The following is a 142,857-nucleotide window of genomic DNA, read 5'->3' on the forward strand; positions in this document are numbered from 1 at the left end:
TTTGGGGGGACAAAGATAACACTGAGGAAGTACAAGGACAGCAATTTTGCTTAATGAAAAACAGGTTTCAACCAGGCTTGGTTGAAAACACTGGAAAGAACTTTGCGTGAGATTACGCTTCCTGGAAGAGGTGGTTAACCTGTTAGTCGAGTTCAGCCTGTACAAAGCATGTTAGGACTTTATTTGTAACCATCTGTTTGCAATATTCTTAATATCAATTGAATCTCTGGTTTTTTATACTAAACATAGCCTTGTTTTCACTATAAATATATCTAAGCAAAGTGGTGATCCTGAGTTGAATCTTGAATGCTACTGTTTCTTTAGGAACAGCAGGCCTGGTCATTTCTGTGAGCATTCAGTGGATAAGGGGCTGGACATTGCAGGGAACGCTCTGAGGACTCAGGGGTTGATGCATGCCTATTGCTAACCTGTACAGAGAGAGTGGGGCATGTGAAAGCCTGGAAGGGTAGTTCTTGTGCTGCCAGAGGCTGGTGGTTTTAGGGAGCCAATCTACAGTAGGCATAGTCAGGACTGCTTCACACTCAGAGCAGGTAGTGGTGAGGTGCCTCACAACCATGGGGAGCATAACAGCCTGCATCTTTAAATGCAGGGGAGCCTCCATGCATGTCTCTGCCTCTGTTGTGAGGCAGCTGCCATTTTGTTTCAATTCAGAAGGCTATTGTGTGTTCTCTGTGCGTATTATTATGTTTACTCTTTCTTAGGGACAGATTCTGCCAAGTTTTCATGCAAATGCACTTTGGGGGGAGGTGCTTCCCTACATCCTTCAGGTGGCCTATATAAGGGCCAGACAGAATTATAGCCCTGCACTCCAAGACAGCCCAGTGGGAGCAGGGAAGAGACAGAGCCCTGGTTTAAACTTCCCCGCCCTCCACTTACAAACTGGCTGGCTGTTTGGTAAGAGAAAGCTATGCCTTGCAAAGGGTGTCTTTGTAGGCATGCAGCCACTGCATATCAAGTAGCTTCGGACCCCCATCTGCCTCTATGCCCTTCCTAGAATGATGTAGCTGTGCACTGTTCCATACTATGGGCTATGCCTAAATGATACTAGCAAGTCCTTTGTTTTTCCTCAGACTGAAATAAAAGCCTTCAAGGCCTATGTTTCACAAACTGCAATCTATGAACCACAGCACTTGTTGGTCACATGGTCACCTGCTTCATCACATTAACAAGACAGCTAAAAATATATGAATATCTTCCAGATATTTTTTTCATCTAAACAATGACAACAGCTGTCGCTGAGTTGTTATCTGATCATGAATGAGCAAAGCAGCAGTCCAGGAGACTGTAAATGGATAGGAGGGGGACAAACCTTTATGTTAAGTAGAAAATGTTTGAAAGCCTCTCATATAGACTGAGAAATTCAAATTTTGTTCTCTGCATTTGGCAAGAGAGTACAGAAGATGGAGTGAATCTCCCTCTATAGTTGAATTTACCCTGTACATTATCCCTTCCAATGATGACGGCTGTCCCTGATTATCACAGAAATATTTCTGATCATTTTTCCCTTTCTTCTGGAATGCGCCAAGCAGCAGGTGTTCCAACAAATGTATCCAGGGAGCCCCACTCCCCATGCCTGATTTCTATTATGTATTCTAAAAACTCTGCCTCAGCAATTAACACCTGTTTACACTGTTCTGTTTTAACAATGTAGAGTCAGTACAGAGTTCAGGAATAGAGTATACACATTTCCTGGAGCTCATTTCCTAGAATTTTGTTTCCCAAGGATCAGTGCCTTCCTCCTTACCCATCTTTTACAAAAGTGTTTGAGTGTAGATGGGGAAAATAAACCAAATCATTCACCCATCCCTCCATTTCTTGTTTCTGTAAACTGCCTTCTCTGCCTTCCATTCAAAAGCAGTGACGCTATTTCACTGTAAGTGGAAAGAGAATCAGGCCTATGGTGTTTATAGCTTGTGGGGAGCGAGGTAAGGAGGGGAAAAAGGTAAACAGAGCTAGCTCAGTGCATCTCCACCTCAGTTTCCTCCATGAGAGAGCTTGTTTGGGCCTGTGACAGTTGGTCTCCTCTCATGACACTAGCTAGGTGTTTATAATCTCCCCCCTTCTAGGGTAGTAGTAAAGAGTCCTAAAGGACAAAAGCTCCCTGTACCTTTATCAGGCCCAGCTTGAGGTCTACAGTTTGTCCTCCTTTCTCAGGGAGGCTTTCCTATCCCCCTTTCCTGGGGATGCTAGGGAACCCAAGTCTTTCCTCTCTGAGTTCCAGCCCAGTCACCCTGTGATTAAGTAGTTAAGACCCAAATCTTACAGGCCCTTTCTGCATCCTACCCAACCTATCCACAGGCACTTTTCCCAGGACTATGCCCACCAGTTCACACCCTCAGGAAGCCTGACTCAGCAGCTTCCCCCCACTAATCTGTTGCTGAGGAGCCATTTCTTGACAGTTCCCAACCTCTGGCAGCCACCTGGAGCCCCTTCATGCCTGCTACCTTAAGGGACAGTCCCAAGTATGTACTCCCTACTGAAACTCTCCTCTCTCTCTCAGTCCTTACGTAATTGCCCTCCAGTCCTTCTTTATAGGAATCACCCAGTCTGGTTCTCCCCAGCTGGGTCTAATCTTTAATTACATGTCTCCAATGTGGGTCTTATATCCTTGCTATTTAATCCAGCTTTCAAATCTCTTGGGCGGATGATTTACAATTACCTTAAACTCATCACAGAGGGGGAAATGAGGAAAGAAGGTGGATACAGGCAATGAATGTTTGTAAAAGCCCTGTGTTACAAAATTATTAGCAATATGACTGCAAATTCTTCTCTCAAACTGATTACTGAATATTCTCAGTTTACACTTAAGTAAATCAATGCCTTCAGTGTAAGTATTCCAGATTTACCCTGTTGAAACTGAGAACAGAATTCAGCCCATTGTGTTTATTTGACCCATTATTCTTGAATGCAGCTGTAAAATGTGTGCAATGTTGCAAGTTTCTGTATCCCCAAAACAGTAATGATGGGCCAGATTCTCAGTTGGTATAATGGGCATAGTTCCATTCACTTCATTGGACAAAGTGTGGTGGAAAAATGAATAACATTCCAAGGTTTTAGAGATATATAAACAAGTTAAAATAATCAATGAGATAAGGAGCAAAAACAAATTAATAGTGGGTCTTTTCGTAAATGATCAAGTTGAAAGTTCTAACTTAGGAAAAGCAGATAGTTTAGAAAAAGAGTTCCAAAATGTTAGTAGTCATACAAATCAAAGAGTTTTGTGAACAAAAAAGAATGTTTGCTGAAGAAAACTGTGAGCTCTTATATTAGTGGGTAGAATATAAAGATGATATATTGAATGAAATTTTCAGCATACAGGAACTCAAAAATGCTATAGACAAAAAAATAAAGCCCCATTTAAAGATAGCTTAGGTAAAGCAATACTTAAGCACCTATGATTTAGATTTATGAGTTTATATATCGCAAATAAGGTCAGCACTGCCAAATCTATACTGACAGCGCTAGCAACACAGGTGGAGTAGGAACAGCTTTTTGTATCCCTGAATTTTGAATTAAGAGATCTATGAGACTATCCAATTTTGTGGCAATATTAACAACTGAATTGATGAGCATACTGTTGGCACTGACCTGGATAAGGGATGTACACCCAACTTTGGCTGCTATCCTATCCGGCTTTTTATCATGTATAATAGTGAGTAGAAAGAGTCTTGGAAAGCTGGAATAACTTAATCAATGAAATATTGTTCTTAACTATGGAGATAGTACAATTAGTAGACTGAATGGATGTAGTATTTGTGTGGATTCCAGTGCATGTCAGGATACAGAATAATGAAATGGAACATAAATCAGAAAAAAAAAATCCCTTAAAAATGAGGAGGTCGACGTAAAGATCACTCTGAGTAAACAGGACTTCAAAAGTTTGGTTAAGAGAGAACTTTAAAAGGAATCGCAAGAACTATAAGAAGAAAAAAAGAAAAAAGGTTCTTTGAAATATGTCCTAAACTTGAGGATAACGGTATACTTAATAGCTTTGATAGAAATGAAGTAACTGTATTTAGAATGCTACGGGTCACTGTGACCTGAATGGTTATTTATATTTACTAAACAAGCACAAAGATGGGTGATGCGACACATGCAAAGTCCAAGGATCAGTTGAGCGTCTGCTGTGGCAATGCAGGGAGAATGACAAAGAGAGAAAGATTCTTTATGATGAACTGAGCTATCTCAAGGGTAAAACATATAATCTGAACGGATTGGTGAGAGTACCAGGAAAATGGGGTACCATTTAAAAAAGCATTACTTTGCTTTTTTAAGGATACAGGACTGGGTGAGAGGATATAGGTATTTGCTTATGCAAAAACTGTGGTAAGTGGCAGTCCTAGCCTTACATGCTGAGGCTGCTGTGCCATAAAAAAGAAAAGAAAAGAAAAGGGCTGCAGGGAGAGAATCAGCAGTCATTCTCTGGGGGGATAAAAGAGGTAAGAAGTGGTGCAGCAATGTAAGAAGGATTTTGAGGGCATAGACCAGGGGTCGACAACCTTTCAGAAGCCGAGTCTTCATTTATTCACTCTGATTTAAGGTTTCACGTGCCAGTAATACATGTTAACATTTTTAGAAAGTCTCTTTCTGTAAGTCTATAATATAGAACTAAACTATTGTTGTATGTAAAGTAAATAAGGTTTTAAAAATGTTTAAGAAGCTTCATTTAAAATTAAATTAAAATGCAGAGCCCTCCGGATGGGTGGCCAGGACCCGGGCAGTGTGAGTGCCACTGAAAATCAGCTCATGTGCCGCCTTCGGCATGCGTGCCATAGGTTGCCTACCCCTGGCATAGACCTTATCTGTCAGTTCCAGGATCCTTGGGTTGTAACCCCGAGCAGAGGGTGGGCCTGGGTTTCCCTACCAGCCACTGAGGAAGGTGGGGTGAAACCCCCTGGGGAGTGTAAGGACCATGGAGACCAGAGACAGACAGAAGACTTGCTGTAAGGTCAGCAGACTATAGCTTGGACGGACTCTATTACCCCAGAAGGGTGGACTAAAGCATGATCTGGCCAAAAGGCCAAGTTGTGGGAAGCGAGACCACTGCAGCAGCAGAGCTACTCTCGGCAGGGGCACCATACAGGGAGACAGCTGTTACACCAGGCCTATCCACAAGGAGGAGATCCTGCAGTCAGTGAACACCTTTATAGGTACCCACAGCTAAGAGAGGTGTCAGATATGAGGTGTGCACCTGGAGTGTGTGCCTAGAGGCCAAAGCCCAGGATGGTGCATAAACCCTGTCCAGCCCACAGCAAGTTAAATGCACATGGGATTCAGTGTTTGGCTCCCTCATTCAAATCTCAGTATCCAAAAGGGGACGCTTGGTCAGATCTATGATACAGTGTCATGGCCCGTCTTCTGGGCCATACTTCCATTTAAGAATACACACCATTAATTTACTTGAAATTTGGTTAGGAATCATCTTCCATGAATCTGAGTATTTAAAGCTTCATCTCATCCATATTCTGCCATAGCATTTGTCATGACTGCAGAAACTTGTAAGCAGAACTCCCCTAAGCAGGTAATGAATACCAGTGATATATTCCTCACTGTCAGTTATTACTTATAGAGACAGAAGCATCAGAGTGCTAGGCACCCCCTCCCCTTTTATCATTCTTGCTATTTAATCCAGCTTTCAAATCTCTTGTGCAGATGATTTACAATAACCTTAAATTCATATAAGGGAAATGATATCATCGCATAGCAATTTATGTGGGTGGGATATTGTTGGTTTTAGTCTGTCTGGGGAATCAGTAGCAGAGTTCCTATGGTATTGGAACACTAAGGTAAAATCTCTAGTTTTAACATGAGCACTGCCAAATCCTTTGTCCTGCTATTCAGACCAATATGTAACTCAATTTTCAAATTACTCATAAATGGTTAAATGCCTTGAGAGGCTGCTGATCATCTCAGAAGGAATATTATATAGCTAACGTTTGCCTCTTATAGATTTATGGAACCATGAAAGAATGAATTACAAAATTAATGACAAAATTTTAGGTAGGTTGTATAAATGCCAGCCATCCCAAGATTATTAGATTTAAAATTTCTATTATACTCATTTAATTTACAAAGTGTCAAACTAAAACTAAAACTAGTTTCTCATCACCTAAAGCCGCAAATGGTAAACAAAGGTCAGATCAGCTGAAAGAGGGGTATTTTTCATTCTCTTAAGCAAGAACATATGGGACGGCATGTTAAAAGCTACTGACTGCTAGTTGGCATGGAAACCATGGTTTTCAAGACCTATCTAAGCTGTATGTAAACTGAGAGTTTGTTGCTCTTACACCGTCACAAAAAGAATCAATCTAAACCTGGGATGAGAAACTGAAGAGAGCTAGGGGTTGTTTAAGAACAAAGCTTGTGTCAGTGCTCAGTTTTTCTGCATGCATATGCCAGGTGGCAAGCAGAAGATGTGTGCATATGATTCTCAAAGGGATCCATCTGTTGGGTGTACATTGTGTGCATGTTGAAGTATGGGGGCATGCACATGGGTAGGGTAGTGCCTGGCCATGAAGATAGGCATACCCTGACTATTTTCAGAATTGAATGGAGGCATCTAGGGTAATTTAGTCTCACACATGCTAATGGTGGCTCTGGCAGGTACATGCCAGGAGAAACAGAAGGCTGATGAGTCAGTCACTGCTATTGAAAAGTATCAGAGGGGTAGCCGTGTTAGTCTGGTTCTGTAGAAGCAGCAAAGAATCCTGTGGCACCTTATAGACTAACAGACAAAAGAATTGATGGATTTCCACTCCATACGGCTAAATGCAGTGCCTTGCATGGTGTCAAGTATCAGAGGGGTAGCCGTGTTAGTCTGGTTCTGTAGAAGCAGCAAAGAATCCTGTGGCACCTTATAGACCAGCATGGAATATCCTTCCACACAGACTTTTTGTCTCCTGGGTCTCAGCTGGAAATGTTTTTCAAGAGGGGGACTGAAACACTGCACTTACAGTCTGTTAGTCTATAAGGTGCCACAGGATTCTTTGCTGCTGCTATTGAAAAGAGGCAACAGCTGAGGATGAGTGTGAGGATAAGGCTATAGTAAAATGAGGCAGATATAATTTTGGAGGGAAAAGGCAATAGGCAGGCTGGAGGAGGTTGGGGAAGCAGAAAAGGAGGGAGGGAGGTGTGACATATGAGGGCACAATCCAAACTAACGAGTAGTTGTGTCACACCTGCCCTGTAGCCTGGTGAGCCATTTACAATGCCTTGCTCCTGTAGCCTCCAGCCTGGACTGTTCACAAACAGCCGCTAGCATGTAAGTCATGCCTAGCTATATCTGCGTGCATGCTGCAGCCAGCCAGCCACACCTTGGCTCTTACGAGCCTTGATTATATGCAGGGTGATCCCAACACACTCAGGCAAACATATGTCCTTTACTGCCCAGCCCTCTCCTGGACAGTACAAAGAGACTGAGTCTGTTATTTCTTTAAGAGAATAATATGCACACAATGTGTTACCCCAAATGGAATGACTCAGACCCTTCAACTTGAACACACTGGATTAGATAAAACAAGTGTAGTAACTATAAATATAGTTTCTAAGCGAATACAAGTAATGGGGTATAAAGTCAGAAATGGTTACAAGAAAAATAAAAATAAAATGCCTACTGGTGCCTAACTGAACAAAACTATATTAGATTCAAAGCGGAGTTTTCTTGCCACACATTTTCTGCAGTCTTACAGACCAAATTCTTTAGGTGAGTACCCCTACCCAGAGTCCAGTGGCTGCCTCCTTTGTCTTTTGGGGTGCAGTGTATGCAATGGGCAGGGAGAGAAAGTGGGTGCCTTGAGGTGTTCCTGCCTCCTTTTTATAGTTTCAGTCCCCCTCTTGAAAAACATTTCCAGCTGAGACCCAGGAGACAAAAAGTCTGTGTGGAAGGATATTCCATGCTGGTTTTTTTTACCTGTTTGAATTTCCTTTGTCTTTCCTTCCTGCCTGATGTCTCTGTTTACTGCTTAATTGAAAATTAAGGCAAGCACATGTTCCTTTGCTTAGGACAGATTTGTTTGCCAGTGCTGTGGCATTTGAAACATGTGCTAATAACAGCATACAGGGGAATCTTATAATTTCACATACAATTTTGCCACACATATTTTATCAGGACCCTACTGACTAGCAAATTGTGAGTTTTTAAATGGTACCGCACAAGGCATACTTTGTGCAAACATTATTACAGTGGTGTAGGCTGTGAACACAGGGGTATATTCTGTCACAGGAGGACTAATTGGACGCTACAGGAGTCAGGCGTGCAGCTGTATGCCTGATGCCTGGTATACTTTTGCATGGGGAACTTTTGCTTGAAGTGTGCTGTAACAAATTAATATAAATTAGTAGTATGTTAGCATATGATCCACTGGGCAATTAGCATAATGATCTGTTACTATATGCTAATGGGGAAGGTGGGAAGTATGGCCCAACACTCTACATGTTGGGTCTACACTATTAATGCAAGTGTAACACAATGCCCTTTGGTGGGTCATCACCTGCAGGGACTGAACCTGGGATCTCTGGATCTAAAAGCATGACTTTCTGTTGCCTAAAGCTCAGATTCCTTAGCTGATTTTTAAATCTCTATATATAGACTAAGCACTAGAGAGGGAGACAGTACCAAGCACCATTAAAATAGATCATAAACTTCCCATGGCTAGAGAAGCTTGTCCCTAGCTTGAAGTACACTGCATTTCCAATATCCACATGGGTCATTACATGTACCGTGACATTCCTGGATACATCATCATCTGCGGGGAGTGAACCTGTGACTGGGATCTAAAAACATGAACCTTTGCAGCTGAGCTAAAAATCAAAAGTGCTTCCGCTAACCCTTTTGAGCATGTGGGAATGAACTTCATGTCAGAGAACCAGAAGGAATGAAGTCTTCATCTGTATGTTGAAACCCCATGTTGCTCAGAATTTGAAAATGCATCACCAAAAGCCATTTAATTTTTTTTTGCCAGCATCTAGATTAGTGCAAAATCATTTTGCACTAACTATGACAAAATGTTCACTAATATGGACAACCACAAAAATAGGCAAATTTTAATTGAGCTGAATATTTAGCACATCTTTGCTTGCAACCCAAATACTTCATTATTTTAGCAATGTGCAAGACTAAAAACAAGATAAATATTAAAATCATTAGTTTATTTTCATTTTTGTCCTAGAATTGCTTCAACAAACTTGATAGATACTGATCCAATTAGAGATTGTGTGACATGAATAAATATTAACAGTGTATCTATTTGTCCTCATTCCAAAGGAACTCAGAAAAAGTCTCAATTGAGTTCATTCCTGGCATAGCTCCTATTGATTCTAGTGGAGTTAGACCAGGGTTAAATTATGCCCTTATGACCTGATTCAACAAAGAACTTAAGCACATCCTTAATGTTAAGCATGTAGTTAAATATATTGCTGAATTGAAACCTCAAAGTACATCAGACCAATCATTGGCTGTCATGAACTTTTGGAAGATATCTATCCAGAGATAATAATTAGTGATTTGTGGATATTTGCCTTGAATCCATCATTTGGTAAACTATTTATACCAAAAATACTTAAAGGTTGGCAAGCTAGGAGGTCGGAAAACATTATCACATGTCACACAGTCTGTAATTATTCTGTGTTATCATTTCAGTGGAAAATGTTCAACCAGCCCTAACTATTATGTTTTTGTAAAGGGCCTAGCACAAGAGGGCCCCCCCATCTTGGATGGGTCCTTTGTGCATTACCATAATAACAAACTGGTGGTACGTATCATCTTTTTTTTCCTTTCATCTTCTATTTTCTTGAGAAAATCAGAGATAAGTGAAGAAAGAAAAGTCTCCTTCTTTAAAACACGATTCCAGAGTAGTGGTCACTCCAAGTTGGGGATCAGTCCCAGTAACTGGTGTATGTAATAGTTCATGTACATATCCTTCACTGAACTCATATACTTAATTTTTTGTGAACAAACGGCAATATTCTTTATCTGTACCTACGTCTCATCCAGAATGAGAAAAATCAGAGAAGGGGTGATATTCCTTAGAAACAAACTAACTATAGTTTATAAACACATAAGTCATTACATGCTGTTCTTTGCGTTTCCCAAAGAATCACTATCCAAAGGTTCCAATCATATACTGAATGTGAATTAGAAGACTGAGAGGAGCCATAAGATAAGAATGTATAATAAGAACAGGCTGCTCTTAATACCCTTTCCAATTTAATTACAATCATCGTCATGAAAAAGGATTATACAGTGATATTTTCTCTTCCCATTACCATCTTTGTCATAAGAATGAGAAATCTAAAGTTTAATGCTTGTCAGTTTTAGTGGAATCCTATGTAGATCTTTAACCTTTCTACATCTCTGTCATTTTACTGGCTGACTATTTCACTTCTTTCGTGTTTAAATCTTAGCAGCTTGCAGTAATGAAGTGGAATAGACAACCAATCCTAAAACAACATATTGAAAAGGCCAAAGTAGTTCAACATTGCATAATCCACATCATAAATTAGACATCACAAATCAGATTCTCATGAAAAAAGGCTGACAACAAAACATGCTAACATGAATTTATTTCAATAACCATTATGATTTATATGGAGAAAACTGATCTAGTCTTCTTACAATCTTAATATTTCGCGGACCTTCTAAGACACTGGACTGATTATAAAATTCTTAATTTAGAAATGAGTGTTGAAGGGATTTAAAGAGTTAATGTTACTATTGCACTTTGCAGTGCACTTTACATCTATTCTTGGTTCTTTTAGGTGCTAAGTTTTATGATTACAAGATTATTCTTTTCTATTAGAATGGACAGAAGTGTATTCATGAAGAATAAGCATTAGAAAATAAAGCCAACACTTGCAGATTTGAATGTCTAAGATTAAGTCGATAGATAGGCCCTGATTCAGCAAAGCACTTAAGCACATTCTTACATCCATCTCAATTCAGGTAAACGCTAACTTTAAACATGGTCCTGACTCCCACTGGTGTCAATGGCATTCATGAACATGTTTAATCATCTTTTGTGAATAAGGTTGCTCTCCTTATGGGACTGTATGCCCCTGCGCAACATTGGACAGATATTGAGATTCTGTCACCTCTAGGAACTCAGCACTTGTGAACATCTGACAACTGCTATTTAAATGTCTAAACATGTATGCAAATGCCTAACTTAGACCTGCAGTTTAGAAAAGTTTAGGTTAAAATTTTCAGTTTCCCCTTTAACATACTTTAGTCACTAATTCTGCAAGCTATTTAAGCATGTACATTACTCTGAGCACATGAGTAATAAATGGGACTACTCACATGCTTAATATTATGCATGTGTTTAAATACCTTGCTGAATTAGGGCTTCAGAAAAGTGTTACACCCTGAACATATACATGTAGTGCATAGCTGGGCAAATAATGCAATCAAAAGAAGTCCATAAATATTTGTTCAGTGTTTAAAATTAATTTATGTTGGCCATATTCATACTCCTTGCTGTAAAATTAGGAGAGGCAGTGTGAACTTGTACAAGCCACCTCCACATTCCTCAGTTTCCTCCTCTGTAAAATGGAGATAATGATAGTGATTTCTTTTGTTAAGCACTGAGATCTGTGGATGAAAGCATAGGTAAGAGCTCATTGTTTTTTAAGAGATTAGTTTTGCTGGAAACTGTGTGCCTAAAGAGAATTGCAATTTCTCTCTGTAAAGCACTCGTGTAAACTGAAATTTAAATTTATATATGCAAGTAAAACTCTGGAAGTGCAATCAAGGATCAGAAACCCAATCATGTAATTTATATATCTATTCACAGCTAAGAAACAGTTCAAATTTTGAATATCTGAATCACAAATCACATCAAGTTAAAAAATAATTGCAAGAAATGAACTAAAAATATTCAAAGCAGCTAAAAAGTCACAGTTTGTTTGCAAAAAAGCATAAAAATATGCTAAATTCTTTACTCACTGTGAATTATTCACTCATTTCTAACATACAGATTTTTTAAAATCTTTAATCATATAAGTCAATCTCTTCAGACAGTTAATCATTTCTGTTGTTCTCTGAATTCGCTCCAGTTTACTGACACCTTTCTGACACTCAGAACTGCATGTAATTACCCACTGTTTATGGGCCTTCAGCAAGTTTTCATCTCATGTTAACTGCTCATATTCAAGCAAATTTCAATTAAGTTTTCAAGTAAGAGTTTTATCGTGAAGTACTCTGGCTTAAGTTTTACTCTAGGTATCTATCAGATGTGGCATCCCCCACCACACCTCCTAGCTTTTAATTTAATCAACAACAAAAAGGAGTGATGAGATTTCTCTGGTACTTTATAGGTTCTATCCTGTTCAGCATTCTGTCCTCAGACTAGCAAAGCACATAAGCACATGCTTAACTTTAAACACAGAAGTAGACTTACTGGCTTCATTGGGACTACACACATGCTTAAAGTCTGTCTTTCTTTCATCTTTTCAGAATCTTGTCTAATCCTAGCATTTAAAAAAAAAAGTACTTATGAGTCATTTCCAAATGACTAAAGCTACAAAAACAAAGAGCCCCAAAACATAGTAGTTAAATTATCAGTAAAATATACATATACTTTTGAAGTTAAATGTTAAGGCTGCGAAGTCAAGCTCTCAAGTGTTAGAAAAGGCAACAAATAAAAGCTTCTTTGGGCTGCCTTGTATTATTATATGGTCTTTAATCACAAGATTGTATGTTATTTTTTCCACAGTACCCCTGTCTCATTCAGTGAAAGAAAAGCGATCCAATATTTCTTGTCACTATCCTCATTAAATGTATAGCCTCAGGTCTTATTTAATGTACACCATCCAAACTCTGCACTGAATACAAAGTTATTCATTCATTCCTAGGCATTTCTGTGGTAATCTCACCATAATATCTGGGATCTTGACAAACTTTAATGAACTTATCTCTGCAATGCTGTGACACTATGCTGGTTGTAGCAGTTCAACCGAGATCAGTGAGAGGTTGTGTCACTGCCTGCCCTGCAACCCTAGGTGCCTTAAATGCTCTGCTGCTGAGGCTCACATCACAGACACCAACAGCCAGCAAACAAACTTGCAGTTCTCTGAGTGTTGGTGTGCTGTACAGACCTGTTTCAGTGCTCTGACTGTAGCAGTCTGCCTGCAAAACAATAGCCCCACCCTTGTCTCCACTAGGCTTCATTACCACTTGCAGTGTGACCCAACACACATCTCATTCCAAATTGCCCAGCCCTCCCCTGAAATACTCAGCAGAATTAATAAGGTCAGTTGATCCTTTAAACAGACAAAAGCACAACTTATTACTTTATAACAATCATGTCAATTCAAACACAGCATACCTTAGTTTTAGATTAAAAGTAAAACAGGCTTATTAACAAAAAGAGACAGATTTTGAGTGAATTCAAGCACAAGGGATAAAGACAAAATGGTTACAAGCAAATAAAAGTAAAATATATTTTCTAGTGGCTAAGACTTAACAAGCTACAGCCTTGGTTCAAGGTAGATTTCTTACCAATCTTTTTCTTTCCAGCCATGGCTGACTTTCTCTCAGTTAGGACCTTACACAGAAGTACAAAGTGCTGGTTTCCCCTGTCTTCCTAGGGGAAAGATCTTTGCCTAAGCAGGTTTCTCAGGTATATTCAGTGCTCACCTATGTATGGTCCCCTTAGTTGAAGGCCCCATTTTTCCCAGCTTGCAAGAGCTCTGACCCCTGGTGTCTGTCCAGTGATGGATATAATTTAGATAATTTTTTCTTCAAGGTTCCCAAGACACAGACCAGGTTTTCATCTCGAGGCCAAAAGACCAATAACATCAAGACGCTTGATCACGGCCTTGGATAGGCCAAGAGACTACTCACCCCATCTGAGCTCAGAGAGCCGAGATGGCTTCTTTTCTCTCTTTATATCTCTCCAAACTCATTGTTTTGTCCCCAGACTCAGGGTGACCTCATGCTGCTCTCCTGTGGACTTCCCATCCTCATGCTGATTCATATGTAAATGGGGCTTTCATTGTTCTTGATCACACCTTGCTTAATTTCATTGAATGCAGGTAGATAGCTGCCTTCCCTCTTGTCTGGGAGGAAATCTGTTTCTCCCTGTGTTTAAAGAATATGTGATTATTTAAAATTCCTCATGTAGTGTTAATACATACATTGACAATTATATTAATCATAGAATCAGAAGAGATCTCAGGAGGTCATCTAATCCAACCCCTTGGTCAAAGCAGGACCAATCCCAAGATTTTTACCCAGGTTCCCCAAATGGTTCCCTCAAGGATTGAACTCACAACCCTGGGTTTAGCAGGCCAATACTCAAACCACTGAGCTATCCCTCCCCCCCAGGTGTTATTAATTTTCATAAAAGACCTTACTTAATAATACACTTTTATAATACAGTAACATTGCATATGAACAGTTGATTCAATTACTTATCAAGTTCAGACTCTCATCTTTCTAGTCCAGTAAACCCATTGAAATATATTCTCAGATAAATATCCTTTTCTCCTGGGAAAAGCCCTCATGCTGGTGTTGAGTCATTAACTCCTCACTTTGTTCACTTGATGGCTTTGTTTACCTTTTATTTAAATGCCCCCTTCATTGTCTGTGCCTGATGACCAGGCTGGTCAGACAAACAAATACATATTTTCTTTGTCTAGGGCAGACTGGGCTTATATATGGCTTGTCAAACACATTTTAAGAGCATAATTCTAGCACATATCCTTAACTCTTTGTACACAACTCATAAGTACATTATGCAGTAATATTAGTGATCAATTAAGTATTAGTTTTCCAAGTGTGTTAAGTATAGTGAGTCTGTCAGGCCTGACAAGAGTAGATGAGACAGTACTGAACCACCAATGAATCTCGGTGACACAGACACTCCTGTAAGATGAGAGGTACGGTATTATCCACATTTTACATCTATGCAAGGGAGACTCAAACAGTTAAGGCTAACATTATTTGCTAATTTAAAAAATAAATAAAACTGTGAGGGGTTAGAGCATGCTCACTATAGAGAGATTCTTCAGAAAATTTAACTGCCAGTTACTAGGTTATAATTCCATGTGTAAAGAAGGTCTCCATTTTTGTCCTACTTTTTAATGCACATTACTACTGTGGCTGTAGCCTTTGCATTCATATTCATATTTTGTGTCCCATTTTGACATATTCCAGTGTTTTTCATTGCAGTGTAAAATTACCAAGATGGAAAACATCTATTTTTATGGGAATAGTTGACATTAAACTAGAATAACTTACCCATTTCCTTAGTATACATCCCAAATTGGATGAAGACTATGCCCTCAGGATGGGAGAGAAAATGTCAAAAAGCTTTCTAGCTGCTATTTATTTTGGTTGAGAAATTAGCATACTTTCAGATTCCAAATGTAGCAATTAATGTAATGAATATGCAAAATTGCACAGCTACAGTTATAATGCACTCCACAGTAAAATAACCAGGAAAGTGACGGTCCCCTATACTGTTAGTGACAGCTTTACTGAAAGCAGCCCAGGTAACAAAAGGTTTCAACTTAGCAATCAGGGATAATATATATTTTCCTTTAACAAGGATTCCTTGAGTCTATTTTCATATAAATGTCACTTTAGTCAAATAGATTTCTAAACTGGAAGGTTTTTTCTTTTTGTTTTCTAGGCTATTAGGTGAAGAATAGAGAAAAATAGATTCCTTGAACGTTTTACTATTATTATTTATTTTAATCGTGTTAAACTGTTGTTGCCAAGAGCTGGGGATGAAAATTGAAAAATAAGTACCTTACATTTCTCTGGGTCATGTTCCACTATTGACATTTGCATTATGAAATATATAAAGCCAATGGAAGAAGCATTTGTCACCAGGCATAAAGGTCTCATCTGACATCTATTAGAGTGAGTGGAAAGGCTCCCATTGACTTTAGTGGCAGTTGGGGCAGGCCCTAAGAGCTCATGTCTCAAGTCCGTATATTTTATAATAAGTATGTTGACACTGGAACAGAACATCTGACAACCAACCCACCAAACAATATCACTAACACTGATGCAGGGAGGGATAGCTCAGTGGTTTGAGCATTGGCCTGCTAAACCCAGGGTTATGAGTTCAACCCTTGAGGGGGCCATTTGGGGAACTGGGGCAAAAAAAAATCTGTCTGGGCATTGGTCCTACTTTGAGCACTGGGTTTGGACTAGATGACCTTCTGAGGTCCTTTCCAATTCTATGACATTTACTGCTTGCCTTAGGGATGTTCTGGAGGGGGTGAAGGGGATATCTAGGGGAGGGTTTGAGTGAGAAAGGAGGCAGAGGGAAACAACTGCTGGAGAACAGCTTGTGGAAGAGGTAGGTTTGGAGGCCTCAGCTGGAGAGGGGAAAGGGTTTGGGGGAAAGCAAGACAATAGCTGCTGGTGAGTGAGATTCTGGAGAAGGAAATCTGGGTGAGGCAAGAGGGGAGTTACTGGGAAACAGCCTCTGAGATGCTGGGGGCAGAAAGGGGTGAGCTGCTACAAAAGGGTGATGTGGAGAACTAGAGATGGGATTTTGAGTCTGGGACCTGTTGAGAGGGGGAGCCTTCGAGGAGGCAGGAGTGAGTCAGAGGAGACTGGAGTCAGAAGCAAGGGAAGTGGTTAGTGGGGAGAGGCTGCTGCACACAAGCCTGACTTTAAGTATGGTTGTAGTCCCTTTGACTTTAGTAGGACTACTTAGGTGCTTAAAATTAAGCATGTCCACAAGTTTGCAGGATTGAGGTCTAAATTACTATTACATAACAACTGAAATATTCTGAAAACTTTTATTGCAAAAGTAGTCCACTAAAAATCAAAAGATACTACAGTGCCATTTGATGATCTCCTTCATTTCTTTTATTCTCTCAAAATTTGCAGAAGATAAATGATTTTCTTTTCTCTTCCTATATTAAACTAAAATGGCTAAAACCTGAAATCACTGTAAGAAGATATTAGAATATAAAGAGACAGCCTCAGGCTTTTATGGTTTGTATTTCATATCATTTTTCCTGAATCTTTGAATAAATATTTCTTGGTACAATAATTTTATATTAGATTACATCCCAAAGGTTGACAGAATTACAGAACCACTCATTTGTGTTACTTCTAAGACAACAAAAATCAGGGTTGAATGGATTCTAATAAATTTTAGCTGTTCAATTTTAACTGCATTGTAAATCTTTTGTAACACTGAAAGTCTGACAGTGAGTTCCAGCATTCAGATGTCTGACTGTATTTAGACAAAAACATTCTACTAAATTTTCTGTGATATAATGCTAATTAGGGTCAAACTATTACTTAATGGGAGCATTACAATAGCACTCAAAGGCTCCAAATAGGACAAGACTCCATTGTGATAGGCACTGCACATACACATAAAATGAAATAGTCTGTACCCCAAAGAGATAAATAAACAAGACTGGCAATGTGTAGGTGGAAAAAAGATGTATTATTATTATGCTCACTTTTCAGGTGGGGAACCAAGGCACTGAAGTTCTTGGGCATCTAAAGAGACGGTTAGGCTCCAAAATCCAATATTTAGGCACCAATTACATTCTTGAAACCACTGTGCAGCTACCCCTAATCCTGTAGGTATATAAGTCCTTATGGCTACCAGGGGGATGTGCAAAGCCAGGCCATCTTGATTATCACTACAAAACTTTTTTTTCTCCTGCTGATAATAACTCATCTTAATTAATTAGCGTCTGAGAGTTGGTATGGCAACTTCCACCTTTTTGTGTTCTCTGTATGTATAAATATCTTCTTACTATATGTTCTATTCTATGCATCTGATGAAGTGGGCTGTAGCCCACAAAAGCTTATGCTCAAATACATTTGTTAGTCTCTAAGGTGCCACAAACACTCTTGTTCTTTTTAAGTCCTGACACTGTCCCACAGTTAACACACTGCTCAGAGCCCTAGCACAAGCCAAAGCCCCTGCACCCTTGAAGCAGGATTTTCAAATGAGGCATTCTCCACAAGAACCTGACCCCATAGGTATTCTCAGATCACAGCTTCAGGCTCTACAAAAAATACATGTGTGTGCTTATGAGCCCTCACAGCATACCCAGTAGCTCAGTGGTCAGAGCATTCATCTGGGACGTGGGATACCAGGTTCAAATCTCCATTCTGATTGATTTAGACCAGAGGCTTGAACCCAGGTGTACTACTTCACACATGAGTGTGCTGGGTTATGGGGTGTAATAGTCTTTTTATCTGTTTCTTCATAAGAAGAGGCTTACATGGCTTAGGCACCAAACTCCAGGAGAAGGTGACAGCTGAGAATCCCAATCACTGGGAGGTGCCTCCCTCTGACTGACACCCAGATCAATGAGAGGCAGACCCCTAAATTTCTTTGGGTATCTGGGTCTAAGACCTGCCCCTTTCCTCCACAATTCACTCCTGGCTCCCTACTCAGATGCCTGGCTTCTGAGGATCCCTTTCTTAGGCGCCTAACAGGACAGTCTAACTCAGGGCTCAGATTCCCACTGGGCGCAAGTCTCCTAGAAGCTAGGCACTGTGATGCCTAAGTACATAGTGAACCTAGCTCAGAGAGGTGTAAGTTATTTGCCCAAGCTAATGCAAGAAGTCTGTGGCAGATGTAGGGATTGACCCCAGGTCTCCTAAGTCCACAGCCAATGCTTTAACCATAAGGCCTCCCTTTCCCTTTTAAATTACTCCTTGAAGGTAATAGTATTATTCATGTGAATAAGATCAGCAACATGTAGTCTGCGAGTCTTACCTTTGATATCTGAACCCTTAGGTTAAATCATTTCTTACTCAAAAATATGCCAAATTAGTATTCTGTATGACACAAGCCACTCGTTTTTTTATTTAAAAATAAATAAATAAATAAATGAAGTTGAACACAGGTGAGTGCTTTAAAGTTATATAGAAAGGAATGAGACAATATTTTTGGATTATGCTGATGGACTGGTGTAGTTATAGAAAAGAATCCATCGCTACTGAGACTTGACAGGGGACCTTTAGAACTGAAAACAACAGCACTACCACTTCAGTTAGAAAGGAGAATGCAGCAGTCAGCAATAGCGCACCATATCTTATTTTCAGGCAGCTATTGGGAAATCTGTATTTCAGATTTTGTTTTTTTCCAAACAGAATTGCTCAGCTCTCTGGTGCTCAGCACCTCTTAATATCAGGCGTGAATACTGCTCATTTAGGATGGACACGCTATTGGCAGAAGATCTAGGCCGAAAAATAGAAGCCCTAAAAACTAAACATTCTGTCCCTATATTTGATCTCTGTGTTTAAAAAAGCCATGCTGCAGCATGCATCAAAAAATTGTAAATACGTCATTGAATGCTTGGGTTTTCCCCTCCTCAAAGCAGGCACTATGACTGACTTCTAAACATCATAGGTAATAAGACTTCATGTAACAAAGACATGGTGGATTTATCTGGTATGTACCTTACTGGAGTTGTTTTAATTGCCAGAACTCTCTAAAGCCTTCTGCTGCATTGCAGATGAACGTGACATCTGAGGCATTTGTATAATTGTTAAGGAGTTAATTCCCTCTATTAGATTACTGGAATAGTTCTGTGGTCCATTGGGAACATCTGAGCGAGCCTGGAATGATAAGACATATGTGGAGCAATACTTGCAGAATGAAATTAAAGACTAAAGGAGGGAAGAAGGTGTCAAGACTAACAAGTGAGGATACAGCCTAGGTAGTAAATGAAGACTGAGGTCATGTCTACCACAGCCTATGTTAGGTAGACTTACAACCACCACAGTAATTACTGCAGTGGCTGATGTCCACATTACCCTCCTTCTGTTGTTGGCGTGTGTCCTCACCAGGAGCGCTTCCACCAACTGAAGAGGGGCAGGGTGGAGGGCTGAGAGCCAGGGGATCTCTCAGCTCTGCAGAGCTCCCTGCCAGAAGCCCAGCTGTCCCGCCACTTGGGGGCTCTCAGCTTCCTGCTCCCAGCTGAAAGCAAGGGCCAGCCACCCGAGCCTCTCATCACGGGGAGCAGGGAGCCTCTGGGTAGCAGCCCAGCTGGGAGTGGGGAGCCAGAGCAGCCAGGCTGTAGCTGCTGGAGCCATGAATCTGACAAGACAGCCAACAGCCGATGTAAATAATACAGTGTCTACTGATATGCTTTATCACCCTAACTACACTGACATAAGCGCCTCTCATGGAGGTGGAGTTATGATGTCGGTGTTGTAGGGCACTTACATCAGCAGAACAAGGCTGTAATGTGTACTGGTTATGTTCATTCTAGTTGTATGCAGGTACCATTTGTGTGTTCAAAGTTATGAACATGAGCTGTATACTTGCTTGATTTCTACGTGGTCACTTCTTGGGAAAGGAATGTGCAAGCTAAGTGCTCAATCAGGAAGCATTAACAGACAAAAGAGCTTGGAAGACTCCAATCCACATAAGTCTACCTGAGGACATTCAAAGTAGCATGTGGGTAATGGCTGCTATCTGCAAGTCCTGAGTCATGCATGGGCATGTGACTTGGCCATGTGATTCCGAATCTCCATCTTGTGACTGGATTCTACGTAGGGGGAGGGAGGGGTGTCTACCCAAGAGAGAAAGTCTATATAAACCCTTGGGAGACCCCTCCATTTTGTCTTCAGCTGGCTAAAGAGAGAGCATATCCTCCCCCCAGGATACTTGGAAGAAACTGGAACAAAGGGTAGTGACTGCAAGGGGTGTGAATGATTGCTGGACCCAGACTAAGGAGATTAGTCTGTAAAAGGGAGCATTCTGGAACTGGTGAGGATCTTATCTGTATGCAGTTTGATTAGACACAGATTTGCACATTTTATTTTATTTTGCTTGGTGACTTACTTTGTTCTGTCTCTTACTACTTGGAACCACTTAGATCTTACTTTCTGTATTTAATAAAATCACTTTTTACTTATTAATTAACTCAGAGTATGTATTAATCCTGGGAGAGCAAACAACTGTGCATATCTCTCTATCAGTGTTATAGAGGGTGAACAATTTATGACTTTACCCTGTATAAGCATTATACAGAGTAAAATGAATTTATTTGGGTTTAGACCCTATTGGGAGTTGGGCATCTGAGTGTTAAAGACAGGAACACTTTTGTGAGCTGCTTTCAGGTAAACCTGCAGCTTTGGGGCAAGTAATTTAGACCCTGGGTCTTTGTTGGAGCAGACAGGAGTGTCTGGCTCAGCAAGACAGGGTGCTGGAGTCCTGAGCTGGCAGGGAAACCAGGGGTAAAAGTAGCCTTGGCACATCAGGTGGCAGTTCCCAAGAGGATTTCTGTGATCCAACCCATCACAATGGGGATTCCACAACCTCCCTAGGAAGCCTATTTCAGAGTTTATTTATCCTTATAGTTAAAAAGCTTTTTTCTAATACCTAACCTTAATCTCCATTGCTGCAGATTAACTCCATTGTGTCTTGCCTTATTTCTTGTCAGTGGGCAGGATTGAACTTGGGACCTCTGGAGCTAATACATGACCCTCTACTGCATGAGCTAAAAGTGACATATCTGTTAGCTAAGGCTGTAGCAGACTCATTAATCTCTCAGTGGTCTCAGTGCCACGACATAGAATAGAGCACCACACCCAATAGGTGGGTGGGTGACATAATTTCCCTAGCAGAGGAAGCAGATCCTGAGCTTCTGAGACTTCCCAGTTGATATCCCAGACAACCCCCACTTATAATACTGACATACCCTAGTCATCAGCAGGCAGGATCAAACTTGGGATCTCTGGAGCTAAATACATGAGCCGCTACTGCATGAGCCGAAAGCCAAATGTCTCTTAGCTAAGGCTGTAGCAGACTCATTAATCTCTAACTGGTCTTGGTACCACTAGCACCAGAACACCACACCCAGGAGGTGTGTGGGTTACACTACCATGAGTGGATATGGAGAACAATTGATCACCGTCCTTAACATATTTGAAGACTGTTATCAGGTCCCCACTCAGGCTTCTTTTCTCAAGACTAAACATGCCCAGATTTTTAAACCTTTCCTCATAGGTCAGGTTTTCTAAATCTGTTACCCTTTTTGTTGCTCTCTTCTGGACTGTCTCCAATTTATCCACATTCTTCTTAAAGTGTGGCACCCAGAATGGGACGCAGTACTCCAGGTGAGGCCTCACAAGCACCAAGTAGAGCGGGACAGTTACCACCCAGGTCTTACATACAACACTCCTGTTAATACACTCCTGTTAATGATAGCCTTTTTCACAACTGCATCTTGTTGTTGACTCATGTTTAATTTGTGATCCCACTATAACCCACAGATCCTTTTAAGCAGTAATACTGCTTAAACCAGTTTGTATTTGTGTATATGTTATTTTCCTTCCAAAGTACTTCACACTTGACTTTACTGAACTTCAGCTTGTTGAATTTAGACCAATTCTCCAATTTGTCAAGGTCACTTTGAATTCTAATCCTGTCTCCAAAGTGCTTGCAACCATCACTGGTTGATATCATCTGCAAATTTTATAAGCATACTCTCCATTCCATTATCCAGGTCGTTATTGAAAATGTTGACAACTACAGACCCCTGAAGTACCCCATTAGGAACATCTTCTCAGTTTGATAGTGTCCAATTGATAACTACTCTTTGACAACTTTTCAACTAGTTATGCACCTGTGTTATAGTAATTTTATCTAGACCAAATCTTCCTACTTTGCTTATGAGAATGTCATGTGGGACTGTTAAAGAAACAAGCTGGGTGAGGTAATATCTTTTGTCAGATCAACTTCTGTTGGTGAGTGACAGAGACAAGCTTTCAAGCTTACACAGAGCTCTTCTTCAGGTCACAGGTGGGACTGTGTCAAATGCCATGCTAAGATCAAGTTATGCTTCCTCCCCATCTATTAGGCCATTAACCCTTTCAAAGAAGGAAATTAGGTTAGCATGGCATGGGCTGTTCCTGACAAATCCATCCTTGCTATTACTTATTGCTTATTATCCTCTACAAAAATAGTAATTTTGTATTCAGTGCACGGTTTGAATGGTGTATAGTAAATAAGACCTGGGAACACATACCAAATGAGGAGGATAAAAATAAATAACGTATCACTACCCACTCACTGAATGAGGCAGCATCGTGTGGAAAAACCAGCATGTTATCATGTAATTAAAGATTGCATCATAATGCACAAGAATGAAGGTTACATAGTCAATCTTATTCTGGTATTTCCTAGATTTTTAGTATTTGATTTTGAAACCTTAGCATTAGTTTTAAATAGTGTTTTTAATATAATATGAGATACATAAAACCACAGTCTGCACCCTGCAGAGCTGAGAGTGAAGTAAGATATCTAACAAACAAGTGTCCAGTCTAACTACACTAACAGCCAAAGCTTGTTGCCAACAGTCCAAGTGCAATAAAACTCTATGTATAACTCAAATTATAACTTTCACACTGGCCCAGCAGTAAACAAAAGTCCTATCCTGAGCACTCAGATTTTATTGAAGTATGGCTGGACATATTTTTCATAAGCAATAATTCAACAAATTTGTTCCTATTTCTATTCACCAAATAGTTGGCTACAGCATATCGTTTTCTTAAGTGGTTTATAACCTAGGATTAATTGCTAACTTGTTCATGGATTTAGTTTATACTTTCTATGGTTTGAAAATTACAGGTCAGTTGTGACAATTCACGTTATTGTTTCTATTAGGTCTTGGCTCCCTACACAACATTAATAACATGGGGAACCCAACACTGGCATGGTTGGATTCCAAATACTGGGTTCATTAAAATATGTACAAATATACGCCTAACTACACTTCTGCACTGGAAGCGTTCTGATGGCTTCTGCAATAGAAGACGGGGAGGTCCACTAGAGGGCTCCCAAACTATTTAAAGGGATATTAGCCAATTCCCATACACTAAAGCAGGGGTCGGCAACCTTTCAGAAGGGGTGTGCCAAGTCTTCATTTATTCACTCTAATTTAAGGTTTCACATGCCAGTAAAGCATTTTAATGTTTTAGAAGGTTTCTTTCCATAAGCCTATAATATATAACTAAACTATTGTTGTATGTAAAGTAAATAAGGTTTTTAACATGTTTAAGAAGCTTCATTTAAAATCAAATTAAAATGCAGAGCCCCACGGACCAGTGGCCAGGGCCTGGGCAGCGTGAGTGCCACTGAAAATCAGCTCGCATGCCGGTTTTGGCACACGTGCCATAGGTTGCCTACTCCTGCACTAAAGTTTCTCTTCCCTGGTCGAATATAACTTATCTGTGATTTATTATTTGTTGCTGGTAGCCACCCTATGTGCTAAATGCTGTATAAACACAGGAGGTATGATATTTGCCCCATATAGTTTACATTAATTGAGCTTTTGCTATGAATGTTTGTGGAATGAAAACTTAAAATTCATATTCCACAGCTATTCAAGGTGAATGTTAATTTTCTGGGAGTATTTTCTGGTCTAGTAAAAATTGGTCAGATCAAGGTTTGTGGAAAGCGAACACAGGTGAAGTTTAAATACTCTAATGAATGAGAACATTTAATGACGCATTCACCCAACTTTAGTTAAAGCTTTTGTACACTGGCACTTCTGGAGTTGATGGTAACAGAGGAACCAGTTGTAGTTCAGCTAAGGAAAAAGGTAATCAGAAAAAAAATTACCATTTTATTATCTCAAAATACTGTCTCAAAGTTGCTGCACTAGGAGGAGAACCACCTCATTTTGCTGCATGCTCAATACACACACACTGTTGCATTAAGTATCAAGAGGCTTTCAGAAAACTGAATTCCTCATACACCGAGGAGACTAAAACTACTTCAAGTAGGAAGGAAGCAGTGTTGGTGATCTCACTGTAGTATTTCTAGGAAAGATGACTCATGCAGCCTGCCCAAATATAGAACTGCTGCAAGAAAACTAGCCTTTAATTAATGCAGTTTTTTCTTCTCTTAGGAAAAAGAGTCTCAAGTTTCTCTTAAAAAGAAAAATTGAGACGCCAGCTTTCCTTTTTAAACAGATCAAGTACACTTCATCAAAATATTCTAGTAGTGGAGACAGTGTACAGAATATAGTACAGAAATTCCTGGACCCAAACCTGCAAAGCACTTAACTTTAGGCAAATGACTTGCCCCATTGAGGTCAGCATACTAATGTACTGGGAACTCATTTTTTTAAAATCAATTGAACTATTCCTGTGCTTAAAATTAAGCATATGCTTAAGTGCCTGTCTGTTCCAAGGTCTTTGTTGTTGTACTAAATTAATCATTGGTGTAATTCAATTGACTTCTATTGCATTGTTGCATGACCTCACCATCTCCTTCTTGGTGGATGACCACAAGGCTGCAAGGTCCCTGGAATGATGACCCAGGCATGAGCTTAGTAAAAAGAGAACACATGTTTAATCCAGAAAGAGAGGACAGAGGCAGCTTCCCTCCTGTTGCTGACTCCAAAAATACTTTCACTGTCCCAGGCAGGAAACATGCCCCTTTTGCTGACTTTCCTCTTAAGGTCACTACTTTAATCAGGGGTCCTCCCTCTTCGGTTCTCTGGGAGGAGCCACACCCTTTGGGGGTTGTCTGTAGATGTGCCACACACAGAGACCCAGCCTACACAGTAACTCTGTTACACTGCTACACCAGAGATAAATTTAGCCAATAGGATTGAGGTGGGGTAAATAAAGGGTAGACCTCCGCAAAGCCTTACAAATATTTTCTTATTCGTCAATATTTATATTCACCAACTTCAACTACTTTGATGTATATGCAGGCCAGGAAGGATTAACCATTAAAATGCTGCTATGGGGAAAATAACATTTCTGTATGTACTGGGCATAAATTCTTTCCCAGAACAGAGTGGCTTTGATTATCATGTAAGCAGCCTTTACATCTGTGTAACTGCATTGACTTCAATGGCATTACTCTTGATTTATACTAGTGTAAATGGGAGGAGAATCAGGACTGGACATTTTAAAAGCCTGGGAGTGCAGCCAAGGCATCCATCTACACTCACTTGTCATCTATGCTTAAAAAGTGTCTTTTAACAGGGTATAAACTCAGCTGAAGTTGAATCAGTTTACATGTCGGTTATACTTAGTTTTAACACTCTTTGGCACCAGGCCACAAAGACTAACCACATTGTGTTACAAACTGATTAGGTTGCACTGTGTTTATACATGTTCGTAAACATGATGGGTAACCCAACATAGATGGGTCTAAAAGGAAGGTTTTGAACCTATCACTTACTGTATCTTAGATTTTTTTTACAAAACAAGGTCCTTTGATTACATCTTTAGGATTTCTTTTAAAAATATTTTCCAAAAATTAAACCTTGCTATATATTAGTTAAAAACAAGGGCTAGATCCTCATCCGGTGAACATCAACATAGCTCCACTGATTTCTGTGGTACTACGATGATTTGAACCAGCTGAGGATCTGTCCCCAATTATCCACAGATTCCCCCTCCCTCTCTTTATATAAGCTCAGATGTGTGCAGAAGTCGAAAGCTCTGAAGATGTAAAGCACTATTTAAGCGCTAAGTATTTTATTTTATTACTGTTATTAACCCTGCAGGAGCTCTCTCCCATTAAAATCAGTTGCTATAGGAATATTGACAACAGTAACTTGTCTGGCCAATATGTTCTCTTATTCCTCTTAGAACTAAAACATGCCCTTAAGCCAAAGTTACTATCAGCTGTAAAAATAATATGTACTTTGCAGAAAGGAAGCAATTAAATATATGCATTCTGGAAACACCTGAGCAGCCCAAATGGCATTGCATTCATACTTAAGACGCACTGAAAGGAAGCAGAATTTTTTTAAAATGTGTTTTGTTAGAGTGGCACAGCACTGCAGGAGTTTCTGCCAAGCCTTTAGGATAACTGTGTTATTGGTTTGGCTTGCCAGAACTCAAATAGGGCATATGTAAATGTAAAACAAAATGCCAGATGTTTCTAAAGGCTTGATTTTTTCCAGAAGTTGAGGCCTGAGTTCTTTCTGCCTGGATCTCTTCCCCCTGTCTTTAAAGGCTGACCAGCTGTCCCCTACCAATCTTTAGTCTTTGGGGGGCCTGCCAAAGTAGACATGGCCCCCCAATCCAACAGAAGGCTCTTCAGGGAAGAGACAAAGCCCTCCCCTTAGCAGAGTTCTTTATGGTGTACAACTGAAGAAATCAGGTGTGACTAAGCAAAATGTTTAGCAATTGCTTTTTCCGCTAGTTCTTGTTGTATTCACAATTTTCCTTTCCTCAAAATGGCTATCATTTCCCATCATTTAGAAAGGAGCCTAAAGCTACCCAATGGGATTTAATCTACTTGTGCCCTTTCTAAGATGGCCACCGCTGCACTAGTGGGAGGGTATGACATTCCGGGGTGCAATCCAGACTGGTGAGGGACTGGTTCACCACCTGCACTGCAACCTGGGGGGCTTCAGAATGCTTTGTTGCTGTGGCTCCCAACCTGGGCTCCTCACAAACAGCCAAACAGTATGCAGGACACACCCAGAGTCTCTGTGTATGGATACGGTTCTGGTTCAGCAACTCTGATCCCAACAGCCTGTCAAACACCAGTCACACTCTGGCTCCCACCAGCCTTGGTTATTACTTGCAGGGCAACTCCAATGCACTCCCAGTCCTGAATTGTGCCTCCCCAGCCCCCCCCCCCCAAGTGTGTTCTTCACTGTCCAGTGCTCTCCTGGAGAGTTCAGATGTTTTAGGTCTGTTGTACCTGTAAGAGAACAATATACAACTTGCTACCTTAAATGGAGTTACACACACCGTTCTCAACACTGGATTGATTTTGATTAAAGAACAAAAAAAGTTTATTTAACAAATGAAGGTAGGACTTTAAGGCATTACAGTCAGAAATGGTGACAAGAAATATAAAGATAAAACACTTCCTAATACTGAGACTTTAGAAACTCAGCTTGGTTCAAGGTAAAATTTTCACCACATGCTTCCAACAGCATTACTGACCAATCAGGAGGTCATGATCCCTCCCAAAGTCAAAGAGATGTATTCTTTTGTCTTCTTAGGTTCAAGAGAGAACTATGAAAGTGTGGAGCAGACACACACCAAGTTCAACCACGTATAAAATGTATTTTCCTTGAGGGTGACCCCTAGATAAAGTTCTTTTCAACTGAGATCAAGGAGACATGGAGTCTGCCGGGGAAGAGGTGTTATGTTGTTTCTTCTCACCTATGTATGCTGAAATGCATATTTTCTTTGTCTTCTGTCTTTGCTCTCTGGCTGACTGAGGACTCTGTTTACAGTTTATAGGCAAATTGAGGTAAACACACATCCTTTTGTTTAAGCCAGGTTTGCTTGACCAGTTCTATATAACCAGACTATGTGAGTTTGAACATGTGCCTTTAACATCATATGAGGGGATTTCAGAACTTCACACATAATGTTGCTACACATGTTTCACCATTTTATTGACCAGTGAATTATTAGTTTTCAAAGATACCTAACAAGGCATATTTTGTACATAGATTATTATAATAGTGTTCAGGGTGTCAATATAAAGGTGCATTTGGTCCCAGAGTGTGCTCACAGTAAACCTGAAAAATTATTAATTATGACTTCATGCTTCCCACACAACTCCATTGTCACTTGTGCACCTATCTACACTGAATATTTGCTATTATTGCTGTGGTTTTATGTTATACTCTGAGTCAGATTAATTTGTGTGTAGTAGTAGTAATAATAATGATGACACCTAGCTCTTATATGGGGCTTTTCATCAGTAGATCTCAAAACACTTTAAAAAGGAGGTCTGCATGTTTCTTTATCAGCTGGAGGCAGAATGAAGTTCCAAATTCAGTAGAAATGTGCTGTGTGGGCATTAAGAGGTGTCCCATAAATTGGTATTTCTATGATTTTCAGAGTTTGCATTGAGGAAACTGTCATACTTAGCCAAGCTTAATCCCTTTTTAGATGATTTTTGTTTAAGTAGTTATATTAATGTTTCCTCTTTTCACCACCATGTTCTTTCAGAAGAGAGAGAGCAAACTATGTGGAGAAGAGTGAAAATGTAAATAAGTTTTGTGAACAAAGCCTACTTCAGAACAATTTACCAAAAGTTGTATTGACCAATTCATTCTCATTATAAAAAATTTGCAGAATATTCCAGCCATCTGCCTTATAGCTAAACATAAAGTAATTCTCTTCTGACACCTTTCAGACATAGATATCATGGGTCAGACTCTTTCAGGAAGATGTAGGTTTTTGCTTTGTACATTCCCGTAAACAGAGTTATATCCATCTCACACTGAATTGTGGCTGTTTACTTCTCTTTCTTCGACATATGGAAAAATAAATAACTAGAGAGCTTTCTATCAATTTCAAGAGGAGATCAGCACAATTATCTGCAGGGAGAATTCAGCTCCTTGTTTTTGAAAAAGTGAAGCTGTGGAAAGTACTCAGAAATAATTCCTAGTTCTCCAGTTCTACCGGACAGCTTTCTGCTACTAGAAAAAGAACCTTTGCTCTAACATGAAAATGTCTCGTATAGATTTCTGAATAGAGGCTGTATCAGAGCATGGAACACCGAAGTTACACCCTATTGAGGTATTCTTTCTAGAGCATCAATGAAACAGACAGCCCCTGAGGATTTTAGAAATATACCACTATAGAAGATTGATCAAAATGATTCTGAAATCAAGAGAATACTGCTAATTGGATTCTTATGGTGCTTACAGTGAGAAATCTTTCAGAAACCTGCTCTTGAAAGCTACATGTGGGAAATTTCAAATGCTATATAAACCTCTTTCACTAGAGCACTAGCAATTAAAATCAGACCACCATTAGTTGTATACTTTGGAAGTGGCTGATTCCCTAGATGCTCAAAGGTCCTTTCTATCCCTACAAAAATCATACCAGGGTTTGGAACATCCTGCCTTCTCTATTTCCAAGCTACAGATTGTAGACATCAGACATGACAGCATCACTAGACTTCTCTGTGCTGGCAGAGTCTGCTCCTTTGTTGAGGAATACTGTGAAGTGTTCAGTTCGTGTTTAGAATTGTGTGGTTTTTTCAGAGGTTCGGGGAAAAGTGAGGAACCCTTGAATTTGAAAGCCCCTCAAGTACAGGAAAATACTGATCACAGGGTAGAGCATGGATGCATATTTTAAATGTTGGATGGCAAGTATAGTGTGCATTCAACACATCTGCCCTGCCACAGAGAAGATTGACACGACAGAGTTACATGCATGTATCAATTAGTTGAAATCAGAGTCCTTATTCTTATGCAAATTTTAGACTGTAGCAAAAGAAACAAACCCAGACTAGCATCTGTCATATAACACCCACAAAAGATTCCTGATTTAGTGTCTCAGGGCTGTCTTTGGTTTAGCCATAAATTGTATTTTGACAGGATTTAATAAAATACAAATTATGGATCTAGTGAGTCATGCTCAGCATTTGTATCAAGCAAATTTGAATGGATGCACACTTTAACTGAGCTGTAAATAGATTAAACTACAGTTCTAAACTTCTGAACTTCTGTAGCTCTAGAGATCTCTGAAGGAATATGATTTTGCACTCCTCAAGTAATGCTGACCTCGACTATGTAGCACACTTGTTATCAAACGGGATTTAAAAGATGTATACAGCATTATATCAGATCTGTATTATCAGATATTATATTAGTTCTGGAAGTATACACATAAGCAGCTTTCATTGTGTTAATTCCCCAACAAAGTAATTATGAAAAAAAGACTGAAGGGAACTGCAATGCCTTTTAGCCATTCGGTAGGGTATCACTGGTTGGGTATCACCATGGGTACTCGGTAGGGTATCACTGTGTCACACCAGACTTTACTAAATGTTGGGTAGCTTTCTCTGTGCACCATGAGATCACGAGCCAGCACTGTAGGCTTTTCAAGCACCAGGCTCCACTAGGGCCTTCAGTGGGTTACCACGTTTTCAGAAACCAATTATTATTTTAGTAGGTCTGCCATAAAATACACAAATACCCTTCGTAGAATTATTTTCAACAGTTAAAACAAACACAGCCGTACAGTTCCTAATTCAGCTTGTACAGGCAATGCAGTGCGTGAGTAGAAAGGCAGTGGTGTTCCATTGTGTTGCCAACTCTTGCAACTTTATCACAAGTCTCACAATATTTGGTGTTCTCTTAAAGGCCAAGTTCCTGGAGTCATAGGCTTATGGGAGAAGCTCAGCTTTTTATTTTAAATTAAATATCTAGCCTTTGTAGTTGTGAAGTGACTCTGGCAAATATCAAGCCTATAGGCTCAAAAACCAGAAGGCAAAAAACAACAACTTTTTTTTAAAAAAATGTGATGACTTTGTAAGCCAATCTAGTGATTGCTGAAGCCTGACTCAAGATTTGGACTACTTGAGGTTGGCAATTCTGGCTTCACATGTTCAGTTACTCTCATGCCTCCTCCAGCTTTTGGGTTACTGCCCTGTATCCTTCTTCTACAGTTACTGCTGGCCTCCAGCTAGTACCAGAATGCTTCTCCACATAGGAGCACCCACGGGAAAAAAATGGTGGGTGCTGAGCACCCACCAGCAGCCAGCTCTGCCCGCCCAGTGCCTTCCACCTGTCTGTGGCCCCGCTGATCAGTGCCCCTTCTTCCTCCTAGTGCTTCTCGCCTGCTGTGGATCAGCTGTTCCACGGTGTGCAGGAGGCGCGAGAGCGGGAGGAGCGAGGGCAGGGCGTGCTGGGGGGATGGGGTGGAACGGGTTGGGAAGAGGCAGCGCAGAGGTGGGGGCTTGGGAGAAGGTATGGAGTGGGGGCGGGGCCTGGAGCAGAGCTGGGGAGGTTGAGCACCTTCTCACCTCCCGCCCCCCAGCACATTAGAAAGTTGGCACCTCTGCTTCCCCAGCCAGCTCACAGATTTTAGACCCAGCACTCAGGCTGAATGCTCATTGTCCTTGTCTCTGTCCACAGTTCCTAAGTTGCTGCATCCAGCCTGCAGCTTCAGCTGTCACAGTGCTTCTGGCTCTCGCTTGAGTCTTGTCCCCCTGACTAGACTCAGGGTGTTGATGAAGGATGTTGATAAATTGGGGCATTTCAGAGAAAAGCCAGGAGAATGATTAAAAGATTAGATAGTGATAGACTCAAAGAGCTCAATCTATTTAGTTTAGCAAAGAGAAGGTTAAGGGGTGACTTGATTGCAGTCTATAAGTATCCACACAGGCTACAAATATTTTATAATGGGGTTTTCAATCTAGCAGACAAAGGTATAACATGATCCAATGACTGGAAGTTGAAGCTAGACACATTCAGATTGGAAATCAGGTGTCAATTTTGGGGAAATTCTGTGGCCTGTGTTACAAAGGAGGTCAGACAATGCTCCTATCTGTCCTCGGGCTATTTGTTTTCTCCTGTGTTCTAGGGTTTATTCAGTTCTGTGGCTGCTTGTGCCAAATGAATTGGTAGTCCTCTTCTACTGCATAGGGTTACAGATCACAAAACCAACGTCATCATGAACTGTCTCAGCATAAGGTCAAGGGCTGAATGGTCAACGCAACCAAAAGTATTCTCTCATCCAAAAGGTGGTCCTTCTCGGTCAGAGTTAAAGCACATTGGCCTGTTATACAGACGCATGTATTCCTGCTTAACTTTCTGTGCAGAGCTTGGCACAAGAAAGAGGGGGAGGTGTCAGGGTGCCGGTGCCAGGTCCCTGATTCTCAGAGCAAGGCAGGCCCTGAAAATGTTTAGAAATGCTCTTGGGAGTTACAGGTCCTCCATCTGGCATAGGATTCTTCATGGACTCAATGCCAGTGTAAATTGGTGTAGCATGGTGTGGGTCTATCACACCCTCTTTTGGATCTCCTACTCCCAAAACACCTTCTGTTGACTTGCTAGGTGGGGAAGTGGGTAGAGGTGCACAGCCCACCTAGAGCACAGAGACACTAAGGGTACATCCAGACTACCCACTGGATCGGCGGATAGTGCTCAATCTATCAGGGATTGATATATTGCGTCGCGTCCAGTGGTGAGCTGCAGATGTTCACTAGAACCGGTTGCTAAAATTAGACTCCGGTAGAGAACCGGATGTTAAAGAGCCAGGCAGGAAGGAGAACAACTCTGGTCCGCAGGCCGGATGTGGCCCACGGGACCGCCCTGTCCCCCACCTGAGCTCCCAGGATTCCCTGCTCCCCTCCGCAGAGCCGCAGCACGGTCAGTTGCGGCCAGCTCAGCTGAGCTCCAGCTTCATCCTGGTAAGGGGGGGCTGGGAGCTCCAGGGCTGCTCCAGGGGAAGTGGGGCAATTTGCCCCGGGCCTTGCAGGGGCCCCCTGCCCCATGAGGATGCCCCCCCACCCCCGGCCCCTCCCCCCGCAGACCTGCAGTGGCCAGCCGCCGGCAGCTGGGCAGCTCAGCTGAGCTCCAGCTTGTCCTGCTGCTTTGAGCAGCCGGCAAAGGGGGGGCTGCGAGCTCCAGGGTCGCCCGGGGGGCAAGTGGGACAATTTGCCCCAGGCCCTGTAGGGGCCCCCTGCCCCACGAGGATGTTCCCCCTCCCCCCCCCCAGCCCTGACTCCCCCTTCCCCCATACCCGGCTCAGAGCATTGTGCATTTTTTAGTTCCGGGAGTGCTGTAGTGGGGACGTGTGTATAGTGTGTGCGCCGGATAGAGTTGTGTGTTGCAGGGCGGCTGTGTAGCAGGGGAGTTGTGCGGCTGGGAGAGGGTCTGCACAGTGGTGGGTGAGGGCTGGGGGTTGTGCACTGGGGAGGGATGTATAATACTTGGGGTTGTGCAGTTCAGGTCACTTATGGTGTGTATGGGAGGAGGAGGTCTGTGTACAGTGTGTTGTGGTTGTGTTGCTAGGGGTGAGGTGCTATATGCTCTTCTGGGCCTGCACAGGGTTCTTGCAGCACAACGGATTGTTTTTTGAGTATGGTGTAGATGGGGGCTGTTGTGTAGTGGTTGTGTAGCTGGCGTGCCTTGGGTTGGCTGCCTAGGGCTCCTGGCAGCCAGCAGCTTGTTTGCTGAGCTGTAATTTATAAACCTCCGAATGCAGCTCCTGGAGAAGCCTGTGTGATGAGGGCAGGAGGGAAGGATGGACCCCGGACAGGGTGTGTGTCGGGGGACTCCTTTTATCCTCCAGGGGAGAGTCAGCACCCAGTTCTGCCTCTGGGTGGGTTCAGATCTCTCCTGCAGTAGCATTTGGTAAGGCGAGTGGTGGCTAGCGGGGCAGGGTCCGTGGTCCCAGGTTAGGGTGACCAGATGTCCCGATTTTGGGTTTTTTTTTCTTATATAGGCTCCTATTACCCCCTACCCCTGGTCCCAATTTTTCACATTTGCCGTCTGGTCATCCTACCCGGGGTAAGCCAAATGGAGCAGCCTGTGCCCGGGTAGCACTTGGCAGTGCTGTACCCGGAGGCCGTCTGGGGCTGGCTGGCAGCAACTAGCTGTGGAGTTTGCAGACAGTTGCTGCAGCCGTCCAATAACTGCACACACATTCTGTCTAGGTCACTTTCTGCAAACAAGCTGCCTGTTGCAGTTCTCAGAGCCCCAAGCGGACCCCAAAGAACCCGCCGAAGACCCGGAGCACCGCCAGGTAAGTAAAAATTAAAAAGGAGCCTCTAGCCAGGGAAGGGATTCTTAAAATACAAGAAAAGGCATTTCATTCTTTATTATTGTTTGCTTACTCATACATCTCTTTATATTTTCTTCTTTTCAAATGTATTTTAAATTCATGTAATAAAGCAATACTTTGTTTCTATTGTAATAAACATGTACAATGTTTTTTTATTGTTAAGTATGACTCCCAATGATTCAATGCATTGCCATTTCTTATGGAGAAAGGTACAAAAATACATACTGTGGACGAACATCCCTTAAATCAGAACTTTTTATAAGGAACCGGTTGTTAAGATTTTGGCAGCTCATCACTGGTCGCGTCTCTATCAATCCCCGAACGTGCTCCCGTCGACTCCAGAACTCCACCAGGGTGAGAGGCGGAAGCGGAGTCGACAGGGGAGCCGCGGCCATCAATCCTGCGCCATGAGGACGGGAGGTAAGTCAAAATAAGATACGTCGACTTCAGCTACGCTATTCCTGTAGCTGAAGTTGCGTATCTTACATCGACCCCACCCCCAAGTGTAGACCAGCCCCAACAGGGAATTCCCTGCCAAGTGGGGATTCTCTGCTGGGAACTTGGGGTCTGTGCACCTGGCCCTGCAATGGCACTCTTTCCTATTGTCGATGTTTAAGTTATTGGGTTTTTTTAATGAAAAAAATTTTTTACCTGTTTTTTATTGAAAACATCAGATTTTCAGTAGCAGACAATCAATGTTACTCTAAATCCCTCTACCTACAGTATTCAGTCCACTTCTCTGAAAGAGCAAGAAGCTGCAAAAGGCAAACCATATAATGGTCTTATCATCAGCACCACAGAGCAGGATGATATACAGGATTAATTACGCCGTTCCAAAAATAAAATGCCTGTGTTGTATGTTATGTTACCATTGCCTGCACATCTCCGGTGTTCAGACTGAACGTTTCCTGCAAGAAATACACACATCTCCCCTAATTCAGCTGTTTCCAGTTCTGCCTCCCTGCTTTCCTGATCTTTCAAGAGCCTACAAATTGGCAAGTCTACTGCTGAGGTTGCCTGTAACCCACTGAATGACAAATATTATGTGTAGTAAACAGCTTAGATGTTTTAAATACAGAGACACTAATTGTAATTAGAGCTGGTCAAAGAGTGGGAAAAATGTGAAACATTAAAAAATCATTTTGGTTACACATTTTGAAATGCTTAATGAAAAAAAATCATTTATCCTTTATAGTTGTCTGTCCTCTAAAGAAAAAAAAATTTATTTAGGCCAGCTAAGTCAGGTGTTTTTTTTTAAATTTCCAAATTTTGAAAAAAAAATTTTTTTTTAAAACTCTGCTTTCACAAATAGTAATTTAAAACTTTATATATATTTGTTTGATATTGTTTATTAGCTCAGATATAATGAAGTGGAAGTTTTCCATACAGACCACTCACCCCCTTTCCTTTGGGATAAATGAGTACTGGCCACAGAACTGTCATCACACAATCACTTGTGCTTGTCTGGTGGACAGCTGTGGTTTGTGGTAATGGGGTTAGTTAGAGGGTGAAATCAAAGTCATGTATCTTCCATCTCTCACAGGATTATCCCTGCCTGTCTTTATATTGCTACCATACTTTTGTAATTTATTAGCCCTCCTTCAGACTAATTTTCCTCCTTCAATATGCTAAATACTATATAAAAGATGAAAGAAAATGAAAAAATGGGGTGACTTGCAGGCAGTCAGAAAAAAGGCCTTAAGAAATCTGGAACCACTACTCTTACTTTTGTAATCCAGTGTCCAGCCATTAGACCACCTCACCACAGGCGAGAGATGAGACACTTTTTAAGGACCATCAAATACTATTGATCACAGTGGACCAGTTCATGGATTTTTACAGAAACATTTTCAAAAGTGGCCACTAATTTTGAGTGCCTCAGTTTCTGGGTGCCTAAGGTGAGACATTTAAGTTGGGCACAGAAAAATGGAGACATAAAAAAAAATAGTGGCCACTTTCAAAATTATTGGTGGCTCTGTTAGTGTTACATATTAAACAATTCAAGGCCTAATTCTCTTTTTTTTCCTTCTTATTTTGATTTTATAGCGTGTAGCTCTATTAATTTCAATAGCATTCTCCTGATTCACACCAGTTTAAGACACAGACTCAGCAAGTCACTGGAGTACATGCTTAAGTTTATGCACGTGCTTATGTCCCATTGAAGTCAGTAAGACTTAAAGTTAAGCATGTGCTTTAAGTAATCTGATGAGTTGGGATCTTAGTGAGTAGAAAATCAGCACCTGATTGTTCAATAGCCCTGAATGTATATTGACACCAGTGTGGTGTGGTAATAGGTTAGATAGACAGGCTTTTTACTTATATATAACGGTGTTCACTAATCATTCACAGAAGTATTATGATGACTGGCTGCCTTACTCATGCTGAAGGGATTTTCTTGTATACTGTTTTTGCTTCTTTTTAATATAAGCACATAAGAATCATGATACTGAGTCAGACCAATGGTCCCTCCACCCCAGTATCCTGTCTCTGAGCATGGCCAGTGCCAGATGCTTCAGAGGGAATGAACAGAACAGGGCAATTTATCAACTAAACCATCCCCTGTTATCCAGTCCCAGCTTCTGGCAGTCAGAGGTTTAGAGATACCCACAGAAAGAGGTAGTGTCCCTGACCATCTTGGCTGATAGCCATTGATGGACCTATTCTCCATTAACTTATCTAGTTCTTTTTTGAATCCAGTTATACTTTTGGCCTTCACAACATCCCTGGCAACGAGTTCCACACGTTGACTGTGCATTATGTGAAGTAGTACTTCCTTATGTTTGTTTTAAACCTCCTGCCTGTTAACTTCACTGGGTGATCCCTAGTTCTTGTGTTATGTGAAAGGGTAAATAATACTTTCATATATACTTTCTCCCCACCATTCATGATTTTAATCATCTATCATATTCCCTAAGAGAGATTTTATAGCTACTGGCTGGCTGGGTGTCCATAAAAGGGAGCAACCCCCCACCCCCTTCATTTATCACAGAGCCATTGAACCAAACTAAATTGTGTATATAATGGCAACCACTTCAAGCCAGGGGGTATGGCAGCACCCCTAGTTCCAGCACTTCTGCTGTTCTATGCTTTTAATTATTTTTGATGCCCTTCTTTGTACCTTTTCCAATTCTAATATATCTTCTTTTGAAATGGGGCAACCAGAACTACAAACAGTATTCAAGGTGTGGGAGTACCATGGATTTATTTAGTGGCATTATGATATTTTCTATCTTATTACGTATCCCTTTCCTAATGCTTCTGAACATTCTCAGAGAACTTTCCACAATGACTCCAAGATCTCTTTCTTGAGTGGTAACAACTAATTTAAACCCCATTATTTTATATATACAGTTGGGATTATATTTTCCAATGTGTATTATGTTGGATTTAATATTGAATTTCATCTGCCATTTTGCTGCCCAGTCACCCAGCTTTGTGATATTCCTTTGTAACTCTTCACAGTCAGCTTTGGAGTTACTCAAGATAGTTAAGTTAGTATTATCTGAAAATTTTGCCACCTCACCATTTACCCCTTTTTCCAGGTCATTTATGAGTATGTTGAACAGCACAGTCCTAGTACAGATCCTTGAATGAGTCTGCTATTGACCACTTTCCATTGTGAAAACTGACCATTTATTCTTACCCTTTGTTTCCTATCTTTTAACCAGTTACCAGTCCATGAGAGGACCTTTCCTCTTATCCCATGACTGCTTAGTTTGCTTAAGAGGCTTTGGTGAGGGACCTTGTCAAAGGCTTTATGAAAGTCCATAAATACTATATCAACTGGACCACCTTTGTCTACATGCTTGTTGACCCCCACAGAGAATTCTAATATATTGGTGAGGCATGATTTCCCTTTACAAAAGCCATGTTGACGCTTCCCAAACAAATCATGTTCATCTATATGTCTGATAATTTTGCTCTTTACTACAGTTTCAACACCTTTGCCTACTTGAATTTGCCTACCTTGACAGCCTGTAATTGCCAGGATCACCGATGGAGCATTTTTTTAGGCATTATATTAGAAATCTTCCAATCATCTGGCAGATAGGCTGATTTACATACCAGATTTTAATATTTGAGTTCCTTCAGAACTCTTAGATAAATACCATCTGGTCCTGGTGACATATTACTGTTTAATTTATCAATTTGTTGCAAAACTTACTCTATTGACACCTCAGTCTGGGACAGTTCCTCAGAAATGAATGGCTCACATGTGAGAATTTCCCTTCCACCCTCTACACTGAAGATTGATGCAAAGAATTAATTTAGCTTCTCCGCAATGGCCTTGTCTTCCTTGAGTGCTCCTTTAGCACATTGATCATTCAGTGGCCCCACAAATTGTTTTGCAGACTTCCAGCTTCAGATGTTCTTTAAAATTTGCTGTTATTTTTGCAGTATTTGCTAGTTGGTCTTCAAATTCTTTTTTTTTTTTGGCCTCCTAATTATACTTATTACATTTGATTTGCCAGTGATTATGCTTCCTTCTATTTTCCTCAGTAGCAGCCAATTTCCTATTTTTAAAGGATGCCTTTTTGACTCTAACTGCCTCTTTTACTTTGTTGTTTAGCCCTGGTGGCACTTTTTTGTCCTCTTACTGTTTTTTTTTTTTATTATTTGGGGTATACATTTAGTTTGAGATTTATTATGGTGTTTTTAAATAGTTATCATGCAACTTGCAGGGATTTCATTCATGTGACTATTCCTTTAAACCTCACTGTAAGTGGTTTCCTCATTTTTGTGTAGTTCCTATTTTTTTAAGATAGCTCCTATTCTGGTGGGTTTCTTTGGTATTTTCCCTCCTACAAGGTTGTTAAAATATAATGACATTATGGTAGCTATTACCAAGCAGTTCAGCTATATTCACCTGTTGGACCAGATCCTGTGCTCCATTTAGGATTAAATCAAGAATTGCCTCTCCCTTTGTGGGTTCCAGGACTGGCTGCTCCAGGAAGCACTCATCAGTGGTGTCTAGAAATTTTATCTGGGTGTGTTTCATTGTTTCTTAAATTTATAGAGGGCAAAATAGTTTTTTCAGGTCAATATCTTTTGCACCATAACCATGGAGTTCTACCCATCTGACAGTTATATTCCCACTGGAGAAGAGGAAAACTGGATTGTCTAGATTGTGAGGGCTGTTTTGAAAACATTAGTTTTAAAATAAATAGATCTGAGTTTACTTTCACACTGGTTTAAAATCAGGAGTAACTCCATTTGAAGGCAGTGAAATTAAACCAGATTTAGTCTGGTATAAATGGGAGGAGAATCTATTTGTATGTTTGTGCAACCTAACACAGGCAAGAGGAAACACACTGCAATACCTATAGTGCTTTGCTCTCATAAACCTTTGGATCCAATTCTCCTCTCACACCCATTTTACCCTAATGTAACTACATCTATTTCAGTGGAGTTTCTCCAGATTTACACTAGTATAATTGAGATCAGACCCTGCCCCATCTATGAATGGCTGCTTTATTTTATTTTGCTTTTATTTCCTGTTAGCTGATTTTTCTACTGTACCCTTTTCTCAGAGGAGGCTACAAACTGTAAAACAGCTAAACGCTGTTTCCTGAAAGAAAATGCCAATTGCTCAAGCAAGTGGCTCCTTGTGGACTGGAAATGGTCTCTGAGGCTTGGTCTACACACAGTTTTTGCACAGTATAACTATTTCTGTTAATGGTGTGACTTTTTTTACCAATATAGTTATATACCCAGTATGTATCATGTACATCTTATACACAGTAGGTTGCAGGTCAGGCTCTTGTGCTAGATACGGACTGGTCTTCAAGCTTCTTTCCCAAAGAGAGCCACCAGAGATATGTTTGCTATAAGATCCTTTAAGGTACTCCCAGGATTGGTTGTTAGGATTAACTGTTAATCACTGTGCCACCTATTGGCTGAATGTATAAAACAGTTTAGCACTTCACCACATACCCCACTTCAAGTTTTACATTCCTATAATTTACACTACCATGCTACCTTTACAGTGTGGATCAGACTGTCATGTGTCTTTGAATTACACTGATTTTCTAATTACATGACTGGAATGTGAAACAACTTGGTCATCTGGTTGTCCATTAGTTGCAATGACTTGCTGTGGTTGGTTTGGAATCTTTGAGTCTTCTTGTTCTGTGTCCACCATCTGTAGAATTTGTTCCTCAGAATGGACAATCAACAGAACAAACTGTAGCTGTTGATGGTTTCTGTTGAACTCTCCAGTGCTGGTCTCAATCACATATGATCTGGGAATTGAATTATTTATATTTTACAATGGCTACAAATTGTCCGTACTTTTTCTCCATCCAATTTTATGTGACCACCATTACCAGTTTCTAGTCCCAGCAGTTTTCTGAGTGTCATTTGTTATAAAAGTGTTCATAAGTTTTTTGCCTTTTTATCCAAATTTGGCTACTCTCATGTCTGGCCACTTTGGAGATAAAACTACTGTTCCAACTTTAGAAGAGAAGTTATGAGTTGTCTTCTATCAGTAGCTGTGCTGGACTATATCCAGTAGCTGCCAGTGGTGGTTATCTGCCACTCAGAAAAGCTAGAAATCTTCCTGCTGTAGGGTTTTCTTGGCCGTCTGTACAGCTCTCTGCCTCTCCATCTGAATGTGGGTAATGTAGGCTGCTAGTAATATGCTCAAAGTCATATTTCCTTCTGAATGACAAATTCTGCTGCAGTGAATTGTGGTCCGTTGCCCATCACTAGTTGTTCTTGAATATAGAAGTGAGCAAAAGTGCACTCAGTTTCTTGATAAGACTGCAACACATTATGTCTTTCAAGTACATTATCTTTATACATCTAGTAAAAATAGTTCTCTATGACTAGATGATGATGTCCTCTGAATTTACATAAATTTGCAGCTAGTCTCTTCCAAAATCTGTCTGGTACAGATGTTTGTACTGCTGTATGGTTTGTCATGGTCCCTTAAGTTTATTTGTATTGGATCTCTATTTAAAAAATCCAATGTCCTCAAATACTCCATTGAGTTCTTCTACCTTTCTCACTAGGCCCATCGTGGCTGCCATGCTGCAACTGAGAGCGTTGTTGGTCTTTGATGCTTTTATCACATGCATTCTTAATATAAATGTCTTTGGCAAGTGTTTTGTGGTAAACTGGCCCAGGCACTTCTGAATACTTCCAGGGCTATCAGAGCTGTGCCAGGTGACTTCAGCTCAGGGAGTGGCTGAAGGTGATTGTAAGTCTCTACTGAAATCATAGAACATAGAAGATTAGGGTTGGAAGAGACCTCAGGAGGCCATCTAGTCAAACCATCTGCTCAAAGCAGGACCAACCCCAACTAAATCATCCCAGCCAGGGTTTTGTCAAGCTAGGCCTTAAAAACCTCTAAGGATGGAGATTCCACCACCTCCCTAGGTAACCAATTCCAGTGCTTCACCACCTTCCTAGTGAAATAGTGTTTCCTAATATCCGACCTAGACCTCCCCCACTGCAACTTGAGACCATTGGCTACTTGTTTGGTCATCTGCCACCACTGAGAACAGCCTAACTCCATCCTCTTTAGAATCCCCCTTCAGGCAGTTGAAGGCTGCTATCAAATCCCCCCTCACTCTTCTGCAGACTAAATAAGCCCAATTCCCTCAGCCTCTCCTCATAAGTCATGTGCCCCAGCCCCCTAATCATTTTTGTGGCCTTCCACTGAACTGTCTCCAATTTGTCCACATCCTTTCTGTAGTGGATGATCCAAAACTGGATGCAGTTCTCCAGATGTGGCCTCACCAGTGCTGAATAGAGGGGAATAATCATTTCCCTTGGTCTGTTGGCAACGCTCCTACTAATACAGCCCAATATGCCATTAGCTGTCTTGGCAACAAGGGCACACTGTTAACTCATATGCAGCTTTTCATCCACTGTAATCTCCAGGTCCTTTTCTGCAGAACTGCCACTTAGCCAGTCTGTCCTCAGCCTGTAGCAGTGCATGGGATTCTTTGTCCTAAGTGCAGGACTCTGCACTTGTCCTTTGTTGAACCTCCTCAGATTTATTTTGGCCCAATCCTCCAATTTTTCTAGGTCACTCTGGACCTCCAGCGTATCTACCTCTTCCCCCAGCTTAGTGTAATCCATGAACTTGCTGAGGGTGCAATCCATCCCATCATCCAGATCATTAATGTAGATGTTGAACAAAACTGGCCCCAGGACCGACCACTGGGTCATTCCACTTGATACTGGCTGCCAACTAGATATTCAGCTGTTGAACCGGACATTCTAGCTAAATTTCTATCTGCTTTATAGTCCATTCATCCAATCCATACTACTTTAACTTGCTGGCAAGAACACCATGGGAGACCATATCAAAAGCTTTGCTAAAATCAAGGTATATCATGTCCATCGCTTTCCCCATATCCACAGAGCCAGTTATCAGGCTGGTCAGGCATGACAGACATCTGCTCCTGAGTCAATTTTAAAGTCAATATTCTTTCCATCAATATTCATTTTCATTCTCCAGGCAATCTGTGTTACCACATGTGATGATCCTAAAAACAAGGCTCCTGATTGTCTGTAATACTAGTCAATTCCCTGACTGCCTTGGTACAGCAAACAGATGCAAAATGTCCATATTTTGTGCATTTGTTACATCTTATGCTTTTGGCTGTATCATCTCTTGGTAGATTAATTTTCCACATCTTGTGCATTTAGGCTGAAATACTTTGGTGTTTGCCTGGAATTTCCTCATAGCTGCAGAGCTTTTATGGTAATAAATTGTAGGACTCGTGAGTCTATTTAGAGCTTCTAAGCTAATTTCAGGTTTTTCAAGTTTGGCAAATTACTCTACATTTTTTTGTTTTATTAGCTCAGCCTGCTTTGCTAATTGAATAGCTGTGTGTAGGATTAAGTCTGTTTTTCATTGTTGCTTCTGTGAAAGATTGTTATATGTCAACCCAAACATAGCATCATAGAATATCAGGGTTGGAAGGGACCTCAGGAGGTCATCTAGTCCAACCCCCTGCACAAAGCAGGACCAATCCCCAACTAAATCATCCCAGCCAGGGCTTTGTCAAGCCTGACCTTAAAAACCTCTAAGGAAGGAGATTCCACCACCTCCCTAAGTAACCCATTCCAGTGCTTCACCACCCGTCTAGTGAAAAAGTGTTTCCTAATATCCAACCTAAACCTCCCCCAATGCAACCTGAGACCATTACTCCTTGTTCTGTCATCTGGTACCACTGAGAACAGTCTAGATCCATCCTCTTTGGAACCCAATTTCAGGTAGTTGAAGAAGCTATCAAATCCTCCCTCATTCTTCTCTTCTGCAGACTAAACAATCCCACTTCCCTCAGCCTCTCCTCATAAGTCATGTGCTCCAGCCCCCTAATCATTTTTGTTGCCCTCCACTGGACTCTTTCCAATTTTTCCACAACTTTCTTGTAGTGTGGGGCCCAAAACTGTATACAGTGCTCCAAATGAGGCCTCACCAATGTCAAATAGAGGGGAATGATCACGTCCCTTGATCTGCTGGCAATGCCCCTACTTATACATCCCCAAATGCCGTTAGCCTTCTTGGCAACAAGGGCACACTGTTGACTCATATCCAGCTTCTCATCCACTGTAACCCCTAGGTCCTTTTCTGAAGAACTGCTGCCTAGCCACTCAGTCCCTAGTCTGTAGCAGTGCATGGGATTCTTCCGTCCTAAGTGCAGGACTCTGCACTTGTCCTTGTTGAACCTCATCAGGTTTCTTTTGGCCCAATCCTCTAATTGGTCCCTCTGTATCCTACCCATTTGTATCCTATCCCTACCCTCCAGCATATCTACCACTCCTCCCAGTTTAGTGTCATCTGCAAACTTGCCTGTCTCTGATAGTTTCATGTTCCAAGGCACAAAACAAAATCAAACTAGTTAGAAACATAAAGGGAAACAAGAAAACATACTACGAACACATTAGAAGCAAGAGGAAGACCAAGGACCGGGTAGGCCCATTACTCAATAAGTGGGGGGGGAACAATAACAGAAAATGTGGAAATGGCCGAGGTGCTTAATGACATCTTTGTTTTGATTTCACCAAGAAGTTTGGTGGTGATTGGACATCTAACATAGTGAATGCCAGTAAAAATGAGGTAGGATCAGAGACTAAAATAGGAAAAGAACAAGTTAAGAATCACTTAAACAAGTTAGATGTCTTCAAGTCACCAGGGCCTGATGAAATATATCCTAGAATACTCAAGGAGCTGACTGAGGAGATATCAGTCATTAGCGATTATCTCTGAAAAGTCATGGAAGATGGGAGAGATTCCAGAAGACTGGAAAAGGGCAAATATAGTGCCAATCTTTAAATAGGGAAATAAGGACAACCCATGGAATTACAGACAAATCAGCTTAACATCTGTACCCAGAAAGATAATGGAGCAAATAATTAAGCAATCAATTTGCAAACATCTAGAAGATAATAAGGTAATAAGTAACAATCAGCATGGATTTGCAAGAACAAATCGTGTCACATCAACCTGATAGATTTCTTTGACAGGGTAAAAAGCCTTGTGAATAGGGTGGAAGTGGTAGACGTGGTATATCTTGACTTTAATAAAGCTTTTGATACTGTCTCGCATGATCTTCTCATAAACAAACTAGGGAAATGCAACCTAAATGGAGCTACTATAATGTGGGTGCATAACTGGTCGGAAAACCGATCTCAGAGAGAAGTTATCGTGGTTCACAGTTATGCTGGAAGGCGAGTGGGATCCCGCAGGGATTGGTTCTAGGTCCAGTTCTGTTCAATATCTTCATCAGTGATTTAGATAATGGCATAGAGAGTACACTTATAAAGCTTGTGGATGATATCAAGCTGGGAGGTGTCGCAAGTGCTTTGGAGGCTATGATTATAATTCAAAATGATCTGGACAAACTGGAGAAATGGTCTGAAGTAAATAGGATGAAATTCAATAAGGACAAATGCAAAGTACTCCACTTAGGAAGGATCAATTGTACACATACAAAATGGGGAATGACTGCCTAGGAAGGAGTACTGTGGAAAGGGATCTGGTGGGCATAGTGGACCACAAGCTAAATATGAGTCAATAGTGCAACACTGTTGCAAAAAAAGCAAACATCAGTCTGGGATGTATTAGCAGGAGTGTTGTAAGCAAGACTCAAGAAGTAATTCTTCCCCTTTTTTCCACGCTGATTAGACCTCAACTGTAGTATTATGTCCAGTTCTGGATACCACATTTCAGGGAAGATGTGGACAAATTGGAGACAGTCCAGTGAAGAGCAACAAAAATGATTAAAGGTCTGGAAAACGTGACCTATGAGAGAAGATTGAAAAATCAGGTTTGTTTACTTTGGAGAAGAGAAGACTGAGAGGGGACATAACAGTTTTCAAGTACATAAAAGGTTGTTACAAGGAGGCAGGAGAAAAATTGTTCTTCTTAACCGCTGAGGATAGGACAAGAAGCAGTGGGCCTAAATTCCAGCAAGGGAGGTTTAGGTTGGACATCAGGAAAAACTTCCTAACTGTCAGGGTGATTAAGCACTGGAATAAATTGCCCAGGGAGGTTGTGGAATCTCCATCATTGGAGATTTTTAACAGCAGATTAGACAAACGCCTGTCAGGGATGGTCTAGATAACACTTAGTCTTGCCATGAGGACAGGGATTGGACTAGATGACCTATTGAGTTCTCTTCCAATACTATGATTCTACTATTTTGTTTGGCTTAAAACTGTGATTTAAAAGATTCAACGTTTTCTCTCGTTCCTGAAATCTCTGGTGGAAATATGCTCTTTCATAAAACACATTTCTCGGAGGTATAAAGTATACATCAAGCATAGCCAAGAGTCTTTCATGGTCATCTTTGTGACTGTCATCATTAAAGGTAAAAGATTTAAAGATATACTCTGCCTGCTTCTTTATAGCAGAAATTAAAGAGCATAGTTGGATGTCTCCTATTTCCTTGTTGAGCTTATTTCAAATGTAAAATATTGCAAAATATTGCTTCCAGCCTGTCCATTGTGAAGGTTTATCAAAGCTGAAGTTCTCTGGGGCATTGAAGAATGACTTTTGTTGCTTTTTTTCCTTCTGTTTCTGTTCTCCTCTGGCACTAGTGCATTTCTGACACCATGTCATACACATTTTGTACCTGGTAAGTTGCAGGACTGGCTACAGAGCTTCCTTCCCAGAGAGATAAACCAGAGATATGTTCACTGTAAGATCCCTTAATGTAGGGGTTCTTAACCTTTTTCTTTCTGAGGCTCTTCCAACATGCTATAAAAACTCCACAGCCCACCTGTGACACAACAACTGGTTTTCAGCATATAAAAGCCAGGGCCTCCATTAGGGAGTAGCAAGCAGGGAAATTACTTGGGGCCCCATGCCACAGGGGCCCCCATGAAGCTAAACTGCTCAGGCTTTGGCTTCAGACCCAGGTGGTGGGGCTCAAGGCCTCGGGCTTCAGCCCCATGTGGGCTTCAGCTTTCTGACCTGGGCCCCAGTGAGTCTAATGCTGGCCCTGCTTGGTGGACCCCCTGAAACCTGCTTGCAGCCCTCCAGGGGGCCCCAGATTCCTGTTTGAGAACCACTGCTGGAATGGCTGTAGTGAGTTTGTTATATTTACACATGGTGACACCTAGTGGTTGAACAGTATAATACAGTTTAGCGTTCTGTCATAGTGTGGAACACCAGTATAAAGGTGTCTATTACCAGTATAACTTACTTCTCTAAATTTCAGAGAATAAGCTACAATGCTAAAAGCACCTTTATTCCACTATAACACTGCCTACTCTAGCAGGGGGTTGTTCCACTTTAACTGTACCAAAGTGGTACAACTTGTGTGTAGAGAAGATTTGAGTATGGAATTATCTTGCAGAGGGTGGTGGCTCATGAACCACATAGGGTGCCAAGAGATTCACAAACAAGACATATATCTCCTTGCTGCCATACAAATAATCATTCTTTCTTGCATAAAGACATGCCATGCATAAAGACCAGAATGGATGAAAAACTGAAGAGTCTTGTGTGAGAAAGGGGTTGCTGGGTTATGGAAGAAGAGAAGAGCAGAGCAGATGGGTGGTGGACAACTTCATAAGATACAAGAACAGTTGTGTAGGGAGAAATACCTATTTTAATACAAAACATGTAAATGGAAACAAACAAAAATTGAATGAGAAAACAATGTTGCAAGGATGAATCAAGACAAACAGATTACACATTAGTCACTAGCCAGGAGACTCCAAAACAACCCTCAGGACATTCTGGGGAAAATGCACCAAAAGACGTGTGTGTGGATGGAAATGCTGCCAGGATACAAAATGCATGATCCAGGCTACTGCTAGTGTCATCTGGGGAACACACATGCACACAATATCCTTAAACATTCAATGATTTCCTAAAGTCTTATTCTGATGTATTATGTTTTGCTTTTTGTTTCTTTCCTTTAATGGATGTTTCATTTCCAAGCATTCTAACAGTGTGCAAATGTACTATGTGCATGCAAAGGCATTGATAAAAGTGTTGAGCAAGAAATCTGTCATCAATTATATTTCAAGCAATTACTTTGATATCATCTTTCCTTTGTTTACAGTAGACTACCATGAACAAGGATGTCCCTCAGGAAGAAGGATTTGGGGAAGGGAGAGAATGTAGGAAGAAAAGGCTCCGAAAACAATATTTGTCTTGAAGCTTTTTCTAAGAAAAAAGTGAATCATGCATGAAGTTTCACTGCAACAAAGAAATCTTGTTCGCTAGCCAAGAAGGTTTGTTATAGCACTGACTGGAAGCACAGCACAAAAAGATGTGGGATCCAGAGGTTTTATTTCAGAATTTCCAATTTAAAAAAATAACAGGTATTTCAAAGCAACTTTGCTCAATATATTTTTTGTTCCCAGTGGATTTGTTCTCTCCAAGCAGCCAATGGTATAATCATTGGCTCCTTGTTCAGAGGCTTTTTGGTTTTAGCCTTAATTCTTTGATGCGAGGAAAAAAGAACACAGCTCGTAGTCACTCCTTTCCTTTGTGCAACAGTCTCCCAGAAGCATGAAAGTATGATTCATTTCATAACATGGAAAAAAATCAATGCTGCAACTACCTCTAGAGGGCTTAAATGTTCAAGATATTGTCCTTGGATACAGCTAGGCTGATAACATCAACACTGAGATTTACAGCACAAGGGCCTGATTCTGCTACCATTTCTCATACGAGTAGTCCTGTCAAATTAATCCTCCACTCTAGTACACCCATTTTATGATGATGCAATTCCACTAATTTTATTGGAGTCACTCTATTGAAAAATAGACCACACATGGTGGTCAATCAGCCCCAGTCATGTAAGGAACGGGACCTAAGGGCTTGATCAGGATCTTAGGGTTTGATCCTGTGTTCTTTACACACTCAGAGCTCTGCCTGAAGTCAGAACTGTAGCATAGGCTCAAAAGATCTTTAGTAGGACTGGGTGAAGCATTCCTAAGAAATCTGAAAACTTAAAATTGTTGTTGAAGTCAATGTGAAATTTCAGGTGCGGAAAAAAATAGAGGATGAGGCCCTTAGGATTCTTATTCAGACTGTCCTTGATCAACAAACAGAACTCCCATTGAGGCAGTCTTCATGTCTTTTGACATATGCGAGAGTTGTTCTCCTTAGCATTAAAAAACAAAACCAAAAACAAACACATTAGCATTATCTGGATGTGTTTCTTTGCCTTGGTTACAAAATCACCATTTGTGAAAGTTGTATTTCTAATGCTTAACAGTTTTTCCCCTAAAAAGAAAGGTCTCTAGTTCAGGCACATCTTGATTGCTCAGTCTTAGTTACACCCAGCTATCATTTCTTATTTATTTAGCCTCTGGAATTCCTTGTGTGGGGAATAAAGCTGTTCTCCAAGGATGTAGTAATGTTCAGGCTTATTTTAAATGGGATTTATTTGTCCATGTAACAAAAGGGAATATTTCTGACACAGTCATGTAGGCGCAGAAGCAGGCCATGGGCCCTTGTGTCTGCCATTGGCCCAGTCCGCGACGAGAAGGCTGAAGCACAAGTGGTAGCCAGATGACATAGAAGTACAGAGAGGAGACAAAGTGCTAATGAACTAAGGGAATTTGGAGAGAAGTCCAGCAAGAGAGGGCTGCTGTAGTGTCCATAAAGGGGTTTTCAAATAGAATGATAGTTTCGAATTGGATCCTGAAATGAAAGGCAAGCCAGCAGAATTGTTTGGGGATTAGCCTGACACGGTCATACTTCTCTACGTGTCAGAATGTGGGCGGGAGCTCTGTTAGGCTCAGGAAGGGATTCTGAAGTTCAGCAAGATGAATGACACAGGAATACAAACCCCATTCTGGGACTCATTTTAGGTGAACACACTCTCCCATATCAAATGTTTGGGGAAGGAAAACTTCAGCATTGAAGACTAATACAAAAAAGCAAAAGAAGCACCATATCCCCAACCCTCTGTTAAATCATACTTGGCAAAGTAGGAGAGAGAGGGGAGTCATCTAAAGATAGACCAAAAGCACCATCTAACCACTTCACACTGAAGAACAGAGTGATGCTTAATTAATATTCTCCAAAGACTTTAACTCTTAGATGAAAGGCACTATACGGTATAAGTATGAATTGTCATCATGAATAATAACTGCTCTGGAAAACAATTTTCTCTATTCTAACAAATTATTATAAAGCATTTTTAATTTAGCCAGGAGAGAAGGGGATGAACAGCTACAGACAAACCTTTTTAAATTCAGCTTTAGTACCTTTTTTGTCTTTCATTGTTGTGTGCCTGTGCGGATACTAGGAAGTCCCATTTTATAAGGAGTCCAGGAATTCAGGCTGGGATTTTCAGAAAAGCCTAAATTTCCCACTGAAATGCACAGGGAATTGATCACCTAAGGGGAATCCAGATCACCATACATATTCATAAATGATCTGGAATAAGGGGTAAACAGTGAGGTGGCAAAATTTGCAGATGATTCAAAATTACTAAAGATAGTTAAGACCCAGGCAGACTGCAAAGAGCTACAAAGGATCTCTCAAAACTGAGTGACTGGGCAACAAAATGGCAGATTAAATTTAATTTTGACAAATGCAAAGTAATGCACATTAGAAAGCATAATCCTAACTACACATATAAAATGATGGGGTCTAAATTAGCTGTTACCAGTCAAGAAAGAGATCTTGGAGTCATTGTGGATAGTTCTCTGAAAATATCCACTCAATGTGCAGCGGCAGTCAAAAAAGTGAACAGAATGCTGGGAATAACTAAGAAAAGGATAGATAATAGGACAGGAAAATATCATGTTGCCTCTATATAAATCCATGGTATGCCCACATCTTGAATACTATGTGCAGATGTGGTTGCCCCATCTCAAAAAAGATATACTGGAATTGGAAAAGGTTCAAAAAAAGGGCAACAAAAATTATTAGGGGTATGGAATGGCTTCCATATAAGGAGAAATTAATAAGACTGGGACTTTTCAGTTGGAAAAGAGACAGCTAAGGGGAGATATGATTGAGGTCTATAAAATCATGACTGGTGTAAAGAAAGTAGATAAGAGTGTTGTTTACTACTTCTCATAACACAAGAACTAGGGATCACCAAATGAAATTAATAGGCAGCAAGTTTAAAACAAATAAAAGGAAGTATTTCTTCACACAATGCACAGTCAACCTGTGGAACTCCTTGCCAGATGATGTTGTGAAGACCAAGACAATACCAGGGTTCAAAAAAGAACTAGATACATTCATGGAGGATAGGTCTATCAATGGCTATTAGCCAGGATGGGCAGGAATGGTGTCCCAAGCCTCTGTTTGCCAGAAGCTAGAAATGAGCAACAGGGGATGGATCACTTGATGATTACCTGTTCTGCTCATTCTCTCTGGGGCACCTGGCACTGGCCACTGTCGGAAGACAGGATACTGGGCTAGATGGACCCTTGGTCTGACCCAATAGGACCATTCTTATGTTCTTAAGCAACTTTGAAAAAAAATCATATTCTCAATATACACCATAACATTAATAGAAGACTTCCATCAACTCTAACTATGCCCTTCCCCCCAACTCCCGGCCCCCACCCTTGAACTGTTTTGCATCTGGATATCTAAATACTTCTAACAGCTGTGTCTTGCAGTCTTTGCTTTCTCCATCTGCTTGTTTGTTTTCCTGGTTTTATTTTTCAGGCTGCTATTTTGTATAAGCAAAATTATCCTTTCATGTCTCCTCTGTCTCTGTTGTTTCTTCTGGATACTGTAAGATGCAGCATCTGTGGCACTTCTCAATTATACATTTAGAGTCTACTAGGTAAATCTAACAATGTAGGGGGAAGATAAGGAAGCCACAGTAAAATGTTCAATTGATGCTGTAGAATTTAAAAAACACAGAGATTCCCTAGAGATTTTGCTGAAATTTTGTGCAGAGTTATTCTGACCATTGGCATACCTGTTTTCTGAGATTTACAATAAATCCTAGGGAAATAGGAAGATACAATGCATAACACTGATTTGACAGAACCAAATTAGCTTTTGCATGACTAACAGTAGCACTAAATGTTGTTAGATAATCTAAATATGCTGATGATAGAGCTCCTTAGATGGGTGACCCCCAGTGACATACCAACTCAGATTTGAATTCCAAAGCGTTTCTTTGTCTTTGGATCAGGATGTTTACTGAATTAAAGGATGCACACTGACCTTTGAAAAATTAACTCAAGATGCAGCAACTTATCTGTTATATCCTGGAAACAAAACTAGGCCAAGGTTTCCCTGCTCTATCTCTGAAATAGTTGTGGATTACTCAGCTTTGTTTATTCTGAACCCCTAAGTGACTGTGGTAAGGACCAATGCCCCAATTCAGCAAAGCACTTAAACACGTGCTCAACGCTAAGCATGTGGTTTTGTGCTTTGTTGAACGGGGGGAAAAAAAGTGTTTGATTGCTTCAATGCACTGAGGCCTAACAAGTTAGCAAGACTGATGAATGAAATGACAGATGACTACCATATGTCAGGCCCATAATATATTGGATTCTGAAGGAAAACTACAGATAATGGGACAAAAGATTATCTTAGACTATTAAAGTGTTGTATTGCTTGTAGTATCCTGTATCTTCCCAATTAATTCATACGGCTTTTGCCACTTGCTCTACATGAGTGAAGTCCTTCATAGAACAAATTACAGGATCAAGCTCTAACACATCTCAGATTACTTTCATTTGTCAGGTTTATTTTTAATAGTTTTGCAAAGTTAAATAGGTTTTTAAATGTTAACCAGGTAGCATCTCGTTCAAGTGAATTGAGCACAAGTTAGGGAATAAGAATCACTGGATTCTCAGTCCACTTCTCTGTGACCTTGGGAAAAGCATATCACCAAATTTTCAAAGTGGCTTCTAACTTTGGGTGCTGATCTTTGACACAGTTTAGACCTGATCATCCACAGCTCCCACTGACTTTAATGGACTTTTTGGAGTGTAAAGAATGTAGAACTGAGCCTCTCAGGGCATTGACACTTGGAGCTGACATAGTCACCTTGGCTATGATTGAGATGATTGGCTGAGGCCTATGGTCTCAGGTAGGTACGAACTTGGGGAGCCTAATCCATTCCGCCACCCATACTGCCACAGCTATGCTCTATTTTTAACATGCTCGATAGGCATGTATCCTCAATCTCAGAATCACTTCTAGCTCCAAGGGTAGGCATATCCTTAGGAATACCTAAGCATTCCTAGGTAAATGCTGGCATCTGATTTAAAGAAACACATATCCTGGAAATGGAGACCATAAAAAGCCTTTGAATGTATACCTGAACTTCTGGTTACTTTCCTTAACCAAACTTCCAAACTTTTGAGTCTTGCAGACTGTCAAATGCCTTATGAAAATCCAGAAATAGATGGCTACTCTTACCCACACAGCTTCATAGTATCAAAGACCATCTGGTTAGTTTGACATTATCTGAATTTCCTTCATTTACAAATGAAAATTGAGTTACCTACCACTTTGACACTCACCATGCTGGCAAACTAAAAAACAAACAAGGAACCATGAAAAGATTCATTTTAGTCCCCTCTCTCACTTAGCCATTGGACCCAACACCAATATTCTTTTACAGCTATTTATATTGAAGGGGAGAGAGAGAGAGGCAGGCTATACTACCAAGGAGTAACCAAAAACATAACAAAGATTATATTTTAGCAGGTTCTTGTGTACTTCGGGTGTTCAGTTTTTGATGCATCAAACTGCCAGCTGTGTGAAATCAAAACAGTAATGTAGCAAGGATGAACCTTTAATGAGGCTGTTCGTACAAACACCGCAGACCAATCACAAATATATGGCACCAGAAGTGGAACACTATTTCAAACACACTGGTCTCACAGCACTTTTGCTCATAGAAGTTTATATCCTCTCTGCTGGGCAGCCACTCTAAGGTAATATAATTTAGTCTGATCTCCTGTGTATTACAGGCCATAGAATTTCACCTGTGTACTGAGCCCAGTAACTTGTGTTTAGCTAAAGGAGATGACTGTAGCTGAGTACCACAATAGGTCAACTCCTACGGGGTCAGAAGACTTGCTGTAAGCCAGTAGGGCTATGGTCTAATTCCAGTTAGTAAGGAGCAGTCCACACTAAGTATTATTAATTATGTATGGCAATTTGTGCCTATAGGTTCCAATCATACACAAGGACCCCATTGTGAAAGGCACTGTACAAGTAAAGAACAGCGATGCCCCCTGCCCCTAAACAGCTTACAGTCTAAAAAATCCACTCATTGTGCCCTCCCTCCCCTTTCACACTTGAGTTATACCTAGTCCTTTTTAAGTGTAAACTGTTGTGCTTTCTAGCATGGTCAGACAGCTGAGAGGGTCTTCCTTGTGAGTATGCTGCACCCACTGTACTTGAGGAACCCAGAGTCAGACCAGGACTATCAATCTTAAAACATAACTCTCTTTATTGGATACACAACAAGATGGCTCCTACAGACTCTGAGCATACAGACCCTGAGTATGCCTACATCATGCAAGAGATCTCTTATCTTGGAGGTCCGCTGATAATTATGCATGACTCATTTTAAAGAGACACTACCACAATACACTACATAATTTCGATCTGCATAAAACAGACCAAACTACTGAAAATCTGGCCTATTGTAATAGCCATAAAAGATGCATAATCTCTCATCAACTGGGGTTAGGTTGGCATGCATGCACCTGCCATCTTCACCTGTCTGAGGCAGCAATAAGGTCCACTATCTTACCATCTTCTTCGATGCAATCCATCCACTGCTTCTTCACCTTCTCTTTCCAGCCACCCTCTCCTGCTGTGCTCTCTCTCCCAGGTCCCCCCATGTATGTCCAAATCAATGAGCAAGGGGTACGCTCAATCTCAAATTAAAAGATGAAATATTTGTTACATGACAAGGAGGTAACCTTCGCTTCCCCTACCTCTGATCCCAACTCAAATAACAGTTCTAGCATGTGTCCTGTTTTATGGATAGAGTTAAATCACATCCAGGATACTCCCACGGTTATTCTGGCCGACATGACATCTTGCAGTGGAGTGTAGTCCCAAGTCCTGTTGGTTAATAGGATCCTGGGTGAAGATCTGATTCCAGTTTTATTTTCCACATTCTAATTTTCGTGTGTGTCATTTTCACAAAATCGTATACAAGTGCTTTCCAGTTTTTGAGAACTTCCTCAGAAGGAAGTGCCTTTTACATACAACAAAGGCTTCCACGGAACAGCTTTGTTTCTGAACCAATGCGGGGAATAAGCCAAAATGCATTCATTTCTCTTCACCCGTAAAACATTTAACATCTCTCTACTCGTACTCTGTAATTTCAGGACTCCTAGGATTTATATTTTTAAAGCATAATTTAAACCCCTTGGCAAAGGTCTGGTAACTTCCCATCAAATTGGTAAAAATGCTTTCTCCTCATGTTAAAGAAGTCTTCCTTAAATTAAAAGCAGTTGATATTAGCTCTTTCCCCCCATAATAATATCTACTATTAAGATGACATCTAAAATATAAGGTGTTCTTGCATTCCGATGGACTGTGAGGGGAGGAAGGGCTTTAAGGGAGCCTATTTTAATGTTACAAGTTGAAGTTATAATATGCTTTGTGAAAACATCAGTCTGATCATATACAAATGGAACATGTATTTAACAGTGTGTGTGTGAGATACTGTAACAGCTTTCTTGTGCTCAGTTACACCACCTCCTCACCATTGAATAAAATAATAGTGAGTGAGGAAGTTCAGTCCTCTCCCCCATCCTATGCAGCAAATGTCTAAAATTGCTGGGAGAAACTGGGAAAGACTTTGGCTTTAACTGACAGCAGAACATGGATGATACTCAGCTTTATATCAAATGCAAACAGCACGATCCCCCGGGTGTCTTAATTCCTAGGAGAGGATATCAGCTGGATGAAGAGAAACAGGCCACAGTTAAACCTTGGAAAACTGGGGTGATGTTGATAGGAAATGGGAAACATTTTGATTAATTGGCAAACACCATAATACATACTCTAGGCTGTCAGTATATCAACTGTCAATATCATAGAGCTGAGTGGAGAACAGAAATTCTGTTTAATGGAGAATTTTTTGAAATTTGGTTTCATTCAAATTCAGAATGAAAACTAAACATTTTGAAATTCTCAGTGAAAAGGAATTCCCATGCTCCACCCAGCTCTACTCAGAGCTATGAATCTGGGTCAATCCATTTCATGGAGCCCTGAAGACCTGGAAGATCATAAGGGACCCTGGAAGCTCAGGCTGTGAAGTCTCCCAGGGTTTCTAGGCTCTGGACTTCCTGTCAGCCTACCAGACAGGCTGCCAAGGAGTAGGGTGGATGAGCTGGCAACAAGCCACCTGGCACAAAACCTGCCCAGCAGGAAGTGTTCTGTTGGAAATGTGCTGGTTTTCCGGTGGATTTTTGTCAGAATAGACATTGTTCTGAGGATTTCAACAAATTGGAAAATTCTGAAGAAAAATGTTTTGTCCAAAAATATTTGACCAGCTCTATAATATGGTATGTAGCCTCAGGGTCCCTATGATTGGAGAATTGTTAATATAGTGCCTATTTTTAAGATGGAAAAAAGAGGTAAACTGGGAAACTACAGGCCTGTAACTTTGACCTCAATTGTATGCAAGGTTTTGGAACAAATTTTGAGAGACCTGGGTGTACTGGATGATCACAGGATGACTGTGGCTCACCAATGTGATGTAGATGTTAAAAATGCTAATGCAACCCTACGATGCATTTCCAATAGAGACGGGGAAGTGTTAATACCGTTATACAAAGCACTGGTGAGACCTGATCTGGAATACTGAGCTGTCCTAGTTTCCTATGTTTAAGAAAGATTAATTGAAACTGGAACAGGTGCAGAGAAGGTCTACTAGGATGATTCGAGGAATGGAAAGCTTTCCTTATGAGATGAGACTCAAAAGGCTTGGCTGGTTTAGCCTAACCAAATGAAGGCTGAGGGGAGATAGGATTGCTTTCTATAAATACATGATAGAAATAAATATGAGGGAGGGGGAGGTGTTATTTAAATTAAGCACCAATGCTGGCACAAGAACAAATGGATATAAACTGGCTATCAACAAGTTTAGGCTTGAATTTAGATGAAAGTTTCTAACCATGAGAGGAGTGAAATTCTGGAACAGCCTTCCAAGGAGAGTAGTGGGTGCAAAAAACCTAACTGGCTTCAAGACTGAGCTTGAAAAATTTATGGAGGGACTGGTATAATGACACTGCCTACAATGGTGTGTGGCCCATCTGCGACTTCTAATAGCAAATATCTCAATGGCCGGAGATGGGTTACTAGTTGGAGAGGGCTCTGAGAATACTTTCCCAGCTGTCTGGCTAGTGGTTCTTGCTGACATGCTCAGGGTCCAACAGATTCCCTTCTTTGGGATTGTGAAAGAATTTTCCCCTAGGCCAGATTGACAGAGTCCCTGGGTTGTTTTTTGTTCACCTTCCTCTGCAGCATGGGTCACTTGCAGGTTTAAACTAGTGCAAATGTTAAAATCTTTAAATCACTCAGACAGAGGTTATGAGTCTATTATGGTGAGAGGGGGGCAATGTTCTGTGGCCTGCAATGTGCAGGAGGTAAGTCTAGATGATCAGGATGGTCCATTCTGGCCTTCAAGTCTATGAATCTAGTCCTTTCTTCAGGTGGCTAGAAGGCTGTATCCCATCCAGAGAGACTTTGTCAGTGACTATGATCCCTCAAGCTCAGCTGCAGTAATGCTCGGTGCTCTATTGGGAATGGAATAATCAGTCTTCAAGAAGCTCCAGCTGGTGCAACATGAGACTGCAACATGGGTTGACAAGAGCATATCACTCAATGATATGCCTGCACTGGTACTGTATCCAATACCAGATCAAACTGGAGATCCCACCCTCTATTTTTTCAAAGCCCTCAAGTGGGTGCGCCAATGATTGGCTCTGTGTGGGATTAGGACCTACCATAACAACTATATACATCTGAAGAATGCTGTCAATGACAAAGGTGAGATTCATGCTGGCAATGGAAGTTTCTCAGCAGCTGGGCCACAGCCATGAAGATGAGATGACCTGTGACCTTACCATCTTCAGGACAAAATGTCCTCACAGTATCTTTCCACAATAAAAATCACCTCCTGGAAAAAGGAGCTAAACTAAGAAATTTTTAATAAAGGAGATAAGGGGAAAGAAAGACAAGAGAAAAGATAGGAATGAAAATCATTAGGCTATGTTTATGGAAAGGGTGTTAAAAGGCAGTTTAGGCAGCCGTTGTGCTGGGAGCACTGCTTTTCATGCCGATCAGTGTTGTTTTATTGTTTCTTTGTGTTCCCCTTGTCGGTTTGTTCTACCCACATACTGACCCTTGTCTTGTACTTAAATTGCAAGCTCCTTGGGCACGGACTGTCTCTTTGTTGTTTGTACAGTGCCTAATCGGATGTGTCCCTAGTCCCTTCAATACATATAAATATATTAAATAATTACATTTTGCCTTTGTTGTTATACTTTTGTAGGTGCTTACAGATGACTGTGATGAACATGGCATCAGCAACTAAGATAAATAGCTAAGCCTCAGTGAAGTGGCTTTAGATGAAAGATTATCAATAACACATTGTGTTAATACCACCATCATGTTTCTCAGTATCAATGTCTCCAGTGCCATATTAAACCTGTTAACATCAAACTCAGGGTATATTTATAGTACTGTCAACAGGTTTGATTGCAGCTTGTGAAGACACACAAATTAGTTTAATCTAGCAGCATGCATTTCACTATGGCCTGTTCAAGTGCACCCAGAACCCTGGGTAATCACTTGCCAGGCTACCCATGCTGAAGCATGCTCTGCCACAGCTTCATTGCTCCAGGACCCAAACTAGCTAGAACAAGCTAGCTTGGGTATGTCTACATGAGCTGCAGTCACAAGGTGTGACTTCAGTGTAGGCGTACCTAGAGACACATGGGAAAAGTGTTGGGGGGGTGGCTCAATGCAGCAAATCCATGGTTACATCAAAGGACCGTCAGTAGAATAGTAAGAATTGGGGGGTAGTGTCCCCTCTATTCCGCTCCAGTGGTTTCATCCAAATCAATGTTTCACTGTTCCCCACAGAAACTATGACCTCTGTATTACTGCCAGAATGAATGACACCTTCTGTTTCACTAAAGTTTGTAACACATGCAACAAAGTGTTTTGTTTGTTTGTGAACATGACATCTTCTGCAAACATGACCTGACAGTGGATCCACAGCATTGCAGTTACATGACCTTCTGCCTTTTGTATCTTTAAAATAATCTCTTGTGGGTTGTTTCTTTTGAGCCTGTCCAACATAAATGTGCTGCAGATAATGGTTCTCCTGGTTAGGAGAATATTATGTGTCAATTCAGATTGGTGAATAACTAAAAAGCCCATATTATGTGGACAGCCAGGCAAAACTCTAAATTGAACCAGCATTACCCACTTAAATCTAATCCCACAAAAGACAATGCTACAGCTATTGGGTGAGCAAAAGCTACATAGGCAGGAAAGGGTTTAGACTAATTTTCCTGTGCTGCTTCTCATTGCTCCATCTCCAGATCTCACTGACAGTACAACTTCAGGCTTAATGAGGAGAATGTGTGTAACATGATTTACTTATCTGCTTTGGGCATTTGTATTTTAGTCAGTCCCTTGTGTATATATAAACTACCTTTTTGTTCACATGGACAACTTCCTGAGGTGCACATCAGGTTCTGAGAGGGAGGAAAATGACACTGTCACTGAAATGAGAGAGCAATTACTGAAATGAGAAAGCAGTGCAGCGCTAAGAGAAAATGTTAGATGCATGGTCACAGAAGTGATTGGAACAGGAATCCAGGCCTGTCATCAAGTGAGTATGATTCATTTTAGTAGCATGTGGGCAGATTCTATTCCAAAAAAACCTTTTTTCCCCTAACAGTTGGCAGAAAGTTAATTATAAGCAAAAGACACCTGCTGATTAGCCCCCCCCTTGTTTATCTTTAGTATTTTTTAAACCTTTCCTCCCCACCCCCCATTTAGATATTGTTTTATAAGATGAGGGAAATGGTATGGTAGAGGAAAACATAACAGGGCTTTCTGTCATCATTTAAAATAGCAGCCTTTTTGTTTATATTGCCTCTTTTCCACCATCTAAACATGTCCCTATTGCAAAACCCACCATATATTGTGCCAGGCTTAGCTTCAACGAATCATATGGCTGAATGAAGATGACTCACCACACAAAACGGTGGCCCCTCCAGCAAGGAACACCTGCACGATTTCCAGCACCATTTTAAAAAAAACAAAGAAAAAAGCCCTTTTACCATTCAGAAAAAATGAAATTCCCAGCTAGCTCTTTACATCTATCGCTTGAGTCGCAGAAACTACCTGCTACCTGCAAAATGCAACATTGCTGTGAATTCTTCCCTTATACAAAGAGAGGCTCTTCATTAGAAGACCCTGCGAAAGGCACTTGGGCCCTGTAAAATGGGTGCTACAGAATGCTAATTTCTCTCACCATGGTGCTGTTAATTAATCTCACAATTAATTGATATTTTGAGTACCCTCGCAGCTCCTCTGATGAAAGTAACTATAGAAGTGCAAAGTATTCTGACCACTTTTTTTCACATTGTAAGCCCTCCAGGGCAAAGGCTGCCTCCTTATCTGTTTGACGGTGCCCAGCACAATGGGGCCTCAAACATGATTTGGGCTTTTGGGTGCTGCTGTCATATAGATGTTAAATAATAAATAATTCACTCTAAAGCTTGCAGTTTGTTTTGTGGAGAAATAAGGAGTAATGAATTTGGATTGCATTCTGATTTTAATCTATCTATTGTTATCCTGATTTGTATAGTGTCATTTGAAACATGTACAGTCTTCAACCTAGTCTGAATTACCAATTTCTCTGAATTGTTGTGCAATAAATGACAAAGCTAGTTACAGGAGATATGCTAAATAAAGATTATTGCTTGTGCTGCAAGGCTCTCCATTACAGACCCAGCTAGCACTAACACGATGTATCCTGTCTGATGAGAACTCCCCACAGTGGAATTTGCTAATGTTGTTACTTCTACATTTGAAAGAGAGTGAAATGGGTCGAGATTCAGGAACTGTAACCAGAGTACAGTGTAGCAGGATTCCAAACCTTCTTTGCTTCTTGAAGTAGAAAAAAACCCAGAAAAATAAGATGTAGAATAGAATCATCGAACTATAGTATTAGAAGGGACCACAAGGATTATCTAGTCTAACCCCCTGCCAAGATGCAGGATTTGTTGTGTCTAAACCATCCAAGACAGGTGGCTATCCGGCCTCCTTTTGAAAATCTCCAGTGAAGGAGCTTTCACAACCTCCGGAGGCACCTGTTCCATTGCCCTACTCTTCTTACAGTTAGGAAGTTTTCCCTGAGATTTAATCTAAATCTGCTATGCTGTAGTTTGAACCCATTGTCTTTTGTCCTGCCCTCTGTGACCAAAGAGAACAACTTTTCTCCATCTTTTTTATGACAGCCTTTCGAGTCTCTGAAAACTGCTATCATGTCCTGCCTTAATCTCCTCTTTTCCAAACCAAACATACCCATGAATGTCAAGTATCAGAGGGGTAGCCGTGTTAGTCTGGATCTGTAAAAGCAGTAAAGAATCCTGTGGCACTTTATAGACCAACAGACGTTTTGGAGCATAAGCTTTCGTGGGTGAATACCCACTTCGTCGGATGCATGTCTAACGTCTGTTAGTCTATAAGGTGCCACAGGACTCTTTGCTGCTTATACCCATGAATGTACAGAGCTGAGGCTGACTGTAGTGGCCACCAAGCTGAAGCTGCTCCCATTGAAATCAATGGCAAACCACCTATTGATGTCAATGGGAACAGAATCATGAGTCATCCAGGTGACTGAGTCTCTTCAAAAATTCACATTGCTAGAGAGTGCTTCTGCACTTTGGGATTGAAAGGAGGCATGGTTAGGTACTGAGAGCAAGCTAAGGACCTGGAACTCATCACAGCAGTTTTGCAGATCAACATGCCCACACAGAAAGATGTTGCATTTCCATTTTAAAACAGTTACATGAAGTCTTTGACAAGAGAAGTAAAAGGTACTTTTACAGTGAAACTGAGGATTTCAATATGTAGTGTTACTACTAAGCAAAGACTGCATAACTCTTTTGAAGAGATATCATCCTACTGAAAACAAGTTCCAGATTTTCCAGGAATTTTCTTTGGGAACCATATAGTTCAACCTTCCACTGCCCCCAGTTTTGTACCTACTAGGTGATGCACCAATGTGAACTCCTCCCTCTCCCTCCCCGGCACAGATAGAGTCAAATTTTGCTGTCATTTATACCTGTGCAGCTCTATTGATTTCAACAAAGTTACATGGATGCAAGCAAGGAGAAAATTTGGTCCAATAGGACAAGATTTGTAAAAGTTACCAGTGAATTTAATTGCTTCTATTTTGACTGCTGATTTTAAGAGAGCAGGTGTTCAGCATTTTCTGAAAATCAGCCCCCTTCTCCGCCCCTCCCCCCCCATGTGACTCATTTTGATGTGGTCTGTGTAATTGATCTCATCTCTTAGGTTTATTCATTATGGTCTGACTTTTAAACATCCCCTTTGAATTGCTATTTAGTTTGAAAGTTCTTGGGCACTGGGAAAATAGTCTCAGCATGCTCCAAATCTCATTGCCCAACAAAGCTTTCTTTCCCTGCTCTTTGAACGTCTCATGATTCACTAGTTGCTACGTGCCTGTTACACAAAACACTAGTTACCTCCCTCACAGGGGTGTTGCAAGCATTAATTAGTTAAGGCCTGAGAACAGTACGTACATATTTACATATATTTTAGGATAATATCATTAAACTCATTTCACTGGCACTCGGCTCTGTATTTAATCACCGAGTTTACTCATTGGCACTGAGAACCATCTCTGATTGTAAGGAGGTTACCAGTCACTTCTTTTTCCCTGTCTACAGACAAAATTCTGCTCCTATTAAAGTCAATAGCATTAAATTCTCTAGGTCCCTTTGTATCATTTTTTCTAGACACCTCTGGTGCAACTCTTTCCAGTTGTAAGTTACTAGACATCTTATCATTTCTTTGCAATTTTCCCTGGTAACAAGCAAAGGTTTCAGTCTCCAAAATCAGCAAGACCTGGGGCATCAACACATAAAGAGCTCCCCTCCCAGTGACACGGCTGTTCAGCTTCCTGGGAACCAGGCTTTTGGGGAATCCCCTGCCAGCTACTGCTCCTGCAACTGCTGCAAAGTTCCACTGTGAAGATAGAAAGTGAAGTGCCTACGTTGCTCAGGGTAAGGTTGCCAGGTGTCCGGTTTTTGACCAGAAGATCAAAAAGGGACTCTAGCGGCTGTGGTCAGCACCACTGACAGGGCCGTTAAAAGTCCAGTTGGTGGGGCAGTGTGGCTAAGGCAGGCTCCTGGTCGGCAGCACAGCAGAGCTAAGGCCAGCTCCCTGCCTACTCGGTTCTGCGCTGCTCCTGGAAGTGGCCGGCATGTCCCTGCAGCTCTTAGGCACAGAGGTAATCAGGGAAGCTCTGTGTGCTGCCCCCACCCCCAGTGCGTGCTCTTTAGCTCCCATTGGCCAGGAACCATGGCCAATGGGAGTTGCAGCGGCAACGCCTGCGTGCACGGACAGCGCGCACCAAGCAGAGTGGCCTGCCTGAGCCTCCGCCTAGGGTCCGGATATTGGGCTGCTTCTGGGAGCAGCACAGAGCCACAGCAGGCAGGGAGCCTGCCTTAGCCCTGCTGTGCCACTGACCGGGAGCTGCCTAAGGTAAGTGCCGCCCGGCCAGAGCCTGCACCCCAAACCCCCCACACACACACACCCCAACCCCCTGTCCCAGGCTCAGCCACCTCCCACACTCCAAACCACTTGGCCCCAGCCCCACCCCAGAGCCCAGATCCACAGCTGGAGCCCTAACCCCCCACACCCCAACCTCCTACCCCAGCCTGGAGCCCCCTCCTACATCCTAAACCCCTCATCCCCGGCCCCACCCCAGAGCCCGCAACCCCAGCTGGAGCCTTCACCCCAATCCCCTGCCAGTGAAAGTGAGTGAGGGTAGGGAAGAGCCAGCAACAGAGGGAGAGGGGCTGCAATGAGTGGGGTCGGGGCCTCGGAGAAGGGGCGGGGCCTCGAAGAAGGAGCATGGGTGATCGGTCTTGTTCAGTTAGAAAGTTTTCAACCCTAGCTCAGGGGGTGGCTTATTCACACCCCTGAGCGACATGAGTTAGACTGACCTAAGTGGTAGTGTGTACCTAGCCTAAGTAAATGCTGCCTCAGATAGGTTGTAGGGTGTACAGACAGCAACCCTATCCTCAGGCTAAACTCATTCCCCCTTCCTTCCTCTTCTCCTACAGATCCAGATCCCAGTGAAGAGGATCCTGTGGGGGTGGATAAGGGGAAAGTAATGCAGAAGAGGTAGCACATTTGTTCTGTGCCTCCTCTGTAGAGGGGATAATCTGACCTTCACTTGATTTTGTTCAGACCCTGCCTCCTATAGATCACTGAAATATGAGAAATTAAGCTTTATGGTATGGCAAAACAATGTGAGCCTTGATCAGCCAGCTGTGATGTGTGGCTGATATGTTGTGAGACATTTTGAACACTGGATAGGGTTACTTACATAGTAGCACAGAACATAGCACTGGGGTATTCTTTTAAGACTTACTTCTAACATTATATCTTACAGTTGCTCCAATTCTGATACCCCTGATACTGATTCCAAACAGCAGTCAACTGAGGTTCAGGAATCAAAACTGGATTAAGTGAGCAGAGAGTCAGGCCCTGTGTGTATGTTATTTAAAACTTGACCAGCCTCACATAAACTATGTAAAGAGTAAATTTGTTTTGCAACAGGATATAGAGTAATATTTTGGATTTCTGTGATGGAATCCACTCATCACAGTGGCGCCTCCTGCTGTCCATCACAGGGATTAGTTCAGCCAAATGTCTGGGATAGCAAATAGGAAGAATGACTGTCACATGCCATACAGAAAATCATAGTAAATACAGTAATCCAGTAAATGCATTACATTTGTTGGCATAGTAAATAAATTACTAATAAACTTTTAGGCTAGTCTGCTAGAAGCTCATGTGACATTTTCTAGGTGGAGAACAAAAGAACCACTACAATCATTATAATACCAAAGTTAAGAAGCATCACAATTTGAAAATGCAGTTATTTCTACAAAGAAGATCAAGTTTACATTAACTGCAACAATTTGTACAGTGTTTGAGTTTGAATACCCTGGGAAGGCCACCTGTCATTGAATGAACACTGAATCCAAATGTCCCTCTGCTTTCCACTTAATTTTTAATAGCAACACTACACAATAGTGTAAGACAGAAAGTGGAAAAAAAAATCTCTATCTGAAATCCTAAAGTGAAGTCTAATCACCTGAACTGAGATTTAGCCAGAACTCCAGGGTTCATCACCTCTACTCCACTAAAAAAATGATTTTTTTTATTATTAAACACAAGAGGGAACACAAGTGTATTCCAGGCTTATCAAGGGTCCACGAATGGTAAGAGAAAGCTGTTACTAACAGTGGTACCAATGCTGTGGTTTACAATCCACTAGTTACTCGTGGAGGGTTTCTGATGACATGAAGCTAAGCAAAGCTTCAGTGTATGGAACATACTATATAATACACTGGTTTCTTACGGTGACACTACGCCACCTGATAGGTTTGAAAGGATTTCATCATTTAAAAAGCAGAAGAAGAAATATAGCGACACCAGGCAGCTCATGACCACAGTCTTTAAATATCAGCACCCCAAGAGACATGAGTTAATTGTAGCAAACTCACTGGGTCTCACTGGTGACACACGCCTCAGGAATGTCAGTTTATATCTTTCGTAAGGCCCCAACATCAAGATTTTCAGATTTGCTAATGGACTCCTGGGAATGACTCTGAAAACAACTGTTACCCTCTTTAGGAGAACAGAAAGAGAGGGCATGACCTACACTTATTTTGAGACTGAAGAGCTGCAAGTGACTGCACTGGCAGCTTTCAGTTCATACTTGGAGAGGTGCGGCTAGAAGTAACTGATTTGCAGAATCCCTGTCCTTCTTTGTATACTTGGCTTGAAATTACCATTGGGATGTGATGTACAGCAGATCACCAGTAGCGGAAGGTCAAAAAAAGGGAAGGAGGGTGGGTCAGAGATCATACTGAAATTTGGAATTCCACCCTAATGAGTTTGGAGAATTTGCAACAGAAAAAGCTCTCTGCAAAGGAAGCCGTATAGCCACAGAACGTTGTCATCAATTTAGATTTATTTTTGTATTTCCTGCTGGCTAGCTATCAGCATTCTTCATTCATTTTTTCCCATGTTTTCAGCTAAGAGTGAAGTTACCAAGTGAACAACAGTGATTTCCAATCACAAGTTTGCAACTGTTTGTTGCAGTTCCACGGTTTTTAATTTATATTTTAAAAATTGTAATTAGAGGCAGAACTGGTAGCAGAAAACAACAGCAAACTAACTCCGCTCAATATCTCATTCACTGCAACATAAATATTGTGTGACAGATTCTGATACCCAAAATAACTTTGAGTACCACCGTACAGTTATCATTATAGACAGAGGTAGCAGTGCTGCCTATAATTAAAGTTGACTAATACCTCCCATTATAAGGCCCTGTTTTCAGTAACTTATAACTTTACCAAACATTAACCATTCGGGCTAAACTTTTCCCTACTAGGGTCCTGCCTCAAGTTGAATTTTTATGAAAAATCTCAGTCAAAACTGTTCAACCATTTCCAAAAATGAGGTGAGGGTAAAATACATTGTTTGACCTATGTTAAAAAATGCTGGTGATCTTTTATTTGAGAAGCTCCTCTAGCTCCCCATTCTTTGGAGCAGGGGCTTGGACTGGGACACTGGGTGGGGACACTAAATCAGATGAGGCGCTAGTGAGAGATACTGGGACTGCCAGGACACTGTGATTGGGGATCTTTGGGGCCAGGATGACGGAGCTGGGTGGGGGAAGGGAGACAGATCTGATGCGGAGAACTGGGACTGGCTGGGCAAAGAGACTGCGACAAGGAGCCAAATGGGAAAAGGCTGAGATTAGACAAGGAGCCCAGGGAGGGAAACTGGGAAACACGGTGAGATGGGGAATAGGAAATGTGACTGGGGGGGTGGGAGAAGAGACAGATCTTTGAGGAGCCAGGACAGGGGTGCTGGAACAATTTGTATCATGGGGGTGCTGAGAGCCATTGAACCAAACTGTAAATCCTGTATATAATGGAAACCACTTCAAGCCAGGGGGCACAGCAGCACCCCTAGTTCCAGCAGCTATGAGCCAGGAGGTGGGGAACTAGGACTGGCTGGAAAAAGGAGACTGAGTCTAAGCAACCAGGTGTTAAATGGGAATGGCTGGGTAAAAAGACTGGGATTGGGAATGAGAAAGGAAACTGGGACGGGAATGAGAAGCCTGAGGACTGGCTTGGATAGGCCAGGAGCAAAGAGCAAGGGAGGGGAAGAGACAGGATAGGGACTGATTGGAGGGGAGGGGGCAAAGGGGTAAGTCTTGAGGGGAGCTGTTGAAAAAATCTGTGCCCACTAAAGCACACTCTCCTCCAGCGCGTCTGGACTGGAACCCAGGATTACTGAGTCCTACTGTATCTCTGCTGTCAGCAAATATCTTTTGCTATCAAGGTGGGTATCTCATCCCCTTCTAGTGCAGGTCCACGCAAAAGAAGATGCCCTACTACTGCTATCAGTTACTGCCTTAACTCAAATGGCAGAAGTCTATGTGGTGGATCTAAAAATTCCAGCCCTGTTGATGACCCAGCAGATATTATAGTGATAAGCACCATAGAAAAATCCATCAGGAAATTAATAATTCTGTTTTCTGAGCAGGCTTTGAATACTGTGCAGTAAATAAAGCACTGGGCCATACATTGAACAATGATGCATAGGCACAAAGGGGCTGAATCAAGGTTGTACAGGGCAGATAATTTTAATTCTAACTTTCCTAACTTTTGAGTGCTTGCCTTTGCAACCTTAATAACATTCTTTTAACACAGGGATGTGTGTGTAACATTAATATACTTTACAGGTAGCATAACCCTGGTAACAAGCTACAGCCAGACATATTTCTTTTCTACTGCTTTGTGTTGGATTCTAGTACAGTATTTTTTTCATAATTTTATTGGTACCAAATTGCCAGTCCGACAGACCAAAGTCATCTTTTTGTTGACAAAACAAGTACAGCATAGGCATTAGTACAGGCTTCCTCACACTGCCCTGTGTTCAGCCCTAAAATGTAGGTGCTGCCTCTAGGGGTGAAGATCTAGTTCCTTCTCCATGGCCATTGAGTCCTTGGCCCCTTTACTGAGACCGCGAATAAAGTTGCAAGTTATTGTGAATGGGGATGGTGTTTTTTTCTGATGTGGGTACAGCTTCCTGAGAACTGATCTGAGAGCATTAAGTTAACTTTACATAGACTAATGAACAATCATCATATGGTAACAGATTTCTAACTTGTTTATAATAAGCTCTTGGGAGCATGAAACCAAAAATAAGAAAAAACCTTGTCCCTCTGCTTGTTTACAATGGTTTTCTATTTAAGGGATGTTCCGAGGGGCTGACTTTTTTTTAATTTTTAATATGAAAAAGATAAGCATTTCAACAGAAGTATCATTTCTGTGTATGCACCTCAAACGGCTGCATGCTCCAACAATAAAGTTAAAGGATTAATTCATAAACAGAGTCCTGTTCTGAAAGTCATCATTGTAGTAATACCTCAAGACACTAAAATAGGGTGACCAGATGTCCCGATTTTATAGGAAAAGTCCCGATTTTTGTGTCTTTTTCTTATATAGGCTATAACCCCCCACCCCCGTCCCGATTTTTCACATTTACTGTCTTGTCACCCTACACTAAAACTACATAGGCAAAAAAAAGGTTTCAGTCTGTACCCTCTTGAGATGCTCAAAGGTCTGTCATTTCTGGTGTTTGTGAGTAAAAGTTGCCACATCTGAGCAATCTGAAACTGTTTCTTACCAGAAAATTTAGGTCTCATCCTAGCAGGATAAAAAATTGCACACTGAATCCCGATGCTTCGCAAATGTGGTGAAACACCTCAGAAACTTTCTTTCAGAAGGACCTGGGAATCATCTGGAAAATATTCCAGCCTTTGATCCTTTATACATCAACTTTTCAGTCACTCTGGCAGCCTTAAGGGTGGAATTTCTCATTTCCAGGCTTTCCCGTGTTATCAGGACAAGGGGAGGCATGCTCTGTTTACCAGCAGTCAAATGATTAGCAGATGACAGTCAAAAAGTCTCTATTGCAAGTAAATCCACAATCCATTTAGTTCTGGGAGCTCCCAGATGCCATTTTAAATTGCTCACGAATGCCTAGAAGTCTCAAGCTATATACTGTATCCTGTTCTCATTTTCTTCTACTTTCTGTGCATAATATTGCTGGCATTTCAATCTACCTGTAAATGTAAATTCCCAGCCCACCCCAGAGCTTTCTATTTTAAGACCTCACAGGTTCAATTTACTCTTGACTCTTTGTTTAGAGATCAGTTCTATTTTCATCCCTTTAAGCTTCTTACAAAGCATATAACCATTTGTGAATTAACCCCATAAGCTACCATTTTTTTCATTTCTCCTTTTGCAATTTTATGGTTTGATCCTGCAAAATGTATTCACTTGGGATAATCCTTATTCACATGAGTAGTTCTATTGAAGTCAATGAGACTTCTTCCATAAGGTAAGGTCTACTTGGCATGTGCAATGCATTTCAGGACTAGGTTCTTTCCAGATATTGTAGGATGTGATTTCCTCATTGCAGAATTATCATGTTTATTGAAAAAAAAGCTTCTTTAAATATTGGTGACTTCAACTTTAGCATGTTTGAAGTTGTGTGCTGCTGCCACAAGCAATTTGTAACTTTGGATGAGTTAAATCTATAGAAGTCCAACAAAAGTAGTAAATATTATCTCTGTCTACCAGAGTGCTACTAATTTGTTACCATTCTTTAATTCATGCATGTGCAACCTCTTCTCATAACTTTAATGTCACGTGAATATATTTGTGAACACTGAATTTCTTTTGCTTTTCTTTTAAATAGCAATCAGTGACAATAGGAACTGGCCCAGGCCAAATTATTTGCAGGTAGAAAATGGCGCAGTACCATGGAAATAAGTGGAGCTCTGACAGTGGTCCAATATATTGAGACAGTACTGTGCTGTGTCGCCTGCATGTGATACTGCACATTCAGAGTGTGTGCTGAAATCTGTATGAAAAGGAGACAGAGTATTGGATTTACTGAAGTTAGGCTTACTAGCCTATAATTGCCAGGATCACCTCTGGAGCCTTTTTTCAAAAATTGGCTATACTCGAGTCATCTGGTACAGAAGCTGATTTAAGTGATAGGTTACATACTGCAATCAGTAGTTCTACAATTTCACATTTGAGTTCCTTCAGAACTCTTGGGTGAATATCCTCTGGCCCTGGTGACTTATTAGCATTTAATTTATCAATTTGTACCAAAACTTCCTCTACTGACACCTCAATCTGGTAGAGTCCCTCAGATTTGTCACCTAAAAAGAATGGCTCAGGTGTGGGACTCTCTCTCTCACATCCTCTGCAGTGATGATTGATGCAAAGAATTCATGTAGCTTCTCTGTACCAGTCTTGTCTTCCTTGAGTCTCCTTTACCAACTCGATCATGCAGTGGCCCCACTGGTTGTTTGGCAGGCTTCCTGCTTCTGATGTACTTAAAAATATATATTTGCTGTTAGTATTTTTTGCTAATTGCTGTTCAAATTCTTTTTTGGCCTGCCTAATTACACTCTTACACTCACTTGCCAGAATTTATGCTCCTTTCTCTTTTCCTCAGCAGGATTTGACTTCCAATTTCTAAAGGATGCCCTTTTGCCTTTAACCTCTTCTTTTACTCTGGTTTTTAGCCCTGGAGGCATTTTTAGTGCTATTACTATTCTTTTCAATTTGGGGCATACATTTAATTTGAGCCTCTATTATGGCATTTTAAAAAAATAAGTTTCCATGCAGCTTTTGCAGGCATTTCATACTTGTGACTGTACCTTTTAATTTCCATTTAGCTAGCTTCCTCATTTTTGTGTCGTTGCCTTTCTGAAGTTAAATGCTACTGTGGTGGGCTTCTTTGGTATTTCTCACCTCCTGGAAGGATGTAATATTTAATTATATTATGGTCACTATTATCTCATTTTGGATCATTTTTTGCTTGTCCCATACATGGGTGTGAAGTGCAGTAAATGATAAGGGTGTAAGAAGCCTTCCCCCATTTGCACAGCCCAGGTATGGGGCAAGGACAACTGCAGTCCTTACACTCAAAGGAGCACAGAGACTGCTCCTTCTGTGCTTTCATGATGTGCTTTCATGGTGCTCCAAAAGGGCAGGGAAGAGGTGGTGCCATGGTGCCCTCATATCCATGACCTGAAGAGGGGTACGGTGCATGAGGAGAGAAAGCTGCATGGCCTTCTGCTCAGGAAGGCCCAGTGGTCCCGCCATGGAAGACCAGAACTACCCCATGCCTAATACAGGGCTGTGCCTTTAGGGACACAATTGAGCCTCTGGTATCAATTGATACCAGAAGTCATTCCTACTACAAAACAATAAGCTGCAACGTTTCTTTTATCCCCTCCGGAAAAAAACGTTTTAACATATGCTGTTGTGACAGAGCTGAGATTGTTAGTGTGTGCAGCCAACCCTGAAGGATGACCTCAGATATTTGCTCTGCAGCTAAGAATGCCAGCTCCAGAGGCACTGTTTTTCCTAACTTGCATGACTGACAAGGTATAGTAGGGCATTTGGCATCAAGCCAAACAGGCGTGTGGCTGCTTATTGCAATGGTGGGAGGATGTTGTGTGGGAAGAACCTGGATTGCCTTGAGAGCCTCAAGGGAAGGAGGATTGGAGTCTCTGATTGCACAACTCCTTCCTGTGAAAGGAAGGGTAATCCATGTAAATTTACTGAAAGAGTGAGTTGCGAGCGGCGTCCTTCCTTTCTCTGCATCAGTGAGAAGCTGTGAAAGTGGAGGCTCCATGCCTATGATTTTATTCATGCTGCTATGCATGGATCAGCTATTGGTAAAGACTAGTAGGTGTTCAGAACTGCAGCTGATCAGAAATTTTCCCATCAGAACAGAGTTTTATCAGAAAATGGCAATTAATCAAACCTGAAATATCTTGGGTTTGACACATTTTCAGGGAATCAAAGGCAGGGTTCTGATGGGACCCTGCCTGTCAGACAGGTTTCCCTGGGAAACCTCCTAGCTCACTGTGGGGCTGCTAGGGATCTTGAGTCTTCCAGGGCCTCTGGCTCTGAGGCAGCCCTGCCATGCAGACTGTCCCCACCCCCGGAAACCAGGTCTTCCAGGGTCTATGGGTCTGGCATAGGCAGCCATGTGTTGGTGCTTCCAAAATAATTTTTTGGGGGGATTTCCAGTCCACAGGAAATTTCAAAGAATTACAAAGTTTTGTACGCCACTTGCCACTTTGGACAAAACTTCAGCTTAAGAGGTAAGTGCAAAATGCAACAGGACAGCCTGAATAATACAGGTTCTTCCTATCTTAACTCTGTTGTGACACTAGCGCCAGATACATAGATTCAAATGAAGTTGGCTTTCAGACAGGAGACTTCCTGTGTATTAACTTAGATGGTATATATAGATATAGAACCTTGAATAAGTCTATGATATCTGGCCAATTACCTAAGATTATGATGTCCAGTCTTATCTCTGATATATAAGGGTAAAGGTCCTGAAAGGTCACAGAGACACCCTTGGGACTGTCAACTGACATGCTGGAATTACCTCTGAGCCTGTTTTTCCTGCCAGCTTGGGACTCCAGAACTCTGCCTTGTTGAGCCAGACATGCTAGCCTTCTGCAATACAGACCCAGGTCTGGTCCACGCCCCCAAAGCTGCTCAGCAGGTGACCTATCTCCAGCACCTAGACACCCAGCTCCCAATGGAATCCAAACCCCCAATAAATCAATTTTACTCCATTTAAATCTTATACAGGGTAAACTCATAAAATGTCCACCCTCTATAACACTGTTAGAGAGCTATAAACAGCTTTTTGCGCCCCCAGGTATTAATCACTTACTCTGGGTTCATTAATAAACAAAAGTGATTTTATTAAGTATAAAAAGTAGGATTTAAATGGTTTCAAGTAATAACAAACAGAACAAAGTAAGTTACCAAGAAAAATAAAACAAAACACGCAAGTCTAAGCCTAATACATTAAGAAACTGTTTACAGGTAAATCTCACCCTTACAGGTGTTCCAAGAAGCTTCTTTCACAGACTAGACTCCTTCCTAGCCCAGGCCCAATCTTTTCCCCTGGTACAGTCCTTGTTGGATCCAGCAGGCATCTTAGGTGGAAATCAGGGGCTTTCTCATGAGTGGGCTCCCCTTGTTCTGCTCCACCCCCTTTCATAGCTTTGACCCAAGGCGGGAACCCTTTGTCTCTCTGGATCCCCACCCCTCCTTCTAAATGGAAAAGCACTAGGTTTAAGATAGATTCCGGTATCCTGTGACATGGTCACATGTCCTGTGAGACCTCATTCTTCATTCTTCCAGGGCTGGCCCACATGTACCCAGGGAGGTTTGCAAGTATACAGAGCCACTTACAACCAATTGTCCTAGTCAATGGGAGCCATCAAGCTTCCAAACCACCATTAATGGCCCACACTTTGCATAATTACAATTGGACTTCAGAGTTATATTTCTAGCTTCAGATACAAGAATGATACATACAAATGAACACACTCAGTACATTATAAGCTTTGTAATGATACCTTACAAGAGACCTTTTGCATAAAGTATATTCCAGTTACATCATATCTACACTCATAAGCATATTTCCATAAAACATATGGAGTGCAACGTCACAGGTGCCTCTAACAATCTCATTTCCTTTACTTAATACAAGTATTAAAACGCTCTGAGTAGTACTAGCTACCAAGCCTGAATATTTTCTTCCTAATAGCTATTGGAGAGAGACTCGATGCAGGTATGAAACAGAAAGGTTCAGATAATATCACAAGATTGCTTAATGCTATACATTCTGTTAGATCAAACTGCACACCAGAAACTATATTATGTCTAGACACCAAAGAAGCCTTTGATTATGTGGAAATTAACTATCTTTTCTTCACATTTTATATTAAGGACTTTACCAATCTGGAGGTTCTCCAAAAGTCAAATGCAACAAGCATCGAGGCCATACTGATAAAAGCCCAACTATGCTGAGTTGGACACATCATTAGGATGCCTGAACATCGACTCCCCAGAAAAAAATTCTATGGAGAATTGGCACAAGGACATCGGAATCAAGGCTGCCCCCAGAAAGTGCTACAAGGACAGCATCAAGAACTGCATACTCTTTGGTGCAATAAAACCAGATGATCTCAAGAAGGCTGCATCAAATATATCAGCCTGGCAACACAGTGGCACTCAGAACTTGACAAGCCTTTGAAGAGGACAGAAATGATTGATTATTAGCTGCAAGGGAAAAGAGCCGTACCACTGCTATAGCTACCAAGACTCTCACCAATGACTTTGTCTGCCCAATTAGCTCACGAGCATGTACATCACACTTTAGACTTCAGAGTCACTCCAGGATCCACGAAAAGAGAGAGCATGAAAATGTCATAATTGAACCGATGGACTAGGCAACATTAAGAACTATGGTCCTAAATTTTATACCTGGATAAAATGATGTTCTCCGCTCCCATATCAGAATTCTTATACATAGAATATCCTAAGGGTTTTAATATAAAATCCCATCCTCCCCGCAAGATGTGACTTGCTGCTGAATTCTTGGAACAGATCATTGAGTCTGGCAGGGAAAATAACTGGTATCAGACTGAGAGACTGACCAATGAGGTATTGTGCTATACACAGAGAGCACTGGATTAGACCTTTTGCTCCAATATTATGCAAGTGGTTCTGTAAAGTACATGATAGTCTTATAATGGAAAAGCTTACTGACATGAGCTATTGATCCAGCATACTGATACTTTACTACTTTTTAATTAAATACACTGAATTTGAGGCATAGGCAGTGAAACCATCCAGACACATTTTACCACATTGATTTCGAATGCAAGACTTACTCAGTTAAACCCTCTTTATAACATCTATCTGTTCTATTGGTATTCATAAATATTAATTTCTTGTTAGACTTACAGCTTCTTTTTAATCACAATTGTGTAATGCAGCATGGTCTTTTTGTTCTATCTTTGTACAGTGCCTAACGCAATGGGATCCTGGACCACATCTGGGGCTCCTAAGTGCTACAATAATCAAATAAATAAGTCAATCAATCAATCAATAATGGCCTCTTATCATGGGCTTTGGAAAAGGAAGTTAACACTGGAAGCAAACAGAAACTCAGATACAATGCCAGGAGGTGATGCTGTACAATTTTTCTCACATCTCTGTTGCTTCATCTAAATTCCTGACATTTTAAATCTGCTGACTTTTGGCTTGAGTTACATATGTTATCAATCTCTCTTGCTATGTGTTATGCCTATAATATGGTGTTGCTTCTGCGAGTCTGTCAAAAACAGACCAGGGTGTGTTCTGGAAGAACACACAGAAACTATCACCCAAAACGACACATCTGATTTTAAATCCTTAATTGCCACCTTGAAGAGATCTTTGGTTTCAGTTAGTTCCCCAGCAAAAATCAGAATGAGATTATTCTCCTGTTAGTCAGGATAGTTTAAAAAAAAATGTGTAGACTAATCTAGGGCTCAATCCTGCAAATTGCTGGACATTCCACTCCCAATCCAGCAAAACACTTAAGCATGTGCTTAATTTTAAGCATGTGTACAGTCCCATTGAAGTGGGCTAATTCACATACTTAATACTTTGCTGGAATACAGCCACAGGGCTCAGCGCCTTTCAGGATTAAGCACTTAATTATTTACTTAAGTCAGCTACTAACTAAAATATATCACAATGAATGAAATCTTCCAGGAATAGTTCAGATGAATGGTTCAGATACAATTCAGATGGATTAAGATGTGAGCCTGGCTAACAAACTGGAATGGTGGGAAGCTGTCCCCAGTGGGTCTCCCGTCCCCAGCCCCACCCCACTGTCTACTTTGGATGAATCATGCAAAATGTAGTTGAAACTCCTACTTATCTGAACATGCAAGAATGAAAATATTTGAAAGACAGAGAGAGGCATTTTGAGTAATTTAGATGGTTTTCTTGTTTGGGAAACTATTCCCTTTGTCTCTATGTGATTAGAAAAGCCAGCTGAATTTGCCCCTGGCTGTATGAGACAAGTGACAGAAAGCACATTCATTCTCCCACTCGTACCTTTTTTATGGGACACAAAAAAAGAAAAAGAATTCCACAAGCTCTTATTTAATAGAGTATAGGCATTTTAACCTTTTGCGGTTAAAAAATATATTGATTGTTATTCAGACATAGCTTTTGCTAAGGGAAGTTTGCTAGCTTTTCACATTTCTTCCATCCGTTTCCAATGTTACTTCTCGTTTCGGGGCTGGCAACAAAAATATACTGGGCCAAGAGCGGCTCAGTGCAAAGAGGACGGTATAACTACCCCCAACAGGTGCACAAGACCCTGACCTGAATCCCTGCCTCTCTTTTGATGGCAATGAGAAAGACTGCTCATAAGGGCAACTGGGAGGGGTGGGGTGTATTTGCATGAGCAAATGAATAATCTGGGCATTAAAAGAAGCCCGAATACTGTATTTCTTTCTTTAAATCTGTCTTGATAGCTTGATGAGAAGTGCACTTTCCAGCTTATAACCAGACAGACGGGACATGTAGCGAGACTTTGCCCAGCAAATGTTGCGAACATCAAGCTGATGTCTTTCCAAAGGGCAAATCATGCCAAGATAGCATCAGCCTTTGCGACAGCATTTGGGGGCTCTATTTTTAATCTATCTACAATACCTGTGGAAAGTGCTAGAGTGGAACTGGTGACATAATCAATGACAAAGGCTGAGAATTGCTTTCATGCCACTCTAAACAGTCTTAATAGCAAAATGATTAATTAGATTTACAAGCAACAGCTGCCACAGCACCTCCACAGTTTTAACAATAAATTATGCTGGTTCTGTCATTTTATTAATGCTGGGCTCATGGGTCTGAACTGAATTTTGTAGTCTGAAGGTAAACACAAAAGACGTAATTACTATAGACATCTGCATGTGTGTTCCCAAGCTGAGGATGAAAGCTTTCGTCAAACTGAAATATATTTATTACTATATGTACTTAGCTCCCATTACATAACAGGAGAGCAAATTTACAGAAAGAGAAGAAAATACAGACCAGCTGCGATATCACGGATCATTCCCTCATTGGTTTCTTATAGATAACCCTATCTATAATATAGATGTTCAGCCCAAGGAAATTTATCTCTATCATTACATACATAAACAGATCTGTCTGCATTTATGTAGATAGATCTATAGATAGCTACCAGTATACCATTATAAATATACATGGACAGATATGAACATCCCAAAGAAACCAACAAGGAGTTGAAAAGTAGTAACTTTATAGACCTCCATTTCCAAGCAAACAGCTGTACAGAACTTGAATGTATATTCACAAATGTGATTGGGCAGGAAGGAGTAGCAAATACTCCATAGGCGGTCTGATAATTAAATTAACTTGAGCAGGAGTCACAAGCCTTTCTGAGGAAGTGAAGTGAATAATCCAGTTTGACCTGAAAGACAGGATCTTGAGTGTGCCCCAGCACCTCCACCTTTACCCCACGGTTTTACCAAATTGTTCCACTCGTACGACCAACCCCCAAGTGATAGCAGGGCAGATGCCCAACTTCCACCTCAGTATATGGCCTCATTTAGATTTAGACTCAGCCAGGAAGGAGAATTATACTGGGGATTTCAATTCCCTGAAAAATTTGAAAATACCAGATGCAGTTTCCTGCATTTTTGAAGTTTTTAATATCTTGAAGTCCTGGTTTGGCTTTACTTAGCTTATTCTTTCAAATACTTTGGTCAATGGGAGTAAAAACCTCACTAAGGGTCTGATCATGCACCATGGAGGTCAATGGGTGTTTCGCCCTTCCCTTCAACTGGGGGAGGATTTGGGCCTAAAACCTGAGTGAGAACTTCAGGATTTGGTCCAAAGATTTAGTGCAATAAAATGCACATCTGCCTGGGATTTATCTAGAGTTCTACATAAGGCCACGCAGTCACCTTTCAAAGGCAAAATATCCATACTCCAAACAAGAAATATAGTCTTCCTTTGGAAAAAGAACTGTTCTATTTTTCCAGGGCATGAGGCAACAGATTTTTTCCCCCTATTGAGGCATCCAATGTCAAGGGGACTTGAACTAAGGTAATATGGCTGAAATATGAGGGGACTTGAAAAGAGGTAGTATGGGGAATAGACTAGAAGCTTTGTTTATGCAAAATTATAAACAAGGATCATAATCTGCTCTCACGCTGGTGCAACTCTACTGAAGTAATTGAACCCCAATGTAAGTTACATTAGGCCATAAACATGGCCTGTTGTATTTGAAATGGAAAAGGGAACAATTGTAAAGTGAGGAATTATTTAGTTGGAATCCACTCTATCTGCTTAAAGCCTGAGCATCTGGGTTCTGTGTAAATGGACACAGAGTAGTTGGGAAGGTGAAATCCACCCCCATTACCCAGGAATAAGGTGCAAATCTGGGCTGGAACAGCAGCCACAGTCCCTGCCTGCCAGTTGCATGGAGTACTGGGGCCAAGGGATCTGTCTAATATGGCCTCTGATGGATTGGCCTGGAGCCATATGCCATAGAGTGTAGGGGACGTGTCAGCAGCCTCGTGGCCACTCAGACAGTAAACCCTCACGTGCAACTTCTATGTCAGCTTTGTACTGGCTTCTGCAACCAGGTGAAGTTCATTCCGCACAATAGCGTGAGAGATTTTACCACTTGATGACTCACACTTGTTTGGGGGGGGGGGGAGGAGAAGGAGCTGCACTCAGTTATGACTCACTATATGGTATAAGGCCTTGGAAAATCAGTTTCCTGCAGACTGTAGCAATACATATTGGATGTATATCAAATATGCTGAAATAATTGGAACACAATTAAAATGTTCTAAAGCAAAAGAAAGAGAGAAAGGTTACTTGTCATGAGTCTTTTCTTTTACTGAGATAACCTATTAGCAGACTTATGTAGTACTTTCCTCGGAAGTAGCCAAGAATTTAAAAGTTTGGCTAGAAATAGAACTGGGTGAACAGTTGGTTTTTTTTCTGCCTCCAAAGAGAATCTGGCAATTTTTGGCTTCCTGACAATTTTCTTTGGAGCAACTATTTCTAGCGCCTCACCAGAAAAAAGGCAAGTTATTCTGAAGCAGGAAGAATGAACATATTTGGGAGTAAAAAAAATACACTTTTCCAACTGCAAACATATCTTTCAATCTAACAGAATATGCAAAGGTTGCTGCTCAGAGCAATGGTCTCTGAAAAAACACTACACTGTAAAGTATGTGTGCTGGCTGAGAGGGGGGGTTGATGGTCCAGTGGTTAAGGTGCAAATCCAGGACTCAGGAGACTTGTCTTCAGTTCTCTGCTCTGCCACAGGCTTCCTTGGGGCCGTAGACAAAAAAAACACTTAGTGTCTATGTGCCTCAGTTTCCCATGGAGTTAATCAGGAGCACTTCCATACCTTACGAGGATGTTACAAATTGAAACATGCTAAAGGCTGTGAGATGTTCAGGTTCTATAGTAATGGAAGTCATAAAGGCATCCCATTACTTATACTGCAGTAGTGCCTAGGGGCTGTACAAACACAGAACATAAAGATGGTCCTTGCCCCAAACAGCTTGTAGTCTAATTAAAGCCTTTGCAAACCTGATGGAGGTTCCTGCCATCTATAGCTATGATTTGTGGGTTTTTTTAAATATCACCAACTAAAGAAATATTGTTTGATTTTTTTCCCCAAAATGTCGCTGTTTGGTGGAGCAGGACAGGCAGTATTTACAGCCGGACCAGTAACAAGCACATGTACTGATATCTCATGACTCATCAGGGCTAGAATTGGGACTTTCATACGTCAGAATATCATGACATCTCCCCCACTTTTATAATCAAAGATTGACCTTAATAGCAGAACGAGATTATATATAGAAAAACTTTGTTACTTTTAGATGTTTCTATAATATTTTAGTTCTAGTTTGTTTCCATCCAAGACCTTTACATTTCAACACATGCATGAACCCAACCTGAATGTTAGCGCTACATCAGCCTTGTGCTGACCTTCTCCACCTGAGTGAATTTCACCCCACATACCTAATACTTAGATTTGGCATTTAGCAAATAGTAAATGTGAATCCCAATAGCCATCCGTCCTACTTGCCTGCAAAGAATGACAAACTCTCCCCTGACTGCCTCTGCAGGGCAGTTGCCCTTCATTCCCCTCTTTTCCTCTCAAGAAAGAGAGAAGATGGGGTAGACAGTGGGAATGGGGAGCACATTGCAATGGGGTCTGTCAGCTGGAGAGAGTGAGAGGGTGGCCATTTTACATAGTCAAAATAAAATAAGATTTTTAATGATTTGTGTATGAATACAGCCATTGGAGGTAAATCTGAGATGTGTCCCATTGCTAACTTACATGCTCATTAACGGTGCGATCCAGAGCTCCAGGAAGTTAATTAAAATCATTTGCAGTCTTTTAATGGCCAATGGATCAACCTCTCATTTTGGGATACTTGAGTGGAGTTCTTGGGGGACATTGGTTTTTGTTTCAATAATGTTAAAAAGCAAAATAAATGCCAGTTAGCATGAAGCCTGCAACACTGCAGGCACATCCGTGTGCATCCGAGTGCAGCTCAGTATAATATGCAGGAAGGGCTTGACCACAGCTTTTTGCACAAGATGAACCTGACTTCTGTATATCTTGGATGCTTGCCATCAAAGTCCAGAACTGTGACAGCAAACCTGAATGGCTGCAGTATTAGTTGGATTCACATGGAGAACAGCCTCAAACAGACAACCATCTTACTGTGCTAGCAACACAAACTGTTTAGCTATTGGATTCAGCTCTTTAAAATCAGGGAAGATGACACACAAATACTGAGTCTTGCAGAGGAAGAAGATGGCAAAGACAACCTCCTTCCCCCCACCCCCCGGTCTTTTCCCTATTTTATTAAAGTTAGCTGACAAGTAAGTTGGGTACTATTGTGAAAAACTGCAATTATAAAACAAGCCTTTAGGAGGCAGAGCCCAATAAAATATTAAAAGATGCATCCAATAATATTGTAAAGAAGGGAGAGATTCTGTAATTTTCTGCTCTGTGAATTTCAGAGACAACATGAAAAATATTGATGGAGGCCCAGAAAAATCAGAGTTCTGATATACATAGGCGGGAAAGTGCTCATTTCCCTGCATTTGGGACCAAGAAGCCAGACCCAAAGTGGGGCTTTATTTCTCTGGGAAAGGATGTGAGTGAAGAAGTGTTGGTCGGGTAGCTAGGAAATCTTTGACCCAAGTACAGTTACATGCAGTTTATTTTTGGAGACATAAAAATAATCCAAAGAGTTTGAAGGAAAAAGAAGAGTGAAAATCTGCAGTGTTGGGTTCTGAAGAAGACAGTAACTAGCAAAACATCCTGCTCTTTCCTAATTATTTACTCTATTTCATCAGTGTGGGGTGGGGGGAAGAGGTTAAGCAGCAAGTTCATCTAATCTTTTCTCCTGGTGGCAGCATAATTTCAGTGAGCCATCTGTGAGAACATCTGGGATTCCAAACCCTCATATGTACATGCAGACTTGAGAATGGAGACCCACCTTATTCCTTTTTCTAGCTTCTGGTTCAACATGTGGAAATTGTTGGTTTTGGCTTCCAGGCCAGATCCACTCACCCCACACGGTGGATGTATTAGAGCACAGAATTGTTTTTCAAGCAATGGGAGAAAAAATGTGGATATTTGTTTTTAGAACAGATGAACAAAGCTCTCTCTCTTCTGATGTCAGTGTTCATATCTGTTCTGGTACAGGATGTGTCATTGCTCTCTGTAACAAAATGTTATTGCATATTACAACATTCATTAAACAAAAAGTTAAAAGGAAAACTCCCGGGTAGGGGATCTGTTTTTCACACAGATACATGGGAGATAGATATGGTTAACTCCTACTACTGTTATTAAGGTCTATACGCGTAAATCATCCCCAAATGGCAATGAGCACATGAACTTCAGACTAAATTCTGTACTCAGTTACGGCCATGTAGCTCTCTGGAGAGTTTGGCTAATATTTTTTTAAATGAGGTGCCTAATTTTAGGCACTTAATGTCACAATACTGAAAGTCAGTGAGTTCATACAGCTCTCGTTGACTTCACTGAGACTCTAAGTAAGTGGCCTGATTGTCAGAGATGCTGAGCACCCACAATTCCTACTGGAATCATGGATAGTTGTGGTGTTCAGCACCTCTGAAAATCCAGTCATTTATATAAGTGCCTATGTATGGCTTTCGTACTTAAGTTTGAACATTTGGGACTGTAGCTTGGAACTGCATGGGTATAAAAGTGTGCATGTTTGGTTCATAGGTTTTAAAGATGACACAGTTAATGGGATCATGTCTCTTGCCACAGAATATGCAGTATATGGAGCCAAGGGTGTTCAGTACCTGCTAGGGCTCTCTAAAGATTAATCTCAAGAAGTCATCTCTCAACATTTTCAGAAACTCTGAGGATTCATAGATAAAGTTTTTTTAAAAAGCATTCACACTATTCTAGGACTATTGGGAGCAGTGGTGATATCTGATGTAAAGCTTAAACACAGAATAAAGAGCACTACTAGTCAGAAGAGGAAAAACTTTAATGAAAGAGACAGAAGGAAAAACAGAATTAGGAGACAATTATAATTTAGGGCTTAATTCTTGTCATGTTGACATCAATGGCAGAATTCCCAATGACTTTTATGGGGATAAAACCAACTTTTTAGTCCAGAAACTGAATAGAATAATAGTGAGCAGGTGAGACTACACTGTATAGTTTCAAAATATGAAGGACAAATACAGGAGTCTAAATGACATCTATGTGTGTTCTGCATCATTAATAAGTGTGAGGAAAACATAAATAAAACCCAACATATCTGATGCATCTCTGTGCATTGCAGGATGTGAGCATTAAAAATGAAGAACTTAAAAACAGAAGAGATGAATCTGTGCTCAGGTGCCATGAAGGAGTGGTGGTTCAGGAAATGGAAACATAAATAGAATGCCAGCCTCATTCTGTTCCACATCAATGCATCCCCAGTGGGATTGTAAGCGAGAAAAAGAGGGCAGAATTTGGTTTGTTATATCCAATGCAAAGCAAGACATAACATTAAAATGCTGTGGATCAAATTCACATTTGGTGTTTGTGACGCAGTAGGGAGCGGGGTGGATTGGCCTGGGAATGTCATTTAGTTTTAGTGGACTGTCTACATGGGGGATGGGAGAGCAGGGGATGACTTTAGGTGCGGGACAGTACCTGAGCCTGTAACCTGAGCCAGGAAGGGGGGTGGGGCAAGTCAACACCTTGGCCTGGGAAACTGGACAAAGGGAGAGGGAGAGAGAAGGAGGGGGGAGAGCCTACTGGAGAGGGTTTTGGTTTCAGTTTTGGGCTGGCTGGGAAGAGGCAGGGAACCCCAAGTCTGGGGTCTAAGATCCTTGCCCCCCAGAGCAACCTGGCTGAGGGTCCTGGTTGTACCTACAAGCCCTGCTTGGGACTGTGTTCCTGTCGTCTAATAACCCTTCTGTTTTACTGGCTAGCTGACAGTCACGTGAATTGCTGGAAGTGGGGGGTGTGGGCCCCGACTCCCCCACACTCTATGACAGTGTTAATGGGTGTAATTCCACTGATGTCAGGTATGAGGTTCTTCCCAAACTCTCAAAGTGGGCTCACAGCTGTGGTGTCTGAGTGCTTTACAAATTGGTGTTGCTGTGGTGGGTTTTTTGGGGAGGGGCTGGGGGTTTGGAGGGAGTGGTTGTTAGGTGTCTGTCTGTCTGTTTCAAGTTTCTCTCCCCCGCCTGCTCTGTTATAATTTACTGATTTATGGTGGGAAAGAAGTCAAATAAGTGACTCTTGCCGTTGGTATGAAAGCACTGAGATTAGTGGTTACTGATTCTGAAAGGAGACACAGTCCCTGAAATAGCTTGAGCCAAACCCTTTGAGGGCTTCAGAGATCAAGATCAGAACCTTAACGTAATTCCATAATAATACAGGCCAGTTGCTAACTTCCTCTGCTTGAAGAATGATACATTATTTCTGTCCAACTGGCACCTACCATAGAAACCCATGGACCATTGCAATGGGCTGTAAGTTCCAAATGAGAAACATACATTAAATAAAAAAACCACAAATGTACAGCACAACAGTTGGTGTTAGCTGATGACTTGCCCATAAAAATAAATCCCCCATTTTATGACAACTTGATAATATATTGGTAATATAGGAAGCACCTTGCTCAGCCCTAGCAAAAAGTCACAGAAGCCACTCAGAGTCACATAAAAGGATATTTGCAGGCAAAGACACACCCAACCCATTGTTGAAAATTAAAATAAACTATATTAATTGAAAAAAATCAATTAAATATTAATTAATTAGGATAGGACAGGTAACTTGCTAGTATGCCATAGGCCAGATCCACAGAGAGCATAAATCTCCATAGCTCTGTTTGAGTCGATGGAGCTATACCGTATTATACCCTCTGAAGATCTGGCCCATGATAATATCAATACATTCCTTTTCTGCACATGATTTATACTGCAGTGCTAGAGCCACCTGTTGGGTCTGCCAACTGGGTGATTAAGGGCAACCACCCTCAATGATATTTACTCAGAAACCTGTCACATACAATGGGCTGATGACTGTATTCCAAATATTATATAGATAAGACATACATTGTGCAATGAGCCAAAGCAGAGGGCCTCTTATATCTTCAGCCACACTAACACATAAAAGCAAAAAGACACTACACCCTCTCTCAAAGAGGAGTTCAGCTTAAACATTACATGCAGTCCATTTCTCACCTTCCCAACATCTCTGCAGAAAGAAAACTCGCCCCCGCCGCACAGACATTTCACTCCTCTCTCCCACATATAGCCACTAAATAGAAACTATTCAATAATAACTCATGTTAATGAGAGATGGGCCCAAACCACAGTGTTCAGTTCCAACTCAGAACTTCTCTCGAGTCTGGAGTTGACAGGACTAGATTAGATCTGAACAATACCGTGATGTGGCTTGAGTGTTTCATTAGCTGACATTCTCTTGAGTGAGAAGGGTTCTTGACACAGTGTTTCCTAACCTTTTCCATAGCAGGACCCCACTGACACCCTCTCCCATCTAACCAGGGCCCTACAGCCATTAGTTATAGAGGTAGGACAGGGTAGATGTAACCACATGACAGCTCTTCATGACCCCCAGGTTCAGAGTCCCTGTCCTCGGGGGGGGCACTGACTTACACTTTAACGTATCTTGGACTGATCTTATTTTACCACTATTTTAATATTAAAATTATTCATTCAGGTCTTCATTGAAAGACCAGTGAAGTTCGTGGGAATTTTTGCTGTGGAACAGGTACCCTGATATTAGGAGTGGTTAAAGAAGCATTTGTGAGAACTGCAGCAACTTGCCCAGCTGAATTTACATTCTGATTGGAAGGGCCTGCTCTACTGTTCACATGTCCCGCAGGGAGTGTGACCTTCATGCATACCTTCGTCACTGTGGTGGCCAAGGTGAAGGAGTGAAATCCCACAGTCAGGTCAGAAGAAGCACAGGAGAAATTGACGTTTCAATGTGCTTGACAAGTGAGGCGGACAAAGAAATGAGATTAGTATGGGATTCTGCAATGGGGGAAGGGGGGAGGTTGGGCAGCAAATGGAGAACAACTACATATTATGTTTACAGCACCCAAAACTATGCAAGATGCTTTAGAGAAAGAGCTTACAACCTATTATTAGATATGACATGATGAGTGAGGTTAACAAACAGCAGGAAGGAAAAAGGTTACAGCAAGATGATCATGGTTACTCATTTTAGGCAAGCACATATTTGGCTGGGGCAGTAAAAAGTATTTTTGTTGCCATTTTTTTAAATCATTACTGGCTCACTCCTTGTGAGTATCACAGCAGAAGGGAGTCTTAAGTAAAGACACGAATGAGGAGAGGGTAGTAGTCTGGAAGACCAGGAATTGGAGGGGGGTGGAGGAGGAGAAGAGACCAGGAAAAGGAGTGAGCCAGGAAATGAATGAAGCTTATAAACTGGGCATCAAGGCTGATATTGTCAGAGAATTATGTACAATGTGCCTCCACTCACTGTAGCAACGATCTGAGATGCACTTTGATCAAAGCAAAAGAACCCTTAAAGAGGTCTCCAGCGTAGCAGCTTCTCACCACAGCAGGAGTGGGCTTGATAAACAGCATCAAGTAGTCTAGCATCAGTCGCTGTTTAGAATAACAAGCTAAGCAAACTAATAAGTGACAAAGGGAAGTATGAGGGTGCATATATGTAAATCCACAGAGATTCCAAAAGCACTACATGGACTTCTCATTCACAACACATTATTCAGAAACTATTGCTATGGGAGATGTCACCAGGTGGCAGGTTGTACATGGGTTATGTCTACATTTGGAGCTGGGGTGTAATTCGCAGCTCCGGTAGATACACTCATACTAGCTCTCATTGAGCTAGCACGCTAAAAACAGTAGTGCAGCTGCGGCAGCACAGGCTAGCCACACTGAGTGCACACCCACCCAGATCTCGTGGGTACATACTGGGGACAGCTAGCCTCTGTCACCACTGCCCATGATACCACATCTACACTACTGTTTGTAGCTCACTAGCTTGATGAAAGCTACCATGAGTATGTCTACTCGAGCTGCAAATCACACCCCCAGGTCCAAGCATAAATGTAGCCACAGTCTTCCAAGGTTTTTTCTTAGCCTCCGGAGCACACTGTTAGTTTTGGAAGGCACATGGTATTGTTTAGTTTGGGTTTATCCAAGGCACTGGAGGAGAAGCAGTGGAAGATTTTGCCTTCTTCCTTAATCTCTGATTAAGGTAAATTCTTGAGGCAGAGTTGCCCTCTAGGAACCAGACATTCATATTGGGCTGAGATTTCTGAAAGCGGGGGCGGGGAGATTGCCCTGCATGCTGTTAACCATTTTGTTCCAGAACTGAGATTGTGAATAAAATAAATTGCACTTAGAATATGCTGAGATTTCACTTCACTGATTTTTCATCCTCTTGAAATAATCCATCAAGCCCCTGGAATTTTACCACCATTCAGCAGAAGGTGATGCTACTATCAGAAGAAAGGGAAACACTATTTTCATGGACCTGCTAGTTTGGGTCTGCGTAACGTGCTTATATGGTCCCCATTACCGTAACTTTTCACAATTTTGAATGTATGCCTCTTCACAACACCCCTGTGAGGTATGGAAATGCTAGTATCACCATTTTATGGATGGGGGACTGAGGCGCAAAGAGGTTAAGTGACTTGCCGAAGGTCACACTGAAAGTGTGTAGCAAAGCATGGAAGTGAACACAGGTCTCCCAATATTTAGCAAGCATCCTAACCACCCCAGTATCTGGTCATGGGCATTGTTTGGACATGCCATGTCTCATTGCACAGAACACATCGACTGAGCCAGAGCTTGGTGGATGCTTTGCAGAGGGATTTTTCTGGATGTAGAAATAAAGCAGTTAAAAATCTATCAGCATCCACTGAGCATTTGTTCCAAAAGACAAGATTTCCAGAGGCTTATGACTCAACATACACTATTTTAGTTCCCAGGGGTCAACTTCATTTGTCCATTTCTATTTTTTGAACCCTGAATATGAACGGTTGGGAAGCAGTGCACATTACATACAGGGGTTGGTATGCTACACAGACTGGGAGTCTGTAAAACAATCACTAATCAAATTTTGAAAATGCAAGACAAAGACCTTGAAGCAATAACTTAGTTCAGCCTATGCAATACACACAACTCATGTTTATGAAAAATCTCTTCCTATATCTTTTTTCAGGATCCTTCTTGGGAACCGGAACTTGCAGGGCCAAAATATGCAATTGGTTAGATATTAGTCATCGGGATTCATCTACAACTTTCTGTTCTCTATAGGTTGTTATGCTGCACTAATCACCATAGTGTCTGAGCATCTTCCAGCAGTGCATTAAGCTGGAAGTTTAAAAACATCTGTCATATGTTTGTTCTCTCATCCTCTCCCCGGGAGGAGAAATGTGTGCAGTGGAGTGTTTTGTTTTGGAATTTTTTATACACACACATTGCTATAATGTTTATGTTAGAGAAGGCAAGGTTAAAGAAATGAGCCTTGCACTACAAATGGCTGATTTACAGGGTATTGTAGCCTGGGCCCTGTTCTCAGATGGGGAACTGCAGAGTCCCACCCAGGGAAGGGTAAAAGCACAAAGCCTGACACCTGATGGGGTGCACTGAGAGAGACCAGTGGGAGCAAGTGCAACTCACGTTAGAGAGGCAGGATCAGGCCTTACTTTTTCACCTTCCATGGACCAAATCCAAATCCTATCTAGTGTTGCAAAGTGAAAAAGAAAGAAAGTTTCCTGGATTCCTCTTAATCCCCAGTTTGTGACATCCAACCTACAGCACACTTTGCTGTTTGAGGATAGTCCAGTACAAAAAAAACAACAAGGTGTGGCAGTGAAATGCTTTGGCAGAGTGGCCAGGGGATGTTTGCACATTGGCTGCCTACACTCACACCAGTGCCTGACTCAAACCAAGGCAACCCTTCCTCATATCTCGCATGCAAACATTATAAATACAACAACAATAAAATCTCAGGTACTTGTAGCTGAAAAACAGGGATCAAGATTTCTAGAATAGGAAGTGAACAAAATGTAAATTGCAGTTAGACTACAGAGCATCCCATGTGCTATCTTCCCTTGCCTAATTCTGTGAACATCACTCATCCTGACTAGTACCTTATAACACAATCAGTTGCACTGTTTTCAATGAGAGCACTTCTCTGGTAAGGAACTACCCATCATGAGTAAAGGTGGGTGGAATTTGGCCCTCAATTAAAAGGTAACATTGCTGTTTCCATATTGATTCTCTCTCTTCCTTAGAGCTCGTTGAATAGTTAAGGCAGACCAAGGAAAGGAAGGCACCATGTGCAAATCTAGTCTGTCCCTCTCTAGGCCTAGAACTCCGACAGCTGTGCTTTTGGAGCTGAGCATTCTCCCTCTTGAGCTAAAGAGGATTGCTATAGCAAAACAGAGACACAGATCCTGTACCCTTTCTGTGGAACCACCATTAACGGGAAACATTACTCAAAATTGGTAGATCATAACAGAACTTAATTCTGTTCCCAGATTAGTCAATGAGAATTTTGCCATTGACTTCAATGGGAACACATTCAAGCTTCAGAATCTGACTTTTTTTTTTTAAAAAAGTATGTTTTTGCAAAAATAAAACAATCTTGAATGTGCAAGCACAAGATTTACTATTAATGCATGCACTGGTTTCACTTAAATACTATATTTCTGTTTATTATTATATCATAAATTGCACTTGCTCTGTTGCGAAAATGATTTTAACTGAGACCCTCTGGGTACATAACCACAGTTCCCTAGAAATGTGTCTCAGATAAACAATAAAGATAGCACATTCCGTTTTCTTCAGGTGACATTTCCACTATAATTGTTGCTATTCTGTGCTTTATTGTTCAGTTTCTAACTGCTAACATCTTGTAAACCCAGAATGATTTGGAAGATAAAACACCGTGTGAATTTTAGGAGAGTTAGAACACCAGACACAGGGTTTTTAAAATATCATTGTAACTAGAGAGAAAACAGAGGCACCCAAACATTTACACTTGTGCGAGCAAAATACCTTTATTTCCCCTGCCTTCCCAAGACATGATCTGAAGCCTAGTCCTCCTGTCCCATCAGATCCCTTCCATTTCAATGGAAAGTGTGCCTGAGCAAGGACTGCAGTTGTGTCCTTTGGGAAGAAGAGAGTAAAACAGTCCCTTTGTCTTTGCCACCCATATGCGGATACAGACAGTAAGCAATAAGTCAGAAAGATTTTACTTATCAGAGCCTTAGACAACCATTTGTCAGTACTTAACGGTATTGCTGGATGACTCATTCCCATTTCTAATACCTATAAATACAGGGCATGTGTAGGAACACACTGTCTACATTGATTTTAATCTGGTCTCTTTTTGTGCTGCCTACAAATAGCTTAAAATGAACCCAATCAGATAAGCAGAGCAGAATATGATTGCACAGTCACATATGGTAGGCCTTGAAAAAGCCAAAGAGAATACAGAGCACCGAAACACTGATGTAGCCCAGAATCACTCATCAAGGGTGATTCCAGTTTCCTCAGGACCTAGCTTGAGTAACTCAGCTAGGCACGACAAATCTCTGCCACAGAGTGGGTAGAAGTATCTTCTATCCCCAGGCTAAGTAGTTCCCTTGTCTCCATGGGGAGGAAGAACCAGAAAGTCTGCTTAGTGGCAGATCCTTTGATGCACCTGATCTTCTCCACATCTCACTCCCAGAGAGCTGAGCTCCATGTCATAGAGGAGTGCATATCCTACATGCCCCCCTAAACCTTGTACCAACAAAAGGTAGAGGCAAAACCTGCCTCCAAGGAAGTAGCCATATCTAACATTATAGCTGGACAAGAAATATGAGAGTTTTAGTTGTCTACATTTTCTTCCCCCCTCCCAAAACAAGTCAAAAATTTTGAAAATGTTCATGAACCAATACTACAAAAATCATATTGGTGTTGACAAAATATTTCATTTCAATAATTTCAACACATTTCATTTAGATTGCAACATTTTACAATTATGTAAAATAATTTTGTACATAATTTAACAAAAGTTCTAAATTCAGATGTTTTGAATAAAACATTGTTTTGAAAATGTCAAAATTGGACATAATTTCAAAATTTTTCCCCCAAATTTTTTTCAAATCAAGCAATTCATTGGAAATGAGAGAGGGTCATTAAGTTTTGGTTTTGATGAACTGACATTTTCCAACTAAAACAGTTTCATCAAAAAATTCCCTACCAGCTCTAATATACAGATGACTACATGCAACTGTGCAAAAAAAAAAATGCATCACCATGAGTGCCTCCATGCCTTGAAGGAAAAAAGCAAGTAGATGAAGAGTAAATGACTCAAATTTAATTCCAAAGTAGTGGGAGAAGAAGGAGTGAAATACATGCAGGAAGCTTCCCAAAATATTAACTTAACCATCAGCTGAGGACATTCAGAGTGATTGTCATGTTAGTCTGCAAAGACAGAGTAGTCTTTATGAGTCAGATGCCCAATGCCTAATCCTCTTATCATTCACTGTAGTGTAAATCAGGAGTAACTCCATTAAAGCCAACAGTTACACATGTAAAAAACAGTATAAGTGAGAGAAGATTCAAGACCACAAATTGCAACAAGGGTGAGAATTGAATATTGCCCTATCTGCCTCATTCTCTTTGATGGGGACCTTGCCATTGTGAACCATGTCTTATCACTTCCCAGACTACCCAACCGCAGTTCACACTACCTGGAGGAGAAGAATGCAACTTGTAAAGCATGCAGCAGCTTGCATCTAAAAGTCCACCATCAGTGCACCTCTCCAATGCTCCATGTACTCCCTGGCTCCCTATTTGCTTCTGACCTGTATTCAAAATCCTGATCCCAGACAGACCCTGCTCAAATCAAGATGCCCACCCTGCATCTTCACTAAAGGTTCCTCCCTCCCCCGCCCCCAGGAATAGCCCCATCTTACAGCAGTATTTGATAGGGATGGTGATAGATAAGAAGAGAAGGACCCAGTGAAAGAGAAAGGGAAGAAAAGGCAGAGGGAAGAAAATCCTGGGGATAGAAGACAAAATCATCCCCTCCCATGGAATAACCCATTTTACAAGGGAAACATCCCTCAGAGTTCATGGAGATGTCCTTGGAGGAGGGAGGGTGTGTTGTATGCTCACAGAAAGCTGCCCCAAAGCCTAGCAGATCCTCCAAAATTCATGTGATGCCAGGGCCATCTGCATAAATCCTCTCTATCCCAGGGGTAGTTTTACCCCTGCCAGCACTCCTGGCTCCATTGAGGCCACACTGCCAGGGACCAGCTTTGACCAGGTTCCCTGAGAAAGACGGGGGTGTCCTGCAGAAAAGTTACAGCTGAGGGCTTTATTCATCTCTTCTTGAAACTAATCCAACTTGGAGAGGGAGGAGGATGTGTACCTCCCCAAGCCAGTCTCACTGCTGTCCTGGCCTGTCCTCATGATATTCCTTAGCCCAGCATGGACCCTGCATTTCATGGACAGTCCCCTGCAGGGTCTGGGGAGATAGACAGTGGTGCTAGAGAGAAATGACAGCCCTTACCTGATCCTGGCCAACTCGGGCCCACGGAGGGGCTCACATCTGCCTATGGAAGACCCTCTGCCCAGATCTCAGGAGAAGGAAGGAGAGTGAGTCGGTGTGATCTGGGAGACAGAAGAGAAATCAAATAAGGATCTGCTTAAAGAAATAGATGGGTATGTAGGACACAGATACTGAAAGGAAAAAATCACTTTGGATATAGGTTAGAGAGAATTAGTGAGAAAACTGCTGAAGATTTTTAAAGGAATTTTTGTTAAGACAAAACATTTATTGTGTCTTGCTAATGATGCAGCCTAATTTGTTTAACCATTGAATAAAAATAAGCAAAAAAAGGCAAATATTTGTGGTTAAATAATCTGTTTCCCTGATGCTAAATTATTGCTAGTGGCAAATATTTTCTCTTTGTTGCAATGAAAGTTTAATTAAATGATAAAATGTTGAAACACATTTTTGAAAAAGGCTGCTAGAAGCCTTGTTTTCTCAGCAATTGTCATCTGGAGTAAGCCTGCAAAAGTTAACAAACAAATTATCTTACAAATGAGAATGATATTAACACTCCAGACTTCAACTGGTACAATTTAAAGCCCACATTGTTTATTGAAAATCCATTGCTTACAGCCCCCCAGTTTATTAAAAATAAAAAAAATTTCCTCTGATTTGCATCTGTTGTATTTTTTCTTCCTGTGGAGCTAAGATCGGGTTCTCCACCCACACATACTGCAGCTGCTAACTCCCGGTTATTTTAAAAAGATATTTAATAAAAAACCCATACCACATACTGAATAGGGAGTTCGAGTTATTGCAATCAAACATCTGGATCCTCCTCCCCCCCAAAAAAAAATACACATTTTTTCCTAGGGCTTTGGAAGATATTTTGACTTAACGAAAAAGCTTTAGCTTTCCACTGAGCAATAATTGATGGAGTCTCAGCATTCATTTTACATGTTGAAACATGCCCACTCCATTCTCATGAACAATGTGTTGCATGCATCTTTTAAAAGACTCTAAAATAGCAGGATTTATGTATTTATAGTAGCTGTCAAAACTAGACTGAGGCCAAACCTATAATAGGTGTAATGTGGTTTAGCTTGGAACCTCCTTAAAGACAGGGGATTTCCTCTTTAGTTTTGTGAATATTACAAAAAGCCCTAACTGAAAAATTAGGCGGGGGAGGGCAGTTATAGATCCAGCACTTATCATAGCTGCAATGTGAATAGCTGCTTACCTGCATTGTTATAGGTGGGGAGCTACATGACTCATGGGGATTTGTCATGGGCTCCTTCTCTAGCAGTGAAATTCAAAACAGGGCTTATGTGGGACTGAAGTGATGTGCTGGAACTGTGAATGGGGATGAATTTCACCTTAGGCCGTTGGTTCACATCTGACCCTGAAATGGTAGTGACTGGAAGCTGTAATCATCTGAGGGATGTTATGACCTCTGTGTTTGAGTTGGTGTTCTCAGACTAATTGCTAATGGACACGTGCTCTTATCTGAAAGGTATTATAGCAGGATTCTAGTAATTAGTCTTAAATCTAACAACGTTGAATATAAATGTGTTTATGGGGAAGATTGTCGTGGATAAAAAAAGGACAATTTAAAATTATGGACTATGTCTATTTCCCCAGTGCAAAGGGAAGAGATGAAAAGAAGAATCAGGTTAGACAGAGTGTCTTTGGAAACCTGCATTGCAGCATGATGAGTAAGCTAGCTAAACACTGCTGATACCTGTGTACTGCTAGCCACTTTAAATGAAGCATGAAACAGAAATACAGATAGGCATGAAGTGGAACAGAACGAAAAGAGCAAAGCGTGGGGATACAATTGTGGCACAAAAAATGAAGAAACAACAAATGGGTCAAGGAAGCAACAAAGAGAAGGACATTTTGGAGATCATGGATAAGCTGAAGTAGGGTTGGCCATGTTTAAAGCTAAGAGACTATAAATATTTTAACAGAGGGCCAAATCCTGGCCTAATTTACAGCCTGTATAATCCCACAGTACCAGAATCTATATTTTCTTAAACTGATGTAGATCTGCTGACTCCACTGGAGTAAATCCTGATCAACATAAGTGTGAGTGAGTCGAGAATCAGACCTACTGACTTCAATAAGGTCACTTAGGGCATGAATCTGCAGAATTTGGCACAGAGCGTGGAAGCCTAGGTAATGTTAAAGAGGAGACAATGAAGGAGAAAACATATGAAATACTGTAATTCTTATAAAGGAAGATCAGGAGTCTTCTGCAGTTAGAGACACAAAAAAAAGGAATGAGAGTTTAGTTATGCTAACACAACATAAATAATGCAAGAGAGACAAACTGCTAAATATAGTCCTACCATAGGAGAGATACAGATGAAGACCAACTGAAATAAAAGAAATATAAAATGGTTTCTTTCCTTGGGGTAATAGATGTGGCTTTATGAGAGGTTATACGCCTTGCAGTGTGATTAGATGAATAGCCCTGTATTATTATTCAACCACATAATCACATTAGAATTTGACTTATTTACTTTTAACCACAATCAAGAGCTAATAGAGGGTCAAGGAGTTATCTAACTGTGGCTCTCTATTTCTTTTTGAAGAGCTTGGAGTCATTTTAAAACAGAGAATGGATTTTTTTATTGTTTGTTCAAAAGATAAAAAGCAAAACTCCCAAAGCTAATAACACTGAAATTGAGTTGTAGATCCATACAATCCTGAGCAAATAGGAGTAATATAAATTAGTATTTAATGCCAAATATATGTTTTAACTATTTTCAGCTGCTTTCAGATATGAAACTTAGTTTACATTGCTCTGTGGGATATTTTAATAATTTAAATGATTTGAGTTGTCACCAACCAACAGGAAATGATCTGATAAGACTTTCATTCTTATGATTTTAACTCTGGTTGCTCTTCTTTATCCACATATGACCAATCCTCTTTATTAATCCATCTGTGCTCTTGACCTTAATGATATTACGTTGCAGTGAATTCTGCAGGCTATTTGGGCAGTCTGTTAAAAAGAAATTCCTTCTATTAGTTTTTAATTTGCTTTCAGTGTCCTTGAATGTCCCCTTATTCTTGTACTGAGAGAAAAGGTGAAAAGAAATCACCCCATCTGCCTTCTCTGGATCAGTAATTGTTTTGTATCTCTCTCTCGTCCCATATTTATTTCCTCTCTAATGTAAATCCCATTTTCAATCTGTCTTTTACTGATGTTTTTCCCCCATGCCTCTAATCATTCTTGTTACGTCCTTCTGAACTCCCTATATTTTTGCTATATCCTTTCTGAGACAGGGTAATCAGAACTGAAGACAATAGTCCAGTGAGGTCATATAATTAACTTATACATTGGCATACTATTGTCAGTATTTTTCCATTCCTTATGGATCGTGGTTGCTTTTTTCACCACAGCTGAACATTAAGCATAGGTCTTAATTGTTTGCACAATACTCAGATCATTTTTTAAATACAAGATGAAGATATACCCTAGTGGGCAGGGTCCTGGACTAGGATACAGGAGACCTGAGTTCAATTCCTGGCGCTAGCCCTGCTTTGCTGTATGACTTCAGGCAAGTCACTTCTTGTACTTCAGTTTCCCCATCTGTAAAATAGAGATAACAATATTGAACCGCTTTGTGATTGATGAGTGAAACACACTGTGTAAGACCTAGGTATTATTATTCCCGAGTTGTTCCATTAAATTTAGAATACAGTCAAGTGTACAAGTAGTTTGGTTCTGGGCCATTATTGTTATAGGTAATAATTGTAATTAAGCATACAGTAGTGAAAGGTGCAACATAAATGTAACTAATTTTTGACCATTTCCTTGTATTACTAGATCACTGGACTGAAATAGGAAGTTATATTAGATGTTTGCTTAGAGATGATGTTTGCTTACAGTATATTTTTGGTCTTAACTACAACTGCAATATATACCCAATCTGGTAAGACAGTGCACATTCTTTAGCTGACTGCAGTTCATCAGTAGAGCACACTTTCTATTTAAGCATAGGGTATTATCAAAGAGTCTAGGAATTTTTGCAGTGCAGGGTGAGGTGTTGAATCTTCATGCAGAGTAAAGATAGCAAGTAACACTTCTATAGGAGTATGGGAAGGACTGAAGTTACAGATGACTCACCATAAGGGCTTTTTGCTTCTTTTTTTTTCCTTCCTGGAAAGCCAATTTGACAGACAAGAGAAAGTAGGAAAGCTGGAAGCTTTTAGTTCTCCCTGATACCTAGTACAGATGCAGGGAGCCAGCTTAAAAGCATGGTGTCTGATAAGAGGAGATACTGAGAACCAAGAAAAAAAATGTGGTGCCTGCTGAGTTGAAACGGAAGTAAGGTTAAAAGGAGGTGTTCATAGCTCCAAACAGACTGCACAGAGACTAAGGAAAGAGTGTAAAGTGAAAAAGGGAAATTGCTGTGTTTGCTATAGTTTGAGAAGAAAAACTGGAGCAGCTGATGTGTTCAAAAATGAAAAGTCTCAGTTCATAGTCAATTTCATGCTCTATTCATCTCACAAGGAATATAGGCCAGGATCCAGAAAAGTACTGACGCACATGCATAATTGTATGTGGGTAAGTAGTCCCATTAAAGGCAATGGGAGTGCTCATAGGTACTCAATGCCTTCAGTTGGACTATACACCTGCTTTAAATTATGCACATGCTTAAATGCTTTCCTGGAGCAAGGCCCACATTCTACACCTCGAGTCCTAGGCTTCCCATTAGGTTATGCAAATAACTTTCTTGATGAATTATTAAGTCAAAGTTATTACAACTTCTATGATGTAAATCATTTCACTGGTATATCTCCTTTCCTGTCTGTTCCATACAATTGTGTAGGCATATTAAAAATAAACAAAGTCAGCAAAACCAGCTTGGATTTAATCACATCACAGAGGTCAAGAGGGACTGCTCATCCTGACATACTTTGAAGAACAGAGAGATGTACAAAGCACATGAGAACTTCTTAAACAGACGAGGGCTAAACAGTCTGCACCCACCCAGCCAAACTGTCTTCATTCCATAATGCTATTACTTGCAGCGGCTGCTCCCTGTAATTACTATTGGCACCAGCAGGGAGCCAATAGTGGGAGATGGAGACAGATACATGGGGGGAGGGCGGGGGGGAAGAGATGTATTTGACATCCTGGAGAAAATGACTATTTCAGAGTCCAGCGAGACACTGAGTGGGAGGATAAGAGAAAACAGCAGAAAGAAAAAAAAGACAGTTGTTATTCACTTTTCTATACTAAGCACTGCAAACCTCCTGTAACTCCTGCAGTATTTTTAAATATATCTACATTTTAAATAAACTGTAAGAAAAATGTTTGTTTGCTGTAATACAATATTGTTTGAAATCATGCAGCTGGATCTCTGGCTGTATCATTGTTCAAACTCCCACCCTCCATGCAATCATTTATAGAGACACCTCTTGTAAAAGAGGTAGAGGGACTGGAAGGAGGAGAGAGAATTGTTTAAGTCTATTTGTGTTTCTCTGCTAAGTTGAAGAGACAACAATGGTCTTTATGTTGAAATCTGTGCAGGAGGGACCATGGACTAAGTAACATGGGTGTTTTTTGTAGGTCAGAGGCTATGTTTTTGCTTATTAAGAATGCTTGGTGTTTTTCCATGTATAGATCTCAAGAAGGCGGCAAGTCTAATTATTCCCATTTTACTGACAGGGAAACTGAAGCATAGATGAAATGACTTGCCAAAGCTGAGAATAAAGCCTGGGGTGAAATCCTGTCTCCACTGAAGTCAATTGGATTTCTACCATTGACTTCAACGGGACCAGGATTTTGCCCCTGGTCACCCCAGTTCTCCCTCCAGTGTATGAGACCAACTCCCTTACTTTGGATCTTGCAAATAAAATATACTGAGGAAAACCTGTCAGGTTTAGCCAATGACATGGCAGCAAGAACACAGACATGGTCAAACACATTGCTGAGGACTGGGTGAAATCCTGAACAGGAATCAGAACAAACATACCTAACTCGTGCAATCACACGTTTTTCTAAAAGAAAACATAGCAAAAAGCCTTCCAGAATAAAATGCTTATCAGATGGTTGCCTGAACCAGCTACTAGAAAATACCCTTATTGTCCAAACTGATCCTTAGTGACAATTATTACTGCAACATATATGAACTGATCTGCTTGTTGTGAAAAGCAATTTTTTCCCCATGGTGTAAGTATATGAAACAGTTTTTGATTCTTAATGTAGTCTTCTTGCCCATCACAAGTGGCTCCTAAGTCTAATTCTTCAGTGACAGTTGATTTAGTTGTTTTGTTTGTTTTAAAAGCCCAACTGTGCAAACTGTAAATTATACAAAAAATAAATAAATTAAGTGTGTTAGCTGTAGAAGACAATTTATTTACAAAGCACCTTCATTTACAGCATTTAAAAAAAAAAGGAACCAAAGCTACTCATAAAGCTGAGTCAGAGACTAAAAACATGAGCTTGCGGAGTTATGCTGAGATGGACCCAGAGAGATGGCTGTGACATTTAGTGGCTGCAATACCACTGGAACAGTAACTCCTCCAGAGGAAGTGGTAATGTGCTTACTCAAATTTTCTACCCTCCCTCAGGTTCCTGCATTGATAATCTGAAAGTCTTCAGCAGGCCTAAATCTGGAGACAGTAATGCTCCCCCACTTCCTCACTCAGGAAGCTTTAAATTACAAAGGATGGGTCACTTAAATTACTACTCATTCAGTTCCCAGCTTCAATGATCAGTAAGTGGCTGTGATAACGTATATGGATGCTGCAATAATAACTGTTACCTTGACATATCTGCAGCTACTGCATCATACTGCCTCACATACAGTATATTGGGTAAAAATGTTTTAGAAGCAAATATTTATAAATACTTGTAAGCAGTAACTTAGGTGCTGATGTTATGTTCAGGTATTGATTAAACTGACCACAAAGCTTTCCCCAGAGGAAAAAAATTGCCCATAGTACTCAACCAGGCAAAATGTATTAGTGAATAAGCAACAAGAGGTGGAAACAAGTTTGGTAGTTCCTACAAGGCGATTCAGAGAGTTCTAATGCTTGTGTAGGTGATTTTAGTTTCTACCTCCTTTTTTAATGAAAATGAGGCACCTAACAAGAATACTTTCTATTGAGTAATGAATATAGATAAGCCCAACCCAAAACCTTGGATCCAACCCCTGAATTCTGGGAATCCCAAAAAGTTAACAATCCAAACATGAACCTGGACCACCATCATTATAAACCTTTATATTATGGTAGCATCCAAAGTCCCCAGTCAGGGAATGACTTGCTCCCAACTCTAGGAATTAGAAATCACAATGCTTTATCCATCCCTGAATTTGGGGTAATTGTGGGAGGGGCAGGTTCACTATTTATATCTGAATTTTGCTGCATGGTTCCATCCCTAATAATAATCTAGTCCTGTTCCAGTTCACATGCATAGAGTGTTATCCTTCCCTCTGCTGGGTCACAGCATTTACTAGTAATAGTTCCAAGCTCTTATATAACACTAACACTTTTCATCCTTTGAACTCAGAGTGCTTTACAGGGGAAGGTAAGTGTCATTTCCCCTGTTTTACAGATGGAGAAACTCAGGTTCAAACAGAAAGGAGAATTGACTTGCCCAAGGTCAGCCAGCAGGCCAAAGCTGAGGGTCCCACAAGTGTTATTATTCTAATGGCACATTCACTGAATCTTAGTCCAGTGCCTTGTCTCCCTTTTAGATTAATTATCATTATTTACTTTAAGAAGTAAAAGCATACAATGAGGGCTGAGCAAGCATACTATGCATCAGTGAAATTTCAACCAGCGAGTTACTGCCTGCTCAAAAGTTTACCAAGGGTTATATAAATTGCAAGATAATCCCACACACAGGGCACTAAATTAATGCCATGGTGATTCCATAGTGATTCCACTATACATGGGTGCAAGTCCCATACTGGGCCAACTTCCTCCTATGACTGTGGTACAAATGTAGCAGGCAACAGCAAAGAAATAAAGCTGATAACTTCAAGGCTAAGCCCAAGGCCAACGCTACTAAGAATTTATTAGCAGTGCAAAGAGGTACTGTATTTTCCCAAGTTCCCCATGTTGTAATATGTAGCCTGAATTTATAGATGAGGTGTAGCAGAAGACACATAGGGTCAAGTTCTTGGATGAGTTCTGGGCCTTTTGTGTAGCTTGCAGGATGCTCTAACTCACATGAGCCCATGAGGGCTCATATGCCTGCTGACTGTAGCTGGGACTCAGTATGGTCTGGCTGCTCCTTCTGACCAGCCCAACAGGCCTACCAGTGCTGGGGTCACATGGAGGTGTTGGCCCGCCCATGCCAGAAGAATTTTCATCTGGCCAGATCTAGCTCCTTTCAAAACATGTTGATGGGAACCAGACAAAATAATTATCAACCTGTGCATTGAAAATGTGGCCAAAAAACATTCTGTCACCATCACACTGACACATGGTTAGAGCTTTATCCATTTTTGGATTTTCACACTGAGCCAACTACTTGGTTATTGCTTTATCACAGCTGGAAAAAAAACTCATGATTTCCCTTAATGAAGGGAAACCGCAAAACCAAAAAAGTTACCCAAGAAATTGGAAGAAAAATAATTAGAGGAAAATGCAAGAGTCCTGCTGATATATTAGCAGATAGGAGCTGACTTTTTCCATGTCCCATAAAAACAGTTAATCCATATATACAAATAGTTAACTTGCATAGCTTCTGTAGAACAGGAAGAAGTCAAAGATGAATTGTCTCTTGCTTCATTACCAAATATTCTGGATAACGCAGGAAGCAAAGTCCTAATCTAATTGTGCAATGAAGTCTGATGCCAATAATTGTATACCCAATATGATAGCTAAATTACTGGGATTTATCTGTTTTCTTCAAAAGATTAGATTAGTTATGTTTTCAACTAGGAAACATTTCTTTTAACTTCTATGTTCTTGTTCAGTCATCTCTATCAGCAGTTTTAGAGAGGTTTAGACTAGTTGGTTGGCTAAACTAGTTCTGGTTATGATTTTGTTCTTACAGGGGCAGATTTCCTGTGTTCTTCCCCTCTCTTTCCCCTGCTCAGGCAGCACAAAGAGAGTATAAACCAAATCCTCGGTGATTATAAAAGTCTCCTACACCTCCTCCTCACAGCACCCACACAAGCTTTAATGGGACTACCCCATGCTTACAGTTACCACACACACACTACAGACAATGCCAAGCATTCAAAAAATCATGAGATTGGCTTAAATCACGAGCTATTAAGAAGAAATTCATTTGGGGTTATTATTTGCCTCCTGGGGTTTGAGCCTTTGGGAATCAAGTTTTCTAGATTTTCTCTGCAACAATAAGAGCTAGAAACTAACTTAAAAAAAATAAATAAAAGTGGAGATTCTCACATCAGTACGTGACTCCAGGAGCTTGGGCTTTAAGGCATGTACCAAAGATCACAAGATTCACAATAAAATCATGGAAGCTGGCTACACTGCACATGTGCTTAAATGCTGTGTTGGATCAAGGCCTAAATCTGAAAGATATGTATGATAGAATACCATGTCCTAGAGTGCTGATGAAGGGCTCATAATATAGGGTCCGGTCCTGCAAGGCCCTCATTAACCTCATATCCCATTGACTTCAATAGGAGTTGAAGGTATTCAGTACCTCACAGGACTGTGAATAATCAACTTCTAGGGTGAAATCCTGGCCCCACTGAAGTCAGTGAGATTTTTGCCATTAACATCAATGGGGCCAGGATTTCATGCCTAACTGCTCAGCAGCACTCACATTTTGTTATTTATATTTAACAAATATGAAATGAAAAAAAAAACCCAAGAGAAACCCCATGACAGCAGTGCTCAGAGCTGAGCTCCAGCTTGCGTGCAGATCGCTACACTGCAATTGTTAGCTCCACACTGCCTGAGCCCAAGTCAATTGACCTGGGCTCTGAGACTTGGTGCTGTGGGAGAGGGGAGGGGAGGTTGTTGCAGTGTAGATGTGCCCTAAGTGAAGTGGCCAGATTGTCAGAAGTGCTCAGAATCTGCAGCTCGCATGGAGAAAATCCAACCTATGGCAAATAATTAGAATATTCTTTGCATTCATCCTATGATTTCAGTTTGTTGGTTTTCATGAGTTTTCTTCTTTAATTTACTTCACACTAAGTGCCCATCTCACTGCCAACCACTCTTGCCTTGCTAATACTCATTACTTTACAGTAACACTGCAGTAATTTAAACATTGAACATGGTATATATGTAAACTTTATGCAAAAGAATAAAATATTCTAGGGAAAACTGCATAAATAAATGTTATATTATATACAGCCCTAAACTGAGTAAAATCCCTTGGGCACAAACAGTACAGTCTATTGTATTCAAGATAATGTTCTTTTGAGATGGACATTATGGCCCTAAAAACACTTTTATTTTACAAAACAAAAGAAAGCATGTGATAGCTACAGTACACTGCCCTTTGGGAAAATAGTTTGGGTTTTTTTCCTTCAAAAGCTATTTTTAAATGGTAATAGCAAGTTCCTCAAATGCATGTTTATCACACAAAAGATTTTTCAATGCAATTTTAAAAATCTCTCTCCATTACGTTATGATGATCAGATTCTTATGCACATGGTTTATATTCAGCATAAGGTTAGGAGTAGCATATATGTATGCAATATGCCAAAGGTACTTTCCCTGAAGGCTATTGCAGCTTCCCTTGACTTTTCACCTACCATATAATAGTCTCTAAAGGAAATTGCCTCATGAATCCTGGACTGATAAGAGATTCTGCTTCTTCAGTGAAAGTCCCTGCTGCTACAATTGACACTTTAGTGCAGAATTTTGTGCCTGGTGCAGTATTGACATTTGAAAGGCTGCACTTCAAGAAACAGTATCTTGTATTTCCAAGAATCACATTATACTGGCCACAGTAATGAGCTGTAATGTTACAGTCTAAGGTCCCAATCCTGCAAAAATGTATGCATCTGCTTAACTTTACACACTGAGTAGTCCCTTAAATCTCATTGGGATTACTTACAATCTGTAAAATAAAGCACATGAGTAAATCTTTGCAGCATCAGGGCCTAAAACCCTAAGCCCAAAAGCTATTTACTCGTGAGGTGGCCCAGTATGTATGTAAATCCGTTCTTTGTGTATTCACAGTAATCCCAGATAAAAATATACTTGTGTTGTGGAAGTTATTACTTCCAGATCCCACAGTGAGATGGTAGGGCTGGCAATGAGAAAAAAAAATTAAGCACACACTTTACTTATAAACTAAGCACATTTACTATGGAGACAGAGAGAAACATGGAAGCCCATAATGCCATTTTTACAGTTTACATCCAGAGCCACTGCTGAACAGTCTTTCCCCTTTCTTCCACTCACATGCAATTCTCCCACCTTGGAGACAGGAAGGATGGGTTAACCATCAGTTTGGTCACTTCCAGACTTGGGAAAAGACTTGAGTTTTATACTCTCATTAATACTAATTCATTAAACAGAAATATGTGCTTGGTAACGTGAAGGACAGAAATATAAAGATAGTTCAGGGGTCAGCAACCTTTCAGAAGCGGTGTGCCGAGTCTTCATTTTTTAGAATGTCTCTGTCTATAATATATAACTAAACTATTGTTGTATGTAAAGTAAATAAGGTTTATAAAATGCTTAAGAAGCTTCATTTAAAATTAAATTAAAACACAGAGCCCCCTGGACTGGTGGCCAGGACCCGGGAAGTGTGAGTGCCACTGAAAATCAACTTGTGTGCCACCTTCGGCACATGTGCCATAGGTTGCCTAACCCTGAGATAGTCCTTGCCTTGTAGCATTTATGGACATATAGAAAAAAAGATGCATAACAAAATTCAGAGGTGCTTTGGGATTGTAAACTCCTTGGAGACATTCTATACATAATTATGGCCTCTTTATGTCATAGTTAGCGTGCATAAACTGTTCTGTCACAAAAGAATCATCAACATAAACCCCACTTTCCCTTATCATTAAGATACTATCAAAAAACCAGCATTGCATGATTCTGAAAGCACAAAGACATGATCTAAACAATAATTACTCAACTTCCGGTGCAGGTTCAGAACAAAAAGCAGCTTGGAGACATTCTCCTGAAGGCAGAGAGAAAGGATTGTACTTTTATGGTGTACATAATTCTAGTTTCAGGCTGAATATATGAATTCTCAGGGGCTTGTTCACCAAGGTTCTAGTTAAGAGGGTATCCAAGCAATGCATGTTCAGGACTGCATTGCTTTAAAGCTAAGAATATGTCCATATGGTCTCTGTCTCTGATCTCAACCTAACATTTATATTGTTTCACAATGGCTTGCAAAGACATCAGACTGGGAAGAAACATTTTGTAAACCTGGTGTAGTAAAGATTTGGGAAGTTTGGCACAGAACAGATTCAATCCAACCTTTCTTTTGTCACTCCTTCTCTTCTCCCCCCGCCACTTTTGCTTTCTATCCTGAAGCTCTAATTTGAAACAGAAAACAAATTGCTTGGCAAAGTGTATTTCTTGGATTCATTTTTATAAATTCTAGTCATGGAACTACTCATTTGAGGAATTCTAAGACTGGCTGAAAAAGAAGAAAATGTGAATGAGGCAAGAGTTACTTTTCCCTCCCCACCACAAAAAAAAAAAGAACTATTTTGACCAGTTCTAATATAGTCAGTGTAAATAAATGATAGTTAAGAAACTGAGTTACGGATATGAACTCAGTTAGTGCAAGTTAAATTTCATGGTATCCATCAAAAAATAGCCATGCATCCTCTGTTTGCCTATATGTTACCCGCATGAAGATCATTAATAATGAACATTGAGTTTGTGGTCAATTGTAGTCAGTGGAGTTTATGACACTTTTACACCACCTGAGGATCTGTCCCATAGCCTAATTGCAAACGTAGGGGAAGTTACTTTTTGAATGACATATAGCATGACTATCATGGTTTATGGAGATTACAAGGCCAATCAATCCCACGTAATGCATAATCCAGCTCTCATTTGGCCAGACTGTGAAGTCTTTATTCACATTAGTGAGCAATTATTCATGCACAGTGACTTCCATATGGCTATTTGCCTTGGTGATTAGGAGGGAGTAAAGGTTTCATAATATGGTTCACTGAAATCTGTGGTAAAACTCCCACTGATTTCAGAGGGAGCTGCAGCAGGCAGTAAGGCAGTCTGCCCTTAGGTGGATATCCATGCAACCATTTCTGTTCTCTTCTATGTGGGTTTTTATACCATGCTCATGACTGTAATAGCCAACTGCTTTCCAATAAGCCATGCAACTACACAACTGCCACATGTTGTATGTTCTTTACCCTCTCCCCAGAAATCAGTATATGCAGTGGAGTGTCTTGTGTTGGTAGGGGTTTTTATCATTAAATAAATATATCTATTGCTATGTGTTTATACTACAGAAGGCAAGGTCAAAGAAATATGCCTTGTACTTGGAGTGGAAAGTGGTGTGGTTTGAGAGAGTCCTTAGTTCCTGGGGGAGTTCATTCCAAAGCCTGGGACCGCCCCTGGAGAAGGTTTTGTCTCTGGCATGAACAAGCTTTATTCTTATTGTTGAGAGTCCCCCATTGCATTGACTTAGAGGTTGCAGGGATATAACTCAGAGCAGAGGCCAAAACATTATGGGTGGAATTTTCAAAAGCTCTTAAGTGAGAGGGAGAAAATGACACCTCATGTATTTTAACGCCATTTCCACTTGATGCATTTGCTGGCTGGCTGTCCGATCATTTAGGGCCTGAATCAAAGCCCACTAAAGTCAATGACAGTCTTGGATCAGATTTTTAAGACACTAAGGGTATGTCTACATAGCAAAGAAAAACCACAGCACTGAGTATCAGAGCCCAGCTCAGTTGACATGGACTTGCATCATGTCAACACTCAAAATAGTAGTGTAGATGTTCCTGCTCAGACTGGATCTTGAGCTCTGAGACCCTCTCCCTTCAAATGTTTACACTTATTTTTAGTCCCGTGAGCCCAGGTTAATTGACCTGGGCTCAGAGATGCAATGCCATGGGCTTTTCACAGAGTTTGCCTACATTGCAAAGAATCACTGGACAGTATATTAAATCCCCCTATCCAGCAAAGAGCCTAAGTATATGCTTAAGCTGAAGCATGCAAAAAGTCCCATGGAAGTCACATGGCTACTCACATTAAAGCTTAAACACTCCTTTATATGCTTTGCTCTCTCAGGGTCTAAGATTCCAATAACACTGCTGCAGGGATGGAGTTGCCTCTACATGCAATGCAGTATTGCATATATTTGAAGATTTGTCTGTTGCAGAATACAGCACCAGTGCCACAGCAACAGTAGACATAGCGGGCTACCAGTGGGTAACTTTACTTCCTGTCTTTTGGTGAAGACTAGGAAAAAATTAGGTCACACTCAGAGCAACAGAACATGTTAATCCATCACTATAGTCACTTGTGTTGCAGCCAGAGGTGACAAATGTGTATGCATTGCTCACCCACTGCCCTGCATACCCCATGCTAAGAAAGAGGCTGGAAGAAGCAAACTGTAGTGAAGCCTTTTTAAAAATTCCCAAGGAATTACTGCTTTGAGATGACCATTATTTTTTCATGAATAGGATTATAAATATGTAATGGAACATAAATATTTTTTATTTAAACTAATAAAAAATGTAATCATATTAAAGATTCATATTGACTAAAAATAATTTGGCCTCAAAAGCAACATACAAGCCAACTGTTCATCCAATAAGGAAAACAGAGCTCAGCAAATACCAGAAAAAGTGTTGTACAAGTATTTACACACATTTTAAAATGTATTTGTTTTGGGTGCATTTACGTGAACATGTTTGTTTTACAGGAACATTTGGGTCTGTCTTGCACAAATGCTCACGGAACACAAATTTTAAGTACAGGTATTTGCACTGGCAATTGTATATTTTATATGGAATGGGGTGCTTCTAGGCACAGTAGAACAGGGCTCCAAAAAAACCCTTGCACAAAGGCAGTGAGCGTTACAAGAGGATCCAACTGTACCCTAGTCAGTTAGGGGCCCCACATGTACAAGCCATTACTTTCTGGGAATGTGTCTAGAATGTAGACTCTGTATCTCACCAATAAATCTTGCAGTAGCCTATTTTTTCTAGGAATTATGCTGCAGGCAAAGCCTATGTTGCTTAGAAAAAGAACAGACCTGAAGTTTTTTTCCAAATCAATTTCTTCTTAATCTCAGGTACCCCACCCTGAGAAATTTAATGCCTCAGTGATTTCTCCCTGCTTTTTTCTTGTTAGCAAATGTTATCCTCAATGGAAGCAATCCCACAGGACTAAGTGTGACCAACCACAATCAACCAACACGGCATCGTGAAAAAAATTGCTATGAGCACTTGTATTCAAAATCTGAGCCTTCTATAGCATGAAAACAAACTAGCAAAAGAATGTATCAAGCAAATACAAATAATAAATAAATGTGTGAAAACTTCAATCAGCCTGAAGACATTCCATGAGCAAACCAAGGTTTGTTAAGTATTACTCATTGTGAGAATTATTGGCTCATGTCTAATCATTTCTATTTTAATGTTTTCATTGTTTTCAATTTTAATACCTCTAAGAGAGTTTGTGAAGCCAGACCAGTTGAATGAAGGTAGCTAAAGGCTCTCTCCCCTACATAAGTCAGTGTCAAGGAAAATGTCTGTTGAATGTTCTGAGCAGCAGTACTTTTTACCTCCGTTAAAGAGGTGCTGGTTGTTCTCTCACATACTCACACACAGCTGGCCTATGGGCACTAGCAGGTGCACAGTGGAGATTAAGGATGGCTGGTCAGATGCTGCAAGGGGTGTGTCAAGAATAAGGCAGGGAAGTGGCCAGAGTGCATTGCATTCCTGTAATCCGCAGCTAGTGGACAGTCCTTTACAGGCCATTGACAGCTGGTGCATGTCATAGAGACCCAGCTCTCTAAATAACTCACATAGCCAGGCCAGGAACTGTGGAGCTGTAATCTGCTCCCTGATGGCACCCTCACTCTCTGGAAGAGGGACACAGCAGCATAGCTAGCCATGAGCATGGATCTTTGTATGCTGTGCAAAAGGATGGTCCAGTGGTTTGGGATCTAGATGAACACTTGCATTCAGTTCCTGTTCTGCCATTGACTTGTGTGTGACATTAGGTGAGTCACTTAGTCCTTCTGTACTTCAGTTCCTCATGGGTAAAATGGAGATAATAGCTGTGAGAAGTACATTTAATATTGTGAGGTTGTGACCACCCCAACACACCTACTCCTGGCTGGCTATGGCACTGTGGCCATTTTTGGCTCAGTTTCCCCCACTGTCATTTGGCCTACTCCAGCCAAAGTAGCATCCTGGCCTTCTGGCCAGACCACTTTATAAAGTCCAGCTCCTTCCAGGGCCTCGACTTTTATCACAGTGCAACCAAAATATCAAACCTTCAGGCCAGCCAGGCGCAGTAGGCCACCTCTTACAGACATCTCAACTGCTATGGTCTCTCCCACCTCCCCCATCTCATTCCAGGCTCTCCAAAACCCCCACTGCCCAGAGCTAGCATATTCCTGCCCTTGCTAAGGTGTTCAGGCAGACAGCAGCTTACCAGGAGGTCCTACCTCAGTCAAGTTTCCAGCTCACCCAGAAGAAGCCTCTCTACTTTACTCTACTCTCCTTCTCAGCCTTCTTCCAGGCTACTTCCCAGACAGAGGAAATTCTCCACCTCCTCTCCTCAGCATATTTCACCCAGTTTCTCCCACCTGGGTTTTATTACTAATTAGTCCCAGCCCATCCTCTAGGTGCAAACAGGCAGGTTAATTGGCTCTTAGGCCCAGATTAACCCTTTTATTGTGTGTGTGGTGGGGGAGGGGAGTAAATATCCCATCACACAGATGCTCAGACACAATGGTAATAGAGGTCTGTGTTGGGGTGTACTTCCTGTACTGGCCCTGAGAGGGTAAATTAGGCCTACTTAACTGCCCAGGATGCACCTGAAAGAGGTGAAAAGGAGCAGGGATTTATTAACTAGACAGGAGGCTCAGTTGTCAGGGTCAGGTGGGGCCTATATAAGCAGGGAAAGAATGCAGTCACTCCCTGGGAAGAGGGTGGTGGAAGTTAGAGCTAGTATTTTCTAGAGGAGGGAAATATGTATGGTAACCCTGCTGGAGAACCGAGTCATGAAAAGAAGGTTGTAATTCCTGGAGCCAGGGGGACCACAGGATGAGAGAGCATCAAGAGAGACACTACCAGAAGAGGGGCAATGCCTGGCCAAAGCTAACCCTAGGACTGCCAGGAGGAGGCACCGCCAGTAGTGAGTGGACCCTGTGATAGGGCCATAAGAGTAACTTAAATGGGCAGTATCTATCCTCCTCTGTAATATTACTTTTCCCAGAAGTCCTACAGGAGATTTACCTTAGTAAGGTCTGCAACATAACACCTTAAAATTGCTCTGTCCAGATGGCAAGCATAGTAAAACAGGAAAAATAACTATGCATGGCTGTTGTATTTTGCATTCCACTGCACCAAAATTATGAAACAATATTAGAAAAATACTTATTTATTAAAAGTAAGGCACTTTTTCCTGACCTTTGTATAACACTTTATTTACACACACACACAAAATGCCTTACTTTTAATAAATACTGCGTGTGTGTGTGTACACATACATTTTCACAGTGTTTTACATTTGTGTGTTTAGTCAAAACTAGGGCAACTCTGGAATGCTTGGAAGAGTTGCTCCATGTGACATGTGAATCCAGGTTGAAAGACATTCTACAGGGAGCCATCCCTGATCAGTATGTTGCAAGATTTTCTACAAACACATTTATTACTATACACTTACAGCTCTAATTGTTACTGTCATGTCTGCCAGAAGATCACAGGAATCATTTTCATATTACTAGGTTACACATTTCTAAAATTAAATTTAAAAATGAGTGACACATTTTTATTAAAAAAACGTCATGGACAATACCTAACAGTGGTAATAGCTATAACATTTGACTGTTTTTGGGGGGAAACAAAAGACCCATTACAGTATTTTTAAACAGCTTTGTCAACTCTCTCTTCTAAAATGTTTTTTGAAAATAGGATTTAATTAATGAGACATCTAAAATGAAACACACAAAGTAATTACTTGTTGACATTTTAGAAACTTGGACTCTAAAACAGAATATTATTCAAATTGCATATGCTTCATCAATCTGAATTATATTTACTGAATATTCAGAGACATTAGTTGGACCTAACAGGTTAACTAAATCCAAGAATTTTCTGATGATCTACAGAGCATCAATACCATATGCAAACTCATCAAATTTAATGCAACATCTGGCTGACATATGCTGTTAAATATGGACTGTAAAGGAAGAGGCACTTTGGAAGTCCAAGTTGCAAAATACTATTTAACTATTCTTTTACATCTTGCGTCAACTGTGAGCCAGCCAGATTAGGGGATTCCTTTCAGTTTTATTGGTTGGGCTTTTTGTAAATGTGGTATCATCACTATGATGTTACGAGTAAGTTGCTGTTCATGGTGGTTGTGTCTGGATCCTATGTGGTTTGGACTAGAGTATTACAATTTAATTTTTTTAAAAATAAATATTTGGTAGGTATGAAACTGAGTAGCTGGGAAAGCAATGAATTTCATTGTTGATTCCATAATTCATTGCAAAGCACATCCGATTACAATCTTTTACAATGTGCTCTGTACTAAGGAAACAATCTGGTTGGCAAGGATTTCAACTTGAGGTATGTATCGCTAGAACTACACAGATCAGAACCTGAGACCCAATTTATGCCTGTGAAATGAACAGCATTTTCCAATTCCATCAGTAGGGCCAGGACAAGACTCCTAGCAGTCACTTTACATTCATTCATACATATGACCCTTAAAAGGAAAGTCGGGAAAAGAAAATCTTTAACATTGATCTCTATATTTCTTCTATTTGGTTAATTTTAGTTGAAGATATTATATACTTAAGAACCTAGTTGGCGAATGAAGATTGTAACTGGTTAAGGGGGAAAACACACATACCTATTCAATACAATTTAGGCTAATTGAGGCACCAGTCCAGCAAGTTGCTGAGCATCCTCAACGTACATTGACGTTAACGGGACTGGAAGTTACTCAGCACCACAAGTGAGCGGATCTTTTGCAATCACCATTGGCAAGGGAGAAGCAAATCAGTGTAATTTTTTTCAGACAATTACCACTCCCAACCCATCTATGTCAAAGTCAAACTGCTGGACATGTTAATTTTCTATTGCACAATGATTTGTTGCAAAAGGGGAGTAGAAAATCATAAAAAGCTTTCTATATATACAGAAAAGGGGTGGGAAGGGAAGTGCACTATATTTCTTTCAAAAAAAAAACTTGTCAAGAGAATTATTTGAAGTTTATGGCTGAAAATGAAAAACAGAACTAGTACAGTGTGAGTCAGCCCTTTACACACACAAAAAAAACAGTGGTGCAGTATTTTACATTAAGGGCAATATCCTCAGGTCCAGGCTCAGACAGAATTCTCATTCAGGTCAATTGGAATTTGTCTGAGCAAGGTCTAAGTGAAAACTGAGGAAACCTAATTGTCCAGAACAAAGGTGCAGCATTTTGGATCATTGCTGTATGTTATTGCAACAGTCCTTTATAACAGAGGATTGCAGCTCAAGTCCATTATGGATAGACAAACTCTAGTCTAGCATTCACTTCTAATTGTCATAAATGAAAGGCAATTTTTCCAAGGACATGACTAGACATAAGCTGTGCTTTATCTGTCTGACTCTGCTTTGTTAATAAACACGTTTTACCCTTGAGACATACAGATAGGTTTCAAGCTGGGTCTCATTGCCCACAAAAACAGTAAAAAAAATTGTTGCTGGTGATGGTAAATATTTTTTTCCACACGGTTTTACCAACAAACCTCTATCCTGATTTGTAATACCTTTTCCCATCCTATTACCAGATGTCTTCTAAGCAGGGACTGTCACTTGTTCTGAAATGTATTAGACTGTGTTGTGATATGGCTACATAATTACTGCTTAATATATTGAAATATCTAAACTCTGTTCATTCTTGACCTAATCTAGATCTGAATATATTAAACCAGTGCTGTAGGTGTCTTCTCACCTTATTTTTATGGATCCCAATTGCTTCATCGTGCAGGGAAAACCTAAATAAATTCCCTCCATGTTCTTCTGAATGCTTCCAAGAAAGCAACAAAATTTGCTCTCTGTGAACAAAGTAGGGGGTTCAACCAAGAAACTTGCCAGATTCCCCTTTATCTAACTAATCTCAGTGGATCCATTGCAGGCTGAGGTCAGGAGCCATTCATGTGGAAGACCTGTGCTCTCACGGGTTCCCTGGGTCCTCTGACCCCAGCTTCCTGTCTGTATGGTTCCAGTGTGGAATTAACCTGTGGCACCTAGGTCACAGAGCCTCTTCTGAAGGCAGCAGGCCCTGGAATCTTCCTTTAAAGTGAGATCCCATTGAATGGAGCGGTTCCTCCTCAGGTAATATTAATTCCTGAGTAGATTCCCTATTGGGCTGAAAGAAGGACAATGTGTGTCCCAACCATTCCACTGTCCCATTCCTGTAACCCCATGGGGAGTTCTCTGTGGGGTCCAAGGAGGAGGAGATGGGGGCAGCTGAACCCTGCTCTTCCACATGAATATGAACAGATCCATTTGCTGAGAGTGCCCTCCATAAGCAGACGTGGGGAAAGTAATCTGGCTCATAATTCTTATGTATTTTACTCCTTTCCCTCACATCTTCTGTTGATTGCAATTGCTGTAACTTCAGTTTTATAATTAAACAGGGGCAAGCTGCTCCCTTCATGGTTATCGCCAGTGTCATCACATATCAGCAGGGAAGGGATAAAAGGGAAAAAAACTAAGCTTACGCATAGCAGCTCAGCCACGTGCTCACATTCTGATTACAAGGTAAACTCCTTTTATATTTGGATCTCATGGGTCAAAACCGTCACTGACATAAACCAGCGCAAATCTCAATAAAGTTCATGAAGTTGGGCCCACCCACTTGTAGCAGGAGTTTGGCCTGTTGTATCGAGTCAACCAGTAACATTTATACCATCAGTTTGCTCCTGAACCTCCACAATCAATGTCGTTTCAAATCTTGTGTCAACAATACAAGTCTCTCTAAGCTAATTTCCTCCTATTTTCAAAAACATTCCTAACCTTTAGCATTTCCATCACATGGCTTATTAATATTCCATTGTAGGCTCTTTATTTTACTTTGGGGAATGCACCACCCAATTTCTGATTACTTTGTTTTTCCTAACATGTTAGCCACTGCAATGTAGTTAAGCATAAAGGAAATATTAACAGTTTTCCTCCATGATAAGAAAGGACAGAATAACCCCCTGATAAAATTATCTACTCCAAAATGCTGCCTAGCATTGCCTCATACCTCTGTGTGTTTAGAGCATGGAACTACAATGAACTTTTATCCCCATGTGCATAGTTTCAGTTGTGATTTTAGTCATAAACAAAATATGATTGACCTTAAAATTTGACTGTCCAATTATACCTTAGCTAGATTTGCAGCATTATCTATAATTCCCATACACAGTACACTACACGGTGTTATACTCAGTCACCACAACAGACTGTTAAAATTGAGTTTACAGGGGCTGATAGTGATTAAGATATTATACAAGAGATGCACATTTTTAGAAATGAAGAGTTTTGTCTCCCAGCTGGTGACCATCTGGTGTTCCTGGCTGATGTTGATGAGTATTAATGTAAGTCATTATTGTATCAGTCTTCCATACACATAGACCACCCACCCCTTATTGGCTCTACAGCTTGATCCCGTAACAGCACCTTTATTATCCTCTCAGGAGTATCATTTGTGTGCATTTTTGCCTTTGCAAAAATATAGTCCCCCCAGGAGAAAAAAAAACAGCAATTTGCAACACTGAAACATAATAGAAGTTTTCCTATTATTAGATCAAACTTTAATGCAGCCAAAGTGAGTAAAGATTACATATATTTTCATCTGGTGGCTGTTTGATTGCCTTTGTGGAATGGACAGACTCATAGAAATTGACAGACTGGATCAGATCCGAGATCCAGCTAGACCACTATCCTGTGTCCAACAATGGCCAACATACGATGCTTCAGAGGAAAATGAACCCTGTAGTAGGCAGATGCGTGGTAATCTGACCCCCTCCCTCCCTCCCTCTCTCCCCACCCCCATGCAGTTTCATCCTGTTCTCTAATAGTTAGAGATTGGCTTAAGCCCTGAAGTATAAAGCTTAATCTCCTTTACACAAATTTTGTTATTACCCATAAGTTTCCAATACATTTTTTAACCTTAAATTCTTGACCTTGACTTGCTGTGGTAATGAGTTTCACAGTCTAATTGTGCCTTGTGTGGAAAAACTGTTTTGTCAGTGTTTAATTTTCTACCTTTCAATTTCATTGAAGGTCTCCTTGTGTTTAATGTTATGACAGGGAGAACAGACATTCCCAATCTTTCTATAGACCACTCACTATTTTGTATACTTTTATCATATCCCCTCCTATTCACTCCTTTTTAAGGGATTGAAAAGGCTGGGATTCTCTCTCTCTCTTCATAGAGTTTTTCCAAGCTATTGATCATTGCTATTACTCTTCTCTGAACCCCCTCTAGTTCTGCAATATCCTGTTTGAGAAGGAGTGACCAGCATTGCACACAATATTCCATATGAGACCATGCCACTGATTTTATAAAGGTATCATAATATTCTCCATATGATTCACCATCCAATTTCTTATGCTACCTAATATCATTTGCTTTTTTTGATCACAGCTGCATGTTGAGCCTTCACTGAGCTGGCTACAATGATGGTCCATTTCTTGAGTTGTTCTTAATACAATTCCATTCCCAACTGGCAAGGGCCCACTCCACAGAAGCCATTACCTTTGGCACTAATTGGCATTTTAAGCTCTGAACTATCAATGGCCCACATGGCACAAGCAAACTCATTCACAGTCAGTGGTAGCAATCTGAACAGACTGTCTAATGACTAAATTGGCATGAAGACCGAAATAGTTTCTCACCCTAAGGTGGTCTCTTCAGATTACAGTTGAGGCATGTCAACAGGGCTGCTAGCAGGGCTATACATTGTATACACACTTAAAGGTCATCAGGCTAGAGGTGCAGAAGTGGGGAGAGCTGTTTCTGTGACATGCATTCCTTTAAGCCTCTTCATGAGGTTGTGTGCACACACACACACATGAGCAGACCTAGAAATGATGCAGTTCAGGGGCTGCATGGAGGGTTGAGGGGCAGAGTGAAAGCAAATCTTCCTGCAAATCTGTCTCCAGCCCCCAGAGATTAATGGGTCTGGAGGGTAGCATGTGCCAATTTTGTGTGTGTGTGTTTGAGTCGTATTATTTAGCCCTGTATGTGCTCACTGTCCCCAGTGCCAGGGATGTAAAGGAATTTGGTATAAATATTTATAAATGGCATTCCACACAACCACATTGTCATGCAACAACTGCGCTCCATGCTCAGGTGTGTTTTACACAAGAATCTGCTGGAGGGTTTTAGAGTCACTCAATTCCTCAATGATGGCTCATTCCTTTGAGAGTGATATGTCTGTGTGTGCCAATATATTTTACTGACTTTTAATCAACACTAAATAATATGCAAGCGTTTAAAAGAAACATAAGACCAACTAATAGGAGAAGGTGCCATAGCCTCACTTATTGCTCATGAAATAAAACAGAATGGTTCAGCTGGGAACACATTTTCTAAATTGTATCACTATTAAAGCCAAATATTTTATACATGCAGAACCTACACTTGCATTACTCATGCCTAACTTATACATTCCCACTCATATCGCATCTATAAAAAAGACACTACTGCCATTTTAATATGTAACTTCAGCATCTGCAGACTACAGGATTTAAGCAACACAGTGCAGATTTTAAGAGACTTCTGATCATGGCCTCAGTCCTGCAGCAGGACCAGCTTGTGCTGACCTTGGGCCCATACAGTCCCATTGATGGCACAAAGCATGGAGAGCAGTGGCAATCAATGAAGCTGTGCATAATAGCAGGGGTCTTAGCAGATCTAAATGCAAGATCAGGACTCAAATTAGTATAATGGTGCCCGTGAACTACACACTATATTTAGGCAAACATTAAAATGTAATGAGGATGCACGCAAAACAGAGAATTCTAACTCTGTGCTCCTTAGGGAAAAATCCTGCAGAATTTAGCACAGAATGACATCCCTTCCACAGAATTTTAAATTCAGCCTATACAATTCTATATCAGGGAAACAGTTTTGAAATGAGTTTTGTAAGCTTCGAGTGATTTCTATAGTACACTATTGGTTCATTCCTATTAAATTCTACAGGGCTTTTACATGGCCCAGTTCCAAACATCCTTGCTGAGGGAGTTTGCCTGAATAAGGACCTCAGAATTTTGCCTAGACAAGAAAAGTCTCAGACCTCAGATTACATAAATGATATTCAAAGTAATGATTCCATTATGGTGGATTCTCTCAGAGCCAACCACTTGTTTCACAGACAACATTGTTAGTGAATGAGATGTGGGATGTGATTTTTATTGTCAGTGCATATGAAATTCCCCCTTTTGAGTGACAGAATCAACTCTGAAGGTTTTTTTCAGAGGCTATTGTGGTGATCTTACAAACTTCAAAGTAAAGAAAACAAGCCATGGCAATCCCCTCGCATTGTACACATGTGCAGCATTACTTTCATTTGAATGTGCTAAACTGACACTGGGGGAAAAAAACATGACTCAGATCTTGTCTTTAGCAAGTGTGTGCAAATAATAAGGTACTTTTAAATAACTGAAATGTCCTCCAAGGGGAATGGCCCTTTGGATATTCGATGGAATAGCAGTGGTTTACCTCTCCAGCACTAGGTGTGGATGCTGCTTCTGTTTTTCTTTCTCCAGTGAGAGAGTTTAGTCCTCCAGCCCAACTCAAACTTCTTCCTTTCCCAAGTAAGCAACACTTCCAAACCCTCTACTCTACAATGCAGGGGCTCATACCCATTGGTCTAGGGCTCACAGGCCATCCTTTACCAGTGAGCTTCTTACACAGCCCCTTAGTGGAGAATCCTAAGCAGCTACTGTTCTCTCCAAGCCATCTCGGGTTTTTAGTCCTAAACACCCACTCTTCTTCAGCGTGATTTCCCTAATCCTTTGGCTGTCCTTCTGGACCTTGTCCAAAATCCCTCCTAGGCCCTTTAGCTGGAGAAACTGCATTCCCAGCCCAAAAAGTTCAAAAATCAGAATCAGACTCTACAATATCATGAGATTGGCCTGAACATCTTGAGATGGTTTTAATATACTACATAATCGTTTTTGGCCTTGTGGGTGACAGGGCTCCCCTCAAATCTCCTCCAGACCCCATCTCAGGTCCTTGTACTGTCTTTCTCTGCCCCCCAAAAAGACACCCAAGGGGTTCTTGGAGCGAAAAGAATAGTCTTCTCTCCTCTTTCTGCCCTTATCAGAGAGTCCATAGGAAACTGAAAAGAAGCAAGGGTGACCTAGAACTCAGGCCATCTTCCTGGGTCAGCCCTTTGTGCTCAGTCTACATGGAATCCACCCCCAGCCCCTTCTCGTAGGGCATGCTCCTCTGAGGCTGGGTCATACAGCTTCAGGAGCAGTGAGGCTTGTTCTTGTCTCCCTCTAGGCAGGCCTGTCTGACACAGCGTAGCCTTCTCCCTCTTTACCACCTCTGCCTCTGGCAGGTTTTTCCTTTTAAGCTCCCTACTCTCCAGGGGACACAAGCCTTGCAAGTGCACCTCACTGGTGTTGAACAAGCCTAGAGGAGCTTGCTAGTCCCCTCTGTCAGTGTGAGGGCATACCCTTTCAAAGGCCTGTCTTCAGATTTATTTTAACTCCCCCGGGGTGTGTGTGTGTATGTGTGTGAGAAATTCAGTGTTGCCAACTCTCACAATTTTGTAGGGAGTGATGCCATTTCAGCCCATAAGCTGCTATATCAATTATACACCCCCACATACATTTTGTGTTTCTCCCCAGATACAATTAATACTGCCCCAACCACCTCACATCTGCTCCTTAGCCCCCAGCGCACTGCTGCTTCTCCTTCATCTGTGAAGGTTCTTCACCCTCTTCCAGGCATGTGGTAAGGTCAGCTCAAGGGATTATTCATTGTCTCATGAAAGCCAGCATACAGCTCTGGATTGCCCCCACAAGAAATTGTGAGGTAGCTGTCTTTATATATCAAGAGATAAGGTGACATCACCATCCGTACATGACAAATCAATCTGATGCAGGTCAAAGTCTGAGTTTGGGTGTAATATTTCGGTAAATGTACATGGGCAAAAATATTATATCTCCCCTTTTTTCATGAGAAAGTTTAATCGTAAGTGTCTAATCCAAACAAAATAACAGAGTAGTTGTCAGGTCAGATTTTCAACTAGTGTAAATTAGACTACCTTGTTGACTTCAGTGGAAGTAGGCCAATTCACTCCAGCTAAGAATCTGGCCCAAGTTTACATTTCAGTGCCTATAGGCATAATAGATTAAACTGCCCTCACTCAATTTCCTTGCTTTAGTGATTTCATCTCCAAATCAATGCTGCTTTAACATTATTTACTTAGGGTCAAATTTTCAGAAGGGTGGAGGACAGTCAACTCCGGTTGAAGTCAATGGCCCTTATTTATTCAGATTTGTAATAACAGGTGCCCATTCAGTTGCTCCAGGTGCTTTCACAAAAATTAAAACTCATGTCAAAATAAAAATCTACAAAGATACTCACAAATAAATCATAGTCCAAGTAAACCCATGAAATCCTACTCCACCTTCAAAGATAGAAGGTAGCACACAACTATTTAGGGGCAAATCCAGCCCTGCATACCTGACTTGAGCAGCTGGGTAATGAGGAGGGAGGGAATAATTATCCCCTACAGGCTGCTGTGCAATTGCAGAGCAGTACCATGGAGGCTACTTCTGTCAAGGAATAGCCTACTGTAAAGGGATTGCAGGCCACAGACCCTGCAAACCCACACCAGGATCTGAGTAGAGACATCCATGGTCAGATTTTCTTTCAATGAATCCTCAGCCCCCTATCTTCTGTCCCCTCTTCTGTTCCCCTCTCTCCTCCCCATGCACCATTGCACAGCAGAGCTGTAATGGTTCTCTTCCTACAGATTGTTCCACAGCTGTGGAAAATGGAGATTAATTTTCCCCTTGACGCATGATAACAGCCCTTAGAATTTTCTCCCATATCTTTTATAAAAAATCAATAGCTGACTAAGTTACCATTGTGCCCCTTCTGTAGAGTCCTTTACTGAGACCACTTTTATTCCAGGAGTACATGCAGAGTGGTAGCAAAAGCACAGATTGGAATTTGTGGAGTTCACTTAAGAGGAAACTCTCAGGCTTTTAAATTCTCACTGCGGGTAAGGAGAATGTTCCCTGTAGTGGAAAAAGTGCACATTTTTTGCTCCCCTAGACTCAGATCAGGCGGGGTTAGGAGTAGAAGAAGGCCCCCTCAGAAAGAGATGTGGGAAAAAGAGAGCCAGTCCTTGAAACACCACAAAAGGTATAGTACCATAAGATTCCCTTCCATTGTTATGAATGGGCAGATCACCTCCAACAGAGGTAGTAAAGAAACAGGAGAATGCAGAGTGAATAAAAGGCGGAACAAAGTAGTGTAAGAGCCTTTTCTACAGCAAGAAAATGATGGAGGCGAATTGACTTGAACTAGGGGAAGGGGAATCATGGTGAAGGGAAGGGAACTCATCTGGAGTCACAGGAGATTACACACAGTGGGGGAGACACAAGAACTGTTGCCTGCCTTTGGCATTGCTTCAGCATACCTTTTTGAAAACTTATGGGAAAGGCTCAGCTGAGACCATCCTATAAAGAGTGCAGTGTTTCTAATAAACATTTATGTAGATACAGTAGTTATAACATGGCTCAGGGCTGTAAATTTTTAAACGAGGTGTCTGTATTTATCCTGTATCATTCTTTTGCTACGTGCAGGCTGCTGCTGACTGCTAAAAATGTTCTGCTTCAGTAAACTTTGATTCTGCTTGCATGGGAGGAAAGCTGTGCATTTATTATGCAAGATTATCATTCAAAGCTTCCAGGGTTAAGAATTTATTTGAAAAGTGTTCTATTTGTGTTTAATTATCACGTATACTGTGGAAAAATACAAATAAGCCTGGTCTTAGGAGAGGAATGGAGCCAATAATGTTCTGTGGAGTTTGCAACTGTGATTTTCTTTTTTTAATAATTCAGTCTTGGGTATAAATAATTCACATGTTCCTTTACAGAAATGATGAATAAAGGTTTTTTCTAATAGTATTCTATAAACTTTTTTGTTTAAAAAGGCAAAAATATCTTGATCACCTCAGCATGTGGTATTATCAACATTCACTTTGAAAGAATGTGTAATATGTATTAAGTTTCTGCTACCAGAAGAAAAAGGGGTATGGGGGAGAAATACCACAGTTGATAAAGATGAGGAAAATCCATTACATGTTGGGGGGAGGAGGTCAAATTCTCTACTATTGTAGTCTGGCATAGCTCCATTGACCTCTCAAATCCCCCTTGTTTTAATGTGTTGGGTTGTATTTTCTATTGTATTCCCAGAATATTTTGGTTGATAGGTGTCATAAAGTGTTACTAGTTATTAAATTGCTACTCTAAGAAACATTATTTTCCTTAGATCCTGTTTTAATGACATTTTTGTTTTGTTTTGGGTTTTTGAAGCCTTTCTTATCCCTCCTGGTCCTTTGACAATGACAGCATAGTCAAATCTTATCATAATGGCTGTCTTTCACAGGTTCTCATTTCTCTACAGAGAAAGGAAGGTTATCATCAGTGTGTGTGCTTCAGAAAGAGCAACATTGCATGAGAGATATTAAAATTGGAGCTGTCTCATGTTACATTTTCTATATAGCCACTTGTCTTCCATTCTGTAACTCTCCTAACCCCACCATTCCTTACTTTTGAGGTCCTAGTACAGCAAGATACTTAAGAACATGCCTAACTTTACCCAGATGAGTAGTACTAATGGGGACAAGCCTGAGAAAAACAGTGGGGGGCAGGGAGAATAAGACACTAAGCTGTTCTTTTCATAATCTCTCATCCTTTATCCATGAAGATGGTGGATTTCTCCCTTCTAAAAGCTTAAGATACGCTTCACCCATTTCTGCAAATCTGGAATCAAGTTCTGAGAGAATACATTGTCAGTGGGACCTTGCTGAATTGAAAAATGTTCCTTAAAGTTTCTACTGTGTTTTGGAGTTTAACTTAAGGAGAAGAAGAAACCAGGTCACTTTGTGGTTTTTACAAAACATCTGGGGTTGAAATCCTCGCTTCACGAAAGAGTTATAAAATTCCCATTGACTTTGGAGGGGCCAGGATTTCAACCATAGAACATCTCAAAATTCCAGGTGCCATCTACAGGATGGTTTGCCAACATTGTCCAATAGCTGAGGATACCCACTTAATACAGAGAACCAAAGCAAACTTCAGTTCCTGTAAAGTTATTTTCCTTGCTGGAAAGAAGGAAATAAGCACCTAAACACATGCCCCAGCCCTTTACAGGTATTTTACTTTAGGTTGCTTTTTAGTAGCATCATGGCATTGTACATAAGATGTTTTACAGAACAGTGAGCTTAGAAGGAGACTAACTAGAAAAGAATATTAACCTTGATTTTTAAGTTAGAACAGCTGTGCCATTCTGACATGCCGTGTCTCATGGTTTAAAAGAGAGCTTGAGCCCTAAGACTGTTTTCTTTTAGACAATGTGTTCTGCTACAGGAGTACAGTGGCTTGGGGAGCAGGGAATCAAAAGGCTGAGAAAGGCAAGATAGCACAGGATATATTCAGCATTCATAGCTATCATGTGTGCAGTATCTCCTGTACATGAGCACTCATTTATGCTTTCTTTGAATGGTGACATGGAACTGGAGATGGGCAAAATATGCACAGGTTCAGTTTAAACAGGTTAAATGTGAACATCTTGCATAACTTGGAGTCTACACAATTGGACAGGAAATATGAGAGCAGGGTCCTCTATAAAACTTCTAGTACTCCCAACTCCTGATCATGTTGATAACACCCTAAGAATACCCTTTTGTTCTGTATTTTAAATTCGTGCTGTGACTCCTAGCTAGAAACAGAAAGTAAACAGGTGGGTAACAAACGGCAAAAACAAAAAACCCTTGCTGCATTTTGATCTTCCAAAAAGTGGCTTGGGGCAATTCTTTTTTTATCTTTAAATTAGTATACTACTCTTTGCAACCTAGGAAAATCCTATGGTTCAGCAGTTTGAGACCAACCAATAAAAAAAAATTTTAAAAATTGCTTGCTGGTGGCTAGACAAGCAGTTGACCTGCACTTAAAATTGCATGGTGATTAAGGGCTCTATGCTAAGGTGCTGAATAACTGGCTGAGTGACTTCAATTCCCATCAAATTGAATGAGAGCTAAGAATATTTAGCAACTTATAGGGCTTCATTCTATCTGATTGAGGCATTTAAAGAAAACTGGCCATCTACTTCAATGCTCCCTGCCCAAGGAAACTCGACTACCAGGGAGAAATTGTTTTCTTTGTTGCATTGGATCATAGCATACTGTGCACACTAGTACTGCTATTAAATAGTAACAATTTACTCACCCAACCCACTGCTCTAGTTAAATTCCTGTTTTGGCAGAACTTGGCCGATCATGCCCCACTCTGAAGTTCTCTGAGCACCAAGGAAGCCTGAATTAAGTTTAAAATGAAGTAGTGAAAATATTTTAAAGAAAATAGCATATTGAAATCCTGATAGGTAACTTGATGAAGTTCAAATCAGTAAACTATAATATAACTCCATGGACTGAAATCCTCTCTGATAACTTGCTGCACCAGTCCGTCCAAACAATAACCTCTAGTATGGTGGGCAAACAAATTCCATCTGTTTCCCGAGCTCTACCAGCCATAGCAGCTGTTGTGTGTGGAAAGGGAAGCCCTTCAGCTTGTGTCTGTGCAAAGAGATATTTTATACGTGCTCTTTTCCCGTATGTTAAGTATATGACTCTGCCCAGCCTTCTGTATATGAAGGCCATGGGTAGAAGGGAACTAGAATGAGGACACTCAGTAAAATATTCACCCACCATCCATCCTAAGGTAAGACCAGCTTCTTTCCGGCTGACTGAATATCAGTGAAGACTTCTAAAGGGGCTGGAGCTCATGTCTTTTCTTTTTAATTTGTGTGTTTTGGTGCTTTTTCAATGTCATGTCCCAAGTGACTGCAAGCTCCTTAAACCAAACCAGCTGAGGGTCACTAGAAAGGTATTTAAGTTTTATTGTGGAGCAATTGTTCCAAAGTCTTGATCAGGGATCTGAAAGTATCTATCACCAAAACATCGCATGCAAGAAGGGAACGCTAGAAATCGCAATCTTCTAGTTGTTTATCCACAAAGGTACAACAACAAGTAATGGTAATGCAGGCTGCCCCAGCACTGGCCTCACAATGTACATCAACTCTGTTGTGACACACTTTCAGTGGTGACTCTAAGCCAGTGGTTCTCAACCTGTGGCTCATGGGACGCTTGCGGCCCAATCAGCACAGAACTGCAGCCCATGTCACATCCTCAGGGTCATACAGGTAGTATTGGATGCGGCCCACGTAACACGCATATGCAGCCCACAATGGTAAATAGGTTGAGAACCACTGCTCTAGGCTGGCATTTTGGGTAGTACTTCAAAGATGTAATGAAATTGCAAGGTATGACTGTATTTTTGTTTTAATATAACATTCTTTGTAAACATTGCTCTGAAAGGATCCTACCTTTCAATTTTCTACCAATTTTTCCTACCTGCAGAGCACTAGGACTGAGAGAAAAGTTCCGTGTCCAACCCCATCCACTCTTTCATCCTTCCTCTGTGACTGCCAACAAGGTTGCCAACCATGATGGTGATGGCACATCAGAATCTTGCAAAGAGAAAGAACCAGTCATGATTGTATTTCCGTCCCTTGCCCAATACAGCAGTAATCAAGGGGTGAAAAACCAAGAATGTCTCCAGCAATTGTGAGGAAGATGAGGTTACAACTGACTAGTACACGAACACTAGCCCAAAGCATTCTGCAGAAATTGCAGTATGGCCAACCCCAAGCATGCAAAACTAATGAGCCTAGCCACTTCATCCCCCAAATCATTTGGTTTTAAAAAAATAATACATTTTGGGTCTGTTATTCACCTTCCGAGTTTTGAGCTTTTCTCCACAACCATAAGGTCCACAAACTTTTATTTCCCAAATAAAAGCTGAGATTCTCACAATCACCTGACTCCAGGTGCAGAGACTTTAAGAAAACAGACTAAATATTGCAAGATTTATGATAAAATGGTGATAGGCTGGCAGTACTGTAACAGGGGGATGAGAGAGAGACAGCCTGAACCAGTTAGGCTTTTGTGGCCACTCAGGGGATTGACTACACCATTGGAAGTGCTAGAACAATCTCAGGTTGTGTGGCACTGAGGAGGATGGACAGGAGAGAGTGGAGAGGGTGCCACAGGGACAGGTCTGAGAATCAGATTTAATGGGACATGCTATATGTATGGCTGTAAGTTAGCTATTTCAGAAAAGCTATTAACCAAGGGTGTCTAAAGCCCACAGACTGCAATTCAGCTTGATGGATTCCCTAAATAGTAACAGAGGAATTTACATGAATCTCTAGTTTCTGGGTTTTTCCTACTGTGATTGTGGGTACTGACGAAGTGGGTATTCACCCAAGAAAGCTCATGCTCCCATACGTCTGTTAATCTATAAGGTGCCATAGGACTCTTTGTCGCTTTTTACAAAAAAAATAGATGTTGATGCCAGCAAATCTGCCCATACTGCAATATTTTTCTCTAATTTCACATTTTTGTTTTGAAATTAAAATGTTTATTTTTAAACAGTCAAATTATTCCCAGACCTGCTCACATGCATATCAATTGCTCCCTTATGAGGGTTCCTCAGTCATAGTGCAAACAACCCAGGAAAATACCCCACAGCTCTGAACAGTTCATATGTATAATACAGTACACTATTTAACAAGTGGAATCAGCAACTCTGCTTAAGGTATGTAGGGTTGGTTTATAAGTGCTGGACACAGTAAGAGGGTATGTATGATGTGATGTGTCTGCAGTACAGATTCCTGCTGCAAGAACCACAATGCTGGCTTCTAAATGGTAATGGGGAAAAATATCACAAGGCTTGTTTCTGATGCCTCTCCAAACCTCTACTGTATGAAAAATTGGATCCTGAGGCAACAGCTGTATCTATGTGGGAGGGCGATTCTGCCAGCAGAAAACTCCATTGCTACCCACCTGGATCCAGTTTCTGGATCTTAGCTTTTTACTGGAAATCTCATGGCTCATGACTGAAAATACTATGACAACAGCCTTTCTCCTGATACTTTAGCACATATTTAGCCAGAAATGGAGACTCAAGTAAATGTACCCAAACATTTCAGAACTTTACAAAAATTGAATTTGGTTCTAGAAATGTGGTTTTCTTTTTTACAAACCTGTTTGCTCATATCTGTTTCTAAACCTTGAAAGTTAGAAGCAGCTCTAAAACAAGATCTCCCCAACTCCTTCCTTGCTCTGTCTTTGTACTTTCAGCTCTCATATGGCTGGTAACTTGCTAATGAGTATTGCAGTATGTTGGATAAAACTGAAAGGCAAACGTTTTAAAAAAATTCTTGACAAAACACACTGAACTGCATTTTTGACATTGCTACTTCGAGGTATACTAGAAGCATCTAACATGACAAATGAGACCTAGGCTTGTGGAATTTTTAGGTGACCTTTTCTGATTAAGGCCATAAGAAGAAAATCATGCCATCATTTTCATTTACGCTTAATAGATTATCCGCCTAGCACAGTTGTTGTGGTGCTGAAGTAGATTAATACATTTTATTTTCCTCAAAGCTGGATTAAATCCTGCTTACGTTCTGTGAGAAATGGATTTTTATAATTTAAGGTCAGTTCCTGATGAAATTCAAATATAAAATCTGCTCTGCATGGACAACAAAATACTCTAGTAGAAGGGAATGTTCTCTGAAGGTTAGGGTGCAGTTGGCATCATAAAATGAGAGAGATTTAGGGCCAAATTTGGGCTTCATCCTTTCAAATATTTAGGTATTTATTATTTATCATTTGTATTGTAGAAATGATACCTGGGAGCCCAGTCATGGATCAGCACCCCATTGTACTAGGCACTGCACAAACACAGAACAAAAAGATGGTCTCTGATCTGAAGAGCTTACAATCAAAGTGAAGATTTAAATGATGCTATTCATCGGAGTAAAGTTATACATGTTTAAGGGTCCGCTTCAAAGCCCATTGAAGTTAGTGGTGTTTGCAGAATGAGAGGCTTGGTCTGAGCAGTTCCTGTGATGTGCTTTACATACTCAAAGGCTAACACAAGATTTTAATTAGAAAAACTACCACACACACACACTCCCTCTTGCCATCTGCAAGTTTATGTAAGATTCTGTTTGTTCAAGAAAGAGAAAAAGACTTCCAGGCATTTTATTTATTTAGAATTTAATTTCACAACAGTTATGTGTAATTTGTCATGGGCGATGGGATTGCAACATCAGGTATGATGCAGGCAGTCTTCATACAACTGATGTAGGGAACTTTACATATTGCAGTTCTGTTGGTTAAAGATGAACAAACTGTCAGATTTAAGTCATATTTTGTGGGGTGGGAGGAGCAATATTTCACTGGTGTGTCTGTCCTGGCTGGATTTTTGGGTCATGGCTGTGTCAACCATAACTCTTATGATATTTGATGATAGAGCCTAGACGCAGCAATGATGGGTGTATTACAGAGAGAGAGAGAGCGCCATGAAACAGACCTCTTTGCACCATGGGAGTTTTGGTGTACCCCCTCCTGAAATATATAATTATGACTTTTTTCATGGTTGTTTACAAATTTGCATTTCACTGGTAATGACTGAAAGAAAATAACACATTTTAAAGACAAATAGGTGGTGACTGTGACGTTGCACCCCATAATGCTCTATAGAAATATGCTTATGAGTGTAAATATGACATAACTGAAATATGCTTTATGCTAGATATGCCACGTAACATATCTTTTCAAAGGTTATGATCTACTACATATATTCTATTTGTATGAATGTATCATGTTTATATCTGAGGTTATGAGCATTGGCTCTGCTTGTATTTAAAGTGTTTGCTGTAGGAAGCACATAAGGCAGATTTGGTCAACATAATGTAAAGGGGTTATGCAAGTAATTGGGAGCATTTAACTAACAATGGACTTTGAGAGATGCTAATCCACATCTGAGCTTTCCTGGGGATATTCAAACTAACATGTAAACAATGGCATCGGCCTGCAAAAAGATGAATCATTCATAGACATCTGACTTGCCCAGGTGACTGCAAACTCCATCTTGTTGAGGGGATTTTACACAGGAGAACAGAGGGGTTTCCACCCATGAGAGAGAGACTATATAAGGCCCTGGAAACCCTTCCATTTTGTCTTCAGCTGGCTCAGAAGATAGCCTCTCCACCCCAAAGAGATGCCTGAAAGAAACTGGAACAAAGGACCATAACTACAGGGGTGTGAGTGATTGCTAGACCCAGACTAGGAAGGAATCTAGTCTGTAAAAGAAGCTTATTGGAACATCTCTGAGGGTGAGATTTACCTGCATTTAGTTTCCTGTTGTATTAGGCTTAGACTTGTGTGTTTTTTGTTTTATTTTGCTTGGTAATTTACTCAGGGCTGCCCAGAGGATTCAGGGGGCCTGCGGCAAAGCGGGGGAGCTGCGGTGCTTGTACTCACTTGGTGGCGGTCCAGGTCTTTGGCGGCATTTCAGCGGCAGGGGGCCCTTCAGTCGTTCCGCGTCTTTGGCAGCACTGAAGGGCCCCCTTCCACTGAAATGCCGCCGAAGATTGGGACCGCTGCTGGGCCAGGGCTCATGGGGCCCCTGTGGGGCCCGGGGCAAATTGCCCCACTTGCCCCCTCCTCTGGGCGGCCCTTAATTTACTTTGTTCTGTCTGTTATTACTTGGAACCACTTAAATCCTACTTTTTATATTTAATAAAATCACTTTTTACTTATTAATTAACCCAGAGCAAGTAATTAATTCCTGGGGGAGCAAACAGCTGTGCATATCTCTCTAGAGGGTGAACAATTTATGAGTTTACCCTGTATACGCTTTATAAGGAGTAAAACTGATTTATTTGGGGTTTGAATCCCATTGGGAACTGGATATCTGGGTGCTAGGGACAGGAGCACTTTTTAAGCTGTTTCAGTTAAGCCTGCAGCTTTTGGGGGATGTGGTTCAGACCTGGGTCTGTGTTTGTAGCAGGCTAGTGTGGCTGGCTCAACAAGACAGGGTTCTGAAGTCCCAAGCTGCCTGGGAAAATGGGCTCAGAGGTAGTCTCAACACATGAGGTGGCAGTCCCAAGGGGGTTTCTGTGATCCACCCATTACATTGACTCATGACACAAACACTTAATCTGATACTCAAACAAAAGCCACACTCATTTTTCAAAATTAATTTTGACATGTTTAAATACCAGCAAGGGAAATTATTTTCAAAATACTGTAGCAACACTTTGCATTACAAAGATAAAAATACTTAAGGGCAAGAGTTAAAACTTTTGCAATGCTGTAGCAATAAATACACATTATATAAAAGGGTTACAGGAGGGCAGGATAACATCATAAAGGGAAAGTATGTGACTCACTTATAAGGGTAAGTGAGTTATCCTAATGTGCAGTCTGCAATGGAAATAAATGGAACATTAACAAAATATTTTACACAAGGCAGAGTCCAAAAGTAAGGGGTTGTGTAAGGCTAACTGTAAAAATAAGCAGATGAATCCTCTATAATAATATTGCAACATTTTTTGGCTTCCATCTATTGGTTGCCATAGGATTTTTACTTAGTGAGCAACCATTGAACACAAGGCAGCACACTTGCCAGGAGAACTTAGAAAATGGTTAGTAAGAACCCATTTCCCAGCTGCCCAAAAGCAAATAGATTTGCAACTGGGATGTGTATTGCGTATGCCTGATTTGAATTTCTCTCTTCTTTTGAGAGTATGCAAATTTCTCTCTGAAATAAAGTTACTTGTTATTCAAGGAATCATTAAAAAAAAAGGCTAAGGGAAAGTAGGTTAAGGTAATGTGTATATTGCCTGAAGAATCATGAGGCACATTAAAAATCTCTGTGATACCAGCTACTTCTGCAAACAGAGAACACCTTGTATGTTCCTCTGGTGGACATTAAAACAAAGAAACAGGAATAGCATTAAACCATTTCATTTCTCTGCCAGTTTCTAATTTCTAAATTTCCCTTGCTAGTATTAAACCTGGACACAGTAAGATACAGCCCCTGCCACAAAAGGCTAACAGTCTAAGTGGACAAGACAGACAAAGGGACAAAGGATGGAAGACAAAACAAAGGCACAGAGTGTGGAAATCACTTGCCTAGAGTCAGATAGTAAGTTACTGGTAGAGAACGCAGGTCTCCTCACTGCCAGTCTAGTGCTTAATCCACTAGGCCACACTGTATTATTGTGTCAACTTCTGCTATGTCTCTTGGGATGACTCAGTTAATGATTTCAGATTTTGTTTTCTTCTCCTTTTGAAAGAACAATTAACATGATTTAGGCTTTAAACCTAAGCTTTTATAATGGCAACTTGTCTATCAGTGTAGATTTTTCTACACAATCTATCAGCAGAGCCTGTGAGTGCTTCACATATATTAATGAATTTATCCCCAAGGTAGGTCAGTGTTGTCTCCATTAAACAGGCAGTGATCTGATCCACAGGGAGACTAAGTAGCTTTCCCAGGTGCACCGAGGAAGTCTGTTACAGAATGAGGAAGTAGATCCACATCTCCATCCAGTGCCTTTACCACCAGGCCACCTTTCCTCTTACCATGGACCACATTTGGAAGTACGTTGTCCCACGGCACAGCTTAGCAAAGTTAATAATTCCTGTTCAGGTGGCATTACAGGTCAAGACTGAGGTGCAGTGACAGCTATGTAAAAGTGCAGATAAGGATTGTGCAATCTGTCAGCCTCTACACTCTGCCCTTTAAATCCCTAATTTTCACAAGCAACAGCGTTGCCCAGAAACTCAGGCAAAAAAAGAGAAATTTAGCATTTCCATGAGACATCAGGTTGTAATGAAGTTGGAACTCACAAACTGAGCAGGATTCTACCTGGATGGAACACCTCAGAAGCAAACCCTTAAATTTGGGTGATGTTATGTAGCTTGGGAAGTCAAAGCAAATTAATTCTCCAGCATGGCAGTAGGGGATTCTTTGCTGCTGTAAGTGCCATCTTTCAGGTGCGACAGACAAGAAAGATCCTGATCACTTGTAGTCAATGAATGTCCCATGAAACTTTTTGAAAGAGTAGGGGTATTAACCCTGATGTCCTGCTAAACTCCAGTTTAGATTATGGATTGATGAGGCCGGATACGGGGTTGAATTGGGAATTTTAATAAGGCTATTAAGCTAATATGTAACTGGTTTGGAATTCTCTATTGGGTATTATTTTGTTTGATCCTATAAAATCTAAAAATAATTAAATACTAATAGTATGCTTAGCACTGCAGAAAAAGAGGCAGAGATGCCCCCTGCTCATGGAATTTACAGTCTAAATGACTGACAAAACAGAGCAAACTCAAGGTAAAGAAGTTGGCTGTCCATTTTTTAAAAACATGTTTTTTCTTTGTGGGCTTTAGAAAAAAGTGAGTCTTCTGGAGGGATTTAAACAAGCACTGGATGGATTATCTATCTAAGCACATCCAATGTTTTCATCACCATAAGCCAGGATTTTCAACAGTGACTAGTGATTTTGGGTGCTTGACTTTTTGGACAGTCCACTTGCCACCCTAAAGAGGCTTGATTTTCAGGAAGCACTGAATATGCTCCCTTGGCAAATCAGGCCTATTTAGTGTGTGTCAGTTTGGACACCCAAAGATTCAGACACCCAAAATCTCCAATCCCTTTTGAAAACCTTTGGTCATGGTGGATGGGGGGAAGCCTTGTGAATGGGGGGAAGCCGTAGTTCTTGTATATCTTGACTTTAGTAAGAGTTTTGATACTGTCTCACATGAACTCAAACAAACTAAGAAAACACAACCTAGATGAAACTTGTATAAGGTGGGTACATAACTGGTTGGAAAACCATTCCTAGAGAGTAGTTATCAGTTTGTCCACACTCAAGCTGGAAGGGCATATTGAGTGGGGTCCCACAGGGATCAGTTCCGGGTCTGGTTCTGTTCAATATCTTCATCAATGATTTAGATAATGGCATAGAGAGTCCACTTATAAAGTTTGTGGACAATACCAAGCTGGGGGGGGGTTGCAAGTGCTTTGAAGGATAGGATTAAAATTCAAAATGATCTTGACAAACTGGAGAAATGGTCTGATGTAAACAGGATGAAATTCAATAAGGACAAATGTCATGAATTCCACTTAGGAAGGAACAATCAATTGCACATATACAAAATAGGAAATGACTGCCTAGGAAGGAGTACTGCAGAAAGGGATCAGGGGGTCACAGTGGATCACAAGCTAAATATGAGTCAACAGAGTAACACTGTTGCAAAAAAAAAAAAAGCCAACATCATTCTGGGATGTATTAGCTGGAGTATTTGTAAGCAAGACATGAGAAGTAATTCTTCCATTCTACTCCGCGCTGATTAGGGCTCAACTGCAGTATTGTGTCCAGTTCTGGGTGCCACATTTCAGGAAAGAGGTGGACAAATTTGAGAAAGTCCAGAAGATAGCAACAAAAGATTAAAGAGCTAGAAAACATGACCTATGAGGGAAGATTGAAAAACTTGAGTTTGTTTATTCTGGAGAAGAGGGAACATGATAACAGTTTGCAAGTACATAAAAGGTTGTTACAAGGAGGAGGGAGAAAAATCGTTTTTCTTAACTTCTGAGGATAGGACAAGAAGCAATGGGCTTAAATTGCAGAAAGGGAGGTTTAGGTTGGACATTAGGAAAAGCTTCCTAACTGTCAGGGTGGTTAAGCACTGGAATAAATTGCCTGTCATTGAAGATTTTTAAGAGCAGGTTAGACAAATACCTGTCAGGGATGGTTTAGATAATACTTAGTGCAGAAGACTGGACTAGATGACCTCGCGAGGTCCCTTCCAGTCCTATGATTCTATGGTGTCCTCTAGATCCTGTTTACAGTTTAAATTGAGAGGAAGATTGTCCTTGTGATTAAGGCAGTAGACTGGGACCCATGAGGTATAGGTTCAATTTTGAGCTCTGCTATAGACCTCTTGTGTATCCTTGGGCAAGTCATTTAAACTGACTGTCTCATTTCCTCATCTGTAAAATGGGCATAAGAATACTTCTCTTCTCTCACCTTTAGTCTGTCTTGTCTATTTGGATTGTAACCTTTTTCGGCAGGCACAGTCTTATGTTATGCATATGCACAGTGCCTAGCACAAGGAGGCTCTGACACAAGTTTGGATGGATAGGTACTATTACCATTGTAATACAAATAATAATTGATAATAAATTCTGTCAGTTAAAACCTAAACATGCTGCCTCCCTTTATTTTAGCTATTTTTGGGCCCTTCTGCTGCTCTGCAAGGACCTGGTTATAACCAGACTGCAAAACTGTCAACACGTCGTGTTATCACTTGATAAAATTTTGTAGCGAAGACAAGGCCAAAATTAGATTTGCATCCAGCCAGTGCTTAAAGTAATCTGAAACACGTGCCAGTTCCCCTGCCTAGCAATTAATTCTGCTTCCAACCCCCAGACTGAGTCCCCACAACAATTCTAATCCCCACATGGGTTCCGCCTGTCCCCCACCTAGCCTCACTTCTCCTCCTGCACCTCCTGGGGTTCTTCATCCCAGTGTCCAAGGCCTGGGGGCAGCTGCAGTGGGGTCCCCTCTCCCCCTTTCCAGGCTGGATGTTGCAGGGAGGGAGAGGAGAGGAGCAGAGCCAGACTTTGCTGCTGGGCTTTCTGTCCCCTTGTGTTGGCTCCTGTGGGGAAGGAGACACAGATCTGGCTGCTTTTCCGCAGGAGGTGAGCAAGTGGGGAAAGCAGCCAGTCAGAGGGGGATTTCCCCCAGGCATCACTTAATGCATGTGCCCCTAAGGGACCTAGCTTGTTTTTTAGAAAATTTATTTCAGGGATCTGTGAATTATCCAGCATAATTGTTGCAATCTCACATGTATTCCAGCAATGAATCCTGTTGCTTTGACCCTGGGTTGTAAAGCACTATACCCATCTAGCTAGGCATCTAGGATTAAATTGGCTGCAGCCACATGAAAGGTGGCAGGGAGTTGTAAGAGGCAAGCAAACATGATATGTTTGACATTCCCCCCCCCCCCCACTACTTTGAACAATGAGTATCCAACAGTGACTGTATTAGAAACAGGCTGGTAGTGGATGGGCATAGTAAAATTGTATAGGATGTTTTAACTCCACGCCCCATCTGAAGAATGCAAAGATTTTACCCTTGTACTGAGACTGATCCTCCTGAATTAGACTCATGTCAGAATTTAGGTACCTTCCTCTTCATATTTATGCAGTGCCCATCACCATGGCATCTGAGCACTCTTTGCTGTGACCCAACAGTGTGTGACCCAAGGTAACAGTCTTCACATACAATTAAGGTTGTCTTAAATAAAAGCAAAGTTTATTGGCATAACAGAGAAAATACAGGGAAAGTCATACAATGAAACTGGTTAAACCAATTGATATTACCTAAGCATGCAACCACAAAAGGTGCTGTTAAAGTGGCTTAAGCAAAATTAACACCTTACCAGACACAATGCCCCACCTTTACAGCAGGTAGTCTCTGATCTTTATCCCCAGCAATGAGCATGGTTCAAGTCCCAAGATGTCTGGGTAGATCAATGGGGGATTTTTTTTAAATGTTTTAATTTTTTTGCTGTATAGGAAAAACAGATTATCGTCCACAAAAATATATGGTTTATCCCATAATCTTTGTAAGTAACAGAACATCTCTTCTTTCAGGCACCTCTGTTCAAAACTGCATAGTTATTAACCTAAACAACCCACCATCACCTTTGTTCTCCTCTATGGCCCTTAGGTTTGAACATTTCAGCCCTTGCTTCTATAATGATACCTAGCTCTTATACAGTGCTCTTTATCAGTATCTCTCAAAACACTTTACAAAAGAGGTAGGTGTTACTAATCTTAATTTACAAATGGGGAAACTGAGGCACATAGAGGTGATGTGACTTGCCCAAGGTCACCCAGCAGACCAGTGGTCAAGCCCAGAATAGAATTCAGGTCGTTTGAGTCCCAACACAGTATTCTGTCCACTAGGCCATGCTGCTTCCCATATGAGTCATTTTGGGATGTCCCAGCAATGTTTTGTCCCTAGTGGGATACCTCCCTTACCTTTATTTCTGCAAATGTAGCCATTTTGGATGCCAGAGAGGAGAAGGGCTACAGTGAGTCTCAATCCCCTGTATTTTACTTCCATAACACACAGCTATGCAAGATCTGCTACACATGCGGCCTTTACTGTGGGAAAGGGCACTGCAGAAGAACTTCCCTTTACATTTAGCCTCCCCCTGTGTCTCCAGATGCTTTACTCACACATACATTTGTGGATCCCAAAATATCACTAATAGTGAAATTTAAACAGCAGTAGACAAATTTCACCCAGAATGAAATTCGCCGCTGTGCACATGACAAGAGCAAGGCCTTTGCACCACCTGAGTTCCAAGTAAACCCATTTTTTTAGGACTTATCTGGTGACGAGTCCTTCTGCTGGCTCTCTGCACGTGGGTGAATTTTCATCCTATGAAGAAGTCATGATTGTGTTGATGGCCTGGTCAGCTGGAGGGAACAAAATTGTATACGAATCTCAGTTTCATCAGCTGCGGATGGTACCAAGCTATCAGTGGATTTCTCTGAATCACAGGAGCAGGTGATGACAACGTTCTTGTGGTCTGCCCTGTTATGTGCTAAGGCACAACCATCATCATCAAACCAGCATGCGAATGTCACTCAGCAAAGTCCTGGATTCAACAGCAATGGAAATATTTACCCTGCAAACAATGGCTGCTTCCAGAATCATCTTATAAGAACTATAGGCCCAGTTCTATGGATTGGTCAATTGAACCTCAAAGGTTTCTCCTGATGTGAAAGCAACTACCTAGCTCGAATTACACAAGACAACTAGTTCCTAGTCAATTAAATAGCTATTTCATGGCATTTTTATTCTGCTGTAAAATCCCAGTTGCAATCTATGCTGTAGTACTTCAAGGATGTGTTCCTTTGATCAAATCACATAATGCATAAGAAATAACATCCGGCATAGCATGCAAGTGACCTTAGATATGTTGATTTGAGTGCCTTTCAATTACTGCAGCAGTGCAGGTACTTAATGCAACTAGTATTTTGAAGTGTATGGTTACTTTAATAACATGCTGTTTGTTCCGTTTGTTTATAGTTCGTTTAAACTATAAACCAATATAGCCTGACCTCTGCAACTCTATTAGACACCAAGAAGTTGGACCCTTTCTCCACATATACATTCCACCTTTCATAATACTCCATTGTAAAAGGATCTACTAAATTATAGGTCTCAGGCACCTTTCATCAGAACAAATTGAAAAACCAACATGATTAATGAACAATGTAACCAAACTCTATGGAAAATCTAGATATAATCTGCAGTTACTGTGATTACACATATGAGTGAGTAGTATACAAGAAACACATTGATACAGGTACCTGGATTAGTCAGCTGGGATCCAGTAAATATTCTTTCTGCTTTTCCCTCCTTAAGACTAGAGAGATCTCGCACTGGACTTTTAAAATGAATTATTACAATATGAAACATCAAATTGTACTGTACAAAAAACACTTAGATCCAAGATACTAATTTCTGTTCAACATTCTGATTTCTGAAATATAGGGCCAGTGTCTACCCTGTTTTACACCTGGTCATGAACTTAGAGGGAAATTTTAACCATGATATCTTATATAAGAAAAATTCAACATAACTAAACTTTGGATGAATACAAAAGATTTGAAATGACATGCATCAGTCACGTATGAACTAGACAGGGTATGAATCTTGAATTCCTTTTCACATGCAAAATTCCCATTTACTTCAGTGGGAGTTTCAAGCATGCATAGGCGGTAAGATCAGGTACTTGAAAGGAAATTCTGAACTACCTTATCCGATTTTGCAAAGCATTTAAGAACATACTTAAGTTCATTCCTATTCGGTAAAGCACTTAACTCTATGCTGATTGAGTTGGGGCCTAAGAAAACAGCTTTTCACAGATATACCAAGCTATTATTTTGAAGTTTCCACAGTTAGAGGGCCTGATCCAAAACCTCTGAAGTCTTTCTTTTGATTTTAATAGGCTTTGTATCAGGTCCATAAGGAACAAAAAAGTAAGCTGCTTACTCCCCTGGAACACACATACACAAAAACAAGTGTTTAACTTGATGTTATCCTCAGCAAATGACATCTTGAAGAGCCCTGAAAAGTAGAACTATATAAAGTGTGCCACCTTGAAATCTCTTAGAGCAGAGCTATGAATAGGTGCAGATGCAAGTGACCTCTTACAGACAAGTTTATCATAGCAACGTCTTGAAAGAAGAACAGGGTAAGAAATCTAGTCACTTTCTGTCGCTGTGTGTGTGCTGCCTTCCAAGCCTCACCTAGGTTATTTTGCCCCCACACTACTCCCACTTTAAAATAAAGATGCCAAATCAAAAGTGAGTAGCCTTTATACGCTGTTTTCATGGTGTAACATTCAGGTGATTGCAGGCTCCAGTTTCTGCCTTTTTCCCTTCCTGGATTCAGTAATTAGAAAAAGAAAAACTGAAATTGCATGACAACCTGTGAAGAGAGACCATGAAGAATCAAACATTTATATGTCAAAACTAAATGTACATGTTTTATAGAAACATTTGGAGATACTGTAGGTCCAAACTTTTTCCTAGTGTAACTCCACTATCTGCAAAACCCTGTATCTCACACTATCATGGCTTTCCCATAAGTGACTGCTCTATTGGGATGCCAAAAAGTGAAGCAGTGATCAAAATACCATTTCCCTCTTTGTATGCTCACTCTGCAGTACGTATTTTCCTAACCTAATCAGATGAAGATAAACACCTTGTGATGTATTGTAAGTCTGGCTGAAGTTTTATTTTTGTACTTAGTAGGTTGCCAATTCCTACTTGAGAAATGCATTTAATGTTTGCAGTGGTGTAATAGCCGTGCTGGTCCCAGGATACAAAGGGGAGAAGGCTGGGGAAGTGTTAACCCTTCGGGGTGCAATCCAGACCAGTGAGAGGTTGTCACTTCTTACCCTGAGTGCCTCACAATGCTTTGCTACTGTAGCTCTCTGCCTGAGACACTTACAGTCCGCAACAAGCATGCATGTCATACTCTGTGTCTGTGTCTATGCAGCGAGCCCTGCTTCACCAACTCTGACCCCAGCTGCCTGGCTACAGCCCCACGCTGGCTTCTACCCGCCTGGGTTACAACCAGCAAGGTGACCCCAACACACTCCCAGTCCTGAATTTCCCCAAACTGTGTGCCCTGACGTGTCCAGTCATTTCCATTCAGAGAAATGAAGTTACTCACCTTGTGCAGTAATGATTGTTCTTCAAGATGTCCCCCCCATGGGGGCTCCACTGTTGGTGGACTACTGCACTACTGCTCGAAGAACTTCAGTAGCAGTGTCCGTTAGGCCTGCACATGCACTGTCTCTCCTCCTGCCTCACCATGAGAGCAGTCAGCGCGCACAGGCTAACCCCCTTTAGTTCCTTCTCTACCACAGAGTCATTGACAAGAACTACGAAGTAGAGGGGAGGAGAGTGGGTTGTGGAGCACTGTAGCAGGGCGGGGCACTCACCGTCACGGCGCCTCCTGCTGGTCAGTCCAGGAATTAGCTCATCCAGCTCAGGAGCGCCCTCCTCTGGCCGGTTTCTCCCCTGCCTTTACCTGCCCCTCTGCAGTCACTTTATCTCCACCAGTTCAAGCCCCACATCCCTTCCAGACCCCGGTGCCCCTTACCTTGGGGTGCTGCCCCACGGCAGTGTCCCCACACTCTGGGTCTTTCCTCCCAGGGAAACCTCGACCCCCTATCCCCACCTTGCCTCAGTGGCTACTGCCAGTTGTTATCTAGCCACTTCTCTCAGTGCAAACTGCAGTCTGAAATGGCCCCTAATCACTGGAAAGGGGGTTGGACCTGCTTTCTTTTCTTGCCCTGACTGCCTCCCGGCAGCCCTAGTGCCTCCTCCAGCCTTCACTCAGGTGGAGCTGCAAATAGTCCATCAGCCTAGGCTCTGGTTCAGAGCCAGGCAGTAAATAAAGTCTCTCAGCTCCAACCTGCACTCAGGTCAGGCTGCAACAAAGTCAGTTAACTCAGGCTTTCCTTCAGCTAGCCTGAGGGAGGGGGGAGAGTGCCATCCACCACTAGGGTGGCAGGTGGGATGCAGGCCCTCCCATTGCACTGCATCCCAGCCCAGGGCCCTCAAGGTGGCGGAGGGGTCTGCCACCGCATCAGCAGGGATCCAAGCCGCAACACGCTGACTCACCCTCTGCCAACATTGCAGCCAGACAGGGGTCTACTACCCCTGGGACACTTCAACTCTCCCCCCTCCAAGGGTACTTGCTGGTCCAGTGATGGTAGGGTGATCAGCGGGGTCTCAGTTGCCAGGAGAAGCTCTGCTGGGGTTGGGCCAGTCATCTGTCTCCTGCGGGGTCGGGTTGTCCAAGGGTCCAGGCCAGTCGTCTGCTTCCTGTAGGGCCGGGTCATCCAGGAGTCCGGGTGGTCTGGGCCAGTCGTCTGCACTCTGTGGGCCTGCTGCCACCTCCCAGCGTGAGTGCTCAGGGGACGCATCTGTCGCCTCCAGTGGCTGGGCCCCTACTGAGCTTCCAGGTCCCGCCTTCATACTTCCGGCCACGTCCCTTGACCTCTGTGAGTGGAGCTAGGGGTAGGGCTCTGCCCACAAGGGGGTGGAGTCACCCTCTTCCTCTGTGTCTGGGGAGGGCCAGTCCACCTCACTACAAGCACCCACAGGGAAACACATCTCAAAGAATCATTGTTACTATAAAGCTGAGTAACAACTTCTTCTCTGAGTAGTATCCCTATGATTAGGGTCCTACAAATTTCATAGTAATAGGATTTTAAAAACCGTAAATTTCATTATTTCAGCTATTTAAATCTGAAATTTCATGGTGTTGTAATTGTAGGGGTGCTGACCCAAAAAAGGAGTTGTGTGTGTGTGTGTGTGGGGGGGGGGGGAGTTGCAAAGTTATTGTGGGGGTTGTGGTACTGCTACCCTTACTTCTGCGTTGCTCATGGCGGTGGTGCTGCCTTCAGAGCTGGGCAGTTGGAGACTGGTGGCTTCTGGCCAAGATCCCAGCTCTGAAGGCAGAGCCGCCGCCAGCAGCAGGTTGCTGCGTTCAGAGCTGGGCACCTGGCCAACAGCTGCCGTTCTCTGGCCATCTAGCTCTGAAGGCAACGCAGAAGTAAGAGTGGTAATACCACAAACCCCCGGCAACTCTCTTTTGAGTCAGGACCCTCAATTTGAAAAATTCTGTTCTCCCTCATGGAATCTGTATAGTATAGGGTAAAAGCGCACAAAAGACCAGATTTCATGGTCCGTGACGTGTTTTTCATGGTCATGAATTTGGTATGGGTGCTTCACTGTAGGTGATTCCTGAGCTTTGGAGTTGGGTCAGTTACAGCTGACAGCATTGTGGAGTTAAAGATAGCATCATAGGTGGAGTCCCCAGTGATGGCACAGTGTTCTGTGAAAGTGTGGACTGATGCCCATGTCGCCACTCTACAGATCTCTGGGACAGGGACATTCTTGAAGGTGGCGAAGGATGAGGAGATCGACCTTGTGGAATGTGTATGAATAGTATCTGGAGGGGTCATATTGCTAACTTGGTAACATTGTCTGATGTAGTTGGAGACCCACTTGGAGAGCCTTTGGGCTGATATTGCTGAGTCTTTGGATCTTTCCACAATGGAGAGGAAAAGTCTTGGCGACTTCCTGAAATCCTTTGTTCTATCCAGGTAGAAGGCTAGGGGTCTCTTGATAGCTAGAGTGTGTAATATAGCCTCCCTGTTGTCTCAGTGAGGCTTGGGATAGAATATTGGAAGATTAATCAATTGGTTCATGTGAAACGGGGAAGTTATCTTTGGGATGAATTCTGGATGCATCCTGAGCGTAACCTTGTCCCAAAAGAATACTGTGCCAGGGGGATGTGCCATCAGAGCTGCTATTTCTCCTAGCCGAAGTAATCGCTATCAGGAAGGTTGTTTTCATTGAGAGGTATGTAAGCGAACAGGTGGCCATAGGTTCAAAGCGGGGCCTAGTCAGATCTTTCAGTACCAGGTTTAAGTCCTATAAGGGGATAGGCAGTCAGGGTTGTGGGAAAAGATATACTATATCCCTGAGGCCTGGTCTACACTACGGGGTTAGGTCGAATTTAGCCACGTTAGGTCAATTTAAAAATGAATGCGTCCACACAACCAACCCTGTTCCGTCAACTTCAAGGGCTCTTAAAATCGACTTCTGTACTCCTCCCCGGCAAGGGGAGTAGCGCTAAAATCGATCTTGCTGAGTCGGATTTGGGGTAGTGCAGATACAAATTGACGGTATTGGCCTCCGGGAGCTATCCCAGAGAGCTCCATTGTGACCGCTCTGGACAGCACTTTGAACTCCGATGCACTAGCCAGGTACACAGGAAAAGCCCCAGGAACTTTTGAATTTCATTTCCTGTTTGGTCAGCATGGCGGCAGCACAAGTGACCATGCAGTCCACCCAGAATCGCAAAGGAGCTCCAGCATGGACCAAAAGGGAGACACTGGAACTGATGGCTGTATGGGGAGAAGCATCTCTGCAGGCTGAACTCTGATCAAAAAGAAGAAATGCAAATATATTTGCCAAAATCTCAAAGGGCATGTTGGACAGAGGCTACAACAGGGACACACAGCAATGCCATGTGAAAGTTAAGGAGGTCAGGCAAGCCTAGCAAAAGACAAAGGAGGCAAATGGTTGCTCTGGGTCAGAGCCCCATACATGCCACTTCTATGACCAGCTGCATGGCATTCTAGTGGGGACCCTACCACTATCCCACCAATGTCCGTCAACATCTGCAAGGGAGGAGTCTCACAACAGGGAGAAGGATTTTGCGGATGAGGAAGAGGAGGAGGAGGAGAATGTGCAGCAGGCATGTGGTGAATCCTTTCTCCCAGGCAGCCAGGAACTTTTCTTCACGTTGGAGCCAATGCCACCCCAACATGGGATCCCAGACCCTGAAGCTGAAGGCACTTCTGGTGAGTGCACATTTGTAACTACAGTACAGGGTTTAAAAGCAATAGTGTTTAATGTTTGATTTGCCCTGAAGACTTGAGATGCATTTGCGGCCAGTACAGCTACTGGAAAGGTCTGTTCACATGTCTGGGGATGAAGCAGGAATCCTCCAGGGGCATCTCCATGAAGCTCTCCTGGAGGTACTCTGAAAGCCTTTGCAGAAGGTTTCTGGGTAGGGCTGCCTTATTTCATCCTCCACGGTAGACACTTTACGATGCCAAGCCAGTAGCAAGTATTCTGGAATCAATGCAGTACAAAGTATGGCAATGAATGGTTCTGGGTTTTGGTCACATTCAAGCAACATTCGGTCTATATCTTTCTGTTTTAGCCACAGTGATAGAGTGACAACGGTCATAGTCACCTGATTGAAATAGGGGAATTTTTGTAAGGGAACAATAAAAGGACCCTGTTCATGCTGGTCTGTTTGCGCTTGGCTAAAAGGGATGATCCCAGAGAATAGCCATGCGGCGGGTGGGAGGGGAGAAGGGATCATCCCAGAGAATAGCTATGCGGTGGGGTGGGGGTAGGTGTGTGCTGCACATCCACCCAAAAACCATAGCCCCTCCTTTTAAATGTGAAACCCAACCCATTGCTTGCTCTGGGAAAGGAGGGTGCTGCAGCTTGAAAACATTCCAATGTTATGAAGGCATTAGAAGCCAAACCTGCATACCCTTTGGCTTACCATGGCTGCCTGGAAACCGAATTCTGTTGCCCAGCCATGTGTGATGTGTCACCATACCGGCAGATGCTCAATATAAAAGGCAAAATGTGATCTTGTACCTAAAGCACATGTGCTGTCTGCTGTGAATTGCTTCATTCACTGTGAAAGAGTCTCCCTTTTGTTCTCAGAAATGTATCATCTTAAATTCTACTCTCCCTTTTTATCTCCCCCAGGTGCAAATGTTTCTACTCTCCCCCTATCATCTCTGTCGCTGAGGTTATCGCAGATTAGAAGGCGAAAAAAACTTATTCGCGATAACATGTTTTCTGAACTGATGCAGTCCTCCCGTACCGATTGGGCACAGCTTAATGCATGGAGGCATTCAGTGGCAGAGGCCAGGAAAGAATTAAGTGAGCACGAAGAGCGGAGGCAGGACACGATGCTGAGGCTAATGGGGGAGCAAACGGACATGATGAAGCGTCTGTTGGAGTTGCAGGAAAGCCAACAAGAGCACAACAGAACTTATTAACTTAACTGGGGTAAATACACCCTTCCCTACAAACAT

At 41.3% G+C, this 142,857-nt stretch overlaps 1 long non-coding RNA gene across 1 annotated transcript; it reads right to left on the reverse strand.

Annotated features, from left to right (window-relative positions):
- Positions 1-13,889: 13,889 nt before the first annotated feature.
- Positions 13,890-112,616, reverse strand: LOC123365655. The gene is made up of 4 exons (XR_006577680.1): positions 112,389-112,616; positions 95,777-95,892; positions 92,310-92,410; positions 13,890-14,098 (listed from the first exon to the last, which is right to left on the reverse strand). It is a non-coding gene; the product is annotated as an uncharacterized LOC123365655 (long non-coding RNA).
- Between the last annotated feature and the right edge of the window lie 30,241 nt (positions 112,617-142,857).

This window comes from Mauremys mutica, chromosome 3, assembly GCF_020497125.1.
Source record: "Mauremys mutica isolate MM-2020 ecotype Southern chromosome 3, ASM2049712v1, whole genome shotgun sequence".
NCBI classification, from domain to species: domain Eukaryota; kingdom Metazoa; phylum Chordata; order Testudines; family Geoemydidae; genus Mauremys; species Mauremys mutica.